At 44.6% G+C, this 116,437-nt stretch overlaps 4 protein-coding genes, 1 long non-coding RNA gene and 1 other non-coding gene across 10 annotated transcripts; 3 read left to right on the top strand and 3 right to left on the bottom strand.

The window, feature by feature from the left end:
• Positions 1–1,773: 1,773 nt before the first annotated feature.
• LOC115110433 (coenzyme Q-binding protein COQ10 homolog B, mitochondrial-like) lies at positions 1,774–15,365 on the bottom strand. The gene is made up of 5 exons (XM_029636089.2): positions 15,231–15,365; positions 5,077–5,226; positions 4,159–4,351; positions 3,772–3,873; positions 1,774–3,538 (listed from the first exon to the last, which is right to left on the bottom strand). Exons 1-5 carry the CDS (start codon positions 15,326–15,328, stop codon positions 3,371–3,373), a joined length of 711 nt encoding a protein of 236 aa, XP_029491949.1. The 5' UTR covers positions 15,329–15,365; the 3' UTR covers positions 1,774–3,370.
• A 9,416-nt stretch (positions 15,366–24,781) lies between these two features.
• Positions 24,782–40,214, top strand: sf3b1 (splicing factor 3b, subunit 1). 3 transcript variants are annotated; one of them, XM_029636109.2, is made up of 23 exons: positions 24,782–24,887; positions 25,864–26,039; positions 26,287–26,388; positions 26,626–26,740; positions 29,425–29,504; positions 29,756–29,968; positions 30,230–30,698; positions 30,917–31,038; positions 31,355–31,654; positions 31,890–32,069; positions 32,182–32,268; positions 32,589–32,859; positions 33,122–33,267; positions 33,570–33,716; positions 33,987–34,112; positions 34,346–34,567; positions 35,068–35,250; positions 35,372–35,483; positions 35,967–36,087; positions 36,307–36,438; positions 36,679–36,951; positions 38,916–39,132; positions 39,566–40,214. In XM_029636109.2, exons 1-23 carry the CDS (start codon positions 24,860–24,862, stop codon positions 39,722–39,724), a joined length of 3,981 nt encoding a protein of 1,326 aa, XP_029491969.1. In that variant the 5' UTR covers positions 24,782–24,859; the 3' UTR covers positions 39,725–40,214. The 3 variants fall into 3 exon arrangements, with proteins under 3 accessions (XP_029491969.1, XP_029491996.1, XP_064869403.1); XM_029636136.2 differs by having other exon boundaries at positions 30,233–30,698; XM_065013331.1 differs by lacking the exons at positions 24,782–24,887; positions 25,864–26,039; positions 26,287–26,388; positions 26,626–26,740 and adding an exon at positions 28,980–29,068.
• LOC115110469 (uncharacterized) lies at positions 28,602–29,770 on the bottom strand. The gene is made up of 3 exons (XR_010461769.1): positions 29,683–29,770; positions 29,350–29,489; positions 28,602–29,137 (listed from the first exon to the last, which is right to left on the bottom strand). It is a non-coding gene; the product is annotated as an uncharacterized LOC115110469 (long non-coding RNA).
• Positions 34,790–34,859, top strand: LOC115116892 (small nucleolar RNA R38). Its single transcript, XR_003861614.1, has one exon. It is a non-coding gene; the product is annotated as a small nucleolar RNA R38 (small nucleolar RNA).
• A 10,147-nt stretch (positions 40,215–50,361) lies between the features above and the next one.
• Positions 50,362–85,716, top strand: LOC115110522 (serine/threonine-protein phosphatase 6 regulatory ankyrin repeat subunit B-like). 3 transcript variants are annotated; one of them, XM_029636257.2, is made up of 27 exons: positions 50,362–50,823; positions 62,231–62,314; positions 64,362–64,440; positions 64,679–64,749; positions 65,332–65,532; positions 68,160–68,247; positions 68,541–68,683; positions 68,812–69,024; positions 69,820–69,898; positions 69,984–70,098; positions 70,782–70,864; positions 72,842–72,968; positions 73,181–73,249; positions 73,681–73,821; positions 74,888–74,953; positions 75,246–75,357; positions 75,642–75,713; positions 76,072–76,273; positions 76,947–77,034; positions 78,771–78,888; positions 79,025–79,244; positions 80,391–80,478; positions 80,590–80,673; positions 81,340–81,568; positions 83,113–83,195; positions 83,329–83,420; positions 83,922–85,716. In XM_029636257.2, the coding sequence occupies exons 1-27, from the start codon at positions 50,797–50,799 to the stop codon at positions 84,173–84,175; spliced, it is 3,228 nt and encodes a 1,075-aa protein (XP_029492117.1). In that variant the 5' UTR covers positions 50,362–50,796; the 3' UTR covers positions 84,176–85,716. The 3 variants fall into 3 exon arrangements, with proteins under 3 accessions (XP_029492117.1, XP_029492134.1, XP_029492125.1); XM_029636274.2 differs by having other exon boundaries at positions 84,019–84,140; XM_029636265.2 differs by having other exon boundaries at positions 50,363–50,823; positions 72,905–72,968.
• A 286-nt stretch (positions 85,717–86,002) lies between these two features.
• On the bottom strand, positions 86,003–112,900 carry LOC115110509 (1-phosphatidylinositol 3-phosphate 5-kinase). Its single transcript, XM_065013339.1, is given in 46 exon segments — positions 86,003–86,670; positions 86,856–86,930; positions 87,102–87,294; positions 87,505–87,702; positions 87,825–87,928; positions 88,110–88,286; positions 88,417–88,476; positions 88,605–88,705; positions 88,786–88,869; positions 89,006–89,101; positions 90,629–90,670; positions 90,817–90,937; positions 91,076–91,213; positions 91,313–91,373; positions 91,482–91,572; positions 91,723–91,877; positions 92,059–92,167; positions 92,590–92,703; positions 92,866–93,044; positions 93,285–93,456; positions 93,624–93,695; positions 93,848–93,948; positions 94,294–94,671; positions 94,944–95,105; positions 95,199–95,506; positions 95,509–95,901; positions 96,126–96,252; positions 97,102–97,242; positions 97,961–98,068; positions 98,187–98,261; positions 98,605–98,785; positions 99,285–99,414; positions 100,581–100,640; positions 101,234–101,401; positions 101,706–101,853; positions 103,350–103,461; positions 103,615–103,772; positions 104,445–104,583; positions 106,391–106,480; positions 106,706–106,732; positions 107,583–107,793; positions 108,332–108,503; positions 108,841–108,950; positions 109,605–109,631; positions 110,115–110,276; positions 112,710–112,900. Coding segments are annotated over 46 exon segments (6,327 nt in total). The 5' UTR covers positions 112,891–112,900; the 3' UTR covers positions 86,003–86,554.
• Positions 112,901–116,437: the final 3,537 nt, after the last annotated feature.

The raw sequence follows: 116,437 nt of genomic DNA on the forward strand, positions 1-116,437 counted from the left end.
CCCTACAACGCCTGGGCATGCTCCTGAGGAGGTGGTGGGTGGTCTCCTGAGGGATCTCCTCCCAGACCTGGACTAAAGCATCCGCCAACTCCTGGACAGTCTGTGGGGCAACGTGGCGTTGGTGGATGGAGCGAGACATGATGTCCCAGATGTGCTCAATTGGATTCAGGTCTAGGGAACGGGCGGGCCAGTCCATAGCATCAATGCCTTCCTCTTGCAGGAACTGCTGACACACTCCAGCCACATGAGGTCTAGCATTGTCTTGCATTAGGAGGAACCCAGGGCCAACCGCACCAGCATATGGTCTCACAAGGGGTCTCATCTCGGTACCTAATGGCAGTCAGGCTACCTCTGGCGAGCACATGGAGGGCTGTGCGGCCCCCCAAAGAAATGCCACCCCACACCATGACTGACCCACCGCCAAACCGGTCATGCTGGAGGATGTTGCAGGCAGCAGAACGTTCTCCACGGCGTCTCCAGACTGTCACGTCTGTCACGTGCTCAGGGGGAACCTGCTTTCATCTGTGAAGAGCACAGGGCGCCAGTGGCGAATTTGCCAATCTTGGTGTTCTCTGGCAAATGCCAAACGTCCTGCACGGTGTTGGTCTGTAAGCACAACCCCCACCTGTGGAGGTCGGGCCCTCATACCACCCTCATGGAGTCTGTTTCTGACCGTTTGAGCAGACACATGCACATTTGTGGCCTGCTGGAGGTAATTTTGCAGGGCTCTGGCAGTGCTCCTCCTTGCACAAAGGCGGAGGTAGTGGTCCTGCTGCTGGGTTATTGCCCTCCTATCGCCTCCTCCACGTCTCCTGATGTACTGGCCTGTCTCCTGGTAGCGCCTCCATGTTCTGGACACTACGCTGACAGACACAGCAAACCTTTCCACAGCTCACATTGATGTGCCATCCTGGATGAGCTGCACTACCTGAGCCACTTGTGTGGGTTGTAGACTCAGTCTCATGCTACCACTAGAGTGAAAACACCTCCAGCATTCAAAAGTGACCAAAACATTAGCCAGGAAGCATAGGAACTAAGTGGTCTGTGGTCACCACCCGCAGAACCACTCCTTTATTGGGGGTTTCTTGCTAATTGCCTATAATTTCCACTTGTTGTCTATTCCATTTGCACAACAGCATGTGAAATTTGTCAATTAGTGTTGCTTCCTAAGTGGACAGTTTGATTTCACAGAAGTGTGATTGACTTGGAGTTACATTGTGTTGTTTAAGTGTTCCCTTTATTTTTTTGAGCAGTATATTTTTTAAAGCCACAGAGAGCATTTTTCTTAGAGGGTCAGCCCTCTGGCCCCCTCTAGGGCAGACCGATTTAGTCACCTTATTTAGTCAGCTAGAACCGGCAACCTTTCGTTCACTGGCCCAATGTTGTAACCGCAAGGCTAATTGACACATGTACAAGGATTGTAATAGTATCTTAGCTCAAGGCAAGGGCCATTTGGCGTTAGTCCAGTAACTCAAAATAAACCTGTCTATAGTATTTTGTTATAGGATTTGTCCAGCAGGAGTCATAACTCTCATAAAATGTAAATTCTATTGTTACCTCACAAAACCAAAAAGATGTTGACTAAGAATGGGCTTGTTTGACATTGCAGGTGAAGCAATACTGACAACTACAAATCACCTTACATAATTAGTAACTTCACAGTATTTGTAAATCAGCAGTCAATCACAATGGACCCACAATGCAGCCGATTTAATCCTGTGGACCGAGACAATGAACTCCAAAACACACACACAAAAAACACCCAGACTTGGCTAGAGTATTTTTTTTATATATAAAAATAGTTAATAAACCATGCAGTCGATACATCTTCACCCATTTGACACATTGAAAAGCCTCCATTTGCACTATAAAATCCAATCCCCAAAACAAATCAGTTCTGTTATGCCAGCAAGTTCAATGTGCACTCTTCTCATCTGTGGTCTTAAAACAATATGTACATGTGTTCTCACATGAATCTTAATAAATATCTTTATACGAGTACAATGCATAATGATATACAATAAAAGATGCCAATAGGACCAGGTCAAAAGGACACTGAGTGAAAAAGTTCTAGGGTGTTAAGATGCCTCACTGTGATAGCATGCATCCAAAACTGCACCCTATTCCCCATTATATAGAGCACTATTTTTGACCAGGCCCCACAGGGTTCTGTTCAAAATTAGTGCACAACTTAGGGAATAGGGTGCCAACTAGAACACAGGGGATGACCCCGTCCCCAGCCCAACCCATCTGGTCCCATTTTTAAATATTGCTGGCGAAGAATTTGCTGCATTTAAAATCAAATGCATTACGATATTGCAGACTCTAAAAACTAAATTCTGCTATAAAACATTGCTCCCATGGGGGTTAGAGAGCAAGGTGCAATATGGGGGGGGCACAGAAATGCCCCCAGCGATATTATTGTAACACAGCACCTCTTGGAACAAGTGTATGTAGGTAGGCATGGCAGTGTGTATACATCTGGGGTGTAATCATTAGCCCAAACAGTTGCAAAAAAAGAACGGTTTTGAAGCGGTTGAACAAATTCAGGTTGGTCCCTCCCAGTTTTATTCAGTTCACAAAACATTTTGCAACAGAATCAGCATAATGAACACACCCCTGCTCTGCAGTGTTACATTCTTTTAGGAAACATCTTCAAGTGCTCACTGTCCCCACACTTCATTCACAAGGACAGTGACAAACCAGCTTTTCCATTTTCAAAAATTCTAAACGTACACCCTGATCCTTTGATACACCATCTTATCCACATGACGACCTAGCATTAGGTTACTGTATGTTGTGTTATATGTTATTGTAACAAACCTAATCCAGATCGCTTGGATGGGCCTTCACAACCTCTTGGACTGATCAGGACATGAGAACCCCCACACCCTTTCCCATGAGCTCCCTACCATAGTAAAAGGCTGTGTGTAAGGTACTATCAACTTATTTTTATTTGAGCCTTAGCAGAAGTGTTATCGTAAGAGGGGCATTATGAGCCCTGTCCTGACCTAGGCCCACCCCATGGAGACAGCACAAAGCTCTGGGGTGTGCCTACTCTTGGCCAGAGGTGCTGATGGTTTCTTTGGGGAGAAGGGGTGCCAGGAGGGGACAATGGTGGCATAGGAGGAGGAGGAGTGATGTATGTTTGAGAGGGAGGTAGGGGACAGAGGGGGAATATTTGGGGTAGGGAGGGGATAATGTTCAAGACAGAATCCAGCTGCAGGCCGTTGGGAATAAAATCATTGGTTATGTTATGATAAGGCACTGCAGTATTCAGGCACATAACTTCTTCTCTCATCCCCCTCCCTCTTCATGCCATGGCTGTGCGCGTGTGTATGTGTGTAAAGAGAAGCCCCATCTGGGCGCGCTACGTGTGGTGGACCTCGTGAAACATGAGCTCTTGGGGGATCATGGTCTGCGCTCCATACAGTTTCCCGGCCCGCCTCTCAAACGCAGACACGTTCTGCTTCACCACCTCGTCAAAGAACACCGTGGCCAGCTGGGAGTGCAGAAGAGAGCGGAACTCAAAGGAGATCTGGAGAGAGAGTTCAGGTGAAAAAGTGATGAGATAATACTGAAAATGTGCCAGAGATATTGTTTAAAGTTATTCATGTCACGTGCACAAGTACAGTAAAATGCCTTTCTTGCATAGGTAGCTCATCACAGACAAACTGGCACATTTTCTGTCTGTCTTAGAGAGATACATGGCAAGCTAGCTACCTTGTTCGCAGACAGACGCATACACGGACATTGTGTTGCTGTACTTACAGAGAAGTCAACGGTGCAGGTGCGAGGATAGCCAGGGAGGCCAGGGCTGAAGCGCCACACAGTCTCCAGGTGGTTGAAGAGCTTACCGTCTGAACAGGCAGCCTGGGGGTCAAAACAGCCAGTCAGACTGACGCTGATGATATAACCACAGTGGCTGAGTTCCAGGTTGTCTTTATTACAGGCATACCAAGAATCTCATGGGACTGCTATATAATATTTATGTGGTTCCGGAGATGTTGAAACACTTCATACACAACCACAACTAAGACAAGCTGCAGCACACCCAGTGTCCATCTATATCACAGCTGCTCATCTTATATTTGCCTGGTACCTTCACTGCAGATACAGTAGTGGTGGGAGATAGCAGCGGCTGCTACAGTGCCTTACCTTGACCAGGTGGGGGCGGACTGTGGTGACCAGCGAGGTGTAGTTCTCCACTACGGGGGGGAAGCCAACGGTCAGTTTGGCCTTGCAGAACCCCGAGCGCCGGAACACCACGTCAGACTTCTTACACCAGGGAACGAAGTGAAGGTAGTTCTCCACCCCAGCTACCACTTCATACATCTCCAACATAGAGTACCTGAGAGAGAGGCGGCGCGGGTCAATATCTCATTTCATGGGTGAATCTTATAAGTATTTCCTCCGTATCTCCTTCGAGGCACAGAGAAGAGCGGAGGTTCCTCCTCAAGGACGTTTGAGATTCACCTCTGATTAAAACTGGAATTTGAATACCCGTCTCAGTAAGTGACTGGAAATACTTATTAACACACAAGTTACCTGCTGATTATTCCTGAAGCTGTGACCAGTCAACAGACCGATTGTCAAGGAGAAGGCGAGGTTGAAAGAGTCCCATATAACCGAATAGTCTCTGTGCCCATTTCTTAACTGGCCCGGTGACTAACTCAGCGAGTCAGACCATTGCAACCACTGCTGTCCCTGCATTTACATAACAGCCTGGCAACAAGTCCGGGACACAGTGTCGCTATTAATAAGTTACAATTTCCTAGTGATTATGACCTTCACTGGATACACAACAGCATCATTGGCAGGAGCAGGTCAGACGTACATAGAGAAACCAGAGTATTTATACATTTCTAGGAGGATTCAAATACTATTTGAAATCATTTAAAATACTTTGTGCTTCATTAAAAACTTGCCTGTTGCAATGGAACAAATAGAAAAGTGCAAACCATGAGCACCTGGCACTCCAGTCAGGCTAGAGCAGATGCTCAAATGATTTGAAAGACTTCAAAATAGTATTTGAACCCAGGCCGGTCGGATTTCAAATGAGGCACCGTGACTGACCCCATGATGCGTCTCTCAGAGTACTCCTTCCTCTTGTTGAAGGCGTCAGCCAGGTTGAAGAAGGAGCGGGTGGGGGCCACGATGACTCTGGGCCTGGTCCCCAGAAGGGGAGGCATCCTCGTCATTAGGATCCTACATGAGGAGAGATATCTGTTCCAAAACAAGGAGCGAGAAGTGTGAGTCAGAGCAAAACACAAGGGCCTATTATTTGCCACACACACAAATCGTCACATCCATTTGTACATTGAAATTTGCCAGTTAGAGTGGCCAAATTCTCTGGACGCCCTTCCCGATAGCTGAAGGACCGAACCTTCTGCGCATGTACAGGATTCCCTACTTTACGCTGCTCCCTTTACTGCTGCTGGGTGTCGGAGCCTGCAGGGTGCTCTTTCAAAAGTTAGATCAAAGCTGAATCAATGCCAAGATCAATGTACGACGCAAGTGGTCAATAATGTAAGTGGCCAATGGTTCATTAGAACCTCAAAAGGTCTCCAAGCTCATGTTGACACTGCTGACGTATACACCAAACAGTAAATATCAGAGTGAGCTCTATGCTTCTCCAAAAACAAACTACCTTCCAGGGTTTCAGATCAACTGACATGGAACGGTAATCATTATATATATATATATATATATATATATATATATATATATATATATAGAGTACACACTAATGCAAAGTTAACCACTACATTGCGTGGCAATGCATGAGGAATTCTGCACTGTTAAACTAGAACACAATCTTCTGGCCTGGGAAGCTGCAGCCTACACATGCAGTTCCAACAACTGGCATTCCAATGGGGTAGCTATGACAAGTGAAATTGGAAGCATGTCTTGCGCTTCATCACATTGTTCATGACAACATCAAGTCCCTATCCTTTGCCCTTGGACTTTTCCAATACAACATTGCTGACATTAGAAAGCATGCTATGTGACTAGCCTAATGAAAGGGGCTTGAAACAGAAAGACAGACCGGGTACTCCAGGTCTGTCACATTCTCAGTTCTGGGTCAGTGAGTGAGAATAACGAATTATGGTTGGTGAGCACACCTGCAACTGCCCCAATGACACACATAGCCTGCTTGCTCACTCCATACTAATGTGGTTGAAAAATCTTTGACCAAGGGAATCTCTGTCAGAGCTGGTGTGCAACAGGGAACCCATCAAGGCACAATTAGGACTATTCAAACAGTGGTTTAATTCCAGAGACACCAATACACATGGATCTTTCTATAAACTAGGGTACCAGTGAGCATTTTCTGTTTGGAGCTGTTACAAAGTCAATCATAATTTGCCTTTTCTTTCCACATGATACATTAAGACGTAACTGGGGAACATTGATACGTTCAATATAATTCACAAGTTGAATCAAAACCTAATGTTGTTTAAACCCTTTCTCATGCTTGAAGTCTATATAGATTTGGCAAAAATCATGTGACAGGCCTCCAGAGTGGCACAGCGGTCTAAGGCATTGCTAGAGATGTCACTACATACCCGTGTTTGATCCCAGGCTGTGTCGCAGCCGGGAGACCCATGAGCCAGTGCACAATTGGCCCAGCGTCGTCTGGGACGTCCTTCTCCCATCGTGCTCTAGCAACTCCTTGTGGCAGTCCGGGCGCATGCACGCTGACTTTGGTTGCCAGTTGTACGGTGTTTCCTCCGACACATTGGTGCGGCTGGCTTCCGGAATAAGCGAGTAGTGTGTCAAAAAGCAGTGCAGCTTGGCTGGGTTGTTTCGGAGGACGCATGGCTCTCGACCTTCGCCTCTCCCGAGCCCGTACGGGAGTTGCAGCAATGGGAAAAGACTAACTACCAATTGGATATCACGAAATTGGGGAGAAAAAGGGGTATTAAAGTAGAAAAAAAATGTAATTGTGACAAAACTACATTTCTGACACTGCTGTTTCGCATTATATAACATACTAAGAAAATTAAATACACTGCTCAAAAAAATAAAGGGAACACTTAAACAACAATGTAACTCCAAGTCAATCACACTTCAGTGAAATCTAACTGTCCACTTAGGAAGCAACACTAATTGACAAATTTCACATGCTGTTGTGCAAATGGAATAGACAACAGGTGGAAATTATAGGCAATTAGCAAGACACCCCCAATAAAGGAGTGGTTCTGCGGGTGGTGACCACAGACCACTTCTCAGTTCCTATGCTTCCTGGCTAATGTTTTGGTCACTTTTGAATGCTGGCGGTGCTTTCACTCTAGTGGTAGCATGAAACGGAGTCTACAACCCACACAAGTGGCTCAGGTAGTGCAGCTCATCCAGGATGGCACATCAATGTGAGCTGTAGCAAGAAGGTTTGCTGTGTCTGTCAGCGTAGTGTCCAGAGCAAGGAGGCGCTACCAGGAGACAGGCCAGTACATCAGGAGACGTGGAGGAGGCGATAGGAGGGCAATAACCCAGCAGTAGGACCGCTACCTCCACCTTTGTGCAAGGAGGAGCACTGCCAGAGCCCTGCAAAATTACCTCCAGCAGGCCACAAATGTGCATGTGTCTGCTCAAACGGTCAGAAACAGACTCCATGAGGGTGGTATGAGGGCCCGACCTCCACAGGTGGGGGTTGTGCTTACAGACCAACACCGTGCAGGACATTTGGCATTTGCCAGAGAACACCAAGATTGGCAAATTCGCCACTGGCGCCCTGTGCTCTTCACAGATGAAAGCAGGTTCACACTGAGCACGTGACAGACGTGACAGTCTGGAGACGCCATGGAGAACGTTCTGCTGCCTGCAACATCCTCCAGCATGACCGGTTTGGCGGTGGGTCAGTCATGGTGTGGGGTGGCATTTCTTTGGGGGGCCGCACAGCCCTCCATGTGTTCGCCAGAGGTAGCCTGACTGCCATAAGGTACCGAGATGAGATCCTCAGACCCCTTGTGAGACCATATGCTGGTGCGGTTGGCCCTGGGTTCCTCCTAATGCAAGACAATGCTAGACCTCATGTGGCTGGAGTGTGTCAGCAGTTCCTGCAAGAGGAAGGCATTGATGCTATGGACTGGCCCGCCCGTTCCCTAGACCTGAATCCAATTGAGCACATCTGGGACATCATGTCTCGCTCCATCCACCAACGCCATGTTGCACCACAGACTGTCCAGGAGTTGGCGGATGCTTTAGTCCAGGTCTGGGAGGAGATCCCTCAGGAGACCATCCGCCACCTCATCAGGAGCATGCCCAGCTGTTGTAGGGAGGTCATACAGGCACGTGGAGGCCACACACACTGAGCCTCATTTTGACTTGTTTTAAGGACATTACATCAAAGTTGAATCAGCCTGTAGTGTGGTTTTCCACTTTAATTTTGAGTGACTCCAAATCCAGACCTCCATGGGTTGATAAATTTGATTTCCATTGATAATTTGTGTGTGATTGTTGTCAGCACATTCAACTATGTAAAGAAAAAAGTATTTAATAATAATATTTCATTCATTCAGATCTAGGATGTGTTATTTTAGTGTTTCCTTTATTTTTTTGAGCAGTGTACATATTGAACTTGATCCTGTAACATGCCTGGATATTGGACACTTTGTATGGAGCGCTCGGAATATCTCATGTTACGGTGTGAAAATAATTTATGGGCACATGCATCCAAAGTAATGCATGGATTGCTAATTCGAATGCTTCTAACAGAGTAACCTTATCAAGAGGATTCAACCCCCCGCCCCCACAAAACAAAAAGATTGATACTGTCATTACCAGGGTTCTTCAATAATTATGCATAATAATTGATGCGCATTTGGTGTTTAGCTGATTGGTTATGTTGGAAAATTATCACGCAACAGCTAATTCAGGAAATGCTTTTTTGGGGTGGCAGGGTAGCCTAGTGGTTAGAGTGTTGGACTAGTAACTGAAAGGTTTCAATTTCGAATCCCCGAGCTGACAAGGTACACATCTGTCATTCTGCCCCTGAACAAGAAGTTAACCCACCGTTCCTAGGCCGTCACTGAAAATAAGAATTTGTTCTTAACTGACTTGCCTAGTTAAAAAGGCTTAATTTTTTTTTTTTTTAATCTTTAAAAAAAAATGACAGTCAAGTGATAAAGAGCTGGTGTGATACTGCACACCAGGAATTAATGTTGATCTGGAGAATTGACAGAACGTGTGTGTTCATGTCACAGCAGTCAAGATAATTAGCCTGTCACAGACAATATAATGTCAAGATTTGTGGTAAGATTTCAGTCTGTGTACGTTTTGATCGTTTGTTTCCCCCCGAGTTAAAATGGAGCTATCGGGAACATGAAAATGGCTTCTTTATTCGTTTGTGAATCCATTTGTGTTTTTGAAGAAAATAACGTGTATCATTTTTGGATATACATTTTCACATGTGGGTGGGATTAAATGTAGAATTCCCATCATAGGTTAAGTATATAGCCAAGTAGGAGTTTACCCTAACTCGATTATATGAACCTATTAAAAACGAAAACTGTTTGAAGTGAGAATAAGCATTTGTCTGAAGCCAAAAAATGATGGAAATTTATGAGCACCACAATGCCTTTTCCACCCATGCTCTACCAAGGTTTTCCAAAACACAGCTATGACCTACTACAGTAGCTATGTTTGGTGTTGTACTTCAAACTATGTGTAGGCAGGTTGTTTAGGATTCAAACCTTAACAAAACAACCAAATTCATATACTTAGAGGTGCTTCCAAATTCCACTATTGTGGCTAGCTGGTGTGCACAGCAGAGTAGAAAAATATCCAACACATGGCAGAGTTGTTAGTTGGCACTATTGGTCAGCACAAGTGGATTAAAAAGCCAAGAAGGAGAAGGGGAGTACGGTATCCACAGATTGATTTATAATTGAAAATGTTGGTCGGAACTTGTACCAGAACCGCGCAGGTCCACCAAACAGGGGACTTTACGTCAAATAAGTAAAACAGCAATATTCTGATCCACAGGCGGGAACTCTAACCATTACACTACGAATCCTATTCTTAAAAAGATTGACTATTTCAAATGTCTTGCTTACTGAAAATATAAGTCTAAAACAGCTGAAAACAGACCCATTTAAATCAAGTAGTTAACCAGCATTTCCTTTTTTGACTGCACGCTGCTTGCTCGGGGCCTGCAACCTGATCATTGCATTTCGTATTATTCTATGGTATGGATATGCATTACATTTGTAGATGTCCATAGCAATAGGTTATACATTTCCAATATGTATGATATGTTAGGAATTCTATTTTGTGGTTGTTGCTAAAGTTAACTAGGCTAGGGTTTACAGTTAAGGTTAGTGTTAATTAAGAGTTATGCTAAAGGGTAGAGGTTAGGGTTCAGGTTAGCTAACATGCTAAGTGTTGCAAAGTAGCACATAGTTGCAAAGTTGGTAATTCGCTAAACATGTGAAAGTAGTCCATGATGAGATTAGAACACTCAACCTTCAGATTGCTAGACATGTGTTATACACCCATCCTTCCACCCCAACCAACACCCTCTTTTTTTGCCTTAAGTAACCGTCGGTCTTATGTAATCATACCAAACACGTTTTAATATCACAGATTTAAATTGACTATGTTAGACTAGACCTATGAGACCAGACTGCAATACAGCATGCAGTGATTGATGTTTCACCCTCGTGAATTTTCCGTGAAGACAAAAAAGTAACTTTACACAGTTAATCAGTCAGCACAAATTTGGTTAAGGATGACAAGACAGCTTATGGCGGAGCTGAAATTCATTCTACACGTTTGAAACAGCAATGCTGTCAGTCGAGTCTGATAAATTGATGCTAGCCAGCATGCACAACTGCGGTTCTGTATACATGTGCATTTGCGGTTCAACCATTTCCTGTGTGGTTCATAACTAGCTTACTCTTCTTAACAAAACATTTTTTCCCCCCTCAGCTATGGTTTGTGTGGTCTTGGTTGTTCTTTGAGGAAAAGTAGCGTAACTAAGTGCAGTTTCGTCCTGTCTCAAATCTGGCTCCCTAATTTTACTGTAGCTTGGTCTGTGCAATGCAAATTAATGTGAGTAGCGTGGCAGTTAAAGCTTATAACCATCAAACTTTGGGAAAGAAAGTATGAGCTATTGTGGTGTAATGAACTGGCAATACACGTTAGCCAACATAAGACTAATGTTAGCTAAGATTACTTAGCCAATTAACTTTTAGCTAGCTGTCAAAGCAGCCAAGGACATCCACTAGTTTATTTGTACATATTTGTTTGTGCTCAGATTACACGCAAGTATCTAGATCAGCAGTTTACACGACTTCAGCCTTGTGAAAAACCTTACTTGGAAAAATCTAGCTAGCTAGCTTTCCTTGCTTGTTGGTTTGCTATCTAACCAACGTTAGCTCTCATAACATTTTGTTAGCTAGCAAGCTACCTCGCTAATCAAAACAACCACATTTTCTGGCCAAGCTTCCTTGGTCTGTTTGTTAGCTAGCTAGGCTTTCAGCAGACTGGTGTTACCTAGCTACAGAGACTAGCTGCCGGACTTTGTACAAGCAAGCTAACAGTACCTACATAATGTTGGCTAGTTAGCTACCTAGCTAAATATCCGTTTGCATTTATTGACAAACCTCAGATTGAATACCACCATATAGTTAAGCTACAGCGCATTCAGAAAGTATTCAGACCCCTTCACTTCTTCCAAATTGTTACATTACAGCCTTATTCTAAAAGTGGTGCAATTAAAATGTTTCCTCAATCTACACACAATATCCCATGACAAAGCAAAAACAGATTTAGACATTTTTGCAAATGTATAAAAAAATATATTTAAAAAATACCTTATTTACATACGTATTCAGACCCTTTGCTATGAGACTCGAAATTGAGCTCAGGTGTATCCTGTTTCCATTGATCATCCTTGACATGTTTCTACAACTTGAATCGAGTCCACCTGTGGTAAATTCAATTGATTGGATATGATTTGGAATGGGACCCACCTTTCTACATAAAGGTCCCACAGTTGTCAGAGCAAAAGCCATGAGGTCGAAGGAATTGTCCGTAGAGCTACGAGACAGGATTGTGTCGAAGCACAGATCTGGGGAAGGGTACAAAAAAAGTCTGCAGAATTGTAGGTCCCCAAAAATATAGTGGCCTACATCATTCTTAAATGGAGGAAGTTTGGAACCACCAAGACACTTCCTAGAGCTGACCGCCCAGCCAAATGGAGCAAATCGGGGGAGAAGGGCCTAGGTCAAAGAAGTGACCAAGAACCTGATGGTCACCGACAGCACTCCAGAGCTCCTCTGTGGAGATGGGAGAACCTTCCAGAAGGACTACCATCTTTGCAGCACTCCACCAATCAGGCCTTTATGGTAGAGTGGCCAGATGGAAGCACCCCAGTAAAAAGGACATGACAGCCCACTTGGAGTTTCCCTAAAGGCACCTAAAGGACTCTAACCATGAGAAACAAGATTCTCTGGTCTGATGAAACCAAGATTGAACTATTTGGCCTGAAAGCCATGTGTCACATCTGGAGGAAACCTGGCGCCATCCCTACGGTGAAGCATGGTGGTGGCAGCATCATGCGGTGGGGGGTGTTTTCCAGCGGCAAGGACCGGGAGACTAGTCAGGGGGAAAGATTAATGGTGCTTCAACAAAGTACTAAGCAAAGGGTCTGAATACTTACATAAATGTGATCGTTTTAGTTACATTTATAAAAACCTTATTTTTGCTCTTAACTTATATAACCAGGTAAGCTAGTTGAGAACAAGTTCTCATTTGCAACTGCGACCTGGCCAAGATAAAGCAAAGCAGTTCGACACATACAACACAGAGTTACACATGGAAAACAAACAAACATACAATCAATAATACAGTAGAAACATCTATATACAGCATGTGCAAATGAGGTAGGATAAATGGATTGGCTTTGTCATTATGGGGTAGTGTGCGTAGATTGATGAGTAAACTTTTTTTTTTTTTTTTTTTTTACATTTTAGAATAAAGCTGTAAATGTGGGAAAAGTCAAGGGGTCTGAATACTTTCCGAATGCACCGTGATAAATAGAGATCTATAGGCCAAGACAATTTACTTATTTTACCACACGTTTGTTTCATTAAAAAAAGAGCAACATCGGTCCAGTGATGTAACAAACAGTCACATGATCTACAGCATTGTCAAGCAAGGTAATGTTTCCGACATTTCGGACTACTAAACTATTGATTTAGAACCAGAGTTACCGCAAGTAGCAAAGAAAACAGGAGCTGCCTCCACTATTACAGCACCATTTCAACATCTAAATCACCTATGCTTAGTCTAATACAGTGACAACTAAAAGATAGCAAAAACGATTTAGTCCAATCAATGCAAGCCAAATATTATGTTCCTGTCCATGGTAGTGATTGTGTGCACGCGAATGTAGAAGAAACACATTGACCCACCCTACTTGTAGAGAAATGCTGATGCCATCCTCTTTCATGTTGCCTAAACAGTCTGACGTTCATACAGTAAACGCTTTTAGATTGTTGTTCTTGGCTACCTGGCTAAAATGCTTGCTTGCCTAAGTTCCTTTCATGGGTAACATGCGCCAATCCAGCTAGTTAACATTAGCATACTACATCTAGATACATGTTGAACTTCCATCCTCTCAGGCCAGGTGCACAATGTATGAATTGATGGCTGGAGTAGCCGATACATAAAGCTTAAAGAACAGTGATACTAGCAAGAGCAGTGCGCAGATTTCTCTTTCATGTTTATTAAGGGAGGCCAGATGCTCGCTGGCATCCTTGGCATTCAATGCTACGGGCATCAACAATGTCACTCTTTTTGACCAGACAGCATCAGATAGATACCCTACACATACTGAGAGAGAGGGGCGCTGTTTCATTTGTGCAAACGCTTTCTCAAGTGAGATACATTTCCCGCAAGTGGCTGAACATATGAAACAGAGACCAAAAAATATACGAATAGCATTTTCTCCTCTGTAAATTTCTCAGCATCCATGAAAACACACCACTGACTTTCACCCTTGGTCATCATGCGCCAATCGGATGAATTTCTAAAAGCTTTCCCACAAAAAATCTTCCCAATTAAAGCTTGACTGCAAAGTAGGCCTACCTGGCAGAATGAGATCATGATGATTTGTATCAATCACGGGGCATGCTTTACAAACTCTGCTATCACATGTAGCCTACACTGTATATTGTAGCCTGCCCTATGGTACAATAACAGTGCAAGCCAAACCAAGCATCTTGCTAGGCGCCCAATTGAATTATAGAGTAACTACACTCAAAACATTGGGGGGGGGGGGGGGGGGGGGGGGGGGGATTTGATATACATTATTTTTAATGGTTTGTTTAAATACAGATTTCCGCAAACTGCAGAGGACAAACATAGGTACGAGAAGTTTAATAGCTTTCAAGTATTGACCTTGGACGAATCGATGTAGTTGGAGCTGAATTCCACAACGCCTGGTCTCTGCTCAACTCAGTTGGAGTTCATTAGAAACTTCCTTCACCCCAGATCTGAGTTTAGTCAGCTAACGTTAGTGAGAGCCAAGCAAGCAAAGAAACCCTGTGACCCTTTAAGACCCAGACAAATGTGCAAAGACTGATTGCGTAACACAGGTAGTTGGAGACATGGAAAAAGTTGTCCAGACTTCTCTAATAACTTCAGTCACTTAGTTACAGTTTGCTAACTGGATGAATGCCTTGACAGATGTCTTTGGCATGTTAACTATTTCAGCCAGACAGCCATTGACTGATACAACTGAGGTAGTAACACACTACAGTAGCCAACTACCCTTTCAAAAGCCAACATTCCATAACAGTCATTACAACTTGTACAAACTGTAAACCTCCACTGCCTTCAAGAACGAACACCTGTCGGTCACATTCAGGTGGGGAAAAGACATGATTGAGTCATTACCATTTTAGTTAGCTAGCTGTTGCTTGTTAAACAATCCAACAGGCCTACCTAGCTGACAAAACAGTTAGCCAACTAAACATGTACTTTTAGCGAGTCTGATAACTTAGGTAGTTAACAGCTAACTTTAGCAGACTGCTAACCTAACTAGACAGGAAAAGGTTTTACCGGTAGATTGACCGGATTGACAAAGCAACTGAGAAAAATCAAACAAGTTATAGTAGTTAGAACGCATCGAGAAAAACTACTAGCTAAGTGTAGCTATGCTAATGCAAGCTTAAACGTTCATGTTTTACAATTGTACATTAAACTTGAACAACAGTTACCTCAATCCATTCCTTGTAGGTGTTTCTCGGCTGGCTGTAACCGGCAATTGTTTTATACATTCTACCGCTTTCCTCAGTCCCCGGCTCCCTCTCGCCATAATCACTGCGATGATCTCTTCTCTGCTTCTCAGCTGCAAGGCATGAAAGCTACGTCACCATTATTGCCAGCCTCTCTCGGGGACGCGCCTTCTGTAAACGGGCACTATGATTGGACAATAGTTAATTAGTAAGAATTTTCATTGGTCAAATGAGATATCCGTCACACACTAAAACTGTTGACGTATGTTTTTGCGTAATGATGGGGGTGCGTGCGCAGAAATGTCACGAGATGTGGGATTGAGTTGCATATACTTGGTCGACCTACAGTGCATCCTTGGCTCTGAAAGGTTATGAGCTAAATTTGTTTAAAGGACACAATGTAAGCAGGGCTCTTGTCAGTAGTTCGAGTTTGTGTGAGTGTCAAACCTGTCAATATACTGTATATGCCTGATATATTATCAACCCAGCTGCCATTTCTTTCCCATGGTTCTTAAAATTCTATACCATGACTGAGTAGTGATATGCAGACACAGGCTATGGCAGATGATTACTTTACAACTGAATGGGACACAGCAACTTTAACTACCCAAAGTATGCCAGGGTAGTTGGCATCAATATCTCAGGTGCCACCTACTAATGTGCCCTTGACCCAGTGCTACTCCCAGCCTGGCATGTGTTTAGTTATTAGTGCTGAGTGATTAGTGTTTTTGAGGTCAGTTCGGTTATTTAAGTGATCAATCAAATGTACTTATAAAGCCCTTCTTACATCAGCCGATGTCACAAAGTTCTGTACAGAAACCCAGCCTAAAACCCCAAACAGCAAGCAATGCAGGTGTAGAAGCACGGTGGATAGGAAAAACTCCCTAGAAAAAACAGAACCTAGGAAGAAACCTAGAGAGGAACCAGGCTATGAGGGGTGGCCAGTCCTCTTCTGGCTGTGCCGGAAGAGGCCAAGATGTTCAAATGTTCAAAGATAACCAGCAGGGTCAGATAATAATAATCACAGTGGTTGTAGAGGGCGCAACAGGTCAGCACCTTCAGGAGTAAATGTCTGTTGGCTTTTCACAGCCGATCATTCAGAGTATTTCTACTGCAAACAGCAGGTCTGGAACAAGGTAGCATGTCCGGTGAACAGGTCAGGGCTCTATAGCCGCAGACAGAACAGTTGAAACTGGAGCAGCAGCACGACTGGGGACAGCAAGGAGTCATCAGGCCAGGTAGTCCTGAGGCATGGTCCTGAGGCTCAGGACCCCTGAGAGAAAGAGAGAGAGAGAATTAGAGAGAGCATACTTAAATTCACACAGGACACCAGATAAGACAGGAGAAATACGGGAGGAGTGATCGTGTGGTACATGTGATCTGAAGTCATCTGCATCCACAGTCATCTGCACCCAATACAGCTAGCTTTCAACGTATTCTTATAGCCTACATATTCTTACCTCTTTGTTGATTGATATCCATTAAATTGTGTCCATTTTCTGTTTTATAAAGATTTTCACAAATATGAAAAGATAGATGGTAACATCACAAAACAATATAAATTTAGATCATACAAGGGACAAACCTTACCTTAAATTGAGGAGATCTTACCATTTTTCAGTTAAGTGCCTGCACCTGCTGTCCTTTCAAATTCAAATCCAAATGTTTCAGTTGAGCAGTTAGGTTTCTGCGAGAACCCACACCATTCCTTGATGAACCCCACCTCCTGAGTGGATCTTGAAAGGGCCATTTTCAGTGCCAATAACCCTAAGGTTCTTCGAAGAACTTTGAGGATCTTAGATGAACCCTCGTTGAACCCCTATTTTTTTTAGAGTGTACTCAGGAATGCACAACATGGAAAAGAGAAGGAACTTAGGCCGCCACATGCCATCACAAACACTGAACACGTGGGGAGATTCTCATTACGGCAAAAGTCCCCTATCTATTGTGACCCAGAAACTGATAAATGTTGGAGGAGAGCGTCAGGAGTATGGTTACATGCACACAATGCAAATATTGTGGGTAGTCAAATGTATATAATAATTTGATTAAAACGTTTACATGTTTTGCAAGACTATCCTGTTTACATGGACACATCTGAAATCAGGCTACCTAATTTTACGAGAATTTTGTTCTCAATGTTCTTAAATTGAACTTCAATTAAACTACTCAGTCTGCTACCCAGAGTTTGTAAGATTATGGTTGAATGAAACAGACAAGAGTCCCAGCTTACAATAGTCAGAATGTTTATTCACAAGAGCACTCTAAAATCATAAATGCAAACCCAGTCTTTATAACACACACAAACAAGTTCAAATCTTAAGCTACGTCTTGCTCAGACAGTCTGTGTTTTTCCACTACACAGATACATTGATTATTTAATCTGCAACATATTTCATAATCTTCTGCAAGCCTAACAGTTTCTCCACTCCACGGGTGGAGACAGAATGTCCTTTAAGGAACACAGTAGTACAACTTGTCTGTCGATAGCTCCTCTTATCATTTGTTTCACACTTGCACCCTGCTTACATACTAAAAAGGAACAAAAGGTCCTTGTTCTAATTCTGACTAAAACTACACACATCATCAGATTATAGTTTTATGATTCTAATAAATGTCATACAATGATATGGTTTCAGGGTGGAATACTTTAATCATTACCATTAAGCATATAATTCCCTTATCACCTAATGGCACTCAGATCAAATCAGAAAATCGAAAATCTAAATAAACGTTCTCCCACTGCATGTTATTTTGAGGGAGCATTTTTGATTCAGAGTTTGGACAAACATTTTGTAGGCTATGTGAAAACTACTTATAAGGGAGCTTTCACAATGAAATGGTTTGGTGCGATTTTTCCAAACTGGTGCTTTTACCCCCTTAGTTCAGTTTGGACTAATGTGAACATTCTATCCGCACTCAGGAGCTCACTAAACGCACAGCGGTTTGCTCAAAAAGGGTGGTCTCGGTCAGATTCAAATTTGTAGTGGTGTGTTTGCTCCTGTTAAGAACACAGTCCAGACCAAACTCAGGAAAATAACCAGAGTCGCGCATTATTATTGTTTTGACTGCGAGTACTTGATGAAATGCAAGCACCATCATAACTTGATATCTCTGAAATATTGTGAGTTGCAGCACATTTATAAGTGCATCCAATGCAAAGGCCTTGTATGGTCAAGCCGACTACTCCATTGGCCATGCAGCATTTACGGTGATATGGCCTCTGCAGAAGTCAGGGCATTCATACTTCTTGCTCTTCGTGGAGCTGCTGTGAAGAAAGTGAGTTTGCATTTATACAGGACTTCCACCCTCACCTACCGTCAACCAATCATGTCAATGCAGAGTTATACAGAGTCCTCCACATTGTTAAACAATTGGAGAGGTGCACGGGAATGCGGTATGGAGCTCAATTTGGCTTCTGCATGCCTCCAGAGGCACCGCAATTGTGCCACACCATCCATTAGGCACCCTAGACCACATTTTGGGTCAAACACATGTTGTCTTTTAGGGAGCCGGGCTATTGTACGCTATTTCCTCCCGGCTCCCGCATGTTGTTGGAAGTCCAAAGCAAAAAGTAATATGAAGATTGATGATTCATGATAATAATAAATTGATTTAAAGTGAGCATTTTGTCCAATAAACAAATGCAGTGTTGATTTTAGCATGTAAATCTTGGAGGGACAAACTTTTTAAAAAATGTTTTAGTTGCATATCAGCAAAGTCACTCGCACTATGGAGTGAATCCTTACTACTGCTACATCTGGCTATCAGCAGAGCCTTGTCTGGCAGCGAAACAGTTAATTCAGCCTCATTTCCTGCCTCATTTACATGCTTTAAAAAACTAAGCTGATATGGCTGACTTGCTTAAACCTTTTTGGGCTGAGATCCCGCTAACGGGATCGATATGACAACAGCCAGTGAAAGTGCAGGGCGCCAAATTCAAACAATCAGAAATCTCATCATTAAAATTCCTCAAACATACAACTATTTCACACTATTTTAAAAATACCCTTCTTGTTAATCCCACCACAGTGTCCGATTTCAAATAGGCTTTACGGCAAAAGCACCACAAATGATTGTTAGGTCAGAGCCAAGTCACAGAAAAACACAGCTATTTTTCCAGCCAAAGAGAGGAGTCACAAAAATCAGAAATAGAGATAGAATTAATCACTAACCTTTGATGATCTTCATCAGATGACACTCATAGGACTTCATGTTACACAATACATGTATGTTTTGTTCGATAAAGTTCATATTTATATAAATAAATCCTAGTATACATTGACGCGTTATGTTCAGTAGTTCCAAAAACATCCGGTGATTTTGCAGAGAGCCACATTAATTTACAGAAATACTCATCATAAATGTTGATAAAAATACAAGCCTTTTACATGGAACTTTAGATACACTTCTCCTTAATGCAACCGCTGTGTCAGATTTAAAAAAAACTTTACGGAAAAAGCACACCATGCAATAATCTGAGTATGGTGCTCAGAGACCAAAACAACCCAAACAGGTATCCGCCATGTTGTGTAGTCAACAGAAGTCAGAAATAGCATTATAAATATTCACTTATCTTTGATTATCTTCATCAGAATGCACTCCCAGGAATCCCAGTTCCACAATAAATGTTTGATTTGTTCGATAAAGTTCATCTTTATGTCCAAATACCTCCTTGTTGAGTTTATTGACTTTATTTTATTTTTACAGGGACAGTGCACATTAATGAACATTTCAGAAAAAAGTGCCGGTTTTAGCCAGCCGGCTAATATTCAACCGCAGTCCCTGGGCAGGTTATTAAAAACAATTACAATATAGACAATCATTGAGCAGTGAGCACACGCAGAGCAACATAGGACAAGCAAGACGTAGCATACAGACAGAGCAACATAGAACAAAAAACAGAAAGACAACATTCATAAAAGCAACAAAGTGTTTCCACACCTCACAAGCTACAGAAAACAAACATGGAAAGCGGTAATACACAGCTAGGGATTATGATCACAAATCTGATTGACCTTTAGCCATGTATTCATACATTTTGCGAAAGTGTGATAGGTGGTGCAGTTATGTGTCTCTGGTGGTAGTGTATTCCAGACATGGGAAGCTCTCACAGAGAAAGCGGATTTACTAAAGGTGCTTTTCCTATACAGTCACCTCTCATGGCAGACCTTGTGGATCTGCTGCCATATGTTTGGGTTTTCTGTTTAACAAAAATACTGAGTGGAGGGGGAGCCAGGCCATTTAGGATCTTGAATACAAGACATGCATCGGTGCATTACACAAGATTTTCCCAACTCAGGAGCTCATGCTTTCTGAGGATGTAGCAGTGATGATGGCTATTGGGCTTCCTATCAAGCACTTTGAGAGCCTGTTTGTAGACAGACTGAATAGGTTTTAATGTTGTACAGCAAGCTTGGGCCCAACTAGTCAAGCAGTATGTTAAGTGGGGGAGTATCATAGATTTGAAGTACAGTTTTGCTACCTCTGTTGTCAAACAATTTTGTATAAATCGGAAATTAGCTAGGTTGAATTTGGTTATCTGAATGACCTTTTTCACATGCTTTTTAAAAGAGAGGTTGGAATCAAGTATGATGTCAAGGTATTTCAAATCAGATACCACCTGGAGCTTCTCCCCTGACACATAGACATCTGGTTCAGTAGCATCTGTTGCCCTCTTTGTGAAGAACATGCAAACAGTTTTTTTCACATTGAGATGCAAACACAAGTCACTGAGCCACTTTGTAACCTGGACCATTACAGTAGTGAGGTCTTGTGCAGCTTGTTGTTTGCTCTATGCATGCACATATATCACTGTATCATCTGCATACATTTGAATTTCAGACCCAGTACAGACAGAAGGCAGATCATTAATGTACAGGCTGAACAGGAGGGGCCCCAGTATTGATCCTTGGGGCACGCCCACATCATAGCTAAGAGTGGGCGACAGCTCATTGCTCACTCTGACACACTGAGTTCTGCCTTCAAGGTATGATTTCAGTTGAACTTGAACAATTTTATGATGAGAATCTCATGTAATCTCATCTCTGTTGTTAGCGCGTTCAGCCCAGTAATCCAAATTCATGACGGCACGAGCAGACGAAAAGTCAAAAAGTTCCTTTACAGTCCGTAGAAACATGTCAAACGAAGTATAGAATCAATCTTTAGGATGTTTTTAACATGAATCTTCAATAATGTTCCAACCGGAGAATTCCTTTGTCTGTAGAAATGCAATGGAACAGAGCTCGCTCTCACGTGAACGAGTGTCACAAGCTCATGGCACTCTGCCAGACCACTGACTCAAACAGCCCTTATGAGCCCCCACTTCACAGTAGAAACATCAAACAAGGTTCTAAAGACTGTTGACATCTAGTGGAAGCCCTGGCAAGTGCAACATGACCAATATCCCACTGTATCTTCAATAGGGAATGAGTTGAAAAATGACAAACCTCAGATTTCCCACTTCCTGACTGGATATTTTTCTCAGGTTTTTGCATGCCATATGTGTTCTCACAGACGTCATTCAAACAGTTTTAGAAACTTCAGAGTGTTTTCTATCCAAATCTACTAATAATATGCATATATTAGCAACTGGTACTGAGTAGCAGGCAGTTCACTCTGGGCACCTCTGGGCACCTTATTCATCCAAGCTTCTCAATACTGCCCCCAGCCATAAGAAGTGTTAAACAAATGTGGTTTCTACTTACTCTTGAGATGTACAAACTATGGCATAAAGTGATGGCGAGGGCAATCCGTAATTTTGTTGAAGATGTTAATGAGCGAGCTAGGACAATCAGGACTATAACTATTTGTTCAGCACTTAGCGACAGTATCCAGAACATGGGCCGATCTTACAGTATTATCCCTGTACACCAAGTCAGTACCGTAGGATAAATAAAGGGGGCATATAAGTAGAAAATGAAAGCTCTTACAATATTCAATGATGACATTTCTCTAAAACAGGCTATAGGCTACATGTGCACCACCAACAGCTAACCGCTTACTGCTCAACATACACTTAGTATTACTTTCTTAACTGCACTATACATATCTCCCTGGCATATTACATAATTTATGTAGCAGCCTACAAGACATTTTTGGACTCACCTTGTTGTGCTGTGCTCACTTGAAATGGAAGGTGGTGCGGCGGTCCTTCGTGGGCAAATTTTGTCATCAGACATTGTCATCAAAGTCTGTCATTCTCTGAATTTATGGTGCTTTCCAGAAATCAGGGAACTCTGAAAAAAACAAGGTTGAATCATGACGTCAGTGATCTTCAGGTCGGAGCTCTAGAAAGAGGCCCGAGTTCCTTACTTGGAATTCAGAGCTGGATGACCGTTCAAAACGTGTTTTCCCAGTCTGAGCTCATTTTTTTACGACTTTTCAGTTGTCTTGAACTCAATGAAGTCTGAGATTTCCCAGTTCCGAGTTTCCAGTTGTTTTGAACGCGGCAGAAGTCATGCAGGACAGCATGGCCAATGTTGAATGTTTATCCTTTTAAGCTTGGAAAAGAGACCCTTAAACCCAGATTTGGACCATACAATGACTCCATTGAATAGCAGGCTAGTGGTTGCTTTGCAAACCATTCACTGCTGAATTTGCAATTTAAAACTGGTTGTGTAATGTTTATGTCCAATGGCCGATGAGCACCGATATGATTTATCTATAATTTCTCTTCATAAATTCTCTTCATATGACAAGGATTGAAAAGGATTTGCCAGTAGATTGTTGATTTGATTCATGATGATGACTGCTTGCTACAGTGGATATATCTGTGGCCAATGACCTTGAGCCTTCTTGAATGGGCACTTCTAATGTAAATCTATGGCAGCACCCAAGGGGCTTGAATTTTTAATCTCTCCCCGTAGATTTTGCAGCAACATAGTGTCCCCATGAGTGACAAAACACTTAGCCAATCACTGCGCAATTAGAGAACATTACCAACCCCTGCGTTCCTTATTTTCCACTGGCTGCCCCACCACCACAGAAAGCACTGAGCTAGGCTGAAACACCTGCATTTTGGAACTCCCTTACTCAAGAAAGCAAAAAAAGAGACCATGTTTGTATGTGGCTTTATTAACTCAATAATTTTTTTAAACATTGTTTGCAAACTGATATGTGACATGTATTAATGCCAAAATAACATGCAAAACAGGCAAAAAATAATTTTAAAAAAGCAACTAGGGACTGTAATGTTTACATGTGTGCATTTATTTATTTTTCTTCTTCTGTGCATTTTCTATGGGAGTTAGCAACCAACGTTAAGGTGCATTACCGACAACAAATGGACTGGAGTGTAGATCAGAGACAAGGAAGGTTTAAATCCTACCCATTTTGCTAATTTCCCATATTTTTTATAAAGGAAATATACACTGAGTGAACAAAACATTATGAACACATGCTCTTTCCATAACATAGACTGACCAGGTGAATTCAGGTGAATGCTGTGATCCCTTACTGATGTCACTTGTTAAATCCACTTCAATCAGTGTAGATGAAGGGGAGCGGACAGGTTAAAGAAGGATTTTTAAGCCTTGAGACAATCAAGACATTGATTGTGTATGTGTGCAATTCAAAGGGTGAATGGGCAAGACAAAAGATTTAAGTACCTTTGGGCGGGGTATGGTAGAGGTGCCAGGTGCACCAGTTTGTGTCAAGAACTGCAACGCTGCTGGGTTTTCCACAGTCAACATTTTCCTGTGTGTATCAAGAATGGTCCACCACCCAAAGGACATCTAGCCAACTTGACACAACTGTGGGAAGCATTGGAGTCAACATGGGCCAGCATCCCTGTGGAATGCTTTCAACACCTAGAGTCTATGCCCCAATAAATTGAGGCTGTGTTGAGGGCAAAAGGGGGGTGTAACTCAATATTAGGAAGGTGTTCTTAATGTTTTGTACAATCAGTGTATAGTGTATATATTATGTATGTAGTGTATATTTTGTATTTTTTACAGCAACCACCAACCACAGGAGGACTTAGGAGCCCACTCTCAATGAGTGTCGTAGGTAGTCAGCCTGCCACTCTGCTAAACATCCGCTCTGCTCTCAATGTTCAAAATACACCGGAGATCATCATTTAGCCACAGAAGATCAATAGTTTCTAAAAAATTATATGCGTGGACCTTAACGATGGGGTTACCATGGATGTTCTCTTGAAAAGTGAGTGAATTTGACCATTTTCCTGTTCTACTAAGCATAAAAAGTAATTTTGGGTGTCAGGGAAAACATATGGAGTAAAAAGTACATTATTTTCTTTAGGAATATAGGGAAGTAAAATATGTCAAAAATATAATGAGTAAAGTGCAGATAACCCCCCAAAAACGACTTAAGTAGTACTTTAAAATATGTTTACTTTACACACCACTGTTGAACTCGAGATCAGAGTAATATTCAGAGCATATTCATTTCCAGTTTATTACTGGGTCAATCCTGGTTTCCTGACCGTTATTAAGCACTCAAGACCTTTCTCGTCCAGGACCACTGAGCTAAAGATTTTTACAACTCTCATTGTTCAATCTGTGACTAAACTGTCCAGGATTTATCTATTTTTTGCTGAACGGATATGAATTAGTTCGGACTTCCGGTTTCAGTCTTACCGAACCACCAAAATGGCGAAAGTCGCCAAAACACACGAAGGTAAGACTATTTATTTAGAAAATGTTGTAAATTGGTATTATAATTTAACTTGACGTACGTCGGGTTCGTATTAAAAAGAGGATCAATATGCATCCATTGTTTAGAAGCTAGCTACATGTTTTAGCAATATTTTCATTCGTGACAACCTAACGTTAAACGCAACGAGGACAGATAGCTAATGCCCCCCCCCACACTGCTAGGCTAGCTAGACTAGCTAGACAATACAACATTTCTACAACCATGATTTCCTTGATCAGTATGCTCTTCAATTATACTATTTGTGTAGGTGTTGCTATAAGAAACTTGCTATGGTATAGATATAGCTAGATTTATTTAACAGCGTCAGTGTTGTTGTAGAAACTAAAATGGCGTTGGAAGTATGGCATGATGTCGGACGGACACCGCACTGATCCTAGTATCATAACGTTTGACGTGTTCCAGATTACACGTATCATGAATACATTTTGTAGCTGTGATAGCCAACGTTATTTGGATAATCTAATCTTTGTCCAACCAGTACGGTCTGATTGCGCTCAAATTGAAACTAATTTACCAGGCCCTAGGTCAGCGGTTTCCAAACTCGGTCCTGGGGAAACCAAGCAAGGGTTGCAGGTTAAGGTTTTATCCCTAGCGCTACACATCTGATTCACAAAATCAAATAATCATCAAGATTTGATTATTTGAATCGGCTGTGTAGTCCTAGGGCAAAAACGTGCCTCCCTTGAGGTCCCCAGAACCGAATTTGGGAAATGCTGCTTACTTTGTCAACAAGCGTGCAAAACAAGCATACTAATTGATTACAATACAACAGTAGATTAAAAAAAAATGAAATATGTAGCTTATCACTACTGCTGATGCTGTTTGAGTTTTTGTTAATTCTCATTTGGAAATATACTTTATCTTAGGTGATGCGTTTGTACATATTTTTCAACACCCTGAAAGTCAATGGCTGTTATTCTTCCCCCCCTGTCCCCAGACATTGAGGCCCAGATCCTGGAGATCCAGGGTATGAAGGCTGCCCTGGTGGAGGAGGGAGCAGATCAGGGTGTGGGCCTGGACTCAACTGGATATTACGACCAGGAGATCTATGGTGGCAGTGACAGCCGCTTCGCTGGATATGTCACCTCCATTGCTGCCAATGAACAGGAGGATGTAAGTGTTGCATGTCAAATCCTGTGTTTTGATGTATGTATTCTTGTTTGTTTTCTTTTTTACTTTGAAAATGGTCAAATAAAAGTGTTTTATGTTGTCTGCAACACTGACATCCTCCTTCTCTTCCTAGGGGTGAGGCCTCATATTTTTAATGGTGTTGACTACTCCATTATGTATTGTTTGCGAGCTGGGAGAGTCTGCCTTAAGTGGCTAGGCTTGACCAGACTCTTCTCTCTCTTATTTTCAGGATGACGAGGAGGACTCTTCAACAAGTCTACTTGGACAGAAGAAACCGGGGTATCATGCTCCGGTGGCTATACTCAATGCGATACCACAGTCAGATGAACAGGTTAGCCCCAGTAACACCATCTCCCTCTCCAGATTTTGCAATAAGTGTAGAATTCTACTTTTGAGTTCAAACCTGACAGAGAACCTATTACCGAACCTTATTGCAAAAGTTTTGGATTTGCTTAATTTTCCTGCTACTATCTTGTCATATACATTTTATTATGGCTAGTTCTCACATTAAATGTATGTTTACCATGATGACATGTATAGTAAAATGTTGTGTTCTCTCTCCTCTCAGTACGACCCGTTCGCTGAGCACAGGCCCGCCAAGATTGCAGAGCGTGAGGACGAGTACAAGGCCAGACGACGACAGATGATCATCTCTCCGGAGCGACTCGACCCCTTTGCAGACGGTAAATTTCACCCCTCCATCCTCCCTCCATAGTGTCCTCCCCTGTTCATGTTATACCCTCTCTCCCTTATCCCATGGCTGCCTTTCAAGAGTTTCAACCCACCTCTTGTTGCTTAGCCCTTCGAGCACTGTGCAACGGCTTGCTCCCCAGACTAAGACCTTCCCGTGGTAATCTTTCCTGGCCCGAGGGCGGTTGGTTCTCTTGTCACTGCGCCTTTTATCACTCATAATTTTCTCTCAATAAAATCTCTTTGCTTTGAGGCAAACGGTCTGCGATGCAGATACAAGGTTTTTTTTCTTCTTGGAAAATGACAATAATTGTAAACAGGATTTAAGTAGTATAAAATAAATGTCTGCCAGTGAGGGGTTCCATTTTGTTTTAGGGAGAGGTGGTTTGCCGTTGTCTTGGTTAGACTTTCGTACCTAACACTACATGGGTGGCAGGTAGCTTGTGTGTGTCTCGAAGGGTTAACATACCCATGTGGCTATCTCATGTACTGATGGTGGAAAGAACTGTCTTACTCTTAAGAAAGGTATTAAGTAATGTGAGTAGCAAAGAAAATAAACTTCTATATGGGGTTGATGGTCAACTTTGGGGTAATTCACCTGCTCGTGTAATATGCCGCACCCTACTGTGCCCAGTAGGCGGGAACACAATGACCCCACACACACACCACCCCAGAAACGTGCTGGCTGTATGAAGCTTGGCTCCAAGTCACTGAAAGCCCCTAGATAGCAGACCACCTGGGTACAGATCTGAAGTATTTCTGTGTAGAACAAGAACACATAAAATGAGCAATGCAATCAGACCACCCCTTTTCTTCCAAGTGGCCCTTCCTTCACTCCACTACAGTATCATTGTGCAGGCTTATGGTCAGTTACCACCACTGTTGGCTTGTCAGACTTCTAGGGGTTGGGGAACTTCCATTTGAAAAGGACAGGACGTCGCAAATTATGTGTGTCATCAACATTACTGAGTTATGGTCTCAGATTTCAACACACATTTAATTGGCTTTTGGTCCAAGTCGGTTCAGGCGTCGTAACTTGGACTCCAAGTGTGTGATTTAATAGAGTGAATTACAATTGCGGTTTAATCTATGGCAATGGGCTTGTCTTGCCCCTTACTACCCCTCACAGGGGCAAGGAGCCGTCAACTAGCTATATTCACATTCCTCAAAGCCTAAATGAACTGAATAGTCCATCAGTTAACAAGGAGGGCCTGTCTCTCAAAATACGGCTTGACTAGCCATTGAGCATTTGATTAACTAAGCACACACCTTCTAGAATAGGATTAAGGTATTTATCTACACAATGCAACAATTTGTTTGTAGCGACTGAAGCACCCATGTCTCTTTTCTGAGATGAAGTGGCCTCAGTGCCTCTATGTAGTCTGGGTAGGCCTGTATCAAGCCTGCATGTAGACAGCTCTGTCATATACAAAGATGTTGTGTAAATATATTTCTATTTTACATCTTTGTAAAATAGAAACATATCAAGAAATCTGTGTGCCGCAATTCCACAGGCCCATACTAACTGTCCTTAATTTCTCTCCTACAGCAGTACTGCTTTGCCAGTCCTGTACTGCACTCTCTTAAGGGTGCAGCAACTCATCCTGTGTAGGTTATGGTGAACAGACAGAAGCGTGCGCTTGTCAGTTTTGTCAGGGTCCGCTGGTTGTCTGTCTGGGTGGGGGGCAGCTCTTACTCAATAAACCTCTACCATAAGAACCTTTTTAATTTTGTCTTCTACCCTAGACTTTTTATCATTACATTTAAACCATAGCAATTTCATGGTAGTCTTTTGCTTTAGATTGATTTTGTAATTCGTAATGAATTTAAAGAATATATATTTTTCTAAAAAGGAAGCCAAGATCTACGTTTACGAAGTTGAAATAGCAATCGACTGATGTCAAACTACCAGCTGCTTAGTAGCAGGCAGCCTGTCCCCCCCCTGGAACTAATCGTAGGCTTCACGGCCCCTGATGTAAACGTGTAACTACATATAGATGCTCTCCCTACCCTGGGTTACATAAAGTAGCTACACATTTATCTCACAAGAAGATTCCTAGATTTGGGAACAATTTAGATTTTAATTTTATTAATCAATACTTCACAATCTAGAGGGTATTTTACATATTTTCATTTATTTAAGGTTTGAGCCCCAGGAGGAATTTTCTTTTGAGTGACGTAAAAAGAAATCACAGGTGGTATGCTTATGTGTGTGAGTTCCAACCCTTTTCCAAAGTGTTACTAATGGTAAAGAGACATTTTCTAGGCTTCTTTTCTGCCGGTTGAAGTCTGACTGCAGAAGGACCCTTGGCACTGAAAGTGTACGTATTCTGGAGAGCACAGCCCAGGACCCCTGCATCAGTGATGGCTTTATCCTCGCCTGTTATCTCCTTAAAAGAAAGAAAAACCCACCTCAGCTCTTTCTCAATGTATCTGCCTGTTGTTTTTTATTCAGCTATGTTTGTATGTAACGCAAGCAAGAGAGGACTGCCTGTATGTTGTGTATCTAGGGTTGTCTTGTTGTGATTCAGCTTAAGGAACTAATACAGTAAAAGTTTCTAAAGAAGTGAGGGCCTAGCTGAGCTGGCTGTGTTTTACTTGCTGTGTTTTATGAATCCGGGTCCTGGGGCGTGTTCTAATCGGCTGCCCTGTGTCTTGTTGGTGCTCTCTCGCGCAGGGGGCAAAACGCCGGACCCAAAGCTGCAGTCCAGGTCGTACATGGATGTCATGAAGGAGCAGCACCTGACCAAAGAGGAGGTAAGACAGACCAGATATACCTCCTTTGTGGTTTAGCTCAATGGCATAACTTTGTCTTCAGGTAATGTGTCTATTAGTGGTGTATCCATAGAGGGTTATAATTTATGAGAATATTTCATTATGTGGGTCTGTTCAGTGTGGGGTTTTGTTGCCTTCAATAGACTTCTGTCCTACAAACCTCACGGGAAACTTTTCTCTGTTGTGGTTAGTCTCTGGTTCGTGTTCTCACTCTCTCTTCTCCCTTTATGCAGAAAGAGATCCGTCAGCAGATGGCAGAAAAGGCCAAGACGGGAGACCTGAAGGCTGTCAACGGCTCTGCTGCCTCCCAGGCTGCCGCTGCCGCCGCCAAGCGCAAACGCCGCTGGGACCAGACGGCCGAGAAACAGGACCAATCAGGAACCCCCAGCAACACCGGCACACCCAAGAAGATGTCTAGCTGGGACCAGGCTGACCAGGCTGCTGAGGTAAAACATATTATCTTAGCTGATCAGATCAGTCAAGTTTGTTTCCTTACTGTGACTTGGTGCGAGCTAGTGTTTGATCAGCAAATTATATAGGACCTAGTGTTGGTTTTTGGGGCAGTTTATTTCTGTCTTGCCTTGACTTGAATATAATTTTTTATGCTCCTAGTGGAACTAAGGACATCAACCTGGTTTCATTTCTGGTCTGTAAGAATTCATTGATCCCTTTATCCCCTGACTCTTTCTCTCTCGCGCTCTCCACAGCAGACCCCAGGACACACCCCTGGCCACACCCCCTCCAACAGCCGCTGGGACGAGACCCCTGGCAGGAATAAGGGCAGCGAGACCCCAGGGGCCACTCCCAGCTCCCGGATGTGGGACCCAACCCCCAGCCACACCCCGGCCGGAGCAGCCACCCCGGGCAGGGGGGACACACCGGGACACACCACCCCCGGACATGGGGGAGCCACAGGCAGCGTGCGCAAAAACCGTTGGGATGAGACCCCCAAGACTGAGAGGGAGACCCCTGGTCATGGTAGTGGTTGGGCCGAGACTCCCCGTACAGACAGAGGAGACGAGTCTGTGGGAGAGACCCCCACCCCCGGGGCCAGTAAGAGGAAGTCCCGTTGGGACGAGACCCCTGCCAGCCAGATGGGCTCTTCCACTCCACTGATGACCCCTGGGAAGACCCCCATTGGAACCCCTGCCATGAATATGGCCACTCCCTCTCCAGGTACTGTCAATCACCTAACCTGCATTTCAACCCATTTTCAATTTAGAGGTAGAATATCATTTAAAACTGATAACCGTTGGCAAATCATGTTTGCTATTAGGTACTTGTTGTTCATTTATTAGTAATATAAATGACTGGTAATAGAAGTAGTAGAATGTCCCACTAAGACATGATACTAGTTTGAGGCGTGTTTTACATTGTGTTTCCTATCCTGTCAGGTCACCTGATGAGCATGACCCCAGAGCAGCTGCAGGCGTGGCGTTGGGAGAGGGAGATCGATGAGAGAAACCGACCTCTCACAGACGATGAGCTGGACGCCATGTTCCCAGAGGGATACAAGGTAGAGTAGACTCTTTCGCACTCACCAGCACAATGGAGAAATCACATCATATCTATCTATATTAAATGAGTGAATAGTCTTCAGTGATGATATGATAATGAGTTGGAACAGGACAGTTTGTCTCTGGTCAGTGTCACGTTCTGTCTCTCTGGGTTCAGTTCCCCACAACGGCGTGTCTCTTACTGAAGACATCAAGGCGTTTGTGTGAGAAGACCTCAATCCTGTACACACAAAAAGAGTAAACCGTACTATAAAATAAGTTAACTGTATATTAAGTGAACAGTACTGATGTTTCATCTTCCACCTCCCTCCACAGGTCCTTCCCCCACCAGCAGGCTATGTGCCCATCCGTACCCCGGCCCGGAAGCTGTCTGCCACACCCACACCCATGGGGGGCATGACGGGCTTCCACATGCAGCAGGAGGACCGCTCCATGAAGCAGATCAACGACCAGCCCAGTGGGAACCTGCCCTTCCTCAAACCAGACGACATCCAGTACTTTGATAAACTGCTGGTTGAGGTAGATGAGTCCACTCTGAGCCCAGAGGAACAGAAGGAGCGTAAGATCATGAAACTGCTGCTGAAGATCAAGAACGGAACACCTCCCATGAGAAAGGTGAGACCAGCTGCCAACTGTCCTCATAGTTGACCACAGAATAACAAAAATGGAACTTTCCCTGACCAAGATGGCTGCCATTATCCGCACATTCTACGAGCTATGAAGGTTTATGACATGGGCTACTCTAGTGTCATATTGTATCTCTATGGTCTTTACTCCATCTTCCTTTTGGTGTGTAACTCTCACCACTGAAAAGTCAACTGTCCAGTCTAACCCCATTGCGTCTCCTCAGGCTGCCCTGCGTCAGATCACAGACAAGGCGAGGGAGTTTGGAGCAGGGCCCCTGTTCAACCAGATCCTGCCCCTGCTCATGTCTCCTACTCTGGAGGACCAGGAGCGCCACCTACTGGTCAAGGTCATCGACCGCATCCTCTACAAGCTGGACGATCTCGTCCGCCCATACGTACACAAGGTGGGTCAGTGTGTGTGTGTGAGAGTGGCAGTACTCTGACTCTGTTAAACTATGTCTCCTGTGCTGAGATTGGCACTGTGTGTGGTTCACTAATTGACTCTCTGTTCCCCAGATCCTGGTGGTGATTGAGCCCCTGCTGATTGATGAAGATTACTACGCCAGAGTGGAGGGCAGAGAGATCATCTCTAACTTGGCCAAGGTGAGCCCCACTCCCAGACCTATAATGTACTCCCACACCCACCACAGTTAGGTAATATGCCTGTTGGACCTGTCCGTGGTCAGATCAGGGCTAGTACTTCGCTAGCTGAAAAACCAGCACGAGAACTAGTCAATTTGACATCCATTTCTGTTCTCACCCTGCACCCGTTGGTTACATTCCTACAGCGAGTAGAGAATATTTTTTTCTCTCCTGAAATCACATTAGAAAAAGACACTTATGCTGTCTATGCAAGCAGTGTCATGAACACCAATTAATCTGTTGATCTCTTTCCATGTCTCTCTCCTTCCCTCCCTTTCTAGGCTGCCGGCCTGGCCACTATGATCTCCACCATGAGGCCTGATATTGACAACATGGATGAGTATGTCAGAAATACAACAGCCAGAGCTTTCGCTGTCGTAGCGTCCGCTCTGGGTATCCCATCCCTTCTGCCCTTCCTCAAGGCTGTGTGTAAGAGCAAGAAGTCATGGCAGGCCCGCCACACGGGCATCAAGATTGTCCAGCAGATCGCCATCCTCATGGGTTGTGCCATCTTGCCCCATCTGAGGAGTTTGGTGGAGATCATCGAGCATGGTGAGCTGAGGGAGCGACACAGATAGTATGTGACTTGAAGTGGTAGTTTAGTTCTACTATCTAGTAATAGTCATTTTGTTATTTTTGGGCGTTACTGTCTAGTAAATGTGATTCGTAGTTTAGCTTTTTTATTTAAAAACAATGTGTGCTTTTTCAAGCTCATTTGCTTTTTAAGTGCATTTCACACATGGTCACGAAACACACTACCAGGAAGGATAAAATACGATCTCTTACTGACCTTTACTGTCTGCGCCCCCCTCAGGTCTGGTGGATGAGCAGCAGAAGGTGCGGACCATCAGTGCCCTGGCCATTGCTGCCCTGGCGGAGGCTGCCACTCCCTATGGTATCGAGTCCTTTGACTCCGTACTCAAACCCCTGTGGAAGGGTATCAGACAGCACAGAGGAAAGGTGAGGACAAAACACTAGAGGACCAAACTGTTGACGACTCATTGCCTTCGGTTACATGTCTGCGAATCATTCTCGCCTGTTGGACCTATCAGTGGTCAGATCAGGGCTAGTACTTCGCTAGATTGACACCAACATGAGAACTGGCAGATGTGACATCATTTCACTTCTGTTCTCACCCTGCACTTGTTGGTTACATTCTTAAAACAAGTAGTTAATACAAGTTTACCTGAAATCACATTCAACTTTATCAGAGTATCTTGGCTGTGTCGACCTGGTAACTGAGTTAAACCTCTGGGTTCCAGGGTCTGGCTGCGTTCCTGAAGGCCATTGGCTACCTGATCCCTCTAATGGATGCTGAGTATGCTAACTACTACACCAGAGAGGTCATGTTGATCCTCATCAGAGAGTTCCAGTCCCCTGACGAGGAGATGAAGAAGATCGTGCTCAAGGTGAGGGAGCCTAACTTTGTGTGTGTGTGTGTTTGTGCGCGAATCATTCTCGCCTGTTCGACCTATCAGTGGTCAGATCAGGGCTAGTACTTCGCTAGATGGACACCAACATGAGATCTGGCAGATGTGACATCATTTCACTTCTGTTCTCACCCTGCACCCGTTGGTTACATTTCCAAAATGGAAAGAAGTTGCTAGCTAGTACACTTCAAACAGAATTGGTGTATGTGTGGCCTGTTTCTAACCCCCATTGTTCCCCCTCTCTTCCAGGTGGTGAAACAGTGCTGTGGTACTGACGGTGTGGAGGCCAACTACATCAAGACAGAGATCCTGCCCCCCTTCTTCAAGCACTTCTGGCAGCACAGGATGGCCCTGGACAGACGCAACTATAGACAGGTAGGTACGCACAAGTCACACACACATGACTCCATACACTAATGACATGTTGAATTTGTTTGGTCAAGTAGGCAGTTGTAAGTAAAGTTCGACATTAAGTTGAACTATACCAAGCAACGATAAGCAGAAGATTTTATGGCTGGATTTCAATGTTTAGTTCAACGTTAATTAATCACTGCCGTGTTTCCCTCGAGGCATGAACTGACCCGATTTCCCCCCCCATCTCTCTTCAGCTGGTGGACACCACAGTAGAGCTGGCCAACAAGGTGGGAGCAGCAGAGATCATCTCTCGTATAGTAGATGACCTGAAGGACGAAGCAGAGCAGTACAGGAAGATGGTGATGGAGACCATAGAGAAGATCATGGGGAACCTGGGAGCTGCTGACATCGACCACAAGCTGGAGGAGCAGCTGATCGACGGCATCCTGTACGCCTTCCAGGAACAGACCACTGAGGTGAGACCTGGGGCACGTTCAGCGAGGAACAGTGTTGTGGAGCGTTCAGATAGAAATGGTTTATGTAGAACAAATATGCCTTTATGACCTGTAGAATAAGGAATCGTGTCAGCTCTATTCATCACATTTCTATCTGCAAGGTTCCAGAATGTTTGCCGACAAACTGGCTCAGGGTATAACTTTAGGGACATAACGTTGGGGAATGTTCAGATAGACATTTTGTAAAGCCTGTGATGAAACAAGTTATCCCTGTCTGAACAGCAGTGTGGACTTCTGGTAGTCTGAGGTTTGATGGGAGATTCATATTGATTGGAATGGGCAAGCATCTGTGTCTGAAATGGCATACTATTCCATTTAAACCAGAGCCCTATGGGCTTTGGTCAAATGTAGTGCAGTATATAGGGAATAGGATGCCATTTTGAAAGCAGACACTGTCCATTAGCCTACCTGTGTAGACTGTAGACTAAGACTAACTCCAGTTGACCTCTGACCCTGTGTAGGACTCTGTAATGCTGAACGGGTTTGGCACGGTGGTGAATGCCCTGGGGAAGAGGGTGAAGCCCTACCTGCCTCAGATCTGTGGTACGGTTCTGTGGCGTCTCAACAACAAGTCTGCCAAGGTCCGCCAGCAGGCTGCTGACCTCATCTCTCGTACCGCCGTGGTCATGAAGACCTGCCAGGAGGTTAGACTGACTCAAACAGACACACACTCGTACTCTCTCACTCATAAACTTCGCTACGAACGTCACTAAAGATGTGCAGGCTTTCTCTTCCTTTCTAAACCTCTCTTTCTCCCCTCAACAGGAGAAGCTGATGGGTCACCTGGGAGTGGTGTTATACGAGTACCTAGGAGAGGAGTATCCTGAAGTACTGGGAAGCATCCTCGGTGCTCTCAAGGCCATCGTCAACGTCATCGGTACGTAAACATCACCCTCTCACTACGACACCGGTCTTCTCTCTGCGAATCAATCTCGCCTGTTCGACCTATCCGTGGTCAGATCAGGGCTAGTACTTCGCTAGATTGACACCAACACGAGAACTGGCAGATGTGACATCATTTCACTTCTGTTCTCACCCTGCACCCGTTGGTTACAAATAAAGTCAATTGGCATATAGTGTCTTCCAAAACACAATTTATTCTCCTTGTTATATAGCTTAGGACACCATTCCTCTCGCTTCCTGAAACATACGCTGCAATTATTTATGAGAAAGCACTCAAGTTGGAAGAGAAATGCCTATGTATGAATTGGGTTAGTTCAGTGAAGAACATGGATTGGTCTGTACAGAGGGTTCAACAGCATTAACATTAGAAGAGTGGTTATGGTAGTAGTGGTGGTAATAGTAAGACTGGTTGATATGCATCAGACATCTGATTGGTTGTCTGTCCTGTCATTCATAGGCATGCATAAGATGACTCCACCAATCAAAGACCTGCTGCCGCGCCTGACGCCAATCTTGAAGAACAGACATGAGAAGGTGCAGGAGAACTGTATTGACCTGGTGGGCAGGATTGCTGACAGGTATGTGTGTGGTGATGGCCTTGTATATTTCAATCTTTGACTTTCCTCGACATCCTGTCTCTTCCTTCTCAACCGTATTGAAGGTTCCAGTTCCCTCTGGGAGAGGAGGAAAGATGAATTGAGAGCGCCTCTGACGCCTACTCATATGTGCAGAAATTGATACACTAGTAGATGTTTCATCAACCACGTTATAACTCCTACCCTGCTCTGTCTGTGTAGGGGTGCTGAGTACGTGTCGGCCAGGGAATGGATGCGGATCTGTTTTGAGCTGCTGGAGCTCCTGAAGGCCCACAAGAAGGCCATCCGCAGAGCCACTGTCAACACCTTTGGATACATCGCCAAGGCTATCGGGTGAGTCCTCCAGTCTCTGGCTAATTCATGACCATACCATCCTCACAGTTTGTCATCTATTAGGGATTCGGTTTGGAAATTAAATGTCTGCTCAAGGACGTTGTGTTCAATTGAATGTTTTCCCCTCCCAAATGTGAGCATTTTCAATTGTGCTTGGTCATATTCCTTTTGCTGTTGTGGTTTTTAATGTGCACTGATTTAGCATGTGGGTGACCTCCTGACCCCTCTCTCCCCCTCCAGACCCCATGACGTGCTGGCCACACTACTAAACAACCTGAAGGTTCAGGAGCGTCAGAACAGAGTGTGTACTACCGTAGCCATCGCCATCGTGGCTGAGACCTGTTCTCCCTTCACCGTGCTCCCCGCGCTCATGAATGAGTACCGCGTGCCAGAGCTCAACGTGCAGAATGGCGTGCTCAAGTCTCTTTCCTTCCTGTTTGAGTACATTGGGGAGATGGGCAAGGACTACATTTACGCTGTCACACCCCTGCTGGAGGACGCACTGATGGACAGGTGAAAGGATTGCAGCATTGTGATGTTTTGGCTTCAGTTCTAGTAACTCGATGAACTCCTTCACTACCTAGATAAACATAACATTTCCCTCCTAATAAGTATTCATTATATCTACAAGCAGTACATTTAACAACTAGCCGTGGTGAGCTTCAGTCCTGTATGTCAACCGTGTTGGCAGGCAGTTGACTTGGTGGTATTATGCCTGCGATTCATTCTCGCCTGTTCGACCTATCAGTGGTCAGATCAGGGCTAGTACTTCGCTAGATGGACACCAACATGAGAACTGGCAGATGTGACATCATTTCACTTCTGTTCTCACCCTGCACCCGTTGGTTACAAAGTAATGTGTAATTCATTGTCAATGAGGATTTCACCCTCAGCCTTAGAATATGCAGTGCATTTGGAAAGTATTCAGACCCCTTGACTTTCCACATGTTGTTATGTTACAGCCTTATTCCAAAATGTATTAAATCGCTCCCCCCTCAATCTACACACAGTACTTCATAATGACAAAGCAAAAACAAGTTTAGACATTTTTGCTAACTAATTAAAAAAACGGAAATATCACATTTACATGAGTATTCAGACCCTTTACTCAGTACTTTGTTGAAGCTACAAGCTTGGCACACATGTATTCGGTGAGTTTCTCCCATTCCTCTCTGCAGATCCTCTCAAGCTCTGTCAGGTTGGATGGGGAGCGTTGCTGCACAGCTATTTTCAGGTCTCTCCAGAGATGTTCGATCAGGTTCAAGTCTGGGTTCTGGCTGGGCCACTCGAGGACAATTAAAGACTTGTCCTGAAGTCACTCCTGCATTGTCTTTGCTGTGTGCTCAGGGTCGTTGTCCTGTTGGAAGGTGAACCTTTCCTCCCAGTCTGTGCTCTGGAGCAGGTTTTCATCAAGGATCTCTGTACTTTGCTCCATTCATCTTTCCCTCGATCCTGACTAGTCTCCCAGTCCCAGCTGCTGAAAAACATCTCCACAGATGATGCTGCCACCACCATGCTTCATCGTAGGGATGGCGCCAGGTTTTTTCCAGACGTGCCGCTTTGCAGTCAGACCAAAGAGTTCAAACCTGGTTTCATCAGGCCAGAGAATCTTGTTTCTCATCTTTAGGTGCCTTTTGGCGAACTCCAAGCAGGTTGTCATGTGCCTTTTACTGAGGAGTGGCTTCTGTCTGGCCAGTCTACCGTAAAGGCCTGATTAGTGGGAGTGCACCAGAGATGGTTGTCCTGGAAGGTTCTCCCATCTCCACAAGGGAACTCCAGAGCTCTGTCTGAGTGACCATCGGGTTCTTGGTCACCTCTCTGACTAAGGCCCTTCTCCCCCGATTGCTCAGTTTGGCCGTGCGGCCAGCTCTAGGAAGAGTCTTGGTGGTTAAAAACTTCTTCCATTTAAGAATGATGGAGGCCACTGTGTTCTTGGACCTTCAATGCTGCAGAATGTTTTGGTACACTTCCCCAGATCTGTGCCTCGACACAATCCTGTCTCGGAGTTCTACGGACAATACCTTCGACCTCATGGCTTGGTTTTTGCTCTGACATGCACTGTCAACTGTGTGACCTTATATAGACAGGTGTGTGCCTTTCCATATCATGTCCAATCAATTGAATTTACCACAGGATGACTCCAAGTTTTAGAAACATCTCAAGGATTATCAATGGAAACAGGGTGCACCTGAGCTCAATTTAGAGTTTCATAGCAAAGGGCCTGAATACTTACCTAAAGGTATTTGTTTTTTATTTTTAATACATTTGCAAAAATTTCTAAAACCATTTTTCGCTTCGTCATTATGGGGTAGTGTGTAGAGATTGCTGACAAAACATTTATTTAATCCAATTTATAATAAGGCTGTAATGTAACATTTTGAAAAGGTGAATGGGTCTGAATACTTTCCAAAGGTCCTTTCCACCTTTTGATTGGACCCATGTTAACCCTGTTTCCCCACTTTCTCTCCTCCTTACAGAGACTTGGTCCACAGACAGACAGCCAGTGCCGTGGTGCAGCACATGTCCCTGGGTGTCTACGGCTTCGGCTGTGAAGACTCTCTCAACCACCTGCTCAACTATGTGTGGCCCAACGTGTTTGAGACGTCGCCCCACGTCATCCAGGCTGTGATGGGGGCCTTGGAAGGCCTCAGGGTGGCCATCGGCCCCTGCCGCATGCTGCAGTATTGCCTACAGGTAACTACTATCACTACTGCCTACATCAAGGGTGGGTGAACTACGACCCGTGAGCCACGTCCGCCACCCAGATTTAAATGGCCGGTCCCTAAAAAAATCTGTGGACCTCCGACTTTCGAAATCCAGATGTGGCCTGCAAGCCACAAGGTTTTCCCACCCCTGACCTACATCACTGTTCTCCTTGCTTTGGTACAGGTAAATATGTATGTCTGAGCTAGTTCCAGAATAGCCCAGTGTTGAATCAATATCAAATGTCCAGAAAGGGATGTAAATGTGAACTTATATTTCTATCAACCGAAACCTACCCTTTATGGCGTCCATGAAAGAACTGCTGTGGATATTTAGCAAAAATAACAAACGTAATGAAAATATAGTAGCACTGTAAGTACAGCCATTGAGTGTGATGCTCTCTAACACAGTCTCCTCTCCCCAGGGTCTGTTCCACCCAGCCAGGAAGGTGCGAGACGTCTACTGGAAGATCTACAACTCCATCTACATCGGCTCCCAGGATGCTCTCATTGCTCATTACCCACACGTCTACAACGATGAGAAGAACCCTTACCTCCGCTATGAGCTGGAGTACTTCTTGTGATTCTGCTCTTCTCACTCTGACAATTTCTCTCCCTCTTCTCTTGGTCCTATCTCTCTTTGTGTATAGGACTTGGTCCATGTTTTTATATTATTTATCTCCTGTCTTTGTAGTGGTTGTATCCAACACAGCCACAGTGGCTGTGGCCTGAGATTCATTTTTAATACAATAAAAACTGTGTATGATAGGGAAATGGAGTATAAAATGGAACAACTTCTTAGAGCTTGTATGTATTGTTTTGTTTTATTTCTCCTTTTATAATCATTTCCATAAGGAATGACAGACAGTACAGTGAAGTGCAGGCTCTAAGTTTAGCCTTGTTATGGAATGGAAAAGCAACTCAGTGAAACTCTTTAAAATATTGTCATGGTTTCTTTTTACCGGCCTTGACCGTTCCTTCTCAATGCTTTGCTCGCTTATCAGTGATCACCCCCCTGTTCTTATCAGAATGTTGCTTTATTTGACTGAATAAACGTTTGTGTATAAAATAAAACCTCTGCTTTATTGAGTTGGTCAAAGTAAAGCATGAGACATGACTACCGTACTCATAGGAGTAATAATATGGAAAGTGGTCTATGAAAAGTACAATCTTCCTTTCCCTATATCTCATATCTCTGGTCATAACCTTGGAGGGAAAATAACTCATTGGTGGAATATGTGAGAACATACCAGCATTCTCCACATTCAAATTCCACACAGATCACCTTTGCCACCTTGTGTCATGTCACAACCTCATGTTCCACAGGCACTACTAGTCTTAGATGAATGTTTTTTTTTAATGCAGTTAAATGTACACAAGCTGGCGTAGAACATCGACCATACCAAATTAGCTATATTTCACCAAGAAATGGCACAAGATTACATTACAAAGGCTACAGTTTTTTCAGAAATCAACCCTCTATAATGCCTTTTGTTCCCTTATCAGGCCCTGTCATCCTGCTGAGACATAACAGACCAAGGTGAAGGAGTGCTCCGGGTAGCTAGCCCTGTGGTTTTGACGTGGAAGCGAATGCTTGCGTGCCTCTAAGGCTATATGGGGATTCTGGGAAAGGACATGTGTGTTTGGGCTACAGTCAGTGGGTGGGAGAGAATCAAGGGCAAGGCCCCAATTGGCCTATAGGTAAAGACTGCTGACACTATATTTTTTGTACTAAAAAGCACTTTAAATTGAGAATTTATATTACCCATGCTTTTTAGTTCAGGACTGCTTAATCTGTCCAGGAAACAGGCCCTATATGTTTGTGGGACACCCTCAGGTTTACGCCAGAAGCAACACTTACTCATGTATCTGTTAACAGAACCGCTCTAAAGGTCTGATGATGTCATGCAAGAAGGTGCAAAGGCACCATCCTTCATAATAGATCAGTGGTACATATGTTACTCATCGTGTGGGTTAAGGCCAGTGGCGCGAGGCAGTGGACCTAGTCCTGTCCCCATGCTGTATCATGGCTATAGTCAACCTATCACCAAGGAAGAGCTCCAAATCGTCATGGAGACCATTTCATAGTGTGGTCCTTGAACTGGGCAACCAGCGCACAGACAGGCACCCAGGCAGTCTCCCATTCAGCCCTGATAAGAGGAACTCAGAGTTCAGCTCTCTCAACACACACACTGTCCTCAAGAGACTCAGACTATATCATAGAGCTGAGTGAGCAATGAGCTTGGTGGAGTCTGAGTCTGCCTGGAAACTGGGTCAAAGGCAGCGCATGCATGGGTCTCTATGCAGAGTAGTGAAAGGGGGGGGGGTACTGCTGAAGTGTAAAGATATAAGTGGTGGGGGAGGGTTTCCATTGTAGGGGGATGAGGGAGATGAGAAAGAGGCCCTGGAGTGAGTAGTAATAGTGTGTATCAGTAATGTGAATCGTGCTCGCTTTCAAGAATCCGACTTGATATGGCACCATAAATTAGGAAGATGTACGAAGGAAGAGTTTGATTCTCTCCCTCAAGGCAAAAGTCAGCCATTCTGGCGACCATGGCAGGGGGTGGGGACATTTAGTCACGACTTTGTACTAGTGGGGCCTTTGCCAGGTCAGATGTCCCCTGAAGGTTTTAGTGTAGTCGTTGGTTGGTGTGACTGGTGTGGTGTGGCTGGCTGGCTACTAGTTTAGGGGTGGAGGTGGGTTTTATGATTTTGTCAACAGGAAATAGATCAGAGATGCAGCAGAGAACAGTAACCCCAACAATAATTGACTGTAGTGGACAAGCTACATTTGTGCTCCATTGTTCTGTGCCAAATGTCCATTCTCGTGTAACTATATAAAGAGTTATTTGATTCTCTCTAACAATCCAGAACTAGGTATGGTAATGACTGAGACATTTCCTGTTTGGTCTCCAAAACACAATAGACTCAGGAATGCATCTTCCTGAACACGTGCAGTATCCTACCTGCTGACTGCACAAAAGGTGGTGTGTGTGTGTGTGTGTGTGTGTAGCGTGTACCTGGGTACAGTGTGTGTGTAGTGTGTGTGTGTGTGTGTAGTGTGTACCTGGGTACAGTGTGTTGAGAGAGAGATAGGCAACAGTAAACATCTCTGTTGATGCTGTACACAGAGACTAAGGCATAAGGACAAGAGCATTTCAGATTGATGATGAGAAATAAACCTGTTTGTTAAAAAAAATCATATTAAATCTAATTGTATTTGTCACATGCTTTGTAGAAAACAGGTGTAGACTAATAGTGAAATGCTTACTTATGGATCCATTTTCAACAATGCAGATTTAAAGATACAAAATATAAATATTGACATGAGGAATAAATATAGTGAACAACAAATAAAAATAACTAGTAAAAATAACATGGCTATATACAGGGAGTACCAGTACCGAGTCAATGTGCAGGTGTACGAGGTAATAACATGGCTATATACAGGGAGTACCAGTACCGAGTCAATGTGCAGGTGTACGAGGTAATAACATGGCTATATACAGGGAGTACCAGTACCGAGTCAATGTGCAGGTGTACGAGGTAATAACATGGCTATATACAGGCTATATACAGGAGTACCAGTACCGAGTCAATGTGCAGGTGTACGAGGTAATAACATGGCTATATACAGGAGTACCAGTACCGAGTCAATGTGCAGGTGTACGAGGTAATAACATGGCTATATACAGGGAGTACCAGTACCGAGTCAATGTGCAGGTGTACGAGGTAATAACATGGCTATATACAGGAGTACCAGTACCGAGTCAATGTGCAGGTGTACCAGTACCGAGGTAATAACATGGCTATATACAGGAGTACCAGTACCGAGTCAATGTGCAGGTGTACGAGGTAATAACATGGCTATATACAGGGAGTACCAGTACCAGAGTCAATGTGCAGGTGTACGAGGTAATAACATGGCTATATACAGGAGTACCAGTACCGAGTCAATGTGCAGGTGTAATAACGAGGTAATAACATGGCTATATACAGGGAGTACCAGTCAATGTGCAGGAGTCAATGTGCAGTGTACGAGGTAATAACATGGCTATATACGAGGTAATAACATGGCTATATACAGGGAGTACCAGTACCGAGTCAATGTGCAGGTGTACGAGGTAATAACATGGCTATATACAGGAGTACCAGTACCGAGTCAATGTGCAGGTGTACGAGGTAATAACATGGCTATATACAGGGAGTACCAGTACCGAGTCAATGTGCAGGTGTACGAGGTAATAACATGGCTATATACAGGGAGTACCAGTACCGAGTCAATGTGCAGGTGTACGAGGTAATAACATGGCTATATACAGGGAGTACCAGTACCGAGTCAATGTGCAGGTGTACGAGGTAATAACATGGCTATATACAGGGAGTACCAGTACCGAGTCAATGTGCAGGTGTACGAGGTAATAACATGGCTATATACAGGGAGTACCAGTAATAACATGGCTATATACAGGAGTCAATGTGCAGGTGTACGAGGTAATAACATGGCTATATACAGGGAGTACCAGTACCGAGTCAATGTGCAGGTGTACGAGGTAATAACATGGCTATATACAGGGAGTACCAGTACCGAGTCAATGTGCAGGTGTACGAGGTAATAACATGGCTATATACAGGGAGTACCAGTAATGTGCCGAGGTAATAACATGGCTATATACAGGAGTACCAGTACCGAGTCAATGTACAGGTGTACGAGGTAATAACATGGCTATATACAGGAGTACCAGTACCGAGTCAATGTGCAGGTGTACGAGGTAATAACATGGCTATATACAGGAGTACCAGTACCGAGTCAATGTGCAGGTGTACGAGGTAATAACATGGCTATATACAGGGAGTACCAGTACCGAGTCAATGTGCAGGTGTACGAGGTAATAACATGGCTATATACAGGGAGTACCAGTACCGAGTCAATGTACAGGTGTACGAGGTAATAACATGGCTATATACAGGAGTACCAGTACCAATGAGTCAATGTGCAGGTGTCAATGAGGTAATAACATGGCTATATACAGGAGTACCAGTACCGAGTCAATGTGCAGGTGTACGAGGTAATAACATGGCTATATACAGGGAGTACCAGTACCGAGTCAATGTGCAGGTGTACGAGGTAATAACATGGCTATATACAGGAGTACCAGTACCGAGTCAATGTGCAGGTGTACGAGGTAATAACATGGCTATATACAGGGAGTACCAGTACAGGTGTACGAGTCAATGTACAGGTGTACGAGGTAATAACATGGCTATATACAGGAGTACCAGTACCGAGTCAATGTGCAGGTGTACGAGGTAATAACATGGCTATATAGGTAAGTAAGTCAATGTGCAGGTGTACGAGGTAATAACATGGCTATATACAGGAGTACCAGTACCGAGTCAATGTGCAGGTGTACGAGGTAATAACATGGCTATATACAGGAGTACCAGTACCGAGTCAATGTACAGGTGTACGAGGTAATAACATGGCTATATACAGGGAGTACCAGTACCGAGTCAATGTGCAGGTGTACGAGGTAATAACATGGCTATATACAGGAGTACCAGTACCGAGTCAATGTGCAGGTGTACGAGGTAATAACATGGCTATATACAGGAGTACCAGTACCGAGTCAATGTGCAGGTGTACCAGTACCGAGTCAATGTGCAGGTGTACGAGGTAATAACATGGCTATATACAGGGAGTACCAGTACCGAGTCAATGTGCAGGTGTACGAGGTAATAACATGGCTATATACAGGAGTACCAGTACCGAGTCAATGTACAGGTGTACGAGGTAATAACATGGCTATATACAGGAGTACCAGTACCGAGTCAATGTACAGGTGTACGAGGTAATAACATGGCTATATACAGGAGTACCAGTACCAATGAGTCAATGTACAGGTGTACGGCTATATACAGGTAATAACATGGCTATATACAGGGAGTACCAGTACCGAGTCAATGTACAGGTGTACGAGGTAATAACATGGCTATATACAGGAGTACCAGTACCGAGTCAATGTGCAGGTGTACGAGGTAATAACATGGCTATATACAGGAGTACCAGTACCGAGTCAATGTACAGGTGTACGAGGTAATAACATGGCTATATACAGGAGTACCAGTACCGAGTCAATGTGCAGGTGTACGAGGTAATAACATGGCTATATACAGGAGTACCAGTACCGAGTCAATGTGCAGGTGTACGAGGTAATAACATGGCTATATACAGGAGTACCAGTACCGAGTCAATGTACAGGTGTACGAGGTAATAACATGGCTATATACAGGAGTACCAGTACCGAGTCAATGTGCAGGTGTACGAGGTAATAACATGGCTATATACAGGGAGTACCAGTACCGAGTCAATGTGCAGGTGTACGAGGTAATAACATGGCTATATACAGGAGTACCAGTACCGAGTCAATGTGCAGGTGTACGAGGTAATAACATGGCTATATACAGGGAGTACCAGTACCGAGTCAATGTGCAGGTGTACGAGGTAATAACATGGCTATATACAGGGAGTACCAGTACCGAGTCAATGTGCAGGTGTACGAGGTAATAACATGGCTATATACAGGGAGTACCAGTACAGAGTCAATGTACAGGTGTACGAGGTAATAACATGGCTATATACAGGGAGTACCAGTACCGAGTCAATGTACAGGTGTACGAGGTAATAACATGGCTATATACAGGGAGTACCAGTACCGAGTCAATGTACAGGTGTACGAGGTAATAACATGGCTATATACAGGGAGTACCAGTCCCGAGTCAATGTGCAGGTGTACGAGGTAATAACATGGCTATATACAGGGAGTACCAGTACCGAGTCAATGTGCAGGTGTACGAGGTAATAACATGGCTATATACAGGGAGTACCAGTACCGAGTCAATGTGCAGGTGTACGAGGTAATAACATGGCTATATACAGGGAGTACCAGTACAGAGTCAATGTACAGGTGTACGAGGTAATTGAGGTAACTATGTATTGTATACTGAACAAAAATATGAATGCAACATGCAACAATTACAAAGATTTTACTGAGTTACAGTTCATAAGGAAATTAGTGAATTGAAATAAATGCATTAGGCCCTAAATCTATGGATTTCAAAAGACTGGGAATACAGATATGCATCTGTTGGTCACAGATACCTTTAAAAAAATGTAGGGCTCTAGATCAGAAAACCAGCCAGTATCTGGTGTGACCACCATTTGCCTCATGCAGCGCGACACCTTTGCATAGAATTGATCAGGCTGTTGATTGTGGACTGTGGAATGTTGTCCTCTTCAATGGCTGTGCAAAGTTTCTCGATATTGGCGGGACCTGGAACACGCTGTCATACACGTCGATCCAGAGCATCCCAAACATGCTCAATCGGTGACACATCTGTGAGTATGCATGCCATGGAAGAACTGGGACATTTCCAGCTTCCAGGAATTGTGTACAGATCCTTGTGACATGGGGCCATGCATTATCATGCTGAAACATGAGGTGATGGCGGCGGATGAATGGCACGACAATCTCATCACGGTTTCACGGGATCTCGTCACGGTTTCTCTGTGCATTCAAATTGCCATCGATAAAATGCAATTGTGTTCGTTGTCCATAGCTTATGACTGCCCATACCATAACCCCACTGCCAACATGGGGCACTCTGTTCACAATGTTGACATCAGCAAGCCGCTCGCCCACACGACGCCATACACGCTGTCTGCGGTTGGACGCACTCCCAAATTCTCTAAAACGACGTTGGATGCGGCTTATGGCAGAGAAATTAATATTCCATTTTTTGTCAACAGGCTTGGTGGACATTCCTGCAGTCGGCATGCCAATTGCACGCTACCTCAAAACACGAGACATCTGTGGCATTGTGCTGTATGATAAAACTGCACATTTTAGAGTGGCCTTTTATTGTCCCCAGCACAAGGTGCACCTGTGTAATGATCATGCTGTTTAATCAGCTTCTTGATATGCCACACCTGCAAGGTGGATAGATTATCTTGGCAAAGGATAAATGCTCACTAACAGGGATGTAGACAATAAGCTTTTTGTGCGTATGGATAATTTTTGGCCTCTTTTATTTCAGCTCGTTTATATTTTTGTTCAGTGTACATATAGGTTGAGATACAGTGACTAGACAACAGGATAGATAATAGACAGTAGCCAGTAGTATGTGGTAAGTGTGAAAGTGTGTGTGTACAGTGCCTTGCAAAAGATTTCATCCCCCTTGGTGTTTTTCCTATTTTGTTGCATTACAACCTGTAATTTAAATTTATTTGTATTTCATGTAATGGACATACACAAAATAGTCCAAATTGGTGAAGTGAAATGTATTCACCCCTTTGCTATGAAGCCCCTAAATAAGATCTGGTGCAATCAATTACCTTCAGAAGTCACATAATTAGCTAAATAAAGTCCACCTTTGTGCAATCTAAGTGTCATATGATCTGTCACATGATCTCAGTATATATACCTGTTCTGAAAGGCCGCAGAGTCTGCAACACCATTAAGCAAGAGGCACCACCAAGCAAGTGTCACGCCCTGACCACAGAGAGCCCTCGGGGTGAGAGCCCTATGGTGTAATAGGTCAGGGTGTGACTAGGGGGGTTTCTAGGTATTGTATTTCTATGTTGGTGTGTGTGTGTGTGTGTATGGTTCCCAATTGGACGCAGCTGATAATCGTTACCTCTAATTGGTGATCATACTTAGTGTGTCCTTTTTTCCCCACCTGCGATGTGGGATAATGTTTTGTGTGTGAGTGCCTAATGTGCGCTACGTATTTCACGATCGTTATATCTTTGTTGTTTTACTATCATTAAAATGTGGATCTCTACTCACGCTGCGCCTTGGTCCAATCATACGGCGGTCGTGATAGCAAGCGACACCATGAAGACCAAGGAGCTCTCCAAACCGGTCATGGACAAAGTTGTGGAGAAGTACAGATCAGGGTTGGGTTATAAAAAAATCTAACTTTGAACATCCCACGGAGCACCATTAAATCCATTATTAAAAATTGAAAGAATATGGCACCACAACAAACCTGCCAAGAGAGGGCCGCCCACCAAAACTCACAGACCAGGCAAGGAGGGCATTGATCAGAGAGGCAACACTGAAACCAAAGATAACCCTGAAGGAGCTGCAAAGCTCCACAGTGGAGATTGGAGTATCTGTCCATAGGACCACTTTAAGCCGTACACTCCACAGAGCTGGGCTTTACGGAAGAGTGGCCAGAAAAAAGCAAACACTTTTGGTGTTTGCCAAAAGGCATGTGGGAGGCTCACCAAACATATGGAAGAAGGTACTCTGGTCAGATGAGACTAAAATTTTACTTTTTGGCCATCAAGGAAAACCCTATGTCTGGCGCAAATCCAACACCTCTCATCACCCCGAGAATATCATCCACACAGTGAAATGTGGTGGCAGCATCATGCTGTGGGGATGTTTTTCATCGGCAGGGACTGGGAAACTGGTCAGAATTGAAGGAATCCTGGATGGTGCTAAATACAGGGAAATTCTTGAGGGAAACCTGTTTCAGTCTTCAAGAGATTTGAGACTGGGACGGAGGTTCACCTTCCAGCAGGACAATGGCCCTAAGCATACTGCTAAAGCAACACTCGAGTGGATTAAGGGGGAAACATTTAAATGTCTTGGGAATGGCCTAGTCAAAGCCCAGACCTAAATCCAATTGAGAATCTGTGGTATGACTTAAAGATTGCAGTGCACCAGCGGAACCCATCCAACTTGAAGGAGCTGGAGAAGGTTTGCATTGATGAATGGGCAAACATTCCAGTGGATAAACGTGCTAAGCTTATAGAGACATACCCCAAGAGACTTGCAGCTGTAATTGCTACAAAAGGTGGCTCTACAAAGTATTGACTTTGGGGGGGTGAATAGTTATGCACGCTCAAGTTTTCAGCTTTTTTGTCTTATTGTTTGTTTCACAATAAAACATATTTTGCATCTTCAAAGTGGTAGGCATGTTGTTAAATCAAATGATACAAACCCCCCCAAAAACTATTTCAATTACAGGTTGTAAGACAAAGTAGGAAAAATGCCAAGGGGGGTGAATAATTTTGCAAGCGTGTGTGTGTGTATATATAGAGTCCAGTGAGTGTGCATAGGGTCAGTGCAGGTAGTCCGGGTAGCCATTTGATTACAGTATTTAGCAGTCTTGTTTAGAAGTCTTATGGCTTGGGGGTTGAAGCTTTTCAGGGTCCTGTTGGCTCCAGACTTGGTGCATTGGTACTGCTTGCCGTGCGGTAGCAAAGAGAACAGTCTGTGGCTTGGGTGGCTGGAGTCTTTTTGAACATTTGTTGGCTCTTCCTCTGACACCGCCTGGTATAGAGGTCTTACACTTTAAAAATAAAAGGTTCCTGGAGTATCCTTTAGGGGTTCTTCAAATTGAAATGACCCTTTTAAAGGGTTTTTCAAAGAACCCCTTTTTAATTTATTTTATTTTGTACATTTTACCTCCCTTTTTCTCCCCAATTTTGTGATTATGATCTTGTCTCATCGTTGCACCTCCCCAACGGGCTCCGGAGAGGCAAAGGTCGATTCATGCGTCCTCCAAAACATGACCCACCAAACCGTGCTTCTTAACACCTGCTCGCTTCACCCGGAAACCAGCCGCACCAAAGTGTCGGAGGAAACACTTTTCAACTGAAGACCGAAGTCAGACTGCAGGCACCCGGCCCGCCACAAGGAGTCGCTAGAGCGTGGTGATCCAAGTAACTCTTTCTTGGTAATTCACCTGTAGTGTAGCTAGCTGTAGGCCACTGAACATTACCAAAGCAATTTAAAATTTTAGGCTCCCTAGTGGCGCAGCGGTTTAAGGCACTGCATCTATGCTAGAGGCATCACTACAGACCCTGGTTCGGTCGTGGACTGAATCACAACCGGCCGTGATCGGGAGATGCACAACTGGCACAGCGTTGTCTGGGTTAGGGGAGGGTTTGGCGGGGTAGGTTGTCATTGTAAAATAAGAATTTGTTCTTAACTGACTTGCCTAGTGAAATAAAGGTTCAATATAAAAAATAATAATAAAAAAAAAAAAAATCTCTGCCATAACTCAGAATAGTTGTTTTTCCTATTCTAGCCACTGGAGGGGAGCAGAGGGAGAGATCTACCGAGCGTTGCTGCTGACAATCCGCGATGACTCTCCTCAAATTCTGCATCTGAGTGGAGGAGAGAGCGAGAGGCTGGAACTTCCTGTGTGCAATCTCTGTTCACCCGTTTTACATACAGTACATAGGAATATTTCCGGAGCTGCAAAGTGAGAGAGAGGGAGTGTATGGCGATTTAGAGAGAAAGTCCCCAGTGCAGAAGCAGTAAATGCAGATTGTTTACATTAGTCGGATAAGCTTTTCCTTCTTCTGCTCACTGTGGCGGCGGTTGCCTCGACTCACCTTCGCCGCAGATAGCGCCAGTGGAGCTGGCCATGGGGCCGTGATACAGCCCGGGCCCTGACCGAGGATCTGCGTTGCATGAGAAAACTAACATTATTTACTTCCCTGACTGCTGCATCAAACAAGAGCGATAAAGGAAAAAACGTATTTTTTCGAACTGAAATATTGTTCCAAGACAATTACATGATCTGATGTTTGAGGGAGTGTGTTGATGTGCGGACCAAGCTGACCGAGATTATTATGGCTGTTCTTAAACTCGTCGAGCAGGTAGCTATGCCAATTCGACTAATAATTTATATTTCGTATTTCATAGATGATCTATAAGCATTACCATTGTGGTTACTCTCTAAATAAATGCCTAAGTAAGTCCTGGGCAAGCAGAATGTTTTTGGGAACGTATTTGAGAAATTATTCTTAATGCATTGCATGCAAGCGAGAGGAAATGGATTTTCTGGTGCCTATAAGGAACAGATGTGGTCCGCTACGCGAGCGAGCGGTGTGTTATAGCATTTTATAGATGCATTTGTAGTATTTCTTTAGTTCTTTGTTCCGCTCACCTTTTTAAAATTAGGACGACGGATTCGGGGTGACTTCCTGCTTGCTCTTCTGTTTAAGAATATGTACCCTGGTTGTATCACCCGCCATCGGAATTCAGCTGTGAATTCCTTAATCGTCTCTAATGACAATGTTGCTGTCTGCCCCTGTTTATGATATTTAAAGTTATCTCAAGTTGTCTCTCTTTATGGCTACTTTTAACTCTCCATTCTTTTTCAAAAGACAGTGTTCTGCATTTTGGGCTTGCCTAATCAAGTTCCCCATTTCTTTCTTCCTCCTAAATTATATTCAGCAAGAAGAGTAGGATGTTGAGAAAAATTGCCTACTTCTGTCACTTCAAACTTCACCATGGGAGCATATACAATATTTTTTACAGCCATTGGCCACAATGCAATGTTTCTGGCACCACTGGCATATTTGATTGGTTGTTCACCATGTAAGGGTCTGTTTTGGTTCTAGAGGTGCTGAGTGACAGGGTCAAAGGGATAATAATGACAACATCTACAGAGGTCAAACAAAAAACACTGATTTCAAAGTTTAAAGGTCTAATGCAACTCTTTTTTAAATATTTAAAACAAATCTCAAATCAAATAATTTTGGGGTAACAATGAAGTACCTTACTGTGATTGTTTTAAATTAAAATGGTTTGAAAAAAAAGAAGCTTCTTAGCAAAGGGTAATTTCTCAAACAAGAATTTAGAATGTGGTCTGAGTGGGGAGGTTTGGAATCCTCTTTCTTATTGGTCTTTTAACTAATTTACTGCATGGTGATGTCACCATGGAAGGCCATAACTCCATCCCACCAAAACTTACACTAAAAGGGTGTTATAATAATTTCACAGTATTATTCTAACCTCAGTGTGTATATACAGTGGGGCAAAAAAGTATTTAGTCAGCCACCAATTGTGCAAGATCTCCCACTTAAAAATATGAGAGAGGCCTGTAATTTTCATCATAGGTACACTTCAACTATGACAGACAAAATCAGAAAAAAAATCCAGAAAATCACATTGTAGGATTTTTAATGAATTTATTTGTAAATTATGGTGGAAAATAAGTATTTGGTCAATAACAAAAGTTTATCTCAATACTTTGTTATATACCCTTTGTTTTTTTATTTTTGTTTTTTATTTCACCTTTATTTAACCAGGACGGTTAGTTGAGAACAAGTTCTCATTTGCAACTGCGACCTGGCCAAGATAAAGCATAGCAGTGTGAGCAGACAACACAGAGTTACACATGGAGTAAACAATTAACAAGTCAATAACACAATAGGAAGAAAAAAAAGGGGAGTCTATATACATTGTGTGCAAAAGGCATGAGGTAGGCGAATAATGACAATTTTGCAGATTAACACTGGAGTGATAAATGATCAGATGGTTATGTACAGGTAGAGATATTGGTGTGCAAAAGAGCAGAAAAGTAAATAAATAAAAACAGTATGGGGATGAGGTAGGTAAAAATGGGTGGGCTATTTGCCGATAGACTATGTACAGCTGCAGCGATCGGTTAGCTGCTCAGGTAGCAGATGTTTGAAGTTGGTGAGGGAGATAAAAGTCTCCAACTTCAGCGATTTTTGTAATTCGTTCCAGTCACAGGCAGCAGAGAACTGGAACGAAAGGCGGCCAAATGAGGTGTTGGCTTTAGGGATGATCAGTGAGATACACCTGCTGGAGCGCGTGCTACGGATGGGTGTTGCCATCGTGACCAGTGAACTGAGATAAGGCGGAGCTTTACCTAGCATGGACTTGTAGATGACCTGGACCAAGTGGGTCTGGCGACGAATATGTAGCGAGGGCCAGCCGACTAGAGCGTACAAGTCGCAGTGGTGGGTGGTATAAGGTGCTTTAGTGACAAAACGGATGGCACTGTGATAAACTGCATCCAGTTTGCTGAGTAGAGTGTTGGAAGCAATTTTGTAGATGACATCGCCGAAGTCGAGGATCGGTAGGATAGTCAGTTTTACTAGGGTAAGTTTGGCGGCGTCAGTGAAGGAGGCTTTGTTGCGGAATAGAAAGCCGACTCTTGATTTGATTTTCGATTGGAGATGTTTGATATGAGTCTGGAAGGAGAGTTTACAGTCTAGCCAGACATCTAGGTACTTATAGATGTCCACATATTCAAGGTTGGAACCATCCAGGCTGGTGATGCTGGTCAGGCGTGCGGGTGCAGGCAGCAAACGGTTGAAAAGCATGCATTTGGTTTTACTAGCATTTAAGAGCAGTTGGGCCGGAAGTATATAGAATGGTGTCGTCTGCGTAGAGGTGGATCAGGGAATCGCCCGCAGCAAGAGCAACATCATTGATATATACAGAAAAAATTGTCGGCCCGAGGATTGAACCCTGTGGCACCCCCATAGAGACTTCCAGAGGACCGGACAGCGTGCCCTCCGATTTGACACACTGAACTCTGTCTGCAAAGTAATTGGTGAACCAGGCAAGGCAGTCATCCGAAAAACCGAGGCTACTGAGTCTGCTGATAAGAATATGGTGATTGACCGAGTCGAAAGCCTTGGCAAGGTCGATGAAGACGGCTGCACAGTACTGTCTTTTATCGATGGCGGTTATGATATCGTTTAGTACCTTGAGCGTGGCTGAGGTGCACCCGTGACCGACTCGGAAACCAGATTGCACAGCGGTGAAGGTACGGTGGGATTCGAGATGGTCAGTGACCTGTTTGTTGACTTGACTTTCGAAGACCTTAGATAGGCAGGGCAGGATGGATATAGGTCTGTAACAGTTTGGGTCCAGGGTGTCTCCCCCTTTGAAGAGGGGGATGACTGCGGCAGCTTTCCAGTCCTTGGGGATCTCAGACGATATGAAAGAGAGGTTGAACAGGCTGGTAATAGGGGTTGCGACAATGGCGGCGGATAGTTTCAGAAATAGAGGGTCCAGATTGTCAAGCCCAGCTGATTTGTACGGGTCCAGGTTTTGCAGCTCTTTCAGAACATCTGCTATCTGGATTTGGGTAAAGGAGAACATTTACATTACATTTACATTTAAGTCATTTAGCAGACGCTCTTATCCAGAGCGACTTACAAATTGGTGCATTCACCTTATGACATCCAGTGGAGCAGCCACTTTACAATAGTGCATCTAAATCTTTTAAGGGGGGGGTGAGAAGGATTACTTTATCCTATCCTAGGTATTCCTTAAAGAGGTGGGGTTTCAGGTGTCTCCGGAAGGTGGTGATTGACTCCGCTGTCCTGGCGTCGTGAGGGAGGAGAACCTGGAGAGGCTTGGGCGAGTAGCTGCGGGGGGGGGCGGAGCTGTTGGCCGAGGTTGGAGTAGCCAGGCGGAAGGCATGGCCAGCAATGACAGAGGTCAAACGTTTTCTGTAAGTCTTCACAAGGTTTTCACACACTGTTGCTGGTATTTTGGCCCATTCCTCCATGCAGATCTCCTCTAGAGCAGTGATGTTTTGGGGCTGTTGCTGGGCAACACAGACTTTCAACTCCCTCCAAAGATTTTCTATGGGGTTGAGATCTGGAGACTGGCTAGGCCACTCCACGACCTTGAAATGCTTCTTACGAAGCCACTCCTTCGTTGCACGGGCGGTGTGTTTGGGATCATTGTCATGCTGAAAGACCCAGCCACGTTTCATCTTCAATGGCCTTGCTGATGGAAGGTTTTCACTCAAAATCTCACGATACATGGCCCCATTCATTCTTTCCTTTACAGTCGTCCTGGTCCCTTTGCAGAAAAACAGCCCCAAAGCATGATGTTTTCACCCCCATGCTTCACAGTAGGTATGGTGTTCTTTGGATGCAACTCAGCATTCTTTGTCCTCCAAACACGACAAGTTGAGTTTTTACCAAAAAGTTATATTTTGGTTTCATCTGACCATATGACATCTTCTTCTGGATCATCCAAAAGCTCTCTAGCAAACTTCAGACGGGCCTGGACATGTACTGGCTTAAGCAGGGGGACACGTCTGGCACTGCAGGATTTGAGTCCCTGGCGGCGTAGTGTGTTACTGATGGTAGGCTTTGTTACTTTGGTCCCAGCTCTCTGCAGGTCATTCACTAGGTCCCCCGTGTGGTTCTGGGATTTTTGCTCACCGTTCTTGTGATAATTTTGACCCCACGGGGTGAGATCTTGCGTGGAGCCCCAGATCGAGGGAGATTATCAGGGTTCTTGTATGTCTTCCATTTCCTAATAATTGCTCCCACACTTGATTTCTTCAAACCAAGCTGCTTACCTATTGCAGATTCAGTCTTCCCAGCCTGGTGCAGGTCTACAATTTTGTTTCTGGTGTCCTTTGACAGCTCTATGGTCTTGGCCATAGTGGAGTTTGGAGTGTGACTGTTTGAGGTTGTGGACAGGTGTCTTTTATACTGATAACAAGTTCAAACAGGTGCCATTAATACAGGTAACGAGTGGAGGACAGAGGAGCCTCTTAAAGAATAAGTTACAGGTCTGTGAGAGCCAGAAATCTTGCTTGTTTGTAGGTGACCAAAGACTTATTTTCCACCATAATTTGCAAATAAATTCATTAAAAATCCTACAATGTGATTTTCTGGATTTTTTTTCTTCTCATTTTGTCTGTCATAGTTGAAGTGTACCTATGATGAAAATTACAGGCCTCACTCATCTTTTTAAGTGGGAGAACTTGCACAATTGGTGGCTGACTAAATACTTTTTTGCCCCACTGTATACAACACAGGAAATCATGTGTTTGACTGTACTGGGCCTTTAACAAACCATACTACTCTATGCTCATTGACCACTTTGAACAATTTACACAGTAAAACATGTTTTACTTAAACTGTGCAGATGCAAAGTTTGGTAACAGAATTACAGTAAAGGCTCCCTCAGTTGTATTCTGTTACCGAACTTTGTATCTGCGTAGTTCTTCCTATGAATGTGTTTCTGTAAAAATTTTGAAATTGTTAAAAGTAGTAATTTTGCATAGAGTTCTATGGTTTGTGAAACTTTGAAATCAATGGTTTTTGTTTGGTATACATTCTAAAGTGATAATGTGGACTCTCAGTGTAGTTCTGTTAACATGGAATTGCCCGTATGCATAATGAGTCAACTTTGAGCACTTCTATCTCCTGATTGTTCTAGTATTCAGGTCCAAAATATCACTTTCTGACCACTTCTATGATGGACAAACATGTATGTAAGGTTTTGTTCAAAACAAAAGGGGGTGCAGTCCAAAAGTGTTTGAAATCATATGGAACCACCCAACGGATGTGTATGTTTGCAGAGAGACTATACAAGCATATGGCTCTGTCGGCTGTGTGTGTGTACTGTCCAGTGAGTGTTGTGTCCAGTGTAATCCCTCTTCTGTGTTAAAGGAAAGGGACAGGACGTTATTGGGTCTTATCATCCCCCTCCCCTTTTCATTTTTTTCTTCCTTGATCCCATGGGTTGTTCATCTGGGTATGTATATACAGTGCCTTGCGAAAGTATTCGGCCCCCTTGAACTTTGCGACCTTTTGCCACATTTCAGGCTTCAAACATAAAGATATAAAACTGTATTTTTTTGTGAAGAATCAACAACAAGTGGGACACAATCATGAAGTGGAACGACATTTATTGGATATTTCAAACTTTTTTAACAAATCAAAAACTGAAAAATTGGGCGTGCAAAATTATTCAGCCCCCTTAAGTTAATACTTTGTAGCGCCACCTTTTGCTGCGATTACAGCTGTAAGTCGCTTGGGGTATGTCTCTATCAGTTTTGCACATCGAGAGACTGACATTTTTTCCCATTCCTCCTTGCAAAACAGCTCGAGCTCAGTGAGGTTGGATGGAGAGCATTTGTGAACAGCAGTTTTCAGTTCTTTCCACAGATTCTCGATTGGATTCAGGTCTGGACTTTGACTTGGCCATTCTAACACCTGGATATGTTTATTTTTTAACCATTCCATTGTAGATTTTGCTTTATGTTTTGGATCATTGTCTTGTTGGAAGACAAATCTCCGAACCAGTCTCAGGTCTTTTGCAGACTCCATCAGGTTTTCTTCCAGAATGGTCCTGTATTTGGCTCCATCCATCTTCCCATCAATTTTAACCATCTTCCCTGTCCCTGCTGAAGAAAAGCAGGCCCAAACCATGATGCTGCCACCACCATGTTTGACAGTGGGGATGGTGTGTTCAGGGTGATGAGCTGTGTTGCTTTTACGCCAAACATAACGTTTTGCATTGTTGCCAAAAAGTTCAATTTTGGTTTCATCTGACCAGAGCACCTTCTTCCACATGTTTGGTGTGTCTCCCAGGTGGCTTGTGGCAAACTTTAAACGACACTTTTTATGGATATCTTTAAGAAATGGCTTTCTTCTTGCCACTCTTCCATAAAGGCCAGATTTGTGCAATATACGACTGATTGTTGTCCTATGGACAGAGTGTCCCACCTCAGCTGTAGATCTCTGCAGTTCATCCAGAGTGATCATGGGCCTCTTGGCTGCATCTGGTCAGTCTTCTCCTTGTATGAGCTGAAAGTTTAGAGGGACGGCCAGGTCTTGGTAGATTTGCAGTGGTCTGATACTCCTTCCATTTCAATATTATCGCTTGCACAGTGCTCCTTGGGATGTTTAAAGCTTGGGAAATATTTTTGTATCCAAATCCGGCTTTAAACTTCTTCACAACAGTATCTCGGACCTGCCTGGTGTGTTCCTTGTTCTTCATGATGCTCTCTGCGCTTTTAACGGACCTCTGAGACTATCACAGTGCAGGTGCATTTATACGGAGACTTGATTACACACAGGTGGATTGTATTTATCATCATTAGTCATTTAGGTCAACTTTGGATCATTCAGAGATCCTCACTGAACTTCTGGAGAGAGTTTGCTGCACTGAAAGTAAAGGGGCTGAATAATTTAGCACGCCCAATTTTTCAGTTTTTGATTTGTTAAAAAAGTTTGAAATATCCAATAAATGTCGTTCCACTTCATGATTGTGTCCCACTTGTTGTTGATTCTTCACAAAAAAATACAGTTTTATATCTTTATGTTTGAAGCCTGAAATGTGGCAAAAGGTCGCAAAGTTCAAGGGGGCCGAATACTTTCGCAAGGCACTGTATGTATGTATGTATGTATGTATGTATGTATGTATGTAATGTATGTAATGTAATGTAATGTAATGTATGTATGTATGTATGTATGTATGTATGTATGTATGTATGTATGTGTGTGTGGGATCTGTGTGTGGGATCTGTGTGTGGGTGCTCATGAGATATTGTCTTGTTTTTTCCCTCTTGTTTTGAATGCTGCTGGGCTTCCCGTGTTGAGATAGAAATATCTCCTTAACAGGAGAAACGCCTACACAACCCATATATGTGCGTTTACTGTCATAGACAGACGCACGCACGCACACACAGACTTATCTTTCCCCTCTCTTTCTGTGACGCTGCCAACAGTGAGGGAAGGAGAGGGAAACACTGTCGCGCGCAGCATGGTTTTAATTCTGCAATTCATTTTTAGTGGGACATCATCGGCATCAGCAGCTTTTCATTTTGGAGCTGTGCTGTGGGAGTGGAGATTCAGATCTGTTCTGTACCCTTGGGCACCAATTACAATGCGGCTCTGATTATTCACCATTCTTATGTTCTGGAAGAACAATCGCAGAAAAGCCCAGAAAGTGCTTTGTGTGTGTCAGTGTGGTCATGCATGGACGAACCAGATTGCATGTGTGTTGTTTGCAGATTAAAGAATGAAAACAAAGTTTTTATCAGATGCAGGAATTTTGTGTAGGATGAGGTCAACATAGAGAGAGAGATGGAGAGCGATTGAAGGGGAAACATCCATTTGTTTTGTCAAATGCCAGGGACCGCTCTTGATTCCATTGGGACTCTTTGAGACAGGACTAGTTGATTTAAGAGGCTGGCTCTACGGCTGTTCTAAATGTAGACAAGGAAGATGCCACTCTCTTATTGGACAAAGGGGTAGTTTTGAGAACATTCGTTGGCCCTTGGAGTCAGGAGGAGGGAGGAGTATGAGGGTAGTGTGCTGTGCCGTGGCAACAATGGGCTCAGTGTTAGAGGCTTTTGGTTTGCCTGGAGGGGTGGTGGTTTGGGGAATGTCCTCATTCAGGACGGCTGCTTGCTTTCAGCCAGGACCTCCCCTCTCCCCAGCGCTTGGTAGCACTGTCCCCCAAATCCCCAGTGCAATTACAAAAAGTGACAGACACCAGCTTTGTGACCAGTAGGTGATGCCAGCTGTTTGTGTGAGTGTGTGAGCACTTGAAAGAGACAGCAAAACAAAAGGCAACATGCTGCCAAGTGCTCTCTCATCTCTGTTTTAAAGGCACAGCTCTTCTTTGCCTCAACTTCTTGTGTGATTGTGAACCATATCTAGCCTAACTATTCTCTTTAAGGACTTTTGTCGCCCACATGGCCACACAGATCCTGCTATTAGTTGCATTTCCTGTCTTAGTAGAGTGAAATGAATTATGGGTGTGGGGGTGTGAGAAAAGGCCGGAAAATGTTCCAAATCAATCCATAAGGAGGAGAGGCCCATTCCAATAAAACACTCCTCTGGCAGAGTGGCCCTTGTGGTTGTTTAGATCACCATGGGGAAGCTGGGATGTGGGGAGGCTGTAGAGTATTATGCTGTGGCCGACCTCTGTCTCTCTACCTGCTGTTTCATATAGGCCTACACATTTTCTGTGCAGGTCCTTGCAGATTATAGGATCAGTAGGCTAGTGTGGGTGTGTGTGGTCTAGAAGCGGAACTGAAAATGCAGAGTTAGCTAGGCTTCCTCTCTGCGTGTAGATTCTGAGAAGGTGACAGAGTTTAACAGGAAGTCAGGCGGCGAGGTGGAGGAGGGACAGCAAGTCAAGATGCAGCAACATGGTCTGGTCTGACTGTAGTACATAGGGCTCAGTCAGTCAGGGCTCCAATTCAATCATCTTCCTGTCTCTCTTCATGAACCTTTATGTTGTATTTAACTAACAGGCTGTGGAAACAATTTCCCGCTCAGTCATCATCACATGACGAGGGCCTGCTCTGCAGCACCCAGAAACAGCATCAATATGGAACCAGTCTGTCTCGCCCTCTGAACCATGGCTCCCCTTGTCTGTCACAAAGACTTAGAGCTAGGAAGGTCCTGTTGGGATACTTTAAAAACTGGGCGCCCTCCTTTCCTCCCTTCCTTGAGGGTAATCGCATATCTGTGTGTTCTTGGATAAAAGAAAGGCAGAGTTTATATTACTTTGCTTTCACCAATCAAACCTGGTCAGATCAGTGACTATTGACTTTCAAAGGGGAGGGGTAGGTAGGGGTATCTCAACATTTTGGGGCCTTCCTTGAAGGAAGCATTTGTAAGGAATTAATCTATTCTACAGCCTACAAGTATTAGAACATAGCCAGTCCCCATCATGCCGTGGCCAGTCCCCATCATGCCGTGGCCAGTCCCCATCATGCCGTGGCCAGTCCCCATCATGTCGTGGCCACATGCCGTGACCAGTCCCCATCATGCCTTGGCCAGTCCGTTAGCCCTTTCCACTGTGTTACTCAGAAAGCTGACTGAGCATGCTGATCTAAGGCCAAGTATTGATTGACACTCTGATAATTTGTGTCTGCATGCCGGCGATGTCTGGGACATTAATTTAGGTTGGGGAGAGAGAGGCAGGAGGCACTGTGACCTCATTCACTAGACTAAGATAATGGCCTCTACATGCTGCTGTACTGTTCTCTTGTTGAGTTTGAGGCCTTTTATATCCCTCTTTGTAAATAACTACATACAGTTGTCTTGTAAAACCCACCACAGTCTTAACTACACCACTAGGCCTATACCGGGGCGGCAGGGTAGCCTAGTGGTTAGAGCGTTGGACTAGTAACCGGAAGGTTGCAAGTTCAAATCCCCGAGCTGACAAGGTACAAATCTGTCGTTCTGCCCCTGAACAGGCAGTTAACCCACTGTTCCTAGGCCGTCATTGAAAATAAGAATTTGTTTTTAACTGACTTGCCTAGTAAAATAAAGGTAAAATAAATTTAAAAAACAAATGTAGGCCTATAGTGAGTCTCACTCAGTCACTCAATTCTCCAGCTTTTTAAAAACAGACTGAAGCGTCACACTGCTGCTCATTTACAAGCATTTCGCTACATCCGTAGTAACATCTGCTAAATAAACTTTGAGGTGGAGGCTCCGTCATGATCTGGGGCGGTGTGTCACAGCATCATCGGACTGAGCTTGTCATTGCAGGCAATCTGAACGCTGTGCATTACAGGGAAGACATCCTCCTCCCTCATGTGGTACCCTTCCTGCAGGCTCATCCTGACATGACCCTTCAGCATAACAATGCCACCAGCCATACTGCTCGTTCTGTGCGTGATTTCTTGCAAGACAGGAATGTCAGTGTACTGCCATGGCCAGCGAAGAGCCCGGATCTCAATCCCATTGAGCACGTCTGGGACCTGTTGGATCGGAGGATGAGGGCTAGGGCCATTCCCCCCAGAAATGTCCGGGAACTTGCAGGTGCCTTGGTGGAAGAGTGGGGTAACGTCTCACAGCAAGAACGGGCAAATCTGGTGCAGTCCATGAGGAGGAGATGCACTGCAGTACTTAATGCACCTGGTGGCCACATCAGATACTGGCCATTACTTTTGATTTTGACCCCCCCCCCCTTTGTTCAGGGACACATTATTCAATTTCTGTTAGTGACATGCCTGTGGAACTTGTTCAGTTTATGTCTCAGTTGTTGAATCTTGTTATATTCCTACAAATATTTACACATGTTAAGTTTGCTGAAAATAAACGCAGTTGACAGTGAGAGTTTATTTTTTTGCTGAGTTTATGTGTATGTGTCAATACAATTTGATTTGAGGTTGGCAGTGCTCTAATTCCATACCATGGGAAGGATCACTCCCCCTCTTCCCTTGTTTACACTCACAGATGATAAATCTGATATCTTGAGATTTATTGTAGGGTCACTGTTTAGACACGTATTGGAGAAAGACCTGGTCAGTATTTGGGGAGACTTGCATTGGCCCTGCTTGTGTTTTGGACATGTATCCACGTGTGTTGATGTTTGAATGTGATACGAGGGCAGTGCAGGTTTCCTCTACTGTTCTATTATTAGGATAAGTAGGATCGGTGAACGACCAAGGATCTATAGAGGAGGATTAGTGAATGACTTCAGTCTGACCCCTTCTTCTTTCTCCCTTCAACTCAGCCTCCGCTGGTTCAGGCCATCTTCAATGGAGACCCTGAGGAGATACGCATGCTTATCTACAAATCGGAAGACATCAACGCTCTGGTAAGACCACTAGACATTCACCGTACTTCCATGCTCCGGAGCACGGATACTGTCCGGTTATTTAGTCTCCTATGGGCGGTTGGCTGCTATCAGAGGCTCTACAGTGAGAACGCTGTCAGTAACCAGGTTGCCTACCTTTTTATGCGATTTAAAATACATGTCGGATAAAAAATGTCAAGACCGGCCTGATGGTAAAACTTTCCAAATGTCGACAAAACAAAATATGCTAAATTAAGGTGTGATCTTTTTGTTTCTGTAAAATTAATTTATGTTGAGAAATGGCGGTGGAAATGCTTTTATTCGCAAATATTGATGTAATAATCCTAATATTGAAGTAAACTTGGAGTCACGCGATAATACGTTGTGTGGTCCTCCCACTACGACTCAGGAAAGCTTGCAGCAACAGATGAAATAAGTTATGATGAACTTCACAGGGTGGTGAAAGTGCACAGTGATGAGCTTGATACTTCTTTCCAATAGATATCAAGGTTCTTATTCTGGTGACATGATGATCGATTCTTGGCTGCCGTTTGACAAGTAAAATGACTCTCTCTTTTGTCGTTAATAATCTCATCATGTAGGCTATACCCTCACTGTATCTTCCAGCTGTTGGCTGGAGCGCACGTGCCAAGACCACAGTGAGCACATTCGCTATTCAGTATAACACGGAACCCAAACTGGCTGAGCGCGTGCGCCATCGTGCATAAATGTATTTTGTCCCCCCACACCAAACACGATCACGACACGCAGGTTAAAATCAATATCAAATATTAAAATCAAAACAGACTTTGAACCAATTATATTAATTTGGGGACAGGTCGAAAAGCATTAAACATTTTATGGCAATTTAGCTAGCTAGCTTGCACTTGCTAGCTAATTTGTCCTATTTAGCTAGCTTGCTGTTGCTAGCTAATTTGCCCAGGGATATAAACATTGAGTTGTTACTTTACCTGAAATGCACAAGGTCCTCTACTCCACCAATTAATCCACACATAAAACGGTCGACCGACTCGTTTCTAGTCATCTCTCCTCCTTCCAGGCTTTTTCTTCTCTTGACTTTATTGCAATTGGCAACTTTCATAAATTAGGTGCATTGCCACCACTGACCTTGTTCGTCTTTTAGTTACCCACGTGGGTATAACCAATGAGGCACCAATCAAGATGGCACGTGGGTACCCGCTTCTATAAACCAATGAGGAAATGGGAGAGGCAGGACTTGCAGCGTGATCTGCATCAGAAATAGAACTGATGTCTATTTTAGCCCTTGGCAACGCAGATGCTCGTTGGGGCGCACGAGCAGTGTGGGTGCAATAATTGAATAATATAGATTTCTACATTTATTTTGCAACGCGAGCGGTGTAGTCAGCCTGTAACGCAACATGTTTTGTGACAAAACCATCAGTGGAGTTGCGATGTAAACCCATTTACCTCTTCTGTTTTATCCGGTACATGGGAATTTAACCACACAAGTTATTTTATGTGCGCTCCGTCACCACACACAGCCTTTAATCTGCAACAAGTCAATTTGATGCAAACACATCTCTGGTGGGGAAATGCACATATTGTTTTTATGTGTATTTTAGAATATTTGCATGAAAATATGTTGCCAATTTGATGGAAACCTAGCCATATTCCAGTTTTAGATGTGTTTTTTTTGTTTGAGAGGCAGTGGAGTGCCGGGCCAGCTGGATTTGAGGGGTTGTTTTGTGTGCTAAATGGCCAGTGGCCACCAGGATAATGGATATTTTGACACAGTGCGCAGGTACCATTAGCTTAGCTCATCGCATATATTAACTGTTAGAATTAGCCTAGCACAGAAGAGGCTCGAACTCCACTCCAAGCTAACTGTCATACCCATGGGCTCTGAAACTGTTTCCCATGCCATTGTAGATGGAGTTGGGCTCTTTGGCCTAACTCTGCCTAAAATGTCTGACTTCAGTTGGGTTAAACTGAACAAAAAATTGTACCAGTGCTCCTGGATGTTGTACACACAATATATATATATATATATATCCTAATAAATCTCCCTCCCTACCACTCTCATCAGGATGCAGACAAGCGTACCCCGCTCCATGCTGCAGCCTTCCTGGGTGATGCTGAGATCACTGAGCTTCTCATCCTCTCCGGTAAACCAACTTCGTTCCACTGTCTTTCTCCTCCTCGCTCTCCCTCTCACAATATGTTTTACAGCCGTAGAAACAAAAAAATCAGAATTTATATGGTTACAGTGTATGGAGTAGAAAGTATCTTTTATCACATTGTTTGGAGAATGTGGCTCCACGATCTTTCGTTTTCCCTCCCTACCTCCCTGCTAATGCTAGATTGCCTCTCTTTATATTTCTCTCTGTCTCCATCCATCTCTAGGGGCGCGGGTCAACGCCAAAGACAACATGTGGCTCACCCCTCTACACCGCGCGGTGGCATCCCGTAGTGAGGTGGGTCGGTGGATACACACACACACACACCCACCCACACTGCATGGGGTCTACTCCGTGTACTGTGGCCCTGACACACACACACACATTTCTCATGACATAGAGTGACAGGCCAAACAGCATGGCGACACATTCTCAGGGCCCCATGCTGAGACTCAGGTGGTAAGATGCTAAACTAAGCCTAAGCTGCCAAGCAGGATCTGTGGTGGAGAGGAGAGGACACTCGACTACCATCACCAGTCTGACCATCGTCCACCACTCTCTGCACATTCAGCATAAAAACTAGAACCAGACCGATAGCAGAGCCGTATCAATTTATCAACACAGCCAACACAATACTCTTGTGTCAGTCCCCTGGAGTGAAAGTGCTTAGGATCGACTGACTCACTAATGTGTGTGCCTGTGTATGAACTATGAATATGTGCATCTTGGTTTATGTCTATAAATGAATGCATAGGTTTATTAAATGACTAGTTGTTGAATTTCCTGTATACATGTTCGTCTCTCTATGCTGCTTACAGAACACACACATTGTACCATCTCTCCTCACACGTCATGTTGTTCTATCACGCTGGTCTACAGGAGGCCGTTCGCGTGCTGATCCGTCACTCTGCTGATGTGAATGCGCGGGATAAGAACTGGCAGACGCCGCTTCACGTTGCCGCGGCCAACAATGCCCTGCGCTGCGCTGAGGTCATCATCCCCCTGCTGAGCAGCGTCAATGTGTCGGACCGCGGGGGGCGCACCGCCCTGCACCACGCTGCCCTCAACGGGCACACTGAGGTACTACAGACTGGGGGATAATTCTTTTTTTTACATCTCTTATGTACAGCCATACAAATGCTCACAGTTAGGCTCAGGCCCAATGCATTTCACTTCCTGAAATCAACCCCCAGTGAGACTATCACCTAGGGCCTAGGCACTCCATGTACACTGAACAGAAATATAAATGCAACATGCAACAATTTCTAAGATTTTACAGAGTTACAGTTCATATCAGGAAATCAATCATTTGAAATGAATTTATTAGGCCCTAATCTGTAGGGATTTTACATGACTGGGAATACCGATGCATCTGTTGGTCAGAAATACCTTAAAAAAGGTAGGGTAGTGGATCAGCAAACCAGTCAGTATCTGGTGTGACCACCATTTGCCTCATGCAGTGCGACACATCTCCTTCACATAGAGTTAATGAGACTGATGATTTGTGGAATGTTGTCCCACTCCTCTTCAATGGCTGTGCAAAGTTGCTGGATATTGACGGGAACTGGGACACGCTGTCGTACACGATCCAGAGCATCCCAAACATGCTCAATGGGTGACGTCTGGTGAGTTTGCAGGCCATGAAGAACAGGGACATTTTGAGCTTCCAGGAATTGTGCACAGACCCTCACGACTTGGGACCGTGCATTATCATGCTGAAACATGAGATGATGGTGGCGGATGAATGGCATGACAATGGGCCTCAGGATCTCGTCACGGTTTCTCTGTGCATTCAAATTGCCATCGATAAAATGCAATTGTGTTCGTTGTCCATAGCTTATGACTGCCCATACCATAACCCCACTGCCAACATATCAGTGTGGATGACGGATCACCACCTCAAGCTGAACCTCGGCAAGACGGAGCTGCTCTTCCTCCCGGGGAAGGACTGCCCGTTCCATGATCTCGCCATCACGGTTGACAACTCCATCGTGTCCTCCTCCCAGAGCGCTAAGTACCTTGGCGTGATCCTGGACAACACCCTGTCGTTCTCAACTAACATCAAGGCGGTGGCCCGTTCCTGTAGGTTCATGCTCTACAACATCCGCAGAGTACGACCCTGCCTCACACAGGAAGCGGCGCAGGTCCTAATCCAGGCACTTGTCATCTCCCGTCTGGATTACTACAACTCGCTGTTGGCTGGGCTCCCTGCCTGTGCCATTAAACCCCTACAACTCATCCAGAACGCCGCAGCCCGTCTGGTGTTCAACCTTCCCAAGTTCTCTCACGTCACCCCGCTCCTCCGCTCTCTCCACTGGCTTCCAGTTGAAGCTCGCATCCGCTACAAGACCATGGTGCTTGCCTACGGAGCTGTGAGGGGAACGGCACCTCAGTACCTCCAGGCTCTGATCAGGCCCTACACCCAAACAAGGGCACTGCGTTCATCCACCTCTGGCCTGCTCGCCTCCCTACCACTGAGGAAGTACAGTTCCCGCTCAGCCCAGTCAAAACTGTTCGCTGCTCTGGCCCCCCAATGGTGGAACAAACTCCCTCACGACGCCAGGACAGCGGAGTCAATCACCACCTTCCGGAGACACCTGAAACCCCACCTCTTTAAGGAATACCTAGGATAGGATAAAGTAATCCTTCCCCCCCCCCTTAAAAGACCTAGATGCACTATTGTAAAGTGGCTGTTCCACTGGATGTCATAAGGTGAAAGCACCAATTTGTAAGTCGCTCTGGATAAGAGCGTCTGCTAAATGACTTAAATGTAAATGTAACATGGGGCACTCTGTTCACAACGTTGACATCAGCAAGCCGCTCGCCCACACGACGCCATACACGCTGTCTGCGGTTGGACGCACTCCCAAATGATCTAAAATGACTTTGGATGTGACTTATGGCAGAGAAATTAACATTCAATTCTTTGGCAACTGCCTTTGTGGACATTCCTGCAGTCAGCATGCCAATTGCACGCTACCTCAACTTGAGACTTCTGTGGCATTGTGTTGTGTGCCAAAACTACACAATTTAGAATGGCCTTTTATTGTCCCCAGTACAAGGTGCACCTGTGTAATGATCATGCTGTTTAATCAGCTTCTTGATATGCCACACCTGTCAGGTGAATGGATTATATTGGCAAAGGAGAAATGCTCACTAACAGGGATGTAAACAAATTTGTGCAGAAAATGTAAGGGAAATATGCTTTTTGTGCTTAGAAAATCACCAAAAATGTCCATATTTATTTATTTCAGCTCATGAAACATGGGACCAACACTTTACATGTTGCGTTTATATTTTCATTCATTGTAGATCTGAAAGACTTGGATAGAGGTGTAGGCAATGTGGTAATGGTGCCATCTTGCCCTCGGAATGGCTAGTGAGTGACAACAACTGTATTAAAATATTTTTGTGTCCAGAAAAAGAAAAGTCCCACACAAGCATCATAGTAGGTAGTAAAGGTAAAGTCACACAGGCACATATTTGAATTGCTGTTTTTGCTTAAACACTAGTCTGATTGACGTATTTAGAATGCTTACATAAAGAGCCTTGTCCACTCTTGGCCCTCTGAGGTACACACAGACACACACACACAGACACACATACACACACACAGACCTGACTCACCACTGAAAAACTCACCGCTCACACTCCCTCCTTTCCACTCTCTTTCTGTCTCTCACTATCTTTTCCCCTCTCCATTTCAGATGGTTAACCTGCTACTGGCTAAGGGAGCCAACATTAATGCCTTCGATAAGAAAGATGGCCGCGCCCTGCACTGGGCAGCATATATGGGTGAGACATATAGACATTATAGAGTGTGCTTCTCTGTACCAAGTCAGCCTCAGGCATTCATATCTTCATTCGTGAAACGGAAATGATATGTATGAGTCATCTAATAGTCAGAAAACAGAGCCAAACAACATTGGTTGCTTTCTTGTGGGATTGCTCTTATCCCTGAACATTTGATGGAAACATTATGATTTTGAATGGTTACTATATATATTGCTGAACATATGATGGTAATATTCGTTTTTTAAACGGAGGACTGTACAGTGAGTGACTGTGCTGTGGTGTGACCCCTGCAGGTCATCTGGATGTAGTGTGTCTGCTGGTCAGCCAGGGGGCAGAGGTCAGCTGTAAGGATAAACGTGGTTACACCTCTCTACACACGGCCGCTTCTAACGGTCAGATCGCTGTGGTCAAACACCTGCTCAACCTGGCCGTGGAGGTATAGGGAAATGGACACATACACATACATACATACATACATACATACATACATACATACATACATACATACATACATACATACATAATGTGGATGTTGACTTGCTCTCCGCTCCTCTGTGACTGCAGATAGATGAGACCAATGCGTTTGGTAACACTGCTCTGCACTTGGCCTGTTTCAACGGTCAGGATGCTGTGGTCAGTGAGCTGATAGACTACGGGGCTAACGTCAGCCAGCCCAACAACAAGGGTTTCACCCCCCTGCACTTCGCTGCAGCCTCCACCCACGGAGCCCTCTGTCTGGAGTTCCTGGTCAACAACGGGGCTGACGTCAACGTCCAGGTGAGGACAGAACTGTTTCTATCTTGGAGAGAATGGATGGTCAGACTAGCTAGGTTTCCATCAATTTGTGGAAAGATTTTCAAGTGAATATTGTAATATTCACACAAAAATATGGGGATTTTACCAGCGGAGGTGTGTTTCCATCAAACTGGCTTCTTGTAGTGCAAATAAAAAGCACTTTGTCGTGTAACTGTTCATTGACCAAATAAAAAGCAGAAGTTCTATCAGTGGTTATAACTCTATCAGTGGTTATAACTCTATCAGTGGTTATAACTCTATCAGTGGTTATAACTCTTATCAAAATGTCTGTGATAAACAGCAAATGTGGCCACTGGTCTTGCCACATGCGCTCCAGCCAACAGCTGGTAGATACAGTGCAGGCGGTACATGATGAGGTTATGGATAAGAGCAGGATCATTTGTATTTGTCAATTGGGAGCCAAGCACCGATCATCATGTCACCAGCATACAAATGAAGACCCTCGATATTTATTGGAAAGCAGCATCAAGCTCATCACCATGCACTTTCACCACCTGTGAAGTCCATCATAACTTATTTCATCTGTAGCCTAATGAAGTGTGCATGCTTTTCCAAGTCGTAGCAGGAGGACCAGACATTATAGCATTGTGGGTCGGCAAGTTTACTGCATCATGGTTATTCTATCAACTGCCATTTGTCGGGTGATGGTTCCTGACTGTCTCTGGATCGGTCTTTCTGTGACTGACTCTCCTGTTAGTCTTTATGTCAATCTATTCCACTGCTGGTATCACTCCCATATTTTCTATTTTCTCTTAGAGTCGGGATGGGAAGAGCCCCCTCCACATGACAGCGGTCCACGGCCGCTTCACTCGCTCCCAGACACTCATCCAGAATGGTAAGACCTGTGTGTGTGTGTGTGTGACTTCAGTAGTATTATTATAAGTATCCTTATTAACCAAACTGTGCTGTCTGTACTGTAGGTGGGGAGATTGACAGTGTGGACAAGGATGGAAACACTCCTCTTCACATCGCTGCTCGCTATGGTCACGAGCTCCTCATTAACACACTCATCACCAGTGGAGCCGACTGCACAAGGTGTGTGTGGAATGGATACTTGGATCCCTTTTCCTTCACTTGTTTTGGTGTATTTAATATAGCACTACAGCATGTATGTATAGTAAAGACCTCACCTCGCTCTCTGTCTCGCTCTCTCGCTCTCTCTCTCTGGCTCTCTCTCTCTCTCTGGCTCGCTCTCTCTCTCTGGCTCGCTCTCTCTCTCTCTGGCTCGCTCGCTCTCTCTCTGGCTCGCTCGCTCTCTCTCTGGCTCACTCTCTCTCTCTGGCTCGCTCGCTCTCTCTCTCTCTGGCTCGCTCTCTCTCTGGCTCGCTCGCTCTCTCTCTGGCTCGCTCGCTCTCTCTCTCTCTGGCTCGCTCGCTCTCTCTCTGGCTCGCTCGCTCTCTCTGGCTCGCTCGCTCTCTCTCTGGCTCGCTCTCTCTGGCTCGCTTGCTCTCTCTCTGGCTTGCTCTCTGGCTCTCACTCTCTCTGGCTCGCTCTCTCTCTGGCTCGCTCTCTCTCTGGCTCTCACTCTGGTTCACTCTCTCTCTGGTTCGCTCTCTCTCTCTGGTTCGCTCTCTCTCTCTGGTTCGCTCTCTCTCTCTGGTTCGCTCTCTCTCTCTGGTTCGCTCTCTCTCTGGCTCGCTCTCTCTGGCTCGCTCTCTCTGTCTCGCTCTCTCTCTCTCTCTCTCTCTCTCTCTCTCTCTGCCTCTGTCTCTCTGCAGACGAGGAGTCCATGGTATGTTCCCTCTGCACCTGGCTGCTATGAACGCCCACTCAGACTGCTGCCGGAAGCTGCTCTCCTCAGGTAACCTACCAGCACCAGCACAAAGCCATTGGCTGTGTGTACCCTGTTTTACCCTCTTCCTTGGACGAAGAACAGGAATGTCTTATTGCTGCTTTCCAGTCCTGAATTCCTCTACAGGGGGAACTATTCAGCCTGGGTCAGATTGAAGTCACATTGTTCCCCTAACAGCAATACAAGGCAATGGGCATACAAACACAGGCAGGCATTGGGCCAGCATACAGAGATGGTCTGATCAGGCATTGGGCCAGCATACAGAGATGGTCTGATCAGGCATTGGGCCAGCATACAGAGATTATCTGATCAGGCATTGGGCCAGCATACAGAGATGGTCTGGTCAGGCATTGGGCCAGCATACAGAGATGATCTGATCAGGCATTGGGCCAGCATACAGAGATGATCTGATCAGGCATTGGGCAAGCATACAGAGATGATCTGATCAGGCATTGGGCCAGCATACAGAGATGATCTGATCAGGCATTGGGCCAGCATACAGAGATGATCTGATCAAGCATTGGGCCAGCATACAGAGATGATCTGATCAATCATTGGGCCAGCATACAGAGATGATCTGATCAGGCATTGGGCCAGCATACAGAGATGGTCTGATCAGGCATTGGGCCAGCATACAGAGATGGTCTGATCAGGCATTGGGCCAGCATACAGAGATGGTCTGATCAGGCATTGGGCCAGCATACAGAGATGGTTTGATCAGGCGTTGGGCCAGCATACAGAGATTGTCTGATCAGGCATTGGGCCAGCATACAGAGATGGTCTGATCAGGCATTGGGCCAGCATACAGAGATGGTCTGGTCAGGCATTGGGCCAGCATACAGAGATGATCTGATCAGGCATTGGGCCAGCATACAGAGATGATCTGATCAGGCATTGGGCCAGCATACAGAGATGATCTGATCAGGCATTGGGCCAGCATACAGAGATGATCTGATCAAGCATTGGGCCAGCATACAGAGATGATCTGATCAATCATTGGGCCAGCATACAGAGATGATCTGATCAGGCGTTGGGCCAGCATACAGAGATTGTCTGATCAGGCATTGGGCCAGCATACAGAGATGGTCTGATCAGGCGTTGGGCCAGCATACAGAGATTGTCTGATCAGGCATTGGGCCAGCATACAGAGATGGTCTGATCAGGCATTTCTAGCGGTTTCTCTCCTTGCAGACAAGAATTTGGCTAAGCCAGTGCTCCTCTTCAAATAAGAGACCTGATTGTTTGATACATACTGGCAAACCTCTATCTAGAGACAATTTTGGCTCCAGTCTGCAAGTCTCAGGCTCTGTTTGAAAGGAGCTGTGCAGTTTCATTTGACTGTGGGGTCAGACACATACGGTAGGAGGAAATTGAGCTCTGTGAGGGCTCTGAGGCCTCTACTGTAGGAAAACAACAAAGGAAGGCCTTTGATGTTGAGTGATTTACATGAGCTGGAGCACTCTGTGCAGCTGCACAGTTTTATTTGTGCTGAGGAGACAGCTGGCTTGAACCTCAGGGTTAGAGGGGTGGTTTAAGGGCAATATTCATAGCCTTCAGTATCCATAGCTGTTAACCCCCCTCCCCCTTAATTGACTAGAATGGTTTGACCCAACATACTCAGATTCTAGGCAGGACCAAAGTGTGACAGCGTGATGGGGATGCAAATAGAACTCTGCACGAACACTCCTTAACTTATAGCATGCTTCCCCTGCCTACCAGTCTTTCTCCCTTTTTCTGTTTTGTGTGCTTTCAGAGTATAAGTACGTGTAGAAGAAAGAGTATTAGACTATCTCAGCATGTGTGTTTTCTAGCCTGCCTGTCTCTCACCTTACCTCACCTTGTAATCCTGTGTGTTTTCCTGCGTTAACAGCCGTCTCTTTCTCTACCTCCCTGTCCTTTGTGTCTCTCCCACTTTCTTCCTCTGTCTGTTTTCCCTGCTATGTGGCTGTATGTTGCCTCTCTTTCTGTGTACATCACCCCCTGTAGGAAGGAGGTATAGCATAATGTGTCCCCTCAGTAACGACCCCTCGTCCTCGGCTCTGTCTGCAGGCTTCCAGATCCACACCCCAGACGCACTGGGGAGGACCTGTCTACATGCTGCCGCCGCCGGGGGGTGAGTGTGTGTGTGTGTGTGTCTGAGTAAGATAAATGCCTGCACACTATTGTGTATGCTCCTGTACATTATTTCAACATTTCTGTCAGAAGGGCTTCATCGGGTGTTTGTGTCTGTACCTTTTGCTTCATGTCACTGTACTCTTCAAAACAGAATTTGTCATGATTCTAAAATGTCTTCTCCTCTTCCTCTCCCTCTGTTTCGTTCTGCAGTAATGTGGAGTGTGTGAAGTTGCTTCTGAGCAGCGGTGGGGACCACAACCGGAGGGACAAGTGTGGCAGGTGGGTTCTCTTAGAGGGCAGGTAGAAGGGTGGGGGAGGTCTGAGGTAGGGCCAGATGAACGGGGCCTTCGTGGGGACAGTGAATTGGTGTGTATGGACGACAGTTGTTGAAAGCTGGTTCTTACTGAGCTGAGGACCCTGCTGAAAGGAGATCTTGGAGAAAGAGAACAGAGCTTAGAGTGGGGGCTACATCCGTTTGTGGTCTTTTTCTGTCAGTTCCTCTCTCCAGTTCCTGTGTACGTGTGTTTGTGTGGTCACAGCCATTTCCTCAGTCCTCTGACTCAACACTTTAGTTAACTCTCTTCAACCTTTTTAGATCTCTAAAGTGTGACTCAAATCAATGTGCAGGCATTTACGCTGACCTTCTGTGTGTGTCTGGCCATCTCTCTGTGTGTGTCTGGCCATCTCTCTGTGTGTGTCTCTCTCTCCAGGACCCCTCTCCACTATGCGGCTGCCAGTCGTCACTATCAGTGCCTGGAGACCCTGGTGTCCTGTGGGACCTGCATTAATGCCACTGACCAGTGGGGGCGCTCTGCCCTGCACTACGCAGCTGCCTCCGACCTGGACAGAAGGTGAAGCTCCCTGACCAGACCTAACTTCCGCATTAGAGTTAAATTCCCACTTAGTCTCCCATTTACAGCAATGCATGACTAAGTGAACATTTGCCTTACATGCACACCTCACCTGCCACGATGCGTGCACGAGCTTTGCAAAATAAACGCGCACTTGTTATTCAATAATTTCACCCACACCGCTCGCTCATGTGAACAAGTGTCTGCGTAGCCAAGTGCTAGAACATGGTTCTAATTGAGAGGCTCGATGCGCTGAAAGTCCCCTCATTGGTTATCAGGAAGATACAAACCCACGTGGATGCTTGAAAGACCAATGAGGAGAGATTCATTAAAGATGACTCACTATGAACTAACTAGGTGTCTGTACGTACTCGGGATGGGCACAGTTATTCGAATATCCGAATGGGCGTATTCGATCGCGTGTGATTATACATTTTTATAGTTAGCACTGTCAACAGCCTACAGTTCTGAGGACGCACAAAGTAATTGTTTTATTTTCAAGTTAATTTTCTCTCCTGTTGCGCTTTAGATGAAAAGGCATCCAGTGCATTTCACCCTCCAGTCAGCCCTGACAACGGTAGCCTATTGTATTTTCTTCAAATAGCCCAGTGATAACAGGCACACATCTAACGGAGATTTCACAATACCTGACACAGATCAATGCAGAACGTTTTTGAAACGGACTCTATCACAGTGGACATCAGACATCTCTGTCACTGTTGCTGACTGTTAGCTGAAAACTACCAGAGGATACCAGTTAAAAACCTATCTGGATATCCAAAGAAATGTTATAATATTATTTGAATAGTGAAGTCATTTCAAATGTCCATCCCAAGTCTGCTGCATAGTCTTGTCCAGTGTTCACACCCCTGAGTAGTCTTAATACCAGGACATTTAGCACAGCTGTAAACGCCTGATGACCCTGAATACGAACCCTGAATTCTAGATGGAGGGTCCATCTAAACCCCACTTTTCCCATAGGTTTTATTTTTGCATAAGCTATTGTCAGAAAAAATGGTATATGGAGAATGTCTTAATATTTTTCTGCTGTGTGTGTCTTGTGAAGGCGACGTCAGGCTCTGGAGCCAGAGAGTGAAGGGGTGCAGGCAGAGAAGGAGAAGGAGGCTGCACTGTGAGTACACGGTTTTATTTCTATGAGTATTATTCTATCTGTATTTGAGAACGACCCCATCTCTCTCTTTCTCTACTCTGTGCACACAGACCAGTTCAGACAGACAATACCTTCTGTCATTGTCTCTCAGCTTGTTTGAATAGCTTTTGCATGTGTCTGTTGAACATGTCTGACTCTCTCTCTCTCTCTCTCTCTCTCCTGCATATCACCTCCCAGTCTGAGGCTTTGTTCACTTTTGAAGGAACCTTTCATTTTAGTGTTTGCGTCTGACGATGTTGTCTTTTTCTACTAGATGTCTGGAGTTCCTGTTGCAAAGTGGTGCTACTGCCTCTCTGAAAGACAAGCAGGGCTATAGTCCTGTCCACTATGCTGCAGCCTATGGCCACAGACACTGTCTAGAGCTGGTGAGCACACACACACACACACACACACACACACACTCACTCACTCACACGCTTATGCAAAATCTGCGCAAGCCACACATGAAGAAAATCAATTTTTTGAGGGTTATATAATCTAGAGATGGCTCTTGTCATTTGCCCCATCCGCTAGTTAATCGAATCTGTGTGTAGAGCTTCAACTACAGTTTCACAAGATATCGCCAATACACACAGCTCACAAATACCACTTAGGGAATTGAAATGATTTGTTTTGATGTGAACTGTGTAGTCTGTGGTTGTGGTTTCAGCTGTTGGACCGAGACGAGAGTCACCAGGAGCACCCAGAATCTCTGTGTGCCAGGAGCCCCCTGCACCTCGCTGTGAGTCATTATCATACGCAGGCATACATTATCACATATCCACTCTAGCCATGCATTATAAAGGGGGCGAAGAGGGTTTTCTTCCTGGTCGTTTGACCTGAGCAGGAGAAAGACTAGTTATTTGGTCAATGGATAACTGGCGTTATCACTTACATACATACAAATGGATAACTGGCGTTATCACTTACATACATACAAATGGATAACTGGCGTTATCACTTACATACATACAAATGGATAACTGGCGTTATCACTTACATACAGCCATACATACAGTACCACAGAGTATACATTGAAAGGACTGTGTCTTTGAAAGCCAACAGCTGGTATGTGTGTAATCTGTCTCTAAATCCTCCAGGCGTACCACGGCCATGCCCAGGCTCTGGAGGTGTTGCTACAGGGGGAGAGGGAAGTGGACCAGGGGGACGAGGCTGGTCGTACTCCTCTGGCCCTAGCAGCCCTCAGGGGCCACACGGACTGTGTCCACACCCTACTCAGCCAGGGGGCCTCGCCACGCACCACAGATACCAACAGGGGACGCACCCCTGTACACCTAGCAGGTAATGGAGACCAGTGTGTGCGTGTTTGTGAGAATTTGAAATACTCTTTTTTTTTTGTGGTCCTGTCACAGGAGGTTGGTGGCACCTACATTTGGTAAATAGCCCACCCATTTTCACCTACCTCATCCCCATACTGTTTTTATTTATTTACTTTTCTGCTCTTTTGCACACCAATATCTCTACCTGTACATGACCATCTGATCATTTATCACTCCAGTGTTAATCTGCAAAATTGTAATTATTCGCCTACCTCCTCATGCCTTTTGCACACATTGTATATAGACTCCCCCTTTTTTCTACTGTGTTATTGACTTGTTAATTGTTTACTCCATGTGTAACTCTGTGTTGTCTGTTCACACTGTTTTGCTTTATCTTGGCCAGGTCGCAGTTGCAAATGAGAACTTGTTCTCAACTAGCCTACCTGGTTAAATAAAGGTGAAATAAAAAAATAAAAAAAGGATGGGCATGTGGTAATGACTGGAGCTGGAGTGGAATGGTATCAAATACAGCAGACATATGGTTTCCATGTGCCATTCCATTTGCTCCATTCTGGACATTATTATGAGCCGTTCTCCCCTCAGCAGCCTTCACAGGTCCGTGTGCACTAGATCTGTACTCAGTTTCCTCTGTCTGACTTTCTCTCTCTCTCTCTCTCCCTCCTCTCTGTCCTTAGTGATGAATGGCCATACCTCGTGTGTACGCCTCCTGCTGGATGACCAAGACAGTGCAGACCTGGTGGATGCTGCAGACTCTCGGGGACAGTGAGTTGACCAATCCATTCTTCTATCCATCTATTGTACATCTATTGGATTGGTTTTAGAAACATGTTGACCATTCATGTACACTGTACACTGAACAGAAATATAAACACTACTTCTGAAGTGTTGGTCCCATGTTTCATCAGTTGAAATTAAACATCCCAGTAATGTTCCATACACACAAAGCTTATTTCTCTCAAAGTTTGTACACAAATTTGTTTACATCATTGTTAGTGAGCATTTCTCCTTTGCCACACCTGTCATTCACAGGTGTGGCATATCAAGAAGCTGATTAGACAGCATGATTATTATACAAGTGCACCTTGTGCTGGGGATAATAAAAGGACATTCTAAAATGTGCTGTTTTGTCACACAACACAAGGCCACAGATGTCTCATGTTTTGAGGTAGCGTGCAATTGGCATGCTGACTGCAGGAATGTCCACCAGAACTATTGCCAGATAATTTAATGTTAATTTCTCTGCCATAAGCTGCATCCAACTTCCTTTTAGAGAATTTGGCAGTACATCCAACCACATGTAACCACGCCATCTCAGGACAGGACCGCCAGATCCGGCTTCTTCACCTGCGGGATCGTTTGAGACCAGCCACTGGGACAGCTGATGAGACTGGGTTTGCACAACCAGTCAGAAACGTCTCAGGAAAGCTCATCTGCGTGCTCGTTGTCCTCACCAGGGTCTTCGATGTCCACTGGTACACTGGAGAAGTCTGCTCTTCACGGATGAATCCCAATTTCAACTGTACTGGGCAGATGACAGCGTGTACGGCATCCTGTGGGCAAGTGGTTTGCTGATGTCAACGTTGTGAACAGAGTGCCCCATGGTGGCAGTGGGGTTATGGTATGGGCAGGAATAAGCTACGGACAACGAACACAATTGCATTTTATCGATGGCAATTCGAATGCACAGAGAAACCGTGATGAGATTCTAATGTCGTGCCATTAATCCTCCGCCATCACTTCATGTTTCAGCATGATAATGAATGGCCCCATGTCACAAGGATCTGTACACAATTCTTGGAAGCTGAAAATGTCCCAGTTCTTGAATGAACAGCATACTCACCATTCATGTCACCCATTGAGCATGTTTGGGATGCCCTGGATCGACGTGTACAACAGCGTGTTCCAGTTCCTGCCAACATCTAGCAACTTCGCATAGCCATTGAAGAGGAATGGGACAACATTCCACAAGCCACAATCAACAGCCCGATGAACTCTATGCGAAGATGTCGTGCTGCATGAGGCAAATGGTGGTTACACCAGATACTGACTGGTTTTCTGATCCACCCCCTACCTTTTTTTAATGGTATCTGTGACCAACAGATGCATATCTGTATTCCCAGTTGTGAAATCCATAGATTAGGGCCTAATGAATTTATTTCAATTGACTGATTTCCTCATGTGAACTGTAACTCAGTAAAATCTTAGAAATTGTTGCATGTTGCGTTTTTATATTTTTATTTAGTATAGTTATAAAGGGACTGGATAGGTATACATTATATGGTAATATCTTGCGCTCATCTTTCTCTCCTGATAAGCGAGGTAGAATTTGGGCTGTATTGCTTACACTCATCTAATCCTTTCAGATCTGATTGGATGGATGGAAGTAATATGATAAATTCCACCGAACCTACAATACTAGTACATGGGCTTTGATTTGGGATTGTGTGTGTCTACCGATCCGTTTGTCCTAATCTGACTATCCCCTCTGTCCCTGTCAGGACTCCTCTGATGCTGGCGGTGGCAGGGGGACATGTGGACGCTGTGTCTCTGCTGCTGGAGAGAGAGGCTGCTGTAGACACAGCAGATAGCCATGGCCTGACTGCCCTGCACCTTGGGGTGAGTGTGTGTGTGTGTGTGATTGTACTGAATTCTGGGTAGCTTCTACATGATCTCTTTGTCCAGTCTAAAAGTTTAAAGGTGATTTCTGTCTCGTACCCATTTTCTCCTCTCTTTCTTCCTCTTCCTCTCCCAGCTGCTGTGTGGTCAGGAGGAGTGTGTCCAGTGTTTGTTGGAGCAGGAGGCCTCTGTGTTGCTGGGGGACTCCAGGGGCCGAACAGCCCTCCATCTGGCTGCAGCGAGGGGCCACGCATCCTGGCTTGCTGAGCTGCTGAGTATCGCTTTTTCTGAACCGCCCACGCCCCGCCTCCGAGACCACCAGGGGTACACCCCCCTGCACTGGGCCTGCTACTATGGTCAGTCACTAGACCTACCTACTACACTGGGCCTGCTACTATGGTCAGTCACTAGACCACCCCCCTGTACTGGGCCTGCTACTATGGTCAGTCACTAGACCTACCTACTACACTGGGCCTGCTACTATGGTCAGTCACTAGACCACCCCCCTGCACTGGGCCTGCTACTATGGTCAGTCACTAGACCACCCCCCTGCACTGGGCCTGCTACTATGGTCAGTCACTAGACCATCCCCCCGCACTGGGCCTGTTACTATGGTCAGTCACTAGACCACCCCCCTGCACTGGGCCTGCTACTATGGTCAGTCACTAGACCTACCTACTACACTGGGCCTGCTACTATGGTCAGTCACTAGACCACCCCCCTGCGCTGGGCCTGTTACTATGGTCAGTCACTAGACCACCCCCCTGCGCTGGGCCTGTTACTATGGTCAGTCACTAGACCACCCCCCTGCACTGGGCCTGCTACTATGGTCAGTCACTAGACCACCCTGCACTGGGCCTGTTACTATGGTCAGTCACTAGACCTACCTACTACACTGGGCCTGCTACTATGGTCAGTCACTAGACCACCCCCTGCACTGGGCCTGCTACTATGGTCAGTCACTAGACCACCCCCTGCGCTGGGCCTGTTACTATGGTCAGTCACTAGACCACCCCCCTGCGCTGGGCCTGTTACTATGGTCAGTCACTAGACCACCCCCCCGCACTGGGCCTGTTACTATGGTCAGTCACTAGACCACCCCCCTGCACTGGGCCTGCTACTATGGTCAGTCACTAGACCTACCTACTACACTGGGCCTGCTACTATGGTCAGTCACTAGACCACCCCCCTGCGCTGGGCCTGTTACTATGGTCAGTCACTAGACCACCCCCCGCACTGGGCCTGTTACTATGGTCAGTCACTAGACCACCACCCCGCACTGGGCCTGCTACTATGGTCAGTCACTAGACCACCACCCCGCACTGGGCCTGCTACTATGGTCAGTCACTAGACCTACCTCCTGCAGGCCTGCCTCAAACCATTAATTTTTATTCTGAATCTCCAATCAGTGTGCCTGAGGATTTTGTCTCTACGTGTATGTTTTATGTGAAATACCTTTTATGTTGGCATGTTCTAATAATCGTGTGTGTGTGTGTGTCCAGGTCATGAGGGCTGTGTGGAGGTACTGCTGGAGCAGAAAGGTTGTCGCTGTATCGATGGGAACCCCTTCACTCCCCTGCACTGTGCTGTGTAAGTCTTCACATACATGTACAAATTGCACAGTATTGTCCATAGATGTCAGTGTTGACTGTGTTTTGCCTCATGGACAACGGTGTTTACATTCTGTGTTTCGCTTCCCAGGGTGAATGATCATGAATCCTGTGCCGCACTACTGCTGGAGGCCATGGGATCAGACATCGCCAGCTGTAAGGATACTAAAGATAGGTAGGTCGTCACCAGTGGTGGAAAAAGTACCCGATTGTCATACTTGAGTAAAAGTAAAGAAAGATACCTTAACAGAAAAGTGAGTCACCCATTAAAATCTACTTGAGGAAAAGTCTAAAAGTATTTGGTTTTAAATATACTTAAGTATCAAAAGTCCTTATATTAAGCAAACCAGACCGCATCATTTTATTTTGTATTCACAGATTGCCAGGGGCTCCAACACTCAGACATCATTAACAAATGAAGCATGTGTGTTTAGTCAATCTGCCAGATCAGAGGCAGTAGGGATAACCAGGGATGTTCTCTTGATAAGTGTGTGAATTGGACCATTTTACTGTCCTGTTAAGCATTCAAAATGTAACGATTACTTTTGTGTGTCAGGGGAAAATGCAAGGAGTAAAAAGTACATTAATTTTCTTTAGGAATGTAGTGGAGTAAAAACTGTAAAAACTGTAAAAAATATAAATAGTAAAGTACAGATGCACCAAAAACTACCTAAGTACTTTACACCACTGGTCGTCACACACCCGATTCAGATACATATTGGAGTTGCCCTGGATCAGATGGAGCTGTATCTAACACAGCCTCAATCTCTAACTTCTGTGTTCTCTTCCTCCTTCCTGCTTTCCTTTCCTCTCCTCCCACATCCTCCCCTTTCTCTCCCAGGACTCCACTCCATGCTGCAGCGTTCTCTGGTCATGTGGACTGTGTCCAGCTGCTTCTGTCCCATGATGCACCTGTGGATGCTGTGGATCAATCAGGGCGCAGTGCGCTGATGATGGCTGCAGAGAAGGGAGGAGTGGGGGCTGTAGAGGTGCTGTTGACCAGTGCCAACGCCAGCCTGGGTTTGGTCGATCAGAATGGCAACACAGCCCTCCACCTGGCCTGCAGTAGCGTGAGTGTCCTCTAGGGAGATTTCTCTCCCCATTTCTTTGACATGACATTTGTACATACCACATACAAATACTAAACTCAGCAAAAAAGAAACTCACTCACTGTCAACTGCGTTTATTTTCAGCAAACTTAACATGTAAATATTTGTAGGAACATAAGATTCATCAACTGAGACATAAACTGAACAAGTTCCACAGGCATGTGACTAACAGAAATGGAATAATGTGTCCCTGAACAAAGGGGGGGTCAAAATCAAAAGTAACAGTATCTGATGTGGCCACCAGCTGCATTAAGTACTGCAGTGCATCTCCTCATGGACTGCACCAGATTTGCCAGTTCTTGCTGTGAGACGTTACCCCACTCTTCCACCAAGGCACCTGCAAGTTCCTGGATAATTCTGGGGGGAATGGCCCTAGCCCTCACCCTCCGATCCAACAGGTTCCAGATGTGCTCAATGGGATTGAGATCCGGGCTCTTTGCTGGCTATGGCAGTACACTGACATTCCTGTCTTGCAAGAAATCCCGCACAGAACGAGCAGTATGGCTGGTGGCATTGTCATGCTGGAGGGTCATGTCAGGATGAGCCTGCCTGAAGGGTACCACATGAGGGAGGAGGATGTCTTCCCTATAACACACAGCGTTGAGATTGCCTGCAATGACAACAAGCTCAGTCCAATGATGAACATGACGGAACATGACGGAGCCTCCACCTCCAAATCGATCCCACTCCAGAGTACAGGCCTCGGTGTAACGCTCATTCTTTCGATGATAAACGCGAATCCGACCATCACCCCTGGTGAGACAAAACCGTGACTCGTTAGTGAAGAGTACTTTTTGCCAGTCCTGTATGGTCCAGCAACGGTGGGTTTGTGCCCAAAGGTGACGTTGTCTCCGGTGATGTCTGGTGAGGACCTGCCTTACAACAGGCCTACAAGCCCTCAGTCCAGCCTCTCTAGCCTATTGCGAACAGTCTGATTAATGATGGAGGGATTGTCCGTTCCTGGTATAACTCGGGCAGTTGCTGTTGTGATGTTTGGATGTACCGATCCTGTGCAGGTGTTGTTACACGTGGTCCGCCACTGCGAGGACGATCAGCTGTCTGTTCTGTAGCGCTGTCTGAGGTGTCTCAGTACAGACATTGCAATTTATTGCCCTGGCCACATCTGCAGTCTTCATGCCTCCTTGCAGCATGCCTAAGGCACGTTCACGCAGATGAGCAGGGACCCTAGGCATCTTTCAGAGTCCGTAGAAAGGCCTCTTTAGTGTCCTAAGTTTTCATAACTGTGACCTTAATTGCCTACCATCTGTAAGCTGTTAGTGTCTTAACGACTGTTACACCGGTTCATGTTCATTAATTGTTTATTGCTCTTTGAAGAAGCATGGGAAACCGTGTTTAAACCCTTTACAATGAAGATCTGTGAAGTTATTTAGAGTTTTTTTTAATTATCTTTGAAAGACAGGGTCCTGAAAAAGGGCCATTTATTTTTTTGCTGAGTTTATATTTACAAGTGCATAATATATTAATTTGGCTTCACCCCCCTTCAGGGAAAGGAGGATTGTGTTCTGTTCATCCTGGAGAGGCTAAAGGATACTGTTCTCATAGGTGCCACAAACGCAGCACTGCAGACGTAAGTGTTCGTCAGGGTTAGTCTTGGAACCGAGAACCAAATATTATGTCCGCTAGCAACCTTGATTTATTCTGGGGTGGAAATGTCTAGCCCCTCCCCACTACAAACCTTCTGATTGGTTTGTCCCTCCCAGGCCGCTCCACCTAGCAGCTCGTAGCGGTCTGAAACAGGCTGTCCAGGACCTGCTGTCCAGGGGGGCCAGTGTTCAGATGTTGGATGAGAATGGTAGGTCTTAAGGTCTGGTCTGGGCATGAATCAGTACCAGTGTGTTAAAGGGATCTAACTGCATGTTGCTATTATATCAGCTGCCTGTGGTGTTGGCATGTCTATGTACATTAGCTAGCTAGCTACAGCGGTCTGTCTCTCTTTGCTCTGGTAGGCTCGAGTGTGTATCTAACTGGTTTGTAGCTCTCTGTCCCAGTTCCACCTGTCAAGTATTGTTATTAGGGCCAGGAGTTTTTCCTTATCTCTATAATGGTTTAGGTTGTATGCATTCCCTGTCTGCTTGTATGTGTTCTGTCTGCGCTGGCTGTGTACTAATGGAATGCTGCTTTCTCCCGTTGTCCTCTCTTCCCTTGTCCCCTCACCTCTCTGTTTTTCGCTTTGCTCTCTCCGCTTCTTCCATGTTTACTCCCCCCTCTTTCTCTCTGTCCATCTTCCCTTCCCTACTTATTTCTCCCCACCCTATCCTCTTCTATTTCTCTGCCCTCCTCTCTCTTCCCCCAGGTCTGACGCCTGCTCTAGCTTGCGCTCCTAGCAGGGAGGTGGCTGACTGTCTGGCTCTCATTCTGGCTACCATGATGCCTTTCTGCTCCCCTTGCAGCTCCGGAGTCCCCTCCCCAGGTTCCCTCCTGAGGGCCCTATCCAGGCAGAAGGGTTCGCGGGACCCTCGTAGCCCCAAGGCCCCCTCTGGCCCCTCCAGCGAGGGAAGTGCCAGTCAGGGCACCACTGAAAACGACTCAGACTCAGAAACCTTTTGACCCCTATGACTTTTAAAAGACTACCAGGATGTCTGCAGAGCCGCAGTTTCCCACCACCGACCACCACGAATCCCTCGCTTGTGTCCCAAGAGTAGAACCTGTGCGGGGGCTTGTACAGGACTTTGTCCCCCCCTAATGGCTGGAGCTCAACCTCATGTGATCCTACCTGCTGGTGTTTCTTATCCAGATCAATCTAGGTACTCTGTCTCAGCTTGGCTATCTATGACAGCAGCTGAGACTTTTCTAATTAAAGCTATTTTGTTTGTAGGACCTTTAAAAAAAAAAAAGTTTATTTTGGTTGACTGATGTACCAAATATTGACGTATATTTTTGTGTCAGCATTCATACTGATCTGCCCAGAGATGTGAGTATAGCACAAACCAACTAAAGCACAATTCTAGAATTGACTTAAGTCTATTATAAAGAAACATGATGGAATGTGCATGAGGCGGATAGAAGTGGTACCCTTTCAACTTCTTGTTTCCACACCAATAGAAATCACTCACGTCAACTGACCTGGAAAAGCTCTGGGCTGTAGTTATTGGCTATAGGTGACTAGGACTGTTCCTGATCCTGTCCCTAGTGTTACAGGACCACAGTGCTTCAGTAGTTTACATGATCAGGTCTCCAGTGAAGAGGTTGACACCTGTACGGTATTTATTAACGCTTATATTATGGTACAGAATACTGCTTGCACTTAAACTGTAAAGGAGAGCAGGACCTTGACCTCTCTCTATCCCCCTTTCCCATCTAGTTTGTCTACCTACCAGCAATGTGCCAGTCTAACTTGTCCAGTGCCTTGTTAAACCTTTGTATTCATTTTTTAAATGTACATTTTCCAAAAGAAGTGTACGCATTCTTCTGGTGCGTGTGGTGTCTATTCAATCCGTATCGCAGAAGTTCAGCTTTACATTTAAAGGCAATGTTCCTGCTTGAGCGGAGACGACCGTAACATTTCTATAGCGGAATCTGTCACGCTTCAACTGTACAGATTGAATAGAGCCCTAGATTGTGTATTATGGATGTATGTGACTGAGATGAGTTGATTAACTCTTGGGGTCATGTCACTTCTAACCCTGAAGAAAAAAACCACACCAATGTTTTTACACTCCTATGATCAGAGACGTGTGTATGTCTGCAACAAGATGTCGTTCTGCATGTCATTGTAAAGCACAACCTTGTCTGTAATAACTCTACCCCAGAGCACACACTTTTTAAAAAGCACAGTGTTAGTTTAAACACCTCAAGGCTTGTTGATAATGAACGTAACGAAGAGATTGGGTCTGTGTCCCAAATGGACCCCTATTCCCTACATAGTGTAATACTTTTGAGAAGAACCCTATGTAGTGCACTATAGGGAATATAGCCATTTAGGATGCTGCCATGGATCAGTATTATGATGCCAGAAGGAGCATCACACCACCAGTCAGTTGTGACAATCGGATCAGATTGATTTTCATACCAGTTCCTGATGCAGTATGAAATGCTCAAGGCTGTTTGTCTTTTTATGAATGAATTGTATAAAAATCTGTTTTAATTTAGTGCTGTGTGTCATGTCCGTACTTTCCTATTTGTTACCAAGTTAAAACATTACTTCTTAGGTAAGCATTAGATGCCAAAAACATGAGAATGGATCCTCCATTTCAGCCTTGGAACCCTCAAATGCCTCTACATAGATTGCAAGGAGGCAACATACCGGTAAAACAATTAGCATTTCATGGTGAAGTCTACAGTCTAGTCGGGACATCTGAGCTGTTGAACAATGACTATCCTCATCTATGTAGTTTCACAAGATGGGACAAACAAAACATCTTATTGACACGGAGGTTTAAAACATTTGTGAAATCAGTGTTAATCTTTAATTACATACTCTCTGTACATTTACATCACATTGATTCATTTGTTCACCAAACTAGGACCACCAAGTAAGAATCTTTTTTTCAGTGCCATCTCACTGTGCCCGCGTGAAACAGTTTGACACATCAAGATTAGGGAATTAAGTTCTTTCCATGTCAGGATAAATTAGGGCCTAGCTTTTACTGGACAGTCATGACTTTCAATAATACTCTCGAGTCACTCGTTTACAGTCTAGTAGATCATAATAATACTATGGAATGATTGAGTCGTTGTATACTGGCCTTGCATTACTCTTCATCAATCCATCCAGTATGCTTTTATGGTTCCTTATTGGGCAAAGGGTTTTTCTGCATTGTAGTCTCCTGTCCCTCCTGGTAACTGATGCCCATGTTGTGTTCTGCAGCTAGCAGCGGAGTCCCAGATCCGTTTATGCTGTGTTGCCAAACATGCCGTGACAATGACATAGGAATTGGCTAGACGACACAAACAGATCTGGAACTCAGGCTAGCTCCCTGGTGTCAGTTAGCAGTTGACCCCTAGACCTGTCCAGTGGTCAGGCACCATGAGGAAGTATTTGTCCATGGCCTCACAGAAACGTGATCGGTACAGCTCCGGAGACACCACTGTGGGCATCTTACCTGTGAGTGAGACACAAAACACCACAATAGCAATTTTCATTTACAGGAAGAAATCAAAAGGTCTTTGTATAATAAAAAAACGAACTACTAGAGATCTCAAAGCTAAATGTGAAAGGGCACAATCTAAAAATCGACTTCAAGGACTAATGTAGGGGGAAGGTGACGTCTGACAGATGATGAATTACCTTGCCCTCCCAGGATCCCTGTGGATTTCACCACCATCTCCAGCTTCTTATCCCATGTGAATGTCCGAATGTAATCTGACACAATGGAAGGAATGTTTCTTTTATAAATACAGCAGAGTACAAATTCATTCGCATGCCTTTTTGAAGCAGCATGCATAGAGAAATGAGATGTTTTTTCTGTAAGCACCAGCAAACAGTTATCAATGTTATAGCCAATGAAAATACGTTTGAAAGCTTTTCTCGCACCTATGATTCCCACCACCAGCTGGTCTGTGGTGTCATCTCGTCCAACCAGCAGAGAGTAGTCTATGATCAGGTGACTAGACAGGAAGTAGGCATCACTGTGTATGGCAGCCCTCAGGATGGCCTTGCAGTGGGCTCTGATGTACAGAGGGTTGTCATGGACCAGCTTCAGTAGGTTCTCATCCAGCAGAACCACCTAATATAGAATGGTGCCATTTAGCTGATGCTTTTATCCAAAGGTTGTTATTTCAAAAGAGAATGTGTTCTCAATGACATACCTGGTCAAATAAAGATATAATAAACAAAGCTACTGACTGCACAGTGAGTGCATAATATTTATGTTGTATGTGGCCTCAGCGGGAATCAAACCCACAACCTGGTGTTGCTGGCCTTGTGCCATGCTCACCTCACAGCTCTCCTTCCCAGAGTCGGTCTTAACGTTGCGGTTCCTCAGAGAACCCTTGAGGTCGAACACCTGGGCCATCTTCCTGCCATAGAACAGGTTCTCCATGACCAGCAGATCCAGCTTCTTCTCAGAGTTGTTCTGGGAGTTCTTGTAGCCGATCCGGTACACACCCAGGATCTTAGCCAGGGCAGTGGGTCGCTGTGGGACAGACAGGGGGGTTTGAATTTTTTTTTATAAAGTAATTTATTTGAGGAAATCCAATTTATCACCAAAATAGTTCATATTTATCTAAGTCAAATGTAATTATATGGGTAGTTTACCTTCTGCTGCACAGCTCCGGTGATGTAGGTGAAGTAGTGAGGGGCAAAGTCCAGGAAGGACTGAACCTCTAGTCTGGGCATCTGCTTCAGGATGAACCGGTCATCTGAGTGAGGGAAGGAGGGAGAAAGAGAGTGATAGGTATAACCACTACAGACAAATAAATAGCACTACAGGTGGGTGACATGGACAGCACATATTTAAAGGAGTTATCTTGCCCCCAAATAGGACTTCCTGGTAAATACAAGTTAAATAAAACAATATGACTCTGGTGTTGAGGGTCACACCTTCGGTGGCGTAGAAGACGGCCCCAGACTTGCCGCCACGGGCCTGCCAGTTGACGCAGTGGGAGAGCGAGCGGACAAAGTCATCCTCCGTACTGTCCATGATCTCCTCTCTCATCTTGTGGAATTCCTCTGCATAGTAGATCCTGCAGTAGAACTTAGCATTGGCATCAGAGAACTCTACGAATGAGAGAGAGAGAGATATTACTGACTAGGCCCTATGCTTGTTATTGAGAGAACGTTTGCGGGCTAAGCACTTCACAGGTAACGCCATCCCAAAGGGCACATAAATCCAATGAGAAACACTCACGTAATTCGATATGAGGGTTTCCGGCTGACTTCTTGTGCTTGTCTCCTATGTCTGCATCTTCTGTTCAAATAAAAAATTAAAAGGATGATAGGAATGCCATTAGAACAGAAATGAACTGAGGTAAAAAAATACTTTCTAGCCCCCCCCCCCCATGTTTCCCGTTTACCCTGAGAGGATCCACTACTCACTGAGAGGGTCAGTGTCCATGCTGCTGCGGCCCGGACCCATCTGGGAGGAGGCCGTCTCATTGGGCTTGGCTGGGCTGTTCTTGGCCCGGCTCTCTCCGGAGCTACACCCCGACAGGATGAGACGAGGCATTATACATCAGGTAACATACACACAGTCAACATCAGCAGAGTTTGTGTGTACCTGATGGTTTGAGTGGTGTCCTCGCCTCCAGCCTTCACCGTTGTCTTTGACAGCTCATCAAGAGCGGTCTTATACTCCTTACAGCTAGAGAATCAGGCCGAGGTCATTCAAATAACATTAGAACACTATAACGACAATAACTTTAGAACAACAAGACAACATAACACATCAGTGAGTAAGACGTGCAGAGAATGGAGAAGAAATAGAGCGGAGTGGTTACCTGAGAGCGAATGCAATGATGGAGCTGGGTTCTCGCTCACACACGGCTATGGGCACTCTCTCATGCTCATACATCAGGTAATGCTTGTCTGGGTCACTGACAAACAAAGATCACAACAACGTCAGAAAACACACAGGGCTCAATAATACAACACACTACTTATCTGTCCATTATACAGAGGATACAACCTGGGGTTGGAACCAATTCAGGGAACAGAACCGAAAACTGTAAAAGAACAACGTTTTTCAAAGAACAGAACCGAGAACAACAGGGATCTATACTGTTCTGAAACAGAACTGTTATTTCAGAAGCACAGGAACTGGTTAAGAGCGTTCTTTTACATTCCAGGAATTTTTTTCAAGTCCCACATAAAACACAACAAAGCACCTCTGCATTGCCCTCACTGTCACTCAGAAGCATATTCCAGTGTCTGTCTGCCTGCCTGCTGAAAATCCTTCCCAGTGTTTGTAGGCTACCTGCCCCTCCCTCCGAAGCATGCATAGTTTAATGTAGCCTACTGACGTTACGGCAAGCGGAACCGGAGCACCAAGTCTAGGTCCAAAAGGCTCCTTAACAGCTTCTAACCCCAAGCCATAAGACTGCTGAACAATTAATCAAATGGCCACCCAAACTATTTACATTGACACCCCCCTTGGTTTTTACACTGCTGCTACTCGCTGTTTATTATCTATGCATAGTCACTTTACCCCTACCTACATGTATAAATGACCTCAACTAACCTGTACCCCCGCACATCGACTCTGTACCGGTACCGTCTGTATATTGCCTCAGTATTGATAAGGTCTACACACCTGTTGTATTCAGCACATGTGACAAATAAAATTTTATTTTATTTTTCCAAATTTAAATTAGATAACAGATTCACTTTTCCAATTCTAGTTAAGGCTATTATAGTTATGACGTTTCACATTGATTTATTAACTACAAAAAGACGTGCTTTCTATTTTAATTCTGGTGCCGCTCTGAACACACAAGCTTGTTCGCTAGCTCTGGTCTAGCTCTCAAACTCTAGATGGCATTATGTGTAATGGAACTGAGAGTCATGATCAAGGGCTAGCTCTGGTCCAACGTTAGTTAAGCCAACTCTCTGAAGTTCAAAGGCTTTCAGAGATCCTTCATAGAAGCCGCTTGTTTTAAATATATTTTTCTACATCAAACATTACACTTCGTCACCAAGCTGCTCTATGTACATGCATTGGACAGACAAGTGTAGTGTAGGGTGTGATATGCGACTGAATTTTTGCAGGTGAGGAGAGCGCTGGGCATGAATCACTGGGCATCTTGTTGTTATGACATGCATTATCTGAATTAGGTCTACAAAATTATACCCACGAAGGAGCGGCTTCTATGAAGGATCTCTGAAAGTCTGAACTTCAGAGAGTTGGCTTAACTAATGTTGGACCAGAAAATGAAGACAATTGGAAAATAATTTTGGTTCCGACCCCTGGATTACAATGGACATTTGTTATTTTGGCTTTCACAGTGCTCAGCCCCACCACAAAACAACAGCACAGGGTCAGCGGCAGAGCAGCGCAGAGCTCTCTCTGGAGCAGGTTAGAGGTTACGTGCTTTGCTCAAGGGCACATCGGCAGTAGGTGGCACCTGATATAGTGGTGATTTTTCCCGTCAACACTGGGATTCAAGCTAAACATTACAACAAAGTAAGAAAATGAACAGGGCTCAATATAGCATTGGCATTATATCAGATGCTATCTTATATGGCTGATCATAAATTAATTTATACTACAGGTAAAAAGCTTATTCAGATGTGAAGGGCATACTGTACTCACAATGGGAATGGGATGGGGTTGTAACTGTTGCCTGGCAGCAAGTTGGCTAGAATGGCCTTCATGGTGGACTTCTCTTTCACCTGGCTGTCATTGGAGCCCAACAGGTGTCCATCAAACACATCTAGGAGACAACAAGAATGGAGTTAGAGGCCAGAGAGGTCTGTATTTAGATACACACTGTAGATCTAGAGAAAGTGAATGGTAAGCGTACGTGGGGGGTTGTGTTTGTGATTCTACAGGTGTGTGTGTGTGTGTTCACCCTCTGGGATGCTGACAGAGTCCTGGTCAGGAAAGGAAGGTCCAGACGAGAGGGGTTCTGAGCCGGGTTCCCCTGGTGACGGTAACGTTAGCAATGACGACCCCGAGCTCGAGGGCAGGGTAGTGAGGTGACGGTCCTCTGTCAATTGAAAAACAGACACGCCCATCAACTACTGTCAACCAATGAGAGAAGTACTATAGCATTCTGACTGAAAGCTGGGGAAAAAAATCCCCTCACCTTTGTCACCATTTTGTACCACAGGGGAGGGGTTGCGTGGAGAAGACTCCAGAACACTGGTCTGTTAAACAAAATAAATACATAACATTCCATCCTTTAGGATACAAGTCCTTATCATATACTAAGCTCATCCTATCATTGATTTATATCAGGTATATATTGCACTGACCTTGCTGTCGTCTGTCGGTCTGTGTCTCCCAGGGCTGGCTGGGACCGACAGACGCTTCCTGCCCTTCTCCTGCTGGAATAGGTCCTGCAGCCTGGAGGTTAAATGGTTCAACAAATTCATTATATGAGATCAAAAATGAAGCCTAGTACTAGACTAAAAATGCGTGTTTATTGGAGATTAATTTATCTGTCTAGGAAACCACCCCTAACATAAAAAGCTGCTCCGATATCAGTGTTCTCACCTGCTGTTCCAGGACTGCAGTGTTTCACACAGGCTCTGTTTCTTCACTACCACTGATTCCAATACAGTCTGGAGCTGCTGGGGGGAGTCACTACCACAAGCCTGGAGACGAGCCTGCAGCTTTTCTATCCAGCTACGCAGCTCTGCCTCCTCCATCTGAACACACACAAAGAAAACTGATGGGAACCATGTGTTTGATACCTTTCTGTTCAATCATTATAATGAGCCCGTCCTCCGATTTACAGTGACAACACTGATGAAAAGTCAGCCTCCACTGCACTATACATACACGAGACATATTTGGAGTGTAGCTCCCACCCTTCGAGGGGGAACCTACGTCTTTCTGTGCAAACAGGTCCTCCATCTTCTCTTCGCGTGTCTTGCTGAAGGTGTCCGTCTTCAGGGAGGTGAGGCGGTCCTCTATGGCCAGGTACACCTGATTCACCCTGACAAGAGGGAGAGAATGGAAAAGGCCTGGTCAGAACTAGAAAGAAGGTAAAAACTAGTCAAACTAGATTATTCAGATTCGTCAGTTGGAGCCTGGTCCCAGATCTGTTTGTACCGTCTGGCCAACTCAGAGGATAATAACCATAGGACTCAGCTATACAGCACAAATGGCAGGTAGCCTAGTGGTTAGAGCGTTGGACTAGTAACCGGAAGGTTACAAGATCGAATCCCCGAGCTGACAAGGTAAAAATCTGTCGTTCTGCCCCTGAACAAGGCAGTTAACCCACTGTTCCTATAAGAATTTGTTCTTAACTGACTTGCCTAGTTAAATAAAAGGTCAAATAAAAATAAATAAATAAAAAACAGATCTGGGACCAAGCTACTTAAGGCCATGGTAGACAGACAACAGGTAGACAGTTACTTCTGTGAGAAGTCCTTGAGGTCCTGCTGCATGCTTGCCTTGGAGGGCCCCTGGTTCCTGATGAAGATCTTAGGGGGAGGGAGGCAGATCTCCAGCAGTCTCACTGAGATGTAGCTGGGGGTTAGACAAGTGGAATGCTTTTCTTTGTGTGTTGAAGATGTTTTGAATTTAAGCAAAAATGATAAGAAAAAAATTGAAGGAATGATAAATGATGGATAGATGTATGAATGGATGGTTGGATGGATGAAAATAAAAGCCTTGGCCTATGTTTCCCACCTGAATGAGGCCACCATCTGGTTGTAGGAGAAGTACTGGTGGTAGTCTTTGTGGATGGAGTGGCCACAGGGCTCAGCATTAGCCCTCCTGGTATACTGGTGACCATAGAACCTCAGCTCCAGGTACTTAGCAAAGGACATGGACCACGAGTCATTGGACAGGGGCACCACAGGAGTCACCTACAGAGACAGCAGAATACAAGGATCAAAGCTCTGTGAGCGATAGAAACTAAGCAGACCTGGACAGCAGCTTTTTGCTCTAGCCAAAAACGGGCAATTCTGATTAGCAAGACTTTGATTAGTTGAACTAGGTGATCTCGCTATTAACTAAAACAAACTGTTAGGTGTGATAGCTATAGAGCAAGTCCTGGGGTTAGTCATGGAACAGATAAGGAAACGCAGATTAACAAGTTACTGTACCTGTTTGCATATGCGGCACCAGGAGTAGTTGAGGATGGTGTGTTGGTATCCAGGCACAGGAGAGTCCAGCTCCTTCAGTACGATCTGAACACAGCCACTGCCATGGACAAACCGCCGCACATGGTGCACCATGGGAGTCTCACAGAACATACTAGGGCACTGATAGGATGGCCTTTATCATGCATTCACAGACACACGCACACAGACAGACACGTCAGGGCAAAGAAGAGGGGCTTCATTGAATGACATTTTATTACATATCAATGACACACTTCATGGTCAAATATTTGATCGGAAATTCAATAAATAATTTGTCAGGTTCTGATATTTCTCCCTCACCTGAAACAGTATCTCTCCAAGAATATTCCTAGTGTGAGGTCATTCTTTCCGTAGAACTCCATCGTGACAATCCTGTTGAGAACAAATAAGTCTTTGTGAATAGCTGACCTTTCAGAGTTCAGTCAGCTGGTCTTTCACACCGGGTTCACAAGATTTCTATTGCTCCTAAGGGGATAAATAAAGCTGTACTGAATTGAAGACCACCAGGGTTGAGTGGGGTTTACCAGGGACTGACGCAGGGGTTGGGGGAGTTGTTGGACTGGGCTGAGGAGCTGCTGAACAGAACACAAAGTCTCTGGTGGTTCACCGGGTTCAGGCAGTCCAGCTAAAAACACAGAAGTAATGGTGGTCAACAACAACAAGCACATATGCTTTACAATTCAAGAGCGCACTTCGCCTCTTCAGACCTCCCCTAATCTCTCTGGAGAGTGAGTGAGGTGGTGTGCTCATCAATGGAACACACTGAGCAGTAAACTAGCACTGACCAAGGGAGATGTTAACATAGGTTGTCTGTAATGGAAAACCCCTCAATATACATCAGAACAAAATCTAACGCCACAGATACATCAGTGAGACTGTTGGAGATCTGTCTCCCTCCTCTGCCTATCTGTCCCATCCATCTCCTATTATTGTGGTGTGTAGATGTGCCAACTAGCTGGCCATGACTCACCTTGGAGGCCCAGGTCATGTCGTTCTGTCCTGCTGGTTTCTCTTCTTCACTATCAGCCTTGACGGGGTGCTTGGACGGTGGAGCCTCCCGGACTGGTGGCTGAGGTAGGGGCTGGGTGAAGGGGTCTGCCTCCTGCCGGAGGCGGCCCCCCTGGGCACGGTAGTCTGCCAGCATCTTGGCCAGGTCCTGGCTGCTTCCCAGCTGCTCTGCGATGCGGGCGCTGGTAAGGTGGTGGGAGGGTAACACCTGGATGGGGCGGAGGGGAGGGACTCCGTTGGTGATGCCTCCACCTGACGGGGCGGAATCTTTGAGGAGTTGTCGCTTACGTCGACAGTCCAGTTCTTTGAAGTCCTTGTTGAGCAGCGGGGAGAGGTACACCTACACAAGGAACTAGTTTGTTACATCTCAAATACGAAAATAGCATATCGGCTCATTTGCCTAGCACTTAAGTGTTATGAGATGTGCGTAATGCACACGCATGACAACAACTATTTTGGTAGACATCTCCACTATAACTAACAACTGAGTACAGAGGAATTAACGGTCACGTGAACAGATGACCTGATATTCTATTGTACATTACTGAACTACATTGAGCGAATTGATAGAAAGCAGGTTGAAAAACCTTCAGTGAATGTAAACCAACAGACCTTTTCAGGAAAGTAGTCTCTGCTGGGGCAGCGTAAGCCAGCAGGCGTGAGGAGGAAGGGCTCTCTAAAGGTGATAAAGGGGGAGATACAAAGGATGATGTCCTTCAGCTCCTGTTTGAAGCCTGCCGTAAGCGTCTTGAGACGGTCGTCCGTTGAGGCCACCTGCTCGGTGGCAAAACAGAAGAGGATATTGTAGGGCAATGGAAACCAACATGTTTCTGTCTGTATCCTTAATCAGTTTTTTTTCTCCCTCACCTGCTCTGTGACAAACAGCCCTGTGTCATCCTGCAGGGGGTCTCTGAACAGCCTGGGGGGCGTCTCTGAACCCGAGCTTTCCTCCCGCGACTCACCCCTCCCCAGAACCCCCGACCCGCTCCCCCCCTCAGTCTCCCCCTTCCCCGACCCAATCTCATCTGCCAACTCCTCCAGGTCATCAATAAGATAGGGTGGGGACACTGGAGGTGGCAGCACCTGGCGATTGGACAACGGCGTGGAGGTCATGACCTCTGCTGACTCCACCCCCTCAGCCCCCAAGGAGGAAGAGGAGGACAGGAAGTGTTTTTGTTGACTTTTGCACCATGGACATCTTTAGGCGAGGAGGACTCTGATACAGATTTCCCAAGGGAAGACTTCTCATCCTCCTCCCCCAGCACAGTCTCTCCTCCCTGGGAGAGGGTGCTCTGGTCGGTCCCATTTTCCTGGCTCTCCTCCTCCTCCTCCTCAACAGTAGTGCTCTCCAGGAGACAGGGGAAGGAGTTGGTCTTGGCCAGACTGGGAGGCATGGCGAACTCATCCATGAGGAAGGATATCTCTAGCTGGGAGTGGTAGGCCACACACACCATGAGGATGATGATCTCTTTAACCCTGGCCAGCTCATACTCAGATGCCCCACGAAGCTTTATGGTACAGCCCAGCTGGGGAGAGCAGCCCTCAAAGAACATGAGAGTCTTCAACTCATCTGTCACAGAGAGAGAAGGGAAGAGAGGAGAACATATTACATAGTTGTGCTGTGGAACTCAGGGGAGTCAGAAGGAGGAGCCTGGAGATAAGTCTAGAATGGGCGGGAGGAACTTGTGAATGAACGCACCTGGTTGCAGTAGGTTTCCTGTGTTGGATTATTTAAGGGAATTAAGTTTTATGAACGGCTTACTATATCTAACAGACAGAGTAGTTTCCACTCACTATTGGCCAGCTGGAAAGAGTGTAGGTAGAACTTTTGGCAGGTTCCCAGTCGAGGCTTGGTGAGCAGCTGGTCCATGGACATGACTAGGTCCCCCTGGGTCATACGACTCACCCTGTCCAAGACTTGCTGCAGAGAACCAGAGGTGGGAAAGAGAGACTGAGGGCAGGTACGGCTAATAGACAGGTGAATGGGTTAAGCAGAAGAACAGGCTAACATGGCTAAAGACACCATCAAAAAGAGTTAAAAACAAAAAGCTAACAGCTACATAAAGGTAACTGCCAAAATAATGGGAACACTTGAGTGAATGAGGGACACAAAGTATATTGAAAGCAGGTGCTTCCACACAGGTGTGGTTCCTGAGTTAGTTAAGCAATTAACATCCCATCATGCTTAGGGTACAAAAATGCTGGGCAGGCTCACAGGGCATGAGAGGTCACTGAATGGTTTGGAGTATGAAAATGACGTAAACCATATGTAATGGTCACCTCAGTCACCAGATCTCAACCCAATTGAACACTTATGGGAGATTCTGGAGTGGCGCCGGAGACAGCGTTTTCCACCACCATCAACAAAACACCAAATTATGGAATTTCTTGTTTACGAATGGTGTTGCATCCCTCCAATAGAGTTCCAGAAACATATAATCTATGCCAATGTGTATTCTGGCTCGTGGTGGCCCTATGTTGGTGTTTCCTTTATTTTGGCAGTTACCTGTATGTAACATGTTCTAAAGCTAATTAAGGTGTGTTTGGAAACATAACCCATGCTAGTACGTTAACTAGTACAGAGAGCTAGAAAGAGGGCAGGGCAGTACTGACTGGTTTGAGGTCAATAACCAGCAGTAATGTAAGTAGTGACAGAGGGCAGAACAGAGGGCTAGAGAAAGCTAGTGAGATATCAGTAATGACTGGTTTGACATTGATAACCACAGCTAATAAGGTAACTAGCAGTACAGAGAGCTAGAGAGATACTGACTGGTTTGACGTTGATGACCAATGTGATCCCGTGCTCCAGCAGCATGTCCTGAGCGATACGAGACACAGTCTTCTCTACCAGCACCAGGTTGGGACGCACGTCCGCTATACGCTGAACATAGTTCTTCAGAAACTCACGCTCCTGGGGAACAAAGACAAAGATTTGTTTATTTTTCTTAATTTCTAGAAATTATGGATGGGTGTCAGCAAATTAGTGAAATATATACTTTTTTTAAAAACCCCGTTTTCTCCCCAATTTCATGGTATCCAATTGGTAGTTACAGTCTTGTCCCATCGCTGCAACTCCCGTACGGACTCGGGCGAGGCAAAGGTCGACAGCCGTGCGTCCTCCGAAACACATCCCAGACAAGCCGCACTGCCTCTTGACACAATGCCCACTTAACCTGGAAGCCAGTCGCACCAATGTGTCAGAGGAAACATTGTTCACCTGGCGACCGTGTCAGCATGCACTGCGCCCAGGCCGCCACAGGACTCGCAAGTGCGCGATGGGACAAGGACATCCATGCCGGCCAAACCCTCCCCTAACCTGGACGACGCTGTGCACCGCCCCAATTGTGCACCGCCCCATGGGTCTCCCGGTCGCGGCTGGCTGCGACAGAGCCTGGACTCGAACCCAGAATCTCCAGTGGCACTGAGATGCAGAGCCTTAGACCACTGCACCACTCAGGAGTCCAGGAATTAGTGAAATATGTATTCTAAATGTGTTTGTCTTAATGCCTAGCCCTTGATTAGGTTATTTGACATTATCCTTGTCATCTTGTTAATTTAGCTACATAAATCATTCATGCTTTAAATCAACAGGACAGCACAACCCACAAACCACTGAGTGTCTGACTGACCTGAAGCACAATGGGGTCAATGCAGGTGAATTTGGTCTCCTCTCTATAGAGATACTCTATGGAACACTTCAGCAGCAGGATCTTGGGGTTCTTGATGTACGAGTTCATCTAAGACAAAATGATACTTTATCGAGTTCATCTGCACATAGACAAGCAATAAACAGTGTCGTTCTGGCTCGGTTTACAGGGACAGATGGTGGTTATTTTTACAGGAGAGGGAACCTACCTTTTTGTGGGCAATGTTCTTGGTACAGACAAAGCCATTCACTACGGCAGAGTCAAACTTCTTCCCTCCAGGAATCTAAAGAAAGAAATAATAATAAAATAGCCATTTTGGTCACGTTAAATTACTCAAAATTCAACCCCTACAGTGGGTGCAGTATAAGTACAGATATATGACAAATAACCTGATTCAGAGTTGAGATAATTGCAGGCAACTCGGACTTTAGCGTAAATCTTTGATTGAATTCAATATGGAGACTTGCACAGAAAGTCAAGTTATTCACCCAAATGGCAAGTCAGAATACCTCCGAGAGCACTGTGAGTGTAGCCTCTTAATTACCAGACTAATTACCGCTGCCCTACAGAATGTAAAGCTTGTGAGACTTCTGGATGGTTATACGAGGTTACTGTCAGTGAGCTACCTTCTTGATGTGGACCAGTTGTCTGATGTCCATGTCATCATCACAGCTGCGAACGTCTGGCCGCACCGTCTGCACCACTTGCCTCACCACGGGAACAATGATGTCACGCCAGGAGAGGGACAGGGACTCACTGTACAGCAGCTGCTGTAGCAGCGCCATCATGTGACTGTGGTTGGCAGAGCTGGGTAAGGGAGGGAAGAAAACAGCAGTTTAAGGCCAGTATACCATGTGGATTCACCAGCTAAATATTTTACATTTTTATTTAACTAGGCAAGTCCGTTAAGAACAAATTTGTATTTACAATGACAGCCTACCCCGGCCAAACCCTAACCTGGACGATACTGGGCCAATTGTGCGCCGCCCTATGGGACTCCCAGCCTGGAATTGAACCAGGGTCCGAAGTGACGCCTCTAGCACTAAGATGCAGTGCCTAAGACCGCTGCGTCACTCTGGAGTCCAAAATAACACCATAGTATGCTCCAATTCATACTGAGATGTTGTTTCATCTAAAAGAATGACTCAAATATGTTCCACTTCAGTTCCAGTTTTACTTCACTTCAGTAAGCTAAAGACTAGTCTTTAGTTTCCAAACATCCAACATACCTATAACAAATAAATAAATGGAATGACAAAAACATTTGAGCAACTTTCAAACCTCTAAGTTATCTGACGGTACTCACAGTAGCCTCTCCATGGCCTTCTTCTCTCCATTCTCCTCTCTGAGCTGGTCCAGGGAGCTGTGGTGCCAGCCCAGAGGAGTGAACAGCATCTCTTTAGCCTTCTCCTCCACACGACGGTTAAACAGGGACTCTACAGCACACACACAGACAGAGAGAAGAGTGAGAGAGCACGATAGAGAGAGAATGTTAGCTTGGCTTACAGCTACAATACATTAGGTTCAGTACCAACTACTTGTTCAACAGAAAGAATACACAGCTGCAAAAGAGTTGAAAAGGAAGCAACACTTGAACTAAATAAGGAAGTGGGGAATTCCTGGGTCATTCCACGAAAAGAGTGCCTTTTGCGTGCATCCCATTGATATTTTAAGTAGAAATTGTGCACAAATATTGAATTTTAAATGGCTGTTATATTAAATGAAGTGCCCTTTAACATAGATCACATTCTCCAAGTTTCAACATCATTGTAAAGCCCTAGTTATTTTGTTGCTTTGACGAAGTCATTTCTGATGATGATTATCTATATGTGATTAATTTACGTCTGTCCCTCATTTTAAGGTCAACCGTGTTATGTGAACTGAACTGTCGTTTTAATATGGTGAACAGTGGCGGCCCGTCCATTAGGGGCAGTGCCCCACTTTTGGTTGGTTTAAACAAGTGAAAAATGATCAACTGCTCTGCCATCAGCAGCACTGGGCATCCGGCCTGCCACACATCACTCGGATTACATTGCCAGCTCTTACATTGCTTGGTATTGAGTCTGCTCATGATAGTCATTGGGAGCCTGGGACCTAAACCGGACATCCACATCCATCACCAGTTGAAGGACAAAGGGATACACTTGCTAAGACCTTCTCATGGATCTGATAGGACAAAAAAAACATGGTTCTATGCCCAATTTGCAACACTATTTTGGGTTTCCTGCTTTTAGATGCTAGCTAGTGGATACTAGCTACCGTAAAGCACGCACACCGGTAGCTAGCTTGCTCTTTTTGTTGAGTTTTCCCTTCGATGCACTCGTGAGCTGGTTGCAAGCTGCTCGTTCTAAAAATAACTTTGTTAATCAAAACAGTGGCAGCATGTGCAGCAGAGATGATTCAGTTTTTACATCCAAAAATACATTGGTGTATTTATGCTGTTGTTCAAATGCACAGATCACTTTATACATCTTCCCAAAGAAACAAGTTGTAATTTGAAAACTTGTGTTAATAATTCTGTCATGCTGCTTTTGTGACCCAACTCCCCAGTTGACAGTAACACTTCTCAAAAGGCACCGAATTTGTGGAACGACCCTCCTACCTTTGATGAAGGCGTCGCTAATGGAGATATTCTGTCCTCCTTCCTCTGAGACCAGGTACTCTGATAGGAGAAAGCGGAGAAATGCATCAACACACGCACAACTCCACCTTCCAAAAACATATACCCATTATGGAAACTGGCTATGCAAACTTTGTGTGCTATCCTATATTTCCTTCTGAACGCCACACTCATTTATATGCATAGCTCATTTCCTGTCACTGTTCCTTTAAATGTTGGGGTGGTTGTTGTTGTAACAACAGGTCATGTGCAAAATTCCCACTTTAGAGCAAAACAAATCTGAATTGAGCTTTCAGACTTAGGTCGCATATGAAACATCGGAATTGTATCAGGATTGCGTTTACACAGGCAGGCCCAATTCTGATCTTTTGCCCAATTATTGGCAAAAGAGCTGATATGATTGGTCAGAAGACCAATTAGTCAAAAAAAATAACCGAAATGGACTGACTGTTAACACAGCCATACAAATGTGAACTCAACAGAACAAATTCTAGAAAAGATAAGTATCAGATATGCCAATACATCACATTTTGGGTGATTGCGTAAACACAGCCTTAGTATAAGGCGTTTGCCTACAGCAAGACAACAGCAACTAATCATTATTTTTGTGTGTTTGTGTGTGTGTGGCTCAGTACCTTTCTGCTCCGTAGGGTGCGGGGGTACATGGGGGTACTTGGACTGTTTCTTGATGTGGAAGTTGACATTGTCCTGCTCCATATTGAGATTGATGGAGGCAGCAGAGTCACTGTCCACCGCTGACTGGAAACTGCTGACTGACGTCCTCTTACTAGGACTGGACGAATCTTATGGGGGAGGGGGGGGGGGGCATTAATTGATTGATCTTTATTAGTCATGTAAAAAAAAAAAAATGTGTCTTCTTGATGCATAGCAGCATGGAGGGGGATAAATATGAAGGGACATCAGAGCCAATACAAAAGGGATCTTAGAATCCTTTAATAGCTCATTAGTTCAAGATAAACACAAAGAAACATCTCAAACATTACAGAAGGACTCAACTACCTATTATTTAGGAAAGCAACAGACATGGACATGAGGCTAGTTGTTGTAATGTGTAGCCAGAGTCACAAGGCATGCAGGGATACTTACTGGGCATGACATAGTCATTCTCGTCAGCCACCTGGTCTGTGTCACTGTCGTCAAACTTGATGTCTTTAAACCAGGAAGGTTCTGAGTGTCCCTCCAGAGAGTTGACACTGTCACTGTCAGGAGACGGAGTCTCAGAGAAGTCTGTGCTCTGTGAGGATAGAAGACACCTTCATCAGTCATGAGCAACAGCGTCACCAACATCATTATTATCGTCATCAAAAAAATCATCAACACTATCATCAACTACACAATCATCACAATCTTCACATCATCGTCATCCTCAGCAGCAATAGCATCACCATCTTCACCACTATCGTCATGATCATCATCCTCACCATTATGACCATCATTGCAAAAATCAGGAACGTTCTGTCCAAAAATTATGCAGAACAATTAATCCATGCTTTTGTTACTTCTAGGTTAGACTACTGCAATGCTCTACTTTCCGGCTACCCGGATAAAGCACTAAATAAACTTCAGTTAGTGCTAAATACGGCTGCTAGAATCCTGACTAGAACCAAAAAATGTGATCATATTACTCCAGTGCTAGCCTCCCTACACTGGCTTCCTGTCAAGGCAAGGGCTGATTTCAAGGTTTTACTGCTAACCTACAAAGCATTACATGGGCTTGCTCCTACCCATCTTTCTGATTTGGTCCTGCCGTACATACCTACACGTACGCTACGGTCACAAGATGCAGGCCTCCTAATTGTCCCTAGAATTTCTAAGCACACAGCTGGAGGCAGGGCTTTCTCCTATAGAGCTCAATTTTTATGGAATGGTCTGCCTACCCATGTGAGAGACGCAAACTCGGTCTCAACCTTTAAGTCTTTACTGAAGACTCATCTCTTCAGTGGGTCATATGATTGAGTGTTGTCTGGCCCAGGAGTGTGAAGGTGAACGGAAAGGCTCTGGAGCAACGAACCGCCCTTGCTGTCTCTGCCTGGCCGGTTCCCCTCTCTCCACTGGGATTCTCTGCCTCTAACCCTATTACAGGGGCTGAGTCACTGGCTTACTGGTGCTCTTTCATGCCGTTGGAGGGGTGCGTCACTTGAGTGGGCTGAGTCACTGATGTGATCTTCCTGTCTGGGTTGGCTGGGTTATGCTTTCTCTAATTCTCTCTTTCTCTCTCTCTCTCGGAGGACCTGAGCCGTAGGACCATGCCTCAGGACTACCTGGCATGACGACTCCTTGCTGTCCCCAGTCCACCTGGCCGTGCTGCTGCTCCAGTTTCAACTGTTCTGCCTGCGGCTATGGAATCCTGACCTGTTCACCTGACGTGCTACCTGTCCCAGACCTATTATTTGACCATGCTGGTCATTTATGAACATTTGAACATCTTGGCCATGTTCTGTTATAATCTCCACCCGGCACAGCCAGAAGAGGACTGGCCACCCCTCATAGCCTGGTTCCTCTCTAGGTTTCTTCCTAGGTTTTGGCCTTTCTAGGGAGTTTTTCCTAGCCAACGTGCATCAACATCTGCATTGCTTGCTGTTTGAGGTTTTTGGCTGGGTTTCTGTACAGCACTTTGAGATATCAGCTGATGTACGAAGGGCTATATAAATACATTTGATATGATCAACACCACCCCCATCAGCATTGTTAATGTCCTCTTCCCCTTATTCCCACAAAACAGTATCTCACCTGGAGGGGGCGATAGAGAGCGTACTCATCTCTGAACAGCTGGTCGTGGTGAGTGACACAGTCCAACCAACGACCATCTACCAGAGCCTGACCAATGGCTATCGCCTGTGCCCTGCAAGAGTGTGAATGAGCGATAGAGAGACAGAGAAAGAGGATGGATGAGGGAGAAAGAACATTAGTAACTCATGTAATCTCTGCTTAATACAACAGGATGCTTACTCAGACATCCAGAATGGTTTTCCCTCAGCATGATGTCTGTCTTTACCTTGTGGAGATAGTTCCATTCCTTAACAGCCAGTTGACCAACTCCTTCCCCACAATGCAGTTGGGGTATGTACGGAGCCAGTAGCGGTGGTCCTGGAACTCCATACCAGTAGTGTTGTGACAAATCTTCTTCCACAGGTCTTTGAGCTGGGATGAGTCCTACATGTCATCACAGTCAGTCAAAAATGACTTATGTTTGCTTTGTCAAGAATGGATTGTAAATTGGACAGAACAAATTATACAGACAGAGATAGAGGGAAAGATTGAGGATAGAGGGAAGCAAGAGAGAGAGAACGCGAAAGAGTAATTTGCGAGATGGAGAGAGAGGGCGAGCGAGCGAGAAAGAAAGAGTGTCAGAGTGAGAGAGCAGGATACAAAGTCAGATAGAATAAGGTGAAAGGGGCCCTCGAGTGGCGTAACTATCTAAGGCACTGCATCGAAGTGTTGCGGCGTCACTACAGCCTGGGGTTCGATCCCAGGCTGTGTCACAATTGTCCCAGCATCTTCCAGGTTAGGGGAGGGTCTGGCCGGGAGGGCTTTACTTGGCTCATCACGCTCTAGTGGCTGACTTCGGTGGTCAGTTGAACAGTGTTTCCTCCGACACATTGGTGCGGCTGGCTTCCGGGTTACGCGAGCAGGTGTTAAGAAGCGCGGTTTGGGGGGGGTCATGTTTCGGAGGATGCATGAATCGACCTTTGCCTCTCCCGAGCCCGTTGGGGAGTTGCAGCGATGAGACAAGATCATAATCACGAAATTGGGGAGAAAAAGGGGGTAAAAATGAACAGAAAGAATAAGGGGAAAGAGGGAGTGAAAGTAAGAGAGCATCATTACCAACAGTATCTTCCTCTCCTCTTCGCTGTGGTCAGGATTTGGCATGGCCCTGCTGGTCTGGGGGCTCACTGAGCTGTCATAGGAGGGCACCATGGAGGAGCCAGACCGGTCCAGGGACAGGTTGGTCACACTGGCTGACCTGGATAAGACGGGGCTGGCATTACAGGGCCATCCCTCAATAGATGCAGCAACACATTTTCATTCTGTACCTTACTTCTCATTCTATACTATATTTCCATAACTTGTGTGTGTCTGTGTGTGTGTGTGTCTGTGTCTCTGTGTAATAGGGATTAGAAATTATTTCACTATTTGAATAATATGACCTTTTCTGAATAATTGAAATACATTTTTTATTTTATTTTTTACTTCAATGGGGACTTGCTTGTGCAACCCTTGAGAGCCGGCGCGATGAGCTTTGCTTGTTCCAGCAGAAGGGTGGGGGAGGTGCGAGAGAGAAGCAGGGGCCAGTGTGTAACACAGAGGGAGAGAGATAAAGTAGCCAAACCGATTCGCGCAAGTTGGACAAACTTGTTGCTGCCATAGGTTATCTACCATACCATCTGGTAGTGTCTGTCTTGGCTACATCAAAGCATTGTAAAGTAGCAAGGCTAGCTAATGGAGGCTATTTTGCTGCGCTCCCCATCCTTGTCTACAACAACTCCATTTATATTAAACAACAGCCTACATGTTGGTGGATCATTGTAGCCTACTCCATCAGCCAATTGAATTCCGTAATTCAATTCCATTATGCATTGATTACAATTCTCCCATTACACTTGCTACACATGACCTCTGACCTTGATGACAATAACAAGCTACACGTGCGAAACGTGTGTAGGCTACCAGTGATTTTTTTAAATGGGATGCACTCGTAAAAAATGTCATAAAACTGTTGTTTTAATAAAATTGGAATGTAATGGACCATCCTTGAAGGCTATGTGGCAATGTCACATAGATAATTATACTTAATTTCCCGACAAAGCCTTTTCATTGTTAAAATAGGCCTATATTTTTTTTGGTTTCTCAAAAATGAATACTCTCCCAAGTAATCTAATACTAACGTCCTGTGGGATATTACAATAACTGTGCCAAACCCCTAGAGTGGAAAGGGAGGGGACTAATAGATGTCAAAAAGGGTCCAACAGAAATAGAATGAACACACTATTATAACTATTCTATATTTTATTTAACCTTTATTTTGACAGGGACACTAGGCTGTCTTTCACAGACGAACCCTGCATAAATACATCAAACATATACAATATACAAAATTACAAGGCAGATAGACACATTTATCAACGTTGAAGTCTCTGATCATGACTCTCAACTGACCAATGGGGACCAGAACATCTCATTTCAGAGAGCTCTGGAAGTTGTTCCACATAAAGGGCCCAAAAAAAAACTAAAAATCAGCTTTACCCAACTATGTAGAGACCGAAGGGGCCTCCAGGGTTATCCAAGCTTGAGACCAGGTTTGGTCATTCGAAAGTCTAATTGTAATTAATGATAGGAAGTTTCTGCATGAGTGCTTTGTAAATAAACAAGAAAATGCTGCTCTCTCCTTACATACAATGAGGTACAACCCACTTTTTAATACAAAACACAATAGTGAATTCTAGAACCATGACCAGTAATAAACCCGAGGGCATAATGGAAAACAGCATCTAGTGGTTTAAGTGTAAATGCTGCTGCATGCATATAGATAATATCCCCATAATCTAAGAGACAAAAATGGCTTGGACAATTTCCTTCCTATTAACTAAAGTCAGACATGCTTTGTTTCTGTAAAAGAAACCAACCTTGAACTTCATATAAACATCTCTCTGTGGGATGCACTATCAGAAAATAGGGCACCAAAATACAAACCCTAAACCTAGCTGGAAGAATGTAAAAGAAGCTGTAAAATGGTTCTATATAAAGATGTTGGACCAAAAGCAGACACTCACCGCTTCCTTATTGGGGACTTGCCTCCATCCTCTTGTAGCGTGCTCCGTCTAGAATTCATGCCACTGTTCTGAGAGTCCTGGTGAATCAAACTGACACACAGACATACATACAAACAAATTCATTCTTGAACTAAATCATTTCACATCCACCTTTGATGTCAATAGAACACTACCGGAACTTGCTATGGTAGACGCATGCAGAAGTCTCAATATGGTAGGGCTAGAATGGTAAAGCTCAAGTCAAAAATAAAAAAATAAACTGTTACAAGCTGTCAGAGAAGTTGGAACGTTAGTAAAAGTAACAGCAGGACTCACTTCTTTCTCATCCCAATGGGAGTTTTTCTATGCCAGGAGAGAAAGGGGAAAATATTTCATTTGAGCAAGAGCAGAACACTGAAAATGGGATCAAAGCTGGTTATATAGTTCAAAGGGATGGCATTTTATTAGAGCTAAACAAAATATAAAAGCATGCTTCCCTGTCAAAATCAAACAAAGGGATGGATTTGAAAAATAATAGGAAAAGTATGTTCAATCGAATAATAATACCTCTCGGTAATTCTTTGTTTTTAAAGTCAAACATTTATTTGAAATCCCTTTTGCTGAGAAATGTATGTTTTTCAAAGGCACCCCTCTCAAAGGTAATATGATTGATTGATTGGTTAAGAGGAAGTAGAGCGCCAATAAAACCATGCACGTGGACCAAGCAGGGATAAGGAACCCACCCAGTATACAGGGGAAGAAAAGGAGGGCAGACAGAGGAGACAGGAGAAGGATGGAGTAGACAGGGAGGGAGAGGAGAGGACATGGAGGGGAGAGGATATAGGGGATGAAGAGTGCTGAATGTTTCTCTCTCCTCTGTCTCTTCAACTCTGCATTTGAAGGAAAAAACAAAGATATGAGAGTAGGGATACACAGAAAATCATGCAGGATATACACAGACAGAAATAAATACACTGTGGACAAGAGAGGTGAAGAGAAGACAACAAAAGACTAGAGGTCAATGCGAAGGAGAAGTGCATGCATGGTTCATAGGACAGGAAGGGGATAAAATTACTAGAGTAAGGATGCAAAAGACTGGAGAGTGCATGTATGGTTCCTCCCACAGACTTAAACCTATGATTTATCTCTATGGTTCCTCCTCTCGGTCTGTGTTCTTAGGGTGGGGGCCATTTGGGATGCAGCCTTATTTTACCTCTGCCAGGCCAGGTCCTCCTCTAGGAAGATGTTGCGGCTGGCCTTCCGTCCACCGACCGGGGTGCGAGGCTCGCTGGGCTCCAGGACGCAGGTGGAGCAGGGGGAGGAGTCAGACAGAGCAGACAGGTCCTCCCCTATGGAGCCAGAGTCTGCAGAGTGGGAGTAGCTCAGAGCAATCTTACGGCAGTAGGTGCAGGCCCGCAGGTCTCCTAGACAGACAGACAGACAGACAATGGCGGGAGGGAGGGAGACAGCGAGAAGGGTAGGAGTCAGTGAGAGGAAGAGCAGGTCCTGCTATGATCTAGGATGGAGGCAGTATCGTGGTTACTGTGGTGTTGTCACTGCATGGCACGGTTAGGTCACAGCACATCATCAAAGGACAAACATGCTATTGATTAGATCTCTTGGTCTCAGATTCTCACATCACAGCAATGTTAGCTCAAAGGTCACTGGTCAACTTACCCAAGTCCAACTTTAGTAACACAAACAACCACAGCAGAAAAAACACCATGCTGAGCACCCATAGACCTCTGTACATACACATGATCTCAGCAGTGGCTCAACTAGATCTCTACCATTGGACCTCTCTAACATATTGTGACCCTGCTTTGGGATCATTCTTTAGGGGCTGTCTTCCCTCTCCTCAGGAGGTCACTAGGGATAATGATGATGATGATGCAGGCAAGGGGTGGGCATGGTCTTGAGGTCATGCCCCCACCCCCCCCTGTGAGTCCCCAATGCACTCACCCGTGTAGCCCATGAACTTGCCAGGGATTTCCTGGTTGCAGCAGCGGCTGCAGAAGATCTGGCCACAGAGCCGGCAGTGGTGGCGGCGGCGGAAGGTGGTGAACTTCTCATTGCAGTCGTAGCACTCCTTACATTGGCTGTCTGGCATCCAGTACTGCTTCAGGTCACTGTCCTGCAATATGCCTTCTTTATTTAGTGTACCAATTAACACTGAGGTATAAAGTAATGCTGAAGCAATCTTTTCAAAGTACATGAAAACTATATTTCACTGAAATCAAACGGTTAGATGAAACAATAACAGCCTACTTTAAAATAAATAAGAGGGGTCTTCACACGTTGTCCCATATTTGGAACAGTTGCCTGTGTGTGACTGTGATAGTAAGCTAAGTTATATTACTCCAAGTGAAAACAAGCAGCACTAGAGTAACGGTGTGTAAAACAACAGCAGTGTAATGTGAAGTACAATAAACAACAGCAGCAGTGTGATTGTGAAATGGTATGGTAGATACCTGGCTCTTTCCCTCCATGATCTCCTTGAGTCTCTTCAGAGCAGTGCGGAGCTGAACAGCCGTACGAGGATCGTGAGTGCCCAGGGGGGTTTCCGATTTCCTACGGCCCTCTAGGAGCAGCACACACACAAAAAGAAACACACATGGTGCAGCCATTCAACACACACTTCATAGCAGATTTCGTCTAACCATTCACGTCATGCAAATGCTCCCTTTTCATGCAAATAAAATGCAGAAAGGTAAAGGAGGGAGACTGGGAGAGACATTTTTTTTTTATACCTCTCTTAGGTAGGTTATAGCCCAAAACGGGCATGGAAATTGACAATCTCTTCAAGGATTTGCTTTGATAATGGCAGGTTAAGTTAAAAAAGGATTGCACAATAACACAACAGAAGCTTACCAGTATATCAGTAGCCATAAACTAGGCTCTAGTGAACAATTATGGTTATGAATAAAATTATACAGATAACGCAAATCGGACAAATGCCATTGAGTGAGAAACAAAAAAAAAGGTAGTATGATGTTAGTTCTTATATCATTATGCAAACACATACAACTGATCAAATATCAGTGTTGGCAACAAAATAACATCAGAAGGCACTTTATCCATACATGCCAAAAGTAGCTAGATCAACCACACTCACACCAAAACCACTCAGGTGCTTGGGTTAGCCGCCCACTCTATGAAACCAGGTTGTTAAAAAAATCAAGCGCAAAAAACATTTCAGAATTCTTAGCAAACACACAGTATAGAAGGCCCTCACCCTCACCAGGCCATAATGGCCAGTCCACTGCAAAAAGAAAAGACATACATCAGCTTTTTTGAATAGACGTCATGTTACTCACACTGTGCATCCATTCTTATCTGCACGTCGCTAACTTAAAACTATAAAATGTCAAAATGGATAGCCCTCACAAAAAGAGCAGCAGTTCAATACGTATTCTAGCCCATGGTAGAAACACAGCAGCTCTCCTTTAAGCTTGCCTGGCGGATATAACGCCTCCAGTGACTCGGATCTCTGACTGATGACTAATCCTATCAGCATGAAACGTTCATCACCATTATCAGGTCAAGCCAGAGAGACAGTTAATGCAATCACTCCAAATATAAATGAAAGCACAAAGAATCACTCAAGTTCTTTTTGTCACATGCATAAGTACAGTGAAATGCTTAACTTGCAAGCCCTACCGAACAGTGCAGTATTCAACCCCCCACTGTATAAGTATACTGTACATCTGATGCATTAGAATAAATGTGTGTGTGTGTGTGGTACCTGAAGCAGTAGAAGTCCTGCGTAAAAGATTGTGGTGTTGTTTCCTATGCGCCCCAGAGCCGTGGATGGAGTGTGCTGGTATGGTCCAGTTCCTACGCTCCCCAGTGGGTGACGGCACAACCACATCCGGTTTCTCTGTCACTGAGGGTGGCCGCCCCTCCTCTGTACACATAGATAAATTAGAACAGGTCATTTAAAGTGGCACTCCAGTCTCTTTTTTTACCTAATTTAACACCTGATTTACTTAACAAAAGTAACATCTTTAGATGGCAAAGGTATCCTCATGACATGGGGGGGTTATGGAATTTAAAAAAGCACATAAAGGCTACATAATTCAGAAAGGTCATGTTAACTGACTGATATCTCATAGAACAAAATGTTCTGAGCCTGTGTCAACCTCGGACCTTATTTTCGGTGTTAATCCCAAAACCCTATTCTTTCCCCATTAATTTTCCCCGTATGAATAGCTGAACAAACCAGAGGCAACTAATTTCCGTTTTTTTAGGACAACACGCTCTATTGTTCCCACAAACAGACAAGGAAGTCGATACCATCAAAGGACACCATCAGACCAACTCCTTGAATGTCCTACTCCTTGAACCCACTACTTTACCCTTAAAGGTGCACTATGCAGAAATTCTAATATACACTACCGTTGAAAAGTTTAGACATTAACAATGTCTACACTGTATTTAAGATCAATTTGATGTTATTTTAATGGACAAAAACATGAGATTTGCTTTAAAAAACAAGGACACTTCTAAGTGACCACAAACTTTTAATTGGTAGTGCATTATGCATGTATGTTATATATATATATATATATATATATTATTATTATTTTTAAATATTTTTCTTTGGGGGGGGTGACATAACAAGCAAGTATAATCCTTGTGCCATCTGAACCACTGTGAATATCTTTTCCATACCCCAAAATATTGTATTTTCAGCTGGTGTACAAAACCGAAACTTAAGAACAGGAAGCATAGAAATAGTGCACAAAGTTAAGCTATACTGCAGATTTACAAATCAGATTTCTATGTGAATTTGGTTGGGTCGCCCAAAAACGTACATATTGCAGCTTTAAGTGTGTGTACATTAATGTACTTATAAGTGTATGCATCGCTGGTGTCCATAAATGTTCCCTTGCTCTCTCTAGATCTAATCTTATCAGCGTAAAGTGATTCACCATCCCTCTAATAATTCCATTAAATTAAAAAAATAATAATAATAATAATTTTAAAAATGTGAAATAGAATGTTGTTAACGCTCCATGCTACAGTATATGAGCAGAGCCCTGCTGCCTTGGTGAGGGGCCTGCCAGTAAGGATGGGGCCTGGAGAGAGGGAGACATGATGGACCATGTGGTTGGCCGGCCCCTTCCTTGCACCTAGCCAACAGGCAGTGTCACATCACATGACCTCACGGGACATGGGCTCTGCTCCGAGTTGCATTCTACTTCCTGTTAATCTTAAACTGACTGTAAACTCAGCTGGTGGTCAAGGCTACAGTACCTTTCCCTGCATCCTAGGGTACAGTACAGTAGCTTAGACTGTACAGCACTGCATAGTATAGACTGCTATAGGGCAATGGACGAATCTGGGTTTGGTGGATGCCAGGACAACACTACCTGCCCGAATGCATAGTGCCAACTGTAAAGTTTGCTGGAGGAGGTATAATGGTCTGGGGCTGTTTTTTATGGTTCTTAATGCTATTGAATACAGTGACATTCTAGACGATTCTGTGCTTTGTGGCAACAGTTTAGGGAAGGCCCTTTCCTGTTTCAGCATGACAATGCCCCCGTGCACAAAGCGAGGTGCATACATAAATCGTTTGTTGAGATCGGTGTGGAAGAACTTGACTGGCCTGCACAGAGCCTCAACCCCATCGAACACCTTTGGGATGAAATGGAACGCCGACTGCGAACCTGGCCTAATCGCCCAACATCACTAATGCTCTTGTGGCTGAATGGAAGCAAGTCCCCGCAGCAATGTTCCAATGGACAGCCTTGCCAGAATAGTGGAGGCTGTTATATCAGCAAATGGGGGACAAACTCCATATTAATGTTGATGATGATTTTGGAATGAGATGTTCGACAAGCAGTTGTCCACATACTTTTGGTCATGTAGTATAGTTGCCACAAAGTTGGAAGCACAGAATCCGCGAGAATGTCATTGTATGCTGTAGCGTTAATATTTCCCTTCACTGGAACTAAGGGGCCTAGCCTGAACCATGAAAAACGGCCCCAGACCATTAAACTAACTGACTGTAAACCCGGCTGGTGGTCAAGGCTACAGTACCTTTCCCTGCATCCTAGGGTACAGTACAGTAGCCTAGACTGTACAGTACTGCATAGTATTGACTGCTATAGGACACTCCACAGAATAAGAAATAACAGTGTGACAAAACAACGACTCAATTCTTCCGCTTTTTTGTCTTGTCTCCTCATCTTAATGCACAGGTCTACTAGATGACTGTCAACCATCTCAAAACAATTACATAGTGTAATTTAAGTAAGTTTGTGTGAATGTCTGCAATCCCTGAAATCTTGTCTGCTTTCATCATGCGTATCACGTGTGTTATCTTAGTAATGACCTTTGTTAAAGCGGAACAGGTTGACAAAGGAGCTGTATGCTGATCGGAGCGGGGGCTCGTCCTGCTCTGGAGTCAGGGGTTTGAAGTGTGTCAGGTGAGATGGGCTGCCAGGGGAAATAGGAGGCGCCACACTCCAATCCAGCGTAGAGGATGAGGAGGAGGATTTGTCGTCAGCAGCCATGTTACTGCTCCTGTTGGAAAGACAAACGATCACATGAGACCGGGACATTGTGGTGATCCTCTGCTTAACCGTGTGTAAACAGGCAGCCATAAACAGAGGCATTGCCTCTAACATTTCAATGATCATGGTAAACAAGTTACACTTTCATTGCTATTCAAACTATTACTTTGGAACAGTTTACCTGTGATTTGTTCCTCTAGTCTGAAATAAGCAATTTCAATGATTCCTCAGTAGTCTGTCTAACTGAGCTGCAAGTGAGACATTTTAGCCTCTGACCTGAGTTCTTCTACTTCTCATTTCAGCCACTCACCTTTCCACAATACCCATTTAGTCGTTTATTGAGAACACCAAAATAAACATTAGTACTGTTATTTCTACTAAAACTGATAATATTTTTGGTGGCAGGTTTTTAAAAGTACACAAAATTGTGTGATTTTATTTGACAATGGAAACCAGCAATTCTGGTTTGATAAAATTGAGCCCATAGCTTAGGTAGGTCATAATTCTAAGAAACTCAATGACTGCAGAACAGCCCAGAGCTACTGCCGGTTGCAAACCATGCTTTACAGGCTTACCCTCAACGAAGACACAAGACTCACTCTCAGCGTATTTTATAATAGAGCAAAGAGGAACTCAGAGGTGTAAAGAAAACGGTTTCACTGTGAAACACATATCTGAAAAAATAACAATAAGAAAGAAAATCCTGTCCCTTTTAAAGAGAATGTAGCCAATCTTGTTTTCCACCAACTACAGAGAGAGAGAAAGAAAGAAAGATGGAGAATTAGAAAGCGAGAGAGAATTAGAGAGAATACACTGTCACTGTACTAAGGAACGTTTAATGATGGAGCTAAGTTTATAAAATGTCAATAAGGCAAAACTTATGCTACTGTTTGATAAAAACAAATGGGACTGACTTTTGCTGTTTTTCTTCAAACGGAGATAAAACGTTGCTCTTGACAGCAGTAGATGCCACCGGTGAGGGATGGACCAGAGGAAAATGAAAACCTCACCAGCAATAATTTCCACCCCGTCATGTGACCATAGGCCTGATGATGGCAGCTGAGTTAACCAGCATCAACAGCCTTGAATGCCCACGGCCTCACATTCAGCTAAAGAGGCAACTAGGTGAATGTGTGTAAACTACATAGCCATACTGTTGGTGTATAATACTACAAACTGACTAATGTTAGCTTGCATCAAAGCCGCAGTAACAACACATATAGGGTTAATTATAACAAATATTTGGTAACACAGCTAACGTTCCCTTGCTATCACCGCCAAGCCGTGCAAGAATACAAACACAAATTAACCCAACTAACCACTGCAAAGCATTATCGTGGAGATAAAAATCATTGATCTGAATAGCTGTCACATACTAACTACAGTTGCAGACTCTGTGTCCGCTACTGTGCCCGGCGAGTCAGTGAGCTAACGTTAGCTAGCAGTTAACGTTAGCAGGCCCATTGTAGTTAGCTAAATGAAGGAAGAGTGAAGTGAACACTCATATAATCGAATTTCCACTAAATAACACAAATTACCTGTGTGTTGGTCTCCTTGGACATCCCTGTATGAATAAATTACATTAGGTAAATTCCTGTGAAGTCGAGTAGCCGCCCTATCTTGAGATATGTATTTCAAGCAGTCAGACTAGTCCTGAGCAAGACAGGACAAGTAGTGACCACAACAGTTCGATCAACTGTTGTGATCGCATTAGTGGAAACCAAGAGTGTTCTCAGGGCAGACCTGGTTGTAGCTAGATACAGTATGTTGTGTGTTTTTGCATTTTATCTAACCGTAACCATTTTCCTAAACTTGATCGAATTATCATACGAAAAGTAACTTCTGATAGTCAAAACCGGCAGACCCGCCCCGAGAACAGTCTTGGTTTCCACTACAGCGTTGTGATTACGAAACAAGGCAGCGCCCATCTATTACCTATTTAATCGATTGACATGACACGTTCACTACACACACCATAGCATGTTTTACTTAGTTTCTTGTGAACAGACACTTTCAGAGAACAACAATTGCCATGTAATTTAGCTATAAGTGAAAACTTTAGTATACCTGAGTTGTGTTACTTGTGGACGTTTTTGTCCCCATTTATTGTAAAGATAAAAAATATAATTAATATATCTGTCCTTAGTGCCCTGTGCTCTAATATGTATCAATAAATGACTGCTTATCTCCACAATTACTTTATTCAGAGTATTGCTTGAGGTATGCCAAATATAACCTACCTGAACCTGGTTATTCTGCTGTTTTGGGCCAGTAGCTATGAGCGCACAGAATCCATCCCTGCTTTACTTTGAAGAGATCATGAACTGTGAACAACCTATTTTCTGGTCAACCCATCTACTATTTCATCAGTCATTGCAGTTTTGCTTATGTGACTGTTATGTGATATCAGTTTATAGTTATCCATGAATGCCTCTAAAGGAAATTAGTTATTTAACCTTTAAAATGGTTCAAACTGCTTTCAGCTACTGACTGTTGCGTGGTTTGAACTTGTTTGTATTAAATCACATTTTATTTGTCACATGCTCCGTAAACAACAGGTGTAGACTGACAGTGAAATGCTTATTTACGGGTCCTTTTCCAACAATGCAGAGTTTAAGATAAAAAAAGAAAAAGAAAACATAGAAATAGTGACACAAGGAATAAATACACAGTGAAAAACAAACAATAAAAGTAAAAATAACATGCCTATATACAGGGAGTAGCCATAACTACATATGAGGACACCTGTAATTTTTTATAATTTGGTGAAGAAAAAACCCCCAAAACACTATATATATGAAAGTATGTGGACACCCCTTCAAATTAGTTGATTTGGCTATTTCAGCCACACCCGTTGCTGACAGGTGTATAAGATCAGACACAGCAATGCAATCTCCATAGACAAAGATTGGCAGTAGAATGGCCTTACTGAAGAGCTCAGTGATCTTCAACGTAGCACCATCATAGGATGCCACCATTCCAACAAGTCAGTTCGTCAAATTTCTGCCCTGCTAGAGCTGACCCAGTCAACTGTAAGCACTGTTATTGTGAAGTGGGATCTCCTAGGATCAACAACGGCTCAGCCACACATCAACAACGGGACAGCAGAGTGCTGAAGCGCATTACGCGTCAAAACAGTCTGTCCTCAGTTGCAACACTCACTCCCAAGTTTCCTCTGGAAGCAACGTCAGCACAATAACTGTTCGTCGGGAGCTTAATGAAATGGGTTTCCATGGCAGAGCAGCTGCACACAAGCCTAAGATCACCATGCGCAATGCCAAGATTTGGTTCATTATTCCTCCTCCACCAGACTTTACAGTTGGCACTATGCATTCAAATCAAATCAAATGTATTTATATAGCCCTTCGTACATCAGCTGATATCTCAAAGTGCTGTACAGAAACCCAGCCTAAAACCCCAAACAGCAAGCAATGCAGGTGTAGAAGCACTGCAGGAGGTAGAGTTCTCCTGGCATCTGCCAAACCCAGATTCGTCCGTCGGACTGACAGACGGTGAAGCGTGATTCATCACTCCAGAGAATGCGTTT

Source organism: Oncorhynchus nerka, linkage group LG3 (genome assembly GCF_034236695.1).
Source record: "Oncorhynchus nerka isolate Pitt River linkage group LG3, Oner_Uvic_2.0, whole genome shotgun sequence".
In the NCBI taxonomy this organism is placed as follows: Eukaryota; Metazoa; Chordata; class Actinopteri; order Salmoniformes; family Salmonidae; genus Oncorhynchus; species Oncorhynchus nerka.

Bases quoted from the DNA above. Each gene is read 5' to 3' on its own strand.
- sf3b1 (XM_029636109.2), top strand. From the start codon at position 24,860: ATGGCGAAAGTCGCCAAAACACACGAAG. The intron at 32,070-32,181 runs GTGGGTCAGTGT...TCTGTTCCCCAG, and splicing joins TCCGCCCATACGTACACAAG to ATCCTGGTGGTGATTGAGCC. The intron at 33,717-33,986 runs GTGAGGGAGCCT...CCTCTCTTCCAG, and splicing joins TGAAGAAGATCGTGCTCAAG to GTGGTGAAACAGTGCTGTGG.
- LOC115110433 (XM_029636089.2), bottom strand. From the start codon at position 15,328: ATGGCGAGAGGGAGCCGGGGACTGAGGAAAGCGGTAGAATGTATAAAA. The intron at 5,227-15,230 runs GTAACTGTTGTT...GTTTTGGAACAG, and splicing joins CCTACAAGGAATGGATTGAG to ATATCTCTCCTCATGTAGGA. The intron at 3,539-3,771 runs GTAAGTACAGCA...CTCTCTCTCCAG, and splicing joins CCTGCACCGTTGACTTCTCT to ATCTCCTTTGAGTTCCGCTC.
- LOC115110522 (XM_029636257.2), top strand. From the start codon at position 50,797: ATGGCTGTTCTTAAACTCGTCGAGCAG. The intron at 75,714-76,071 runs GTGAGTCATTAT...TAAATCCTCCAG, and splicing joins GGAGCCCCCTGCACCTCGCT to GCGTACCACGGCCATGCCCA. The intron at 83,421-83,921 runs GTAGGTCTTAAG...CTCTTCCCCCAG, and splicing joins TCAGATGTTGGATGAGAATG to GTCTGACGCCTGCTCTAGCT.